Source organism: Lepisosteus platostomus, chromosome 17, assembly GCF_059453375.1.
Source record: "Lepisosteus platostomus isolate fLepPlt1 chromosome 17, fLepPlt1.hap1, whole genome shotgun sequence".
Lineage (NCBI taxonomy): Eukaryota > Metazoa > Chordata > Actinopteri > Semionotiformes > Lepisosteidae > Lepisosteus > Lepisosteus platostomus.
In genome coordinates, this window is record NC_142627.1 from 13,856,176 (window position 1) to 13,979,737 (window position 123,562).

A 123,562-nucleotide genomic window follows, 5' to 3' on the forward strand; every position below is an offset into this window, starting at 1 on the left:
TAGTGAGGTATGACAGAAAATTAGATCTACTCAGCTGTGGATATTAATACCTGCTTGCAGTGTGTACTCATCCTATCAACTTAATTACAGAGATACTCCTGTGGGCACAAAACCAGAACTCTAAAACATTGTCGATTTATAGCTTCACTTGAGATTTACAGCATTGAATAAGAAAAACATAGTTGTAGCTCTTAGATTTACCCCTTTTGAAGTCTAGCATTCAGTGTACAAAGATGGCAGTGCGCTCTGCATACAAAGTCAGGTTTCTAGCGTTCATTTTTTTCCCTGGTGGCCCTGTAACCGATAATCTATCATCGGCTTGCTGGTTGGAACAATGATGGCTTATGCAAATGCATCAGAACACATTTAAAATGGCATTCTTTCAATAACTGTTTATAGCACAGGGCCTTGTAAATCAATAGGACATTGCGTCACCAATACAGTACAACCATTTTAAAAGCTATTACTGGCAAATGATAAAAGTCTTAAGCTTTAGTAAAATCATACATGCAAAGTAATATGTTTTACATAGAAGATTTATTATTAATGTTGACCTCAGAAAATACATTACACACTCAGGAGAGTAGCTAAGTCTTCACCAAACCTAGACTCCATTTTGTATTATTAAAAGTGATAGTGGAATATAATAAGTTGTTTTTACTGTAAATCCTTATACATACTGTATGTTAAAGTCATCTTTTTCTGACTGAATTTCAGCCTGGCTTTAATTTATTTAACTACTGTACTGTTCCTTTATTTCTTAACACATATTTTTTAAGAACTATAGTGTAGGTTAGGAAACCTAATCCATACCAAAGTGTCCCATGTCTCTACAGTGCCTCTCAGAGGACTAATAATAATATAAGCACAATATTAGAGGAATATTTGCAAGATAGCACAATTATCAAGGTTGCATATCAACATTGGGGATGAAAAACAATTTATACAAAAATGATAGTTCCAATCATTATCCAGCATTCTGCTGTTTTCAATGTAGGTTGGAACTTGGAGTTCATAAAAATGACAGGTACTGTACTTCAAGGCTCTTATGGATTAACTGCGTGTACCATGGGGATTACTGTGGGTTAATGAATAAAAGCATGCTGGTTTGTAACGAGGTGGTCTGCATCCAACTTTCAGACTGTAAGAGCAGTGTGGGAGATTGGGGAAGCAATTTCTCTTAAATACCACCCCTAAAAATATGAAAGCTTTGTAAAAACCAAAGTATTGCATGCCTAAATGAGTCCTAGTTAATTGATTCACAGCTCACACTCTTCAAATGTTCTTTAACAATTCAAGGAGGTCGCAATAAAGAAAGCTTGTTAAAAATCTCTGCTGTTCACATATGTTGCGGTTTTATAACAGCTCCACAGTTCTGGAAGCTTGGATGTGGCTAATTCTTGCTTGCTTCAGGAAAACAAACAAAATATACAGTACGAGGGAGTCAACCTTGACTATTGATGTGAAATCACAGAGGTACTCTCAATACAGTTAAAGCTGTTAGTTTAGTCTTATGTTGACGGCTATTTGTGCTAATGTTGTTTATGCCACACCAAGCCAATAGACTCTTCAAAGTCAGAGCAGTTGGATCATTTTCATTAGCATCAGGTTTTGCTTAGGAGACACTGTACTTCTGTGACCCTGTAAGTGGAAACACATCTTGAGCATCAAGTGTTAATGTGTTCCAGACATGCAGATGAAGTGTTGTACAGTAATCAGACACAACTTAATAACTCTATAAAGATAAGGACTGTCTCCCTAAACATCAGGTCCAGAACTAGAGCATTGTTGCTTAATTAGGCAGAACAAACACCCAAAGCCCTTCCCGTCTATTTTGTCAATGCCTGTTCGTAGTTGTGGCCTGTTTTATGTAGATTGATATATATGCCTTCGAGCCCTCAGCTGAAGGTTTATGACAATGTCAGATTTTCTTTTTATAGAATTACTATTTGGGACAAACAGAATATCCAGATGAAAGATGAGGTGAGATTAACAAGTCCGAATCTTGTATTGTTTGGAGGCTTGGAGTGCTTCTCAGTGATCTTTATTCAAAAGACAGGACAATTATCAGCTTTTTAAAGAGTTTTAGGAGAATCAGATGAAACAATTTTGAGGTTAATATTCTGTGAGTTCTTCTGACAGTTTGTTATGTCCACAGTAAATTTTGTTTTCTTTTTTGAAAAACAAGACACAAATCTGCTGCACCAGCTTGTGAACACAAAGTATGTGGGCTTTAATGAGGAGGTAAAATTCTTACTGTGAAAAGCTCATTCATCAAAGCTCCCAGCCCACGGTTCAGATTCCTAGGGGAGTCAGGGAGCAGCGTCAAAATGAAATCAAATATTGTTAGTTCAAATCCCTGAGATTTACAATCGGCTTCACGGAAATCCCATTCTTTATGCATTCTGGTGTCCTTGTACAAGTGAAATCCTGTCATTCTGAGATGTGACCGATAAAAAAAAGCCATTTCACTTACAATCATTGACAGTGAGATGACTGTACAACAGACACTTACTGTTCACAGCCATATCCCCCATCAAGAAAGCAAATAGAAGTAATTTATGGGAGAGCAGAATAAAAACAGGGTGAATACAGTACATGAATAACAGCCGACCTGTCAGTACTGTATATGTGCAGTGTGGAGGCTGGGACGAACTAAGCTGGGGAGTAGAACTGTTACCTTATCCCAGAACAGGAAGGATGAATGATAATAATAATAATAATAATAATAATAATAATAATAATAATAATAATAATAATAATAATAATCTGAGATCACAAGCTCACAGCAGGAACAGTGATTCTAAATACTTGGAATAATCCTTTTTAGTGCTACTCCAGTTACATTCTATTGTGTCCTTAATGGATTAATACCAGTTAACGTTCAGCCAAATTGCCATTTTTATATAGTACTTTTCACTAACTGATGAAAAACTGCATTGGGAGATGTGCTTTGTCAAGGGCAAAATTAAGGAGTGGCAAGATTAAGTGCTGATGTTAGGGCTGAGGCTTTTGTTCTGAGGGTGTAGTGATGTCACTCTCTGTGCTAGACTTCCCCCTCGGCCTGCCACTGCAGGTGAGTGATGTAACCGCAGTGAATTAGAGGCAGAAGCTATTCTACACCAAGAGGCAGCTAGCAGGTAAGAGAAACAAATACAGTTGGAGCCACTGAGGGTGGTTCTAGTCCACTTCAGAAGATTTGCAAACGAAGATGCCAGGAGATGCACACATCTCATTGATTAAAGATTAATTCTCCTTTGCACAAAACTGGTTTCTAAAAGGAAACAGTATTAAGTTGTGTAATGCAGCTCACTTTTGTAAAGTTTATCAAAATACTAAATGTTTTTCAGATGGAATTCTCAATTGCAAAACATGACCTAGCTATTGTACAGTGAAAAATATTGAATGTTTAAATATAAGCACTGGAATCGCATTTGTTATAATCAAATACGTTCCAGTGCAAAGAAACAAAAGAGCAAAGAGCATTCTGTTCCTATCTCATGGAAAGAATGAAGCCTTACGTGGAGGAAGCTGTTCTGTCATGGAAACACATTATGCTCTCTGCGTTCGTAGATGAGGCTCAGTGTGAGGCACTCTCGCGACCTCCTGCCAGAGTGAGCACCGCAGAGTGTCAGAGGAAAACTCTAACACTGGAGCTAAACGTCCTAAACGCCTGGCGTTTAGAAGATGTGCGCAGCTTAAATGAAGCCATGCTCTGACAAGGTTTTTATCTTCCTTCATGTGCAGCTTTATTTTAAATCACTCACGCTGCCAAACCTCCATGGCACAGGGCTTGTGAGAGGGTTGACAGTAATATTACAGCACAGGACAGACAGTGCTACAAGGGGCCATGGTGGTTAGGACTGATGCTTCACAGCTCATGGATCCTGGGTTCTATCCTGAACTGAGGTACCGTCTGTGTGGAGTTTGCATGGTCTCTCCAGATTTCATCCTGCTGCTCTGTTTCCCTTCCACCTTTCAGAGACGGCTGGTACAGTGCACGTGCCCTGTGATAGCCCGGCATCTCATCATGGATGGAGTCTTGCCTGGTGCTCTGTGACTAGACTCTGGGTGGCCATGACCTCCGGAAGCAATAGAGAGATTCTGTGAATGGATGGATGGTTAATGACACAAACCATGACAGGTGTTTGTGTTAAACCTTCGAAAAACACATGCGTCTAGTGTCAGGACCCAGAGTGTCTGAATAGGGACATGACTAGCTGATGATAAATCCATCTGATGTACTGGATTCCAAACTGTTCTTTTCCTTACATCAGTATTATTTCAGCTGTTTTGATAACATGTAAGCTGTTGGTCCTGAGTGACAAAACCAGACTTACATTATTGTTTTAGACAACTGGATTCATCTACTTCTACCAAAAGTGGACTGTGGGTTTTTAAAGGGCTTTTCTGCATATTGAGTAAATGTCTACTGTCAAAAACTAATCAAAAAGACTAGAATGAAAGAATGAGAACATTCTGATGTATAAAATGTATGTGTTTCAATAAATATAAATTTTATTTAAGACTGCAAGATAATTTCGCATATATGTATATGCTATGGCAATTTTATATTGCCATAAAACCTGAAGAGAGGCTCTCTCTCCTCTGGGGAGCTGTGGGCTAGCAGAAAGGATTTTTCTGTTCACAAGCATATCTGCTAGGAATATTAAGACATATTTATGGAAATCATTGTAAACTGCTGACCAAAGAGAACCACTCTACAGATTTTCAATGTCCATTGTTCAGTTCAGAAAACAAAGAATGTCTTGGGGAAAAAAAGGCCAAAGTGGTACTGAATTGATTGTGAATCTTTTTTTTTTTGCCTTGCAGGGAAGCGTAGGTCTTTTCAAAGTATTTATTTTGGCGTTGCCTCTGTATTGACTTAAAAACATAAGGACAAGGGGCTGGGAGATCCATACTGTAAGTGAAAAAGGGTTGTGTTGTCTGTAATGTCTATCTCTATGTTTCAAGTCCGGTTAAGTTACCCTCTCATTACTTACAGGTGTAATAACAACACATCAGCAAACCGTAGTCCCTTCAGTACAGCACTTCCACATGTGAACCTGACTTTATCCCAGTATGATTTATTCAAGACACTCTGCCCAACATTCCTACAGGCTATAGAACTCTCAAGCTGCTCTTGCTTTATATTTCAAGAGCACTTTTTCTTATTAGTTTGAATTATTGGTGCTCTAGTCTCACAAGAACAAGGCAGCGAGATCCTCATTTTATATTCATCCAGGCTGACTGTCCTCAAGGCAATTTACAAAAACAGTCGTGCTCTTTCAGACTCTTTTTTTCTCATTGATTACAAATCCATAGCCTAGAAAACTGGTCAAACACATCCATTTTTTCTCCTACAGATCTCTGCAACTCCAAATGTTTTAACTGTAGTGAGTTGCAACCTGTATGGATCAGTGTGCAGTTACAGTATGCGCTCCCTCTATAGTCCTTCTACAGTCTGATAAACGACTAACTGGTATTATCTAGATCTTTAAAGATTGTAATTTCTGTTTCATTACCAGTATTAGCACAAGAGTCAATTGTTTTGCTCTGATCAAGATTTGATCACCCATCTGAAGCATAGTATTTAACAATGTCCTGGGTGGCTTAGTGGTTAGCACTTCTGCCTTCCCTGGCTGTGCAGTCTGTATGGCCTTGCTTTTCCCTTGCTGCTCCTGTCTAGTCCCACCTTCCAAAACCAGGAACCATGCAGGTTAAGTCTGATTGGCTCCTCTATATGGTCCTTTGTTGGGGTGTGGGGGTTGTGTCCAGTACAGACAATACTGGCTTTGGGACTACACAAGGGAAATAAACCACATAGGGAAACCTTTCTGATGAAGCTCTGCTCTCCATGTCTTCCAGTGTCCAGGTAGGTAGAAAGGGATCACTGAAGCTGTCATTGCTGTCTTTTAGCTGGGATGCAATAAAAAACTGGGCTGCAGTGTCTCAAGTGTAAACAAGTTCAATTTTGTTCTTTGACATTGAAGAGTTGATTATGGTCACTTTCCCTCTGGAACTCACTGAATACTGATGTTTGCAGTGGGAGAGGGACAACTTAATGTAGAAGGATCATTTAGTATGACAACTGTAAACCCCAAGTGTCCCTGTTACCGATTGTCCTCTTCCTAACCTGACAAGGGAAGCGAGCACTACATTATGTCTCTTCACTAAGAATAACAGTGCAATTTACAATATAATATTCAGTTTTTAACATGTTTTCAACCAGTCTACTGGTCTTTCATGCACTTCTGCATGGAATGTGTACTGTATATTTGTATGCCCCATGTATTTGTGTTTTCTGCACTTAATAAGAACAATTTCAGTTTTAAAAACATTTGCATGCTTTGGAATAATTTCCGTCTCGATTTTTCTGATTTGTTTTTATTTTGTAGTGTTTTAATGAACAAGGAGCTCACTGTCCTCCTTTTTTACAAAGTTCCTGATTTTACCTTCAACACAACAGCATCCTGCTTCTCCTACTGCCACTTGAATTGATCAGTCACAAAAGGAAGTTAAAGAATTACAAATGAGTAAAATTCAAATATATACAGTAAATGAATAGTGTGCACATTACATTACATGTTTTGTTAGAATCAACTTTTTGGAGAAACAAAACATATATAACCTGATTTTTCTTATAGAGTTTCACATTTGGCAGATTTAAATTCAATTGTCTTTTAATTCTAAGAAATGCTAAGATTTTTTCAAACAAAGTGGCAGTTGCTCGTTTCTTTGCCAATGGATGTATGTGTTATCTTTCAGCTCCTAACAAGCCAGTCACGGCAGCTCACACATCATAAATCACAGAACCTGCCCAGCGTCTTCTGACAGCATTCGAGTCTGAGAGATTACTTGAACACTGCCAGAACATCTCATCCCTGGCATGATGCCATATTCTCAGTCTGCGATTCACTCACAAACCTCTGGCTTTAATCATCCTTGCTGAAATGAAGTTTCTCTTTTGAAGAAGTAAAGAAACAAAGAGATTTCTCAGTAACCTAACTTTCTTCATTACTACCCACCCAAGCATATTATGATTTTCAGTGGCAAGAGAAAAAGGCTCATAAAGTGCATTTCACATGTATAACATCTTGCTTTAAGTGGTTTGGAAGCACAAGGTAAAAAAGAGCACCATGTTTTATTTCTTTGTCACATGCAAACATCAATCTAGTTCTCATACCTTGCATGAAAAAACAAAGCTTCTAAATGGCTGGTATTTGAATAGTAATCAGTGCAGATCTCCTGAGGAGGCTCTCCTGCAGGCATAATTTACCTCTATGTCATCTTCTAAAATTTTATTCTGTAAAACGTTTGGCAGGGGTTCCACTCCTACGCTATAATAACCTTGTAATGGCAGACGTTGGTAATCCATCTCTAATTATCTGGCATGATGCCACACTCTGGATTACTTCTTCTAATCTTCTCACTCATCAGGCATCTTGTACATACCACACTGATTTGCAACAATAACTCCTGAGAGAAGAAGAATCATTGATTTACCTCTCCAAGACTGCTTTCAAAGAGATTTTAGTCAATTAGTATTTTGTTGACGAAAATGCTCCACTTTAAATTAAGCACCTTTCAATCAACCTCAAATTAGGCATTAATATGAAATTGACTTTAATGGATGCACTATTGGCACAATAGATTATTTTTTCTACACTTTACTAAGTCATCGAGGCCTGAGTTGGGGTCACATGTTCACACCAGATCTGAAGTACAGCCAGACTCAGACAAGACTAAGTCAGACCCCCACTGCAGTATCCTCAGATACAACATTCCTCACCACTGTGTGAATAGCAAGTTCAGAAAGATGGAAATTATTGACTAATTTCCATAAGACAATATCGCTATTATAAACCTTCACTAGGAATGACAAGACCCGAAAATTACTGTACATATACTGAAAGGATTATGCAGTGTTTAGTCAAAATTTGGCTTAACGCGCTTGGCTTGAGGGCTCACCTCCAGGCCATAGGACAGAGTGATTGAGGAGTGACCAAGGGGCAGCTGCAAAGGCGGATAAGGGGTGGAGGTGGGATGCAAAAAGACGAATGCGAGGGAGAGAAGGGGATCACATACAGTATTTATAGTGTTTCAGAGAGGAAATGACGCCAGGAGTACTTGCTAATTACTGACAGCCGAGTCTCAATGAACTTGGTTGTTGTCATTCCTCCTGAACTTTCATTCATTTATACTGACGTTTTCAGAGTGAGAGAAGAGGAAATTCTACCTACTTTTCTAAGTTTAAAATACATCGAGTCACAACTTACACAGGGGTTAGGGATTTTGAATAGAGTGAAGTCTATTTAAGTCAAATTGATGTATAGCCATATAAAAACCCACTACTAACCTCTTACAGTAATTCATTAGATACTAAATATAAGTATGAAAACGGTAAACAAAGTAAATAATACAACTGTACCTAGCTCTCATAGGCGTTTCTGTCAGAGAATAAAGCAATTTTTCCAATCTTTTTTTTTTCCAGTGCTGACCGCGTAAGTGAAGAGCACGCAAAATGCCAGAGAGTGAGAACACAGAAATAAAACAATTTACACCCTTCAGAAAATAGTAAAGTCTTCTAGTCTCATTCTTGGCACTGCTGAAAGCTTTAAAACAGAAACTTAAAACATCATGTTGGTGGCCCTTTCAGATAAACTTGACCTGATCTGCACATCAACAAGCTTTTCTGACGCGCCTTAGACTTTTTTTCCTAAACAAATGTAGAATCCATACAGAGGTGAGATACAGTAGGTCTCAGTGGTTAATCTAATTCTTCTGCTTTGCCAATGGTACCCTACCAGTGCTGTGGAATTTCTGTGGAAAGTAGCACTGACAGTTATGATAACCAGTGCTCTTGGCTGCTGTACATATTTGGAGAAAACAGAAAAAAGAAAAGAGTTCTGTGAAGACCAACTTTAATGTCAAATATGTCTTCATTTTGTTTTGTTTGGTTTAATAAGTGCTCCTCAGTTTGACACCAACACCTGATGTCTGATTAGAAACTCCCCCACAATAAGGGCTTGATCTGACATCCTTTGGAGAAGATCAGCTGTTACTATTCCTTATACAGTGTGTCTGCTAGGAGGAACGCGTGCTCTTCCTATAAACCTAATCAGTGAATGTGCGCAAAACCAGACATTGTGGAAGAAAACAAGCAAAACAGTGGTGTCTTGTGTAAGAGGTGTCATATCACATGCAACACTTATGGTGATGTAACCTTCTCCAAGGACTTCCAGCATCACTGAATTCTCACGGGACTGAAATCAGCCTTCCTCACGGAATGCAACTCTCCTCTGGAAGACAAAGGCCAGCCTTGCTTAGGGTCTGACAACATAAGGATAACAAGGTGATAAAGCTGCAAAAACCTACTCCACAGTGTCCCTTTGTAGCTGAATGTTCACAGGTCCTCAGTCAGCCTCTCCTGGGACTACAGTACGTTTTCAAAGCACCTTTTGCAGGGATCCACATATGGTATTCAGCGTGGTTCATCTCCAGTATCAGGGCCTTAGCAATGGTGTGGTGCTACTCTTTTTCCATTGCAGTATAAATCAGAGAAAACCTGAAGCAACAATGCTGTTTTAAGAAGATTTGTAAGAAGTTCAATACTATCACAAGATAAGCAAGACAGTACATTCTTAGCATCAAATAATCACCTAGGTTAGGACATTCCACATTTTGTATTTGCCCAGATAAATAAAAAAGACTTGTAAATAGAGCTTTACTGTATTATAACACCTTCCCATGTAGTTGCAGTGCTTTGAAGGGTGATTCCTCTATATCCTGTCTGAAGCTACAGTGCATTACAATGTCACAGCTACAATGGCTAACAGAAATCATATCTCTTGAAATATGTCTGCCTATTTAGGTTGAAGCCAGAGAAGAGAGCACAGAGATGCTGGTGGTGTGGCCATGCTTGCTCTGCTCTATAGTAGATCCCGAACCACAGACAAGAACAAGTTGCTTCATCGCTATGACTAGGGTGGCATTCCAAGTGATGTAGCTTGTGATATACAGTAGCTTGATGTAACTAAAGGCAGATCTTCAATATCACCACAACCTGGGAGTCTCAGCAGTAAAGTGCGGCCGAGATTTAAACAGTTCTAAAGCTTATTGTTCATTTGTAGAAAGGTTATTTTAAGCTCCTTAGAGAATGAAGATCAGAATAGACAAGAGGGTTGACCGTTTTCCCAGGTTTCTTCTGTGCCTATAATGTTTCACAGGAAATACCAACAGATCTGATGTGTTTTACTGCCCCCTCAGAGCTCCACACATTCCTGAGACTTAAAAACTCTATTTTTCAACTGGATGGGATCACTAAGTCCTGTCTTAAAGGTTTCCGTGTAGCCAGTTGAAAGACACCACTAGTTTTGCTTTAGTGAAATTAAACTTTGATACAGGAACCAGAGGGCAAGTTCCAACATAGGCTGAGACAACAGAACCATCTGTTTTCAAGGTTAGCCTTTTGCGGTGAGTGAAAGCTAGTATTAACTTTCGGCAGCTCAAGATTTCATTTTTTTCACGTGAAATAAGGAGGAAGCTACAAGGGGGTTATACTTTTAAAACTGTTTCATCTTCTTTCCTTTATCAATTAGTCCTGATGTAGCCAGGCGGCAACTGATGACGCTGGCATGAATCACGTTGTTGTAATAAGCTTTGGGTACTGCATTTGAGATGCTCTGGTTTTAATAGTGTTAATTAAAACATAAGAAAACAAATCATTTGCATTGTGATATGTTTTTTTTTTGCTGTATTCTGAACCTGGTATTCAGACAGTCCTCAATGAGGAAAACAATTCAGACACTACCAAACAAAACCCAAGAGTAACATTTTTTATCTTGCATAAAATGAGCGATGGATCCTGGGAGTTTAGTGAATATATCATGTGTTATCTCTGTCATCTGGGAATGGAAATAAGCTTGGTTTTAATAAAAGGACATCTGTTGATTTAGAAGTGTGCTGCAGTTAGCACCATATCAGCAGAAACAAAGGATGTAAGAAAATTGCTAACTTCCCTCCCTGCCAGCAAGTTAATATCCTTACATTTTTATTGTCTGAAAAAACTATTCTATAATCTCCCTGCCAAAGATGTGCTTCACTGGAATTATACATGTAGGGAATAGTCAGAGTGAACTAACACAAAGAGTAGCCTGACTGTGTTGTCCCGTTTCCTTTTTAAGCCTGGTAATCCAGATGTGATGTGAGGGCCAGCAGCCCCATTTTCCCAGTGCTGGAATAAAACAATTCACTTTCACCTGTTTTACAGAACCAACTGGGAAGAGTCACGTTTTAAAGGGGAACAGCAATGTTATTTTTATATTTTGGGGATAGAAGGAATCCGCATTAAAGAGTGCATTTCAAACCACAATAAAACTCAAATGTACACAGTAACTTGTAAAAACTTCCAATTTACATCACAAAATAGACAAAAGTCCCAAGTATGCGCAGCGCCATATTCTGCGATTCAGAATGAGGCAACACAATGTCTGGTGAGGTAAAGCAGCTCCTTTAATCCAATAGAAATATTGTTCTTGACTTCAAGAAATGGGACTTACTTGTTACTTACTCTGCATGCAGATCACATTGGAAACTTTCTGTGGTGAAATGTTTGCTGAACAACCTGGCCGTATTCACTTGTACATCACATTACATTAGTCATTACAGTGACTAGTGAGCAGGAAAGGCTGCATCATGTCACAGTTAATGGGAACTCTTGCTCCAGGAGTTTGCAACTTAAAGTACTTTCACGGAGTTCACAATTTTGTGCTTAATTAGGAATTTATCATTTTTTTCTGTACTGTCAATGAATTAATTTTGTTACTGAGATTTAATAACTGGTCTGAGAAATTGGGACTGCAGTTTCCCTTTAAAGCAACGATTCACAGCTCTGTGTCTTCAAATCTAAACCCCCAACTGTATCTAGAGTCTTGTGTTGCACAACATTAAAAATGTAACCACTGCCATATCATATTGCTTTTAACTGTGGTGGAGGTGAAATCTTGCCAGATTTGGGATGGTATACAAAGAGAACTTGAAAAGACTTATTTGCTTCTGTCAGAAATTTATTTTTTGCAGGGAAACTTGCAGAAGTGCTATCACTACCTACTGGCATCAAAACTCGAGTCTCTTACAGTACATTAGAAGTGAATTTTTATAAGCTGAAACATTACCGTGGTCACTTATTATCTTGGCCTAATTCAAGTGTCAAATTTGAAGCATTACAGTGGTGATGCATTGTCTAAAATTCTGTGGCTCCCACAAGGTCTTTTAGCTCATTGCTGTAGTTGTTTCAGTGATGTCAGTGAAAGAAGAGTGTTTTTATAGCTTCCATAAAAGTACTGGAAAACTAGTGTGCAGGATGAAAGGGGGGCTTTCATTAACAATGTGTGAAGCAAATAAGATATTCAAAGTAACATAAAAGGACACCAGATTTTTTGGTTGTGCAAACACATGCTGCAGAAAAAAGGCATAAGGTCACATTGACCTTGAAATGATGTCACATTCCCCCTGTTAATCTAACAATGTATCTTCCTTTGCATACAGTATGTGTCACTTTCACACAGCACTTTGCCCCAGTTCTACTTTCAGACATTCCTAGCACTATAAAAATGTCTTGAAGTCTAGGTCAAATATCCCAAATGTCTTACTTAAATTTCACTTTTGTATTAGAACGATTCATTTCCCTGAAGTGTCTGTGCCAACAGTTAAACTTCCCTTTCCATCATCTTCTACATTTCTCATAACACCTTGCTGCCAGCCTACTGTATGTGCACCCCATGAAAATGAAGCATAAGGCTTTTTACAGGCCATGAGGTGGAAGACTTTACTGTCAATATGTGCACTTTTCCCCTTTTTTTCTTTGTCTCACTGTTCATAATGCACTGTCCATCACCCAAACTAAAATCCGTCTCTGTAACCTGGCAAGTCCAGAGCCTATGAGTGCAGCACAAAGGAATTTCTTTCCCATCAGGCAGTAAAATAGTCTGCCTTACAAAAGGAAGACTGAGATTTAAGCAAAACAGACTAGAACTGAGAAAGACCATCTCCAGAATCAAAAACAAGACTCGTGTCATTTATTCAAAGTTGGGCAAGATCAGCTGAGAAGCAGCAGGCACCATTTCACAGCCCCTATTTTTGCTATTAAAAATACTGCATTCTCTTATCTTTAGGCTTCTATTTCCCAAGCAAACTAAGTCACCATGGCTCTGCAGTCCCACTGTTTACTTGTCCATTAGAACCCTTCATCTCTACACAGTGGCTGAAACCACTGTATTTCCTTCCAGCTTATCTGCAATTCTGAAGTGGTTCTAAGACCAAGTTATTCAGACAAGTTTTCAGCATTTTTGATATCTCAACAAATAAAACTGCAACGTGAATTTAAGCTTACTTCATATACTGCACTTTTTATTTGTACTGCCTTTTAATTATAAAGATCCGAATATTTTGTTTTAGTGCGCCTTGTTGTAGCTGTACATGATGAAACAAAAGAAAAGAACTGGCTCATTTTGCAAACAACTGTCAGAATGTTGGGTCTCAAAAGATTTCCTGTTACAGACAATGTCAGAAAAAAGTGGTCTTTAAAGTGGTCCAAGAGACCTGATATTATGGCATATTCACAAAAAGCCACTTCCTTATTTAGGTTTAATGAGGAGCAATTTAGTGCCCTAACCACTCTTTTCCAGCTCTCACACACTCTCTGCCAATCCTGCCTTGACCTATCAAAACTGCTGCTGTTGTTTTTCCACATTTTCACATCACCAACACTTAAAAATGTCTCTTCTCTGTGGCCTGTACAGAGAATGTTGGGGAAAAACAGTTTTGGAATGCCTATGGTTGCATACGAATGCATTACCAAATATTTCAAACGAGCTCAGACTAAGTATCTATAAGTGCCTCATCACTATCTGTAGTTCACACTAAGCAAAGAATAAATAAAACAGACTAGCCTCCATCTTGTGGTTGATCAAACTGATTTTGAAAACTTACAGTAGGAATGTCAAGTATGTTTTCAGAAGAAAACTATTCTATCTTGTCTGATATTAATTAATACGACAGCTAAACTACTACTGTGGAAAAAAAACAGGCAGTTGTGTCCTTGGCAGTCCTGGCTTAAGGAATTTGAGAACTCCTAGTTTCAGTAAAAAAACACATACTCTAATTATTTTTTTTGTCTTTACAAATCCCGAATTTCTAAGCCATAAAAGGAGGAATGTAAAAGAGCCCAAGGCCTTGACTGCTTGATGTAATTGAACCTCGGTTTTGTTGGTTCATAGCCTTCTTCATTCTAACAGTAAAAATACCTTTTGGAGTTTTTTTATCCTTTATTTAACCAGATAAGTCAAGTGAAAACAAATATGAAATTGTTATGTGATGGAGAGCACCTGTTTATACAGCAGTTCATTTTATTGGAGGAGCTCTGAATGAAGTTCCTTGTTTAGTTACAACACTAGCATCACATTCAGGAACCGAGACCAGTACTCACCTGTCTGAAGTCCAGAGTCCAAACCACTACTCCACTCTGCTGCCCTGTATTCATATGTTGCTCTAGGCTGGTTCTCTGTTTCACAAAGAGCTGGTTATGATGATGTCTCCTTATGACGGCTAGTGTCCAAGCTGTGATTTCTAGGAACTGTACAGTATACAGTGAAAACATATGTATTGGGACAGTGAAGTGTCCATTTACATTCAAATGGGTGATGATGGCTATTTATACTGTATTACTGTATACTGGGCTTTGCACTAGATATGACCTAAAATGAAGCATATTAAAAGGTTTAAATCACAACCTAATCCTGTACTTGTACTTTACAGATCTCTTAATTTAGCCATTTGAAACACAAAAGTAATCATAACTGAAGTCAAACTTGAATAGTTATTCTAACTCTAGTTCAGCATTAGACATTATCACTCATTACTGCAAATAGAATTCCATTCGGCTGAGCCATGCATCACTTTCTGTAGGATTATGAAATTTATAACACTTTGTTGTTTAAAGAGGTTGTTTAATATCTCCGCTTTGAAATCTGGTCTTTGTAATGAGTTTGCGGGTCAATATTTATTTTTTTAAATGCAAGCAACCTAACAAAGTGTTGAGTCATGAATTTGCATATTTGTTATTCAACAACAAATAATGTTAAATGAATTTGTTATTCAACAACTCTACATTACATTTACTCTTTCTGTTCAGGATGTTTTATCGAATGCGAAGACTGAATGCATTCAGTACAAAAGGCTCAAGGTCAACTATGGCATCAAATTTGTTTCCAGCTGCTGAATTTTTCAGTTAGGTTCCAGCCCCTCCGCGACCCAGAAAGGCACCTAGAAAAACTGGTTAGAGAAAGGACGGACGGATGAGTTTATTTACAGTGTAAGCATGGTACAAACCGAAATGAACATGCGCAGTCAACAAAATACTGTACCTCTACCTGGCCACAAAACTCACAGCTGCCCTGCTTTCCACATTTATCTCACAATTTATTTTGAAGAGGTGGAAATACTGTAATTCAGTTTCTCATTGATCAGAGTAGAGAGGCTAGTTTCAAGTTGCAACTATTGTAGCTGTATGGACAGTATTTTGACCAGAGTGTGGCTATAACTAAACACAGTTCTCACTAAATGTGTCAAGATTTAATCCAATTTATAAAAAGAACAAAGACATCATCCCTCCCTTTATTTCTTCTGGCACAGCTTAAAGGTATCCCATTTAACCAGGTTTAATAACGCCTGATAGCAGACAGAAACGCCCACCATTGTTAAATACTGTAGCTTTAAACATATTTGATCAGACTGATATTGTATTATTCAGATACAGTATGTGGTGCACAGCTGAAGGTTTTATTTCTCCTTGATTGCTGAATTGCATTTGCATGAACTACAAAAATTCCCCTCTTAGGTTTTACTACTGGAATGGGATGCTCAGTGACAAACGTGTTCTAAATCAAGTTCTCTGGTATAAAAGTTCATCTTTTAAACTATGGTTGTTCTAATGACTAAATATATAATTTGCATTTTTATGTTAAAACTCAGAGAAGTCCTGGCATCCTTGTCTGCTGCCACTTATGCACTAAAATATCCAAATGCAATGATAATTTAACATTTATTACGGAGAGTGAACTACTGCACTATCACCTTGAAGAGAAAATCAAAACCGACAATCAATAACTATACATTATTTTTAATCGACTGAAAGTATCAGGCACGGCCCCGCCCAGATAATAAATAAAAATACTAGATAAGACTACATGAAGGAACAAAAACTATAGTCTCTTTCCAGATGATGAACCACACCAACATACAGCAGATAGCTTATACCAGAGCTTGGATCTCAGCTTGCCTGGTGTAAACATTAATCTTGAGCAATGTAGACAGAATCAGACCTGTTAATTTGCAGAGTCAAGGTAATAGGAAGATTAGATTTCTTAATCTGTTGAGCTGTCATCTTGGCTATTTCCCAAAACGGTGAGGTCTCATTAATGACCCGACCCAACACAACTAGTGATGTACAGTTTTGGCAAAACACCACACTAGTGCACAACACTGGCTGTTTCTTGGGCAAGAGTCCAATAATGAAAAAGCTGAACAAGACAAGGACTTGAAGAAAGGTAGAGAAAAAATACAGAAACTCTTCATCCTTGTATTTGTGATCCACCACTTCTTTCTTAAGTCATTTTCTCACCAGAAGAAGGAACAATATTATCTGAATGGCAGCTTTTGTGTTTTTGCAGAAAACAAACATGATGTAAAGTGAATTTGGACAGAGTATCAATGCATAATAATAATAATAATAATAGTGAATAATTAATTTAAGGAATTATTAGTAGTAGTATTACCTACATTTATATAACACTTTCCTGGACACTACACTCAATGTGCTGTACAGGTAATGGGGACTCCTGTCTACCACCAATGAGTTGTCCCCACCTGGATGATGCAATGGCAGCCAACACGCACCAGAATCCACACCCCACATCAGCTCTCAGTGGGGAGAACCGAGCACTGAAGCCAATTCAGAGATGAGGATTATTAGGAGGCCATGACTGGTAACGGCCAGGGGGAAATTTGCCCAGAACACCGGGGGTAACACCTCTGCTCTTTTTGAGAAATGTCCTGGAATTTTTAATGACCATGGAGAGTCAGGACCTCAGTAAAGGAACAATGGCCATTTTTACAGTATAATAAAGCGCATCCCCATCACTATACTGGGCCATTAGGACCCACACAGACTGCAGGATGACCACTCTCTATTGGTCCCACTAACACCTCTTCCGGCAGCAACCTTAGCTTTCCCAGGAGGTCTCCCATCCAGGTACTGGCCAGCCTGACATCGCTTCTGACTATATAGCTCCTGTCCTAATGCAGTAAGACAGGGATCAAATAAAATAGGACATACAAGATCCTTTTCAGCAACGAACACAATCAGGCACAGCTAGTATGGCATTTAAATGCCTTGCTCTTCCCCAACAACACTAACTGCAAGAGAAAAGCCCTCCGTTATTATGCCAGTGTTGCTGTCAATACCTGCCATAACGGACACTCCTTCGTGTCTGTATCCCAGGTTCACAGAGCACTCACAATGATCACACAAGATGGTCTAGCTTTTAAGATATTAACAATTATGGTGCCTGGGCTCTTTCCAAGCATATTCTTAAGTAGCTTGGCCCAAGTTTGTGGTCAAATGAAAATCACGCTGGCAGCAAGTTGCAGATAGCACTTCAGTCCGGTGATGGTAGCATTCCAGGGGAGCAGCAAACAGGTCATTAAAAAAAAAACTGCTTTACTTAACATAATAGAATTTTTCTTTTAACAGAAGTACAGAGTCCTTGCTGAGCCACTGAAAAAATTCAAGAGAGGGAGTCTGTACTCTCTTATTCCCTGCTATTCAGGAAGTGTTTCTTGGGATGAGTTGAACTGGAACTGGAGAGGTTTGCATTTAAGTATTAATATTCATTTATGAATATAATACTAAAGACCTTTCCTTTTAGGACCCCAAAAGATTTAATGTAATCAAAGCTTTGGGATGAATATTAATTTTGGAGGATTACTTTAAATAATCTATGAATGTAAACACATATTTCACAGGTGAAACACTCCCTCAACCTATAAGGAGCAAAGCACACTGCAGAAAGTGACCTGGACACATGAGCCTGTTTAGCAGTTTATAAACAGAGAAAGAAAAAACACTCTTACAGTCCTTCTGGTCATGTGAGCAGAGCAGTACTCTGATTGGGTCACTTTCTTCTTTGAGAGAATCTACATGTTATTAAATGCCAATATAAATTGTACTCGTACAAGTACCTGGGAGTGCACATTGACAATAGACTGGAATGGTCTAAGAACATCGAGGCCATCTATAAGAAGGGACAGAGCTGACTTTACTTCTTGAGGAGGCTCAGGTCCTTCAATGTATGTACCGTAGTAAGATGCTACATATGTTCTATCAGTCGGTGGTTGCAAGCGTCATTTTCTACACAGTGGTATGCCGGGGCCCTGGGATTAGAGCAGTGGATTCTAAAAGGCTGAACAAGCTCATCAGGAGAGCAAGCTCTGTCATTGTGTCTGACCTGGACCCCTTGGAGGTAGTGGCTGAGAGGAGAATGGTGTCCAAACTAGAGCCCATCATGGACAACATCTCCCATCCCCTCTATGACAGGCTTGTAGAAATGAAGAGCATGTTCAGCAGTAGACTGATTCATCCACGGTGCGACAGGGAGCGCTACAGGAGGTCATTCTTGCCTTCTGCCATAAGACTGTACAACGCATCCACCTTGCGTCTGGGCAGAGGCAACATTGACAGTGACCTGTTTCTGGACTGAACGCATCTACTGCTACATCTGTTCTCTTTCTTTTCTTTTCCCATTTACAACCGTTTTTTGTGCAATATATGCCAGGGACCCGTGCAATACATTTATATCTATATCTATATTTATATTCATATGTGTGATAGGATTTTTCTGCGTACTGTTCTGTTCTAGTTTGTTCTTTGTGTGTCCGGACTGTGAGTAACTCTTTTAGTGCACCACTCACTGTACTGATTGTATTGTATGTATTGTACTATTATTATTATTGTATCATTCATTACACTGTGGCTGTGTTGTCTGTGTAAAGCTGCTGTTGCACTGCAATTTCCCTCATGGGATCAATAAAGTATCTATCTATCAGATGCTCAAAGTGGAATTTTATATAAAAGTCACAAAACCTACACAAGGTATGAGCAAATCCTTTGAAATATTTACAATACTATTTCAGATCAGGGTAAATTTCTCCTCAACAACACCATTTATTAGTCAGTCACACTGAGATGAATCACTCCACAAGCATCAGGGAACAGTAAAAAAAACTCTCATAATTGGAGAAAGAAGAAATTATTTTACAAGCAAACAAAATACCCAAGTGAACTGTGATAACAGCAGATTACACAGGGGAGAATCCAATTCTTATTTCAAAATGCTTTTTTTCCTAGTAACTAGCATACAGTACATGTTTTACACCTTTAAACTGATGTTCAGAACACAAGTATAACCAAGGATCTGACCTCTTTCTTTGGGAAGAATCGGGTCTTCAAAATTATGCATTACAAATAATAAAATGTGCACAATAGCAAATAATTAAATTTGGCTTAATCCGAACTATCTTTAATAAAAAAGTATAAAGAAATAGGAAAAGAAGATGCCCTGTTCCCACATGCTGCTCACAGTTTTGCACATTCAAGTACCACGAACCTTTCGCCCTCCTCTCTCATCATACGGGTGCCAAAGCTTAATTTCTCGGGGACCACTAAGGGGTTAAATTTTAAGAGAGGCACATCTTCAGACAGACAGGTGCCTTCTCTTTGTTTCGAGTGACTTTCAGGTGTCTGTAAGCTCTGCTGGGACGCTGCAGGCGAGCTCCTCTGACACTGAACAACAAACGCCCCCTTGTGGTGTCTTCTATACAGCACTGCCACGATGCCCAGCAGCAACAAGAGTAACACAGTGAAGAGCAATCCCATCCCGTAGATGGTTTTCAAAAGGGTGGGTGAAAAGTTAGAGTGGGCATCTGTAACATAGGAAGGTAAAAAAAAAAAATACAGACGAGATTTTGGCTATTGACAACGGCACAAGTTAAAACATTAACAGATTTCTGAGAACAGAATTACAGATTGGACTAAAAAAAGATGATTGTGGGGACAATGCATGAAGAGGTTCCTTACTTGCTGGATCAATGCAGAGCGTTCCACCAGAACCAATTCGAGAAAAATCCTCAAAGCCCCTCTTACAGCGGCAGGCGTACGTGCCAAAGACATTGAAGCAGTCGGCATGGATATCACACAGGACCAGCTCCGTCCTGCACTCATTGACATCTGAAAACAGCAATAAGAGAACAGAAGGGAGTTGGTACAAGTCACCTGATAGGAGACCTAACAGTTCCCCCAATCCCCCTGGCCTCCTCAGAAAACAAGAGCCATCGATACATTCAGCCACTTACTATAAATTCAAAATGCCACCTGCAGTAACTTCCAAGAAGACTACTGAAAATTATGCATTTTCACTAAATGTAGAGATATTACACGGTACAGGTTTTTCCACTTTCTCTTAAAACTATTAGCATTTTCCTGCAAAAAATCAATTCGTATAAAACATTTTCACATAAAAAACATATTTGTCTTGTAGTCAGGTTTGAAATCTCCATCTTCAAAGAGCTATCTAATTATAATAATAACAACATTACTTTATTAACCCTTTACAATTTCTTGCATTAGGAATTTGTCTTTTCTCATACCCCAGCTTGCTCTCCATGAAACACACAGACAGGGAGAGAAGCCTGGGGTCAGAGCGCAGGGTCAGCCATTTATACGGCGTCCCTGGAGCAGTTGGGGTTAAGGGCCTTGCTCAGGGGCCCAACGGAGTAGGATTCCTCTGCCGGCTGCGGGATTTGAACCAACAACCTTCCAGCCACAGGCGCAGATCCTTAGCCACAGAGCCACCGCTCCGCCCTAATTAAGAACCTAATTAACCTTTTGGAATATAATAATTTGAAGTACGATAACTGAAGTATGGCACCTTGTACAGCTCAATATCCTGTTACTACACTGGAACACTGATTTGAAAACTGTGGTGCACAGGCAGTTTGAATCCTACGAGTGGGCAATAAACAATTCGTCACCTTCTGCCGACACTGAAATCACACGAGCACTGCCGGGCCCCAGGCCTGCCACGGGTCTATCCACGAGTCTTTCCAGGAAAGACTTAAGCAACATGGAGATGTTTTCCTCTCCAAAACCGAACTGCAGCCACAATATAAAGAGCAAGCCTGCATTCAAGCTGTGGAGGAAATGCAAAGAGACTTTATACCCTCAAAACACTAAGTATAAAGAGATGATAGTCTGCAGATCCTTCATTTCACCCAGATCAGCACAGAACACTGAACTCTGGTTAAGGCACATGGTTTTTAACAATGTCACATTTCCAGCATCAATACTATTTCTAAATTCTTCATGTGTGTGGTGATGATAACTTGCATTTGTACAGATTTTGTGTACACAACCCCACCTTTTAACTCGTTTAGAAGAAACGGATTTAAGGTGCGGTCGAAATGGTCGAAATTCTTCTTTGATCTGAAACATAAGAAAATTGATCCTGTGATACTCTCTCACAGCATGTGGTCTGAAAAGGTTTAGCAAGAAGTAAAGCTGTTGATGTCTTTCCTTAAGACAAAAGGAAAGATCATTCCAACATACCATTCTCTGAAGTGACGACAGAAGAGTCTTAACCAGCTGTTCCTGGTTTTCACTACCCCTGCGGCTTAGCTGGACTTCAACAGACACTTCATACAAGTACTCTGCAGAGGAGATCCTGGAGCTGTTTAAAAGTGGTTTTACATGGGGGCTCCTGGAAAACAGATCTGAGCAAACCTCACACCTTGAGGACTAGCTGTTTGATCTCCTAGATGAAGGCACCTCTGAACCCAGGCCCTTCTGATTCTGGAGATCATGGTGTTAGGAAGGAGTGCCCTGTGAGGGCCTGTGGTGCTGCTGAATTAATCACTGATGGCTCAGTGGGTATCTGTGGGTACCCCGTCTCACTGCAAGACAAGAGACTGATTGCTTGGGACTTACCTTGCTAAGTGAAATTAACCTCAGGACGCCCATGGGGACTACTTGTAATCCACCTGCCCTGAAATTTCACAGTCCCCCCCCCCCCCACCATTTTGCACACACTGAGTTGGGAATTCAGAATTTTTTTTGTGCCTTGCCTCACAGCAATAACTCCTATACTGCATAGAGAGCATGAGGCAAGACAGAAAAGTGCCTGGTCCCTGCTTACTCATCACTCCACGGCATCTTTTCACAGACTACAAATTCCCGAGTGCCCAAAAGCAGGGTTAATGCCAACTAGAGAAGCAGCACAGTCCCCTGTGAGTTGTTCTCTCCTACACTTCAACATTGTCCAACATATGCTTTGCAAAAGCATCTTTTTCTCTTACCTCCAGGAAAATGAGAAATCCGAGTGACATTTCTGTGGTGCCTAGAAACACTTGTGTTTTCTGCATGGAAGGAAGAGGTAGGAATTACTTACAATCCAATTCTTTTTTTATGAACAAGTTGAAAAAAAATAAACATGGATCATACCATTGAATTTGTGATCTAATTTTGTGGCTGCTGTTTGTGCATGTTCACTTATTGGGTGGTTGATACTGGAACCGTCTCTTTTCTCTTCAAAAATGCTGCTGCTTTTACTCAGCTGTGGACTTGTGGCTCTATTGTATACGGAGGACACTACCTTGGTTGGCGTGTGGCCGGAAATTTCTTCAGTTTGAGATTTTAAATCAAATGTTTGGCCATATAAAGATGTTTCGTGGTCATATTCCAGAGGGGGAGTAAATTCTGGGACATTGAGGCGTTCTTGATCTTTGCTATCTGGAGATGCGTCATTCAAAGAGACAGGAGTAGTATACCAAGGGTTGCTCGAAGGGATGCTTTCAGTTTCTTGTAAAACAAATCTGTGCTCAACAAAAGGGACCTGTTTGCTGACAGACAATGTAGGAGTAATCAGCTTTGTTTTAGTGCTACTGAACGAATCCAGTTCTTCCGCAGAGAGATGGACCTCTCTCCCAGAAACGGTGGTTTGTTCTCTCATCACTGACCCCGACAAAGGAGTTGCTGTGATGCATATTATAAAGGTTCTGTCAACATCTAGGCTTTCTTCAGAGCCGGCCCACTTTAACTGGGTCAGCTGACTCTTCTGCAGAGATTCTGTAAAGCTCTTGTTTTTCAGGGAGTTCCAGGCCCAGTCACTGGTTGAATCCAACATGTCTGTTAAAGAGAGAGTTTCCACAGGAGTTTTCTGTGTCTCAGATAATATTGTATAAGACTCTGACAGAGAGGGTTGAAGATACCCATCCAAGGAGACAGTTGTTGTAGTTTCCGCCCATCGCCCCAGAGACGCTTGAACAACTCTGTCCTCATCCGACACTGGAGATATTGTGAAAATCTCTGAACCTGCCACAGTGCGCACCAGTTCTATTGTTCCCCTTGGCTCTTCTCCATCTGTGGCCGAAACAAATTTTTCTTCCACGGGCGACTCGCGAGGAGAGGGAGGAACTGACGGCAGCACTGCATCTTCTGTTGTCAGGGCCTCCTCCAGCACGTGGTAATGCCCATAAAAGCCCCTGTACGGCCATTGCCGGTTTCCTCGGATAAGCAAAACCACGTGGAGAATGTTGGCTTGGGAGATATGGCGGGCTTCCTGCCAACAGGTGTCCAGTACGCGGTGCCTCCCTCTGGCAGGGGACTCCTCCAGGTGGATCTCGTCCGTTTTAAACTCACAGGAGTAAGCAGGCGTTAAGTCCAGCAAGTGCAGCACAACTCGCTTCCCAGCGTCCAGCCAAATAGTCCAGTTGCACCAGAGAGGCGGGTTTGAGCACAGGTGGTCCGGTGAGAAAAACTCTCCGCGGTCTTCACGGAATATGCTGTGGCAGCTCCTCAGGGCGAAAAAGGCATAATCCCTCTGGGACTTCCTTTCTAAAAAGCGAAATCGGTGGTTATACAATAAAGAGGAGTAGAGAGGATGCAGTGTTTGTAACAGATGACATTTTAACTAAACTGAATTCCATTAAGGTTTAAAATGCATTTCTCTCTTTGCACTCTTTGCCTTCCAAGGAATGCGAATTCAGAAAGCAGATGTCTGAGTGTGTTTGGAAGCATTTCAAATGCTCTTGCCCTGGCAATAGTGCACTGTCATGACACTTCATTTTCTGGGCATTTGTGCTGTACAGAAAAGGTAGAGATCACAGGAACTCCGACAAAGGGGAAACTTTTCCTTGTACATCACAGAAAACCAGGTCAGTATACAATCAATTAAGTATTTTTGGAAATCTTTATAGCATTTGCCAGCTAATGAAGTTGCATAATCTGTGCATTTGTTTATCATGTTTAAAATATTCGATTTAAATCATTAGAGTCAGGTATAATTGTTCTCAGTACATCTGAATGGGTTGAACTAGACCTGAGGTTATTACTGTATTTCTTGATAACAAATCAACACATATAAACACATAAGAAATAATCAAAATAACTTGTACCTCCAGGAAGGTTCTGAATGACTTCTGGTGCCACATTTACCTGTTAAAGAGAAAAGCTCAAAGTTTGATTTGCCAGGGTGATAGTTCAACTATCATTACAGTTTATTGACTTAATTTTCCATTTTGATTAAGATTTTCTCTCATATAGCAAAGATAATAATAATCCTTACACTTACAGTATATAGTGCTTTTCTGGACACCCCACTCAAAATGCTTTACAAATTGCTTTAATGGGGACTCCCCTCCACCACCAGCAATGTGGAGCCTCCACCTGGATGATGCAATGGCAGCCAAAGTGCACACAGCACACTCACCGCGTACCAGCTATCAGGGGGGAGGAGAATAGAGTGATGAAGCCAATTCATACATGGGGATTAATAGGAGGCCATGACTGGTAAACACTGGGAGAACTTTGGCCAGGATGCCAGTGGTAACACCCCTATTCTTTTCAAGAAACACCCTGGGATTATGAATGACCATTCCAGAGTCAGGGCCTAAGTTTTATATCTCATCCGAAGGACAGCAGCTTTTCTACAGTAGAGTGTGCCCATCACTTTACTGGGGTATTAGGATCCACACCGAAGGCAGAGTGAGTGACCCCTTCCCATTAACACCTCTTCCAGCAGCAACCTTAGCTTTTCCCAGGAGGTCTCCCATCCAGGTACTGGCCAGGCTCACACCTGCTGAGCTTCAGCGGGTTGCCAGTTGTGAGATATCTTTAATTTAACAAACTGAAGCTTAGTGTCCAACACAATGCACAACTTGTACACCACAGCTTCTATCATAAAGATCCACTCTAGCTATATACCAGATGAAGAATAAAGCAAAGCAAACCTGAATGAAGGTTTATGAGCACCTTCAAAATGTATTCCACTAATTCAATTAGAAACTGGATAAGAATGGAAATAAAAATAAGAAAGCAACCTCCAAGATAAAACGTCCAATTAAGTTTCATCCTGGATTTAACATTTAGAAACAATGAAGTTAAACAAAAATTAGGCTATAAGACTGAACATTCAATTGAATTTAATAACCTACAATGTACTGTACATTAAAGGGTGATACAATTATATAGGGAAGAGTGAGGCCAAGTAATCCACAATCATTTTATTAAAGACCAGCTTTGAAAGGTAGGGACAGATTGTCAATTACTTCAAAGAGCTGGAGAATAAGGGATTTCTTTTTATCTTTAAAAATAACCTGTTCTTTTATTTTATCTTTAAAAAATTCTTTGTAACAATTCCCATTAACTGTCAGGCACAGAAACAAATTGCACTGCATCAGATCTTGACTTCCTTTCCGTACAAAGTGTTACCAAGACAGTGATAACGCAATGATTTACAAGTTTAGCTTGCCTGCCTCCTGTTAAACACCTCAGAGAGAAGAGGGCCGATCTCTTCACAGCAGGCATGGCCTGTAGTCATGACACTCCTCATTGAAGGTCTCTGGAGGTCTTTTCATCAGTCTTACTCCAGTTGTATCATACTAATAGAACAGGGGCCACTTCCACCTTGTCAATGCTAGTCCAGGAGGTTACTGCTGCACAATACACTAGATTTTAAAAAGTCACCTTAGCTATCTCCATATAAGCCCCCTTTACACACACCTCTTTCTGCCTAACAACCATAAAGTGTGGAATACCTATAAACCCTAAAACAACTGGCACTGGCATTAAAGTGCATTCTCTAAAACCCTACCAGCAGACAGAGCCTAGTTGGACTTCCTGCCAAAATTACACTAGTCCTTTACCTTAATTTTGCACAGTTGCTAGATGGCAGCTCCTAAGCTTTCTCAGACAGCACTTGACTGCCTGCTTGTCACAGGACCTATCATTTGCCCGAAAACATCAAAATGAGCCCAGATGCATCAACCACAATTAAGTTTCTCAGCCCAACATGTGTCATTTTACAACAGCCAAAAGGAACTGCTATAAGGTCTCTTCAAGAAATAAACATCCTCAACCCAAAGAGAGACACCAAACAGGAGTTTCACACTCTGAAGGAAAGGGGTTGACTTCCCAAAAGCTACTGCTTTTCCATTCTGCTGTTCTTCCAGAGCCATTCACAGCTTTCGACAGAAAATCTTGTCCCTTCTCATCCTGTCAGCAAGGGAGGGGACATTGATAAGGGACTCCCAAAGTCTGCAAGCAACTCATCAATATTTAAGTACCAGAAAAAGTCCCAAGTTCATCAGTTGTCACAATCAAAAACCTGCATTTGTGCACTACGTCTTGTTTATAACAGTCATCACAGTTTCATACACAGCACAGCTCGCGTATTCACAAATGTATGTGGTGTCCTTGCACCCTAAGGGTGCTCTCCCATCCATCTCTTTCTCATCAGAGTGGTCTTCAGAACAGGGCACAGCTGATGGAATTCCTGAAGTAAACATTTATATTAATTAAAATAATCACATCATAGTGGCTTAAGAAGGGATTTACACTCAATTCAATTAAACGTCCCTGTTTCCCTGGTAAATACAGATAGAAAATGAATGATGCATGCAACAATTTTAATCAGGGATTACAAACAACCTCTGATAGTCAGAACAAAGAGAATTAAAGCAGACTGAGGTGAAAGGACTGCATGTTTATTCCAGGAATACACAAAGAACACATTCAGATGTTGAAATTTCAAAGTAGGAGGTTATGTGGCAGACTTTATAAAAATTGATAGACTTTGGTATGAATGTAAGGGTGAACAATTATATAGAGTTTTCCCTATAAAACTCTGGCCTGGCAAGTCCTCTGCTAGACATCTCAGTAACTCACTGCTTAGCTTATCACTTATGCTGTTTTGCCAGTAATTGCCAGTGCCAACATCAAAATACAAGAGAACAAAATGACAAAAAATACAAAGTGGATAGAAATGCAGAGCTATAAGCATTTGTCTTTTCATTAAGTGCGACCCAAACCTCTATCAGGACTTGTTCTCCAATGCATAACTCTGACGCTAGTCATCAGGAATCCAACAATTTGCGATTGGAAAATAAACTGTTGGCACATTGCACGAGAGATGGCCAAGAAATCTGAGCAGATTACTGATGCAGCAGTTACTGCATGACAATCTATCATGGCTTCTGAATGAGACAGAATATTAGGTATCAGCAGGTCCTTGATGACATCTCCATCAAAGAACATTAATGTTACAAAAGAAAGACGGCCAATATGGCCATCTAGCTCAGTTGCTTGCTCATAACTAACTGAGTAGCCAGGGTACCCATCCGCTTCAAAAACATGGCAAGGAAGCATGTTTCACACTCTCAATTCTGTACAGTATGTAAAAACGTGCCTCCTGTTCTCAGTTCTAAAAGCACTTCCCTGTGATGCCCACTTCTGTCTTCTTGTTCATGTTCCACTGTTGATTCTAAAGAGGTCCATTAGGATGACCTTGTCAATGCTTTTTGGGATTTCAACTGTTTGACTCAGATGCACTCTTAGCCCAATCTGTTCACATTTTTTTTCTGCCTGTCAGAGTACAACTGTAAAAAAATCATTTTAGGCCCTTAAAAGCACATCAGGTTTCTCTTCTGTGGACCAATTCCTTTTTTTGAGGCATCGATAACAAAATAGCAGTGGTTAACATTGCTGCCTCTGGAGCTCTGGGGTCCTGGATTCAATTCGAGACCTTGGGTGCTATCTGTGAGGAGTTTGTATGTTCTCCCAGTGTCACATGGGGAGATGGAGCCCAAAGTCCAAAGATATACAGGTAGGTTATTCAGCTTCTGGGAAAACTGGCCCAAGGTATGAGTGACTTTGTGCACGCCTGTGACTGCCCTGAGATGGACAGGCGTCCCGTCCAGGGCGTACCCTGCCTTGCGCCTGTTGCTTGCTGGGATAGGCTCCAGCATCCCCACAATTCTGAGATGGAAGAAGGGGTTAAATGGATGGATAACATAATATTATGAAGGGAAGGCTTCAAAAGAAAGACAGTGATTTAGATCTGGCTGACTTGACAACCAGTGACAAACCCTGGAACTCTACCAGTTCCAGCACAGCTTCGACAGCCAGACCTGCAAACGTTCAGCAAACGCACAAGGAAATTCTTCGCACACCCATGCACTTCAACAAGAAAGCTGTCTAACAGAGACTCTTCTTCCTGAGCAGCACAACCTTAGGATGCTGGTTACAAAATCACTGAAGCACAGAGACCAGTTCTAACTAACACAGAACAATATTTAGTTCATTTTAGATATTGCACCTAAACAGAACCCAAAATATTAACACCTGGAACAGAATGACTCGGGGAAAACCACTCACAATAAAATAATGCTAACATTTGAATATTGCGTGAGTGAGGAAGATGTGCTCGACAGAGACAAATGGAGAAGAGCAACCAAAGCAGCTGACCCCAGGACAGTCTGGGACTAAGGCTGTGAAAAAGAAGAAGAAGAAGAAGAAGATTTGAATATTGCGTAAAAATCAAAGTCAGAAAGAAAGCTTCTGTGTAACGACTTGGTCAACATCCTTATAAGTCTTCAAATAACAGTACCAGCCCCGACATCACTTCTCCCTCTAGAAGATGAGCTTACTGTCGCACTGCTTGTTGTTATAAGCATTCCGATTTCGTATATGTGAGATACTGCCGTTCTGGGATTATTTCTGGTAGAATTATCATCATTTCGAAGACAGGTAAGAGATGGGCCTTTAAAATTTAAAATACTCCCTTATATAGTAGGTCTATTCTTTCCAGTGCTCCGTTTAAAACATGCATGAGATTGAATAAAGGTGGAAACCTACAGAGAGGGGCAATAATGCAGCAGAAACACTAATAAATCTTAGACATCAACCAACATGGTGACAAAAAAGGAGGTATCCTTTCATTTCTTTTGTCCGTTTACCGAAATAGGACATCCAAGTTGACACCTTTATTTGATAATATAAGATAACATTGCAGAAGCTCCCACCGACGGTAATTAAGAATTGCAAAGCAGTGAAATGTTACCTGCGCCTCGATCACAAAGTATAATAATATAAACCGAATGCACATTAATACTGACATTGCATTGTATGCAACGCACACCCTCTTACGGTTATCTGCTTTGCATGCAATGCGACATAGGTTTAAGCAAAAATAATTTAAAGAAAATTCTGAACAATGAAAGAGATTGCCATTATTTTCCAGCTACAGTTCTTTCGAAGCACTGATCTTTAAATGCAATGAAGAACGGCAAGTGATATTTTCGAATGTAGGCGTTTAAAATATTCGCAGTACGTACAGATTTCTGCGTTTTCCATATTACCTTTGGGTTTTACTTTTAAGTGTATATTGCGCAATGTTCAACGGCCTTACTTTTACGTTATTTTGTTTGTATAGAGATTGCAACTGGTTTAACACCTTACTAAATCAGAAGAGGTGAACAACTCCATGACCTTTGAAGTGTCATTTCAGAAGTAGCATTCCCAAAATACGCAGTAACATTTTGTATATATATTTCTGACGTTTCGCGATGAAGTGTTATGAACTCAGAATACATCTTTAAATGAAAAGTTCTTTACCTACCGATGTAACACGGCCATCCTTTGTGAAGATACCATAAAGAAGCAGTAAAGTAGATAAACGTGTTGACATTTGGGATCTATGAAGTACCATTTTTATTGTAGTCGTTATAAATTTAAAGTACTAGATTTTAAACACGAAAACTAAGAACATACTTGGTGTAAACTCCCAATTTATCAATTCTCCACAAATACAAACTTCACCAGGTTTTTTCTCCCCTAGGAAGGAAGAGGGATCAGCTGTATTCTTTGTAAATTGGCACTAATTATTCAATTTGCTTTCAAGTGAGCGCAGAAACACTGAAACGAAATAACTAAAGAATTTTAAAATGATAGAAAGTAAGGTTCAGTTAGCCACGAAAAGCTAACTGAAAAATGAATTATAGATGGATAAATCTTAGTGTGTAACATCTACCACCATACTTGTACTAATAGTAGTAAAGTATTACTTGTTAACAGTAAATGATGGATCGACATTTTATTTTCACAGTATTGAATTATTTCAAGATCACTGTAATCAAGATGCATTCACAAATAAACTTAACATAAGATCCAAATGTAACACGTTAATTATATCCTGAAGGTGGCGCCAAGTGACAATAGAAACTAGTAAAACAAGAAAAACCTCTGGGTAGCAGTTTGATGTACTGTAGACGGACTCCTTATTGTGCCCAAGAACTAACAGTTTTGATTTATGCATGGACGGAGTTTATAATCAAGAATTAAAAGAATCAGAAGTCCGGAATACGCCTTTACATGAGGCAGAAATAGCGTCGCAGAGCATAGACAAGAACAGCGAGAACAGTGCCAGGCTTGTACGTGTTTTGGAGAAAGGCATGCAAAAATAAGCGGTCCTCTGGGAAGGGCTTTGAGCTCCTTCGCAGAGCTCTAAGTAATACACACACAGTTACGGGTCTGTCTTAAACTTTCATTGAAGAGTCGTTGGCCCCTTTAACTGGAGGGCAACGCCTTAAGGCAGAACGCTTCGGAGCTCAAGCCAAATTGTGTGACGCTACAATTCAGGTGCAAGCTGTGTGCTAATTTAACCCAGTCACGTGGATGTGCAGAGGCTCTGTGTGATGTACAACTTGGTTTAATTAGAGACGCCAACAAACAGCCCCCGAGGAATAAATGAACGTTTTTAGTTTGGAGTCAGAATGACTCAATGGAATTGTTTCCCATAGGAAGAAAGTCAACATTTAAAGAAAGAAGCAAAAACCTTGCTGTCGCGAGGTCAGACCTCAGTTCTGTCCACGGGCGGTGCGAGAAAATCTGTCGAAAGTTTGCGAAGACGGCTGTGCGCAATACGTGAACAGTAAGGAGCAAAGTTCAATATTCGCTGCGCACTTAAACGTGGTATAAACAAACCACCCGTTTAAGAGCTTAAACTGTGTGCATTATTTATAGCAATTACGAAATAAAATATTGCACAACTAGAATTTACTGGCACTGATGCCCACTCTCATGATGGCCCTAGGTGTACACTTACTGGAAGCTATTGGATCACTGCGTGTATGCTGCTCACACCCCCCTTAAAAGTCACAAAAATAGTTTCCACTTAGAAGTTGGTTTAAGTTATCTGGAATTCTGTGGTTCCAGTCAGCCAGCCAGAATTTAAACCTGATATACATTCTTGTAACGGCCACAGTGTATTGAAATCGCGCAGCTATACTGTGAGGAACGTTAAGCCTAGAAGTCAACTACAGACACCTGTGGAAGCATGGAAATAAAGATTTTGTTATAAAATTTAGTAAGTGCAGTATGTAAAGTTGAGGCGACCTATCCTACTGCAAAAAAAGTATCACAGCATGTGTAAGGAGTTGTTTATATCGCGCTGCCAGGAAAGAATGTTTGAACTGACATGCCTTTATAGCGATCAATCAATATTGTTTGTATTAATGAAGAATGTAGTTAATCCTGTTGGGTTTTGTTCAGTTAATTTCATTTAGCTTTTTAATCAGCAGAAATCTTTCTCGGCACTTGTTATGCAGCAGACGGGAAAATAAAATTGGAAGCTTTAAGACTGAAGCAATTACTGTGGAATAAAACTGGGTTATATTAATGAAGCCAGGAAATATCTGACTCACAATGGGATTACAGCAATGCCAAAACAATATGGTTCACTTCTGTATTTAATTCTGTTCATGTCCGTTTTACTATTTATGTACTTTAAGCAGCAACTCAATCAGATGAAATGCACATCTCTTCTTATATCGCATGCTTTCAGATGGATTTCACTAATCTATGTACTTTAATAATTCCTAGAAAGTGTACTACCAACACCCAAGCTGTTCTGTAAATGAACACGCGGGTGAGAGAGTATGTAAGTAGAATAACAAATGAGTGGCTTAAAGTTGCCAACACCAGTGCTCCAGTCTTAGAAACAGCTATAGCAAACAAGAACCAAGTTCCCAAAAAATGAGCTTTTTAAGGTGCAATTCTCTATATCTGCACTTTGTCCAGTCTGTAAAATGGTTGATGAGATTCAGTTGTTTCAGTAAAACTACATTGAAAGGATGTAGTTCAGTATAAATGTAAAAAAAAGTGGAATAATTTCCTACAAGCCCGAAAACATAAATGGCTGCAATATTATCACTAATTCAAAGATAGTTAAAATCCAAAAGTTGAGGCTGCAAGGTTTTATAATTACAGTTTAAAGAGATCCCAGTGACCGCCTGCATAAATAAAAAACTATTCAAATGTCCAATGGTTTTCTCTTTAATCCAGAAGACAGCACATGTAACACATACAAATCACATTAAGGTGAAATTTTGCAAATAATCCCAATGCATGGTATTTTGAAAATAGTGCAGAGAACATTTAAATAAACTTTATTAATTTCACACATTCACATTTACAAAATCAGAAATATTACTATGTGCTTCAGCAATTTTTTCACAAACACAGTACACTCAGATTTGACAAAAGGAGTACAAATGAAATATATACAGTTTCAGATGAAGCAAAAATAAAGACACGGAAGGCACTAGGACTTTTAGCAATAAATAACAGCAGGCACTTCTTAAACAAAAACCAGAACGCTGACAAAGTCAACTATTTTGGAAAGTGGAAATAGACTTCTAAAAAAATGTAAGGCAGTGCAGTCAAGTGTCTTAAATGGAGAATTACGGTACTATAATCACCACAAAATGTCACCTTTGGTTCACATCTATATACCCGTGTTAGTTTGTGCAATTGGACCCTGCTACGCTCAGCAGGTGACATGGGTTGTAAAGAAATGCACGGAAGCTACTACACACGTAAGGAGTGCAAAGAGAATCAAGTCCAACACATCCACATAGTTCAACAGGGAGACATGAAGAGAACGAAAGACAACTTTTCATTTGATAATTCTTCATCTCCCCCGTATAAAGGCACAAAAAGCGAATGGTGAAGGGAAAATTAAATCTAGAAAATTTTCCATTTACACAGAGACAAAAACAGCAGCTGGAAATGCTTAAATGACATTGTCCAAAGTTGTTGCTGTTCTCCTTCAAACTTATGTCAACATTCTTCAAGCATGTTTACTCAAAATATAGTTTAAGTTCCCCAACTTCATTAATGATGTATTTTTTAAAACGTAACAGGAAAACTGTTATATAAAAAATACCATTCAAGGCATATTGGTTCCAAATTGAAAGCTTTTTTTAGTTAAAAAGGTGTGTGATGCAGGAAGTGAAACACTGACAATGTCCTGGAATGATATGGGATGCCTATGAAGTTTCAGTGCATCTATGTTAATAAAAATACTGCTAGTTGATAAAATCAAAAACTGATAAAGTTCCGATAAGATAAAGCAAAAAGATCTACTGTCTAATAAGAGGTGTAGAAATTCTGACAGTTTAAAATATTGCAATAATTTAATGGTGTAATCATAGAATACATTTCTTTTCACTTTTCACAGAAGATTTTTCAGTTTTATTCTGAACAAAAAAGGGTGTTCATGATAAAGAAGTTATCATACTATTAACAGTTACATAATAGAGTCAAATAATCTGCATTTAACTATTCTTACAGCACTGAAGCCAGTGTAAAATATCTGAATAAATACCAAGAGAGCAGCACATTTTACAAAATAACGAAAATGCTAAAGAAGCTGTCCTGGTCCACTATAATATACAATACTGCAACGGAGGTATGCAGCCACAGATGGACTGTTTTTATTTCATAGCTGAATCCTTGACGGCATAGAATATACTGTGTATTGTGTAGTGTGCTCTGCTTTTCCCTCCAAACATGTCAACGGATCAGAGCGTATCCGATGGAATGGCATTTTAAGCAGCCATCTTCCTTCACTAGGCAGCTGCCGGCACATGAACGACTCCACCCTTTTGAAACACAGAGAGAGTTCAATTGCACCTCACCCCTCCTTCACTGTATTGTAACCTGTTAGGATGCTGGATGATTGGAAATCAAACCCAAGGTGCACTTCATTCAGGCTGTCGCTGTAGTCGGTACAGCCTCGCTTCATTTACAATTTAAGAGCATCACACTTATGTGTGATCTCTAAAAAAAGAGAAAGAGGAGCACCATCTTGTGCAATGAGAAACTAAACCATATGAGTCACTGACCCCCAGCCCCAGTTTTTCTAAATTTGACCCTCGCTCAACCTTCGGAACAAATAATTTGTGGGGAGAAGGGCGATTTCCGTCATAATAATGTAATGTAATGTTAATGTAATGTAATGTTTCTTTATTAGCCCTATACAATTTCTTGCATTAGGAATTCGTCTTTTCGCATACCCCAGCTTTTCTCCATGGAGACACAGACACATTGACAGGGAGAGAAGCTTGGGGTCAGAGCGCAGTGTCTGCCATTGTACGGCGCCCCTGGAGCAGTTAGGGTTAAGGGCCTTGCTCAGGGGCCCAACGGAGTAGGATTCCTCTGCCGTAGGATTTAGTAGGATTTGAACCGGCAACCTTCCAGTCACAGGCGCAGATCCTTAGCCACAGAGCCACCGCTCCGCCCCTAATACCTATTCTATAAAAAGAATAAGTCGGAAAACATTCTGAAAACAGGCATCTCAACTGCACTTTGTTTTCGAAAAGTCATCCATCACTTTGCACTGAATTTGAGCAGGTATAAATGCCAAGATCTCAAATCCTTTCTGTTTTTGGATTCCAATAAGACCCAGGTAATGTTGCACCCTGTAAGATTATGCAACACCTATTTTGATTTCCAGTGCTTTAAGGTTCATGTTTGAGTCCCTAGGAAAATGAGATGGGTGCTTAGAGGAAGAACAGTCTGTAACAGCTTGAATGTGGCAAGTGCACAGTGTTCTAATAGTGTTTATGTGGCTCAAAAAGGCAAAAAACTGTCAATTCTGTTTACAAAAAAACTTCATGACTTGTTCATGAGGGTCTTATACTTTAAAGCTGCAAAAATGATACTTGACAAGTGATGCCACTTTCTTTCCAAACATATCCAACCCTTTCTCATTAGAACTTCAGCACTGAAAAAAACAAAATCCTTTATTAATCAGAGGTGCAGAAGTTTCAAGCACTCAGGGTTACATGACAAATCTGGATTGAATCAATAAAACAGACCACTGGTGATAAATTAGTTATTTAAAAAATGTACAAAACAAAGACTGCTCATGTATAACAAACGACAGAACTACTTCAGACATTCTTTTCATTATTAAGATTCCTCTGGTTCTACAAAGTAATACAAATGGCATAAATGCTCATTACCTCTACTCTGAGCAGCTCCAGAATGATTTGGTCCTCCAAGTGGTACAAGTGGGAAAACTGGCCCATGGGGAATAAAGCCAAAATGCATTCCCAGCAGTTCTCTTGCACAGACATTAACCCATATACTGCGAGAACCCTAGCCAACAACTACTTCAGTACCCTGTGACAGGGTGATTTTATTTAGATACCCCACTTAAATTCTCTGCTGATACTTCTCCCCACAAGAAAAATCCTACAACTTTATTAGGAAAAAAATGCATGCATTCTTTTCAACTAGTTCATAAATAGCTCTATGGTTAACCAAATAAGGGAACAAATTAGATTAGCCACAAGAGACTGATTCCTGGCAGAGACTGGTGATTGTGAAGCTATAACCAGATTTCCAAATTTGTACCAAAAGAAAGCATCTTTGTCCTCATTTCCTTCCTGGACATACACACAGTAGTTTGGGGCCACATTTCCTATGCGCCTTTGGATGTCAAGAAGAAAATTAGTTGCAGACTAAACTGCAAAATTCAGCTGCCAACCCTGCCCCCCAACCCAAATACATTACATCTCAGTGACAGTTCAGTTCTGGGTCCTTCAGCCATGTCCAGATTTTGATCATTTCTTGAGGAGTTCTGCTGTGCACGAGCATTAGACTTTTATAAGCACAGGGGTTGTTTCTGTACTTGTCTTCAATATCAAAAGTCTTAAAACCTTTGTGCTTCTCTGGAACAAGGCCAAGCTTCTTAAGGCACATGCCTGTGTAGACATCATCTATGGGATACAGCGATACTTGTTGGGATATATTGTACAGTCTCAACGCCAGGCTTCCAGAGTAGAGAAAGCCACCTCCACCTGCGTAAGGAGGGTAGGGCCCAACGAACATGCTCTCTGGAATAAAATACTTTAACTTCTTGTCTCGATGAGGCCCGGCATTCATGATGACATCCCCTATAAATAAATCTTTGGCTTTCTGTTCCTGCATGTTCTTTAAGTACTCCAGAATGCGATAGGTGTTGACAAAAACATCGTCATCGCCTTTAAACACAAACTTCACCTCAGAGCAGAACTGACTGACCCATTCGAGGAACAGAACCTCCTTAATAGTCAAGTTAAAAAACGAATCCCTGTAATCCCAAATCAGGAGATCTCCATGCATCCTACTCTCATACTGCAGCATTTCAGATAAATCAGGGAAGTGATCCTCCGCGGAAGCATTGCCCAGCAAAAACACAGTGGCCACCGTGAAGTTTTCCAGCTTACCAGTCTTTCCCCAAGACTCTCGGATGGCTTGCCTCCTGTCAAAGTGAGGTGCCAGGGATTTAACAGCTAGCAAAAGGAAAGGCTTGTCTTTGCACTTGTGTGGCTGGTTCACCACCATGGGATAGGTCCTGCACTTCATAAACAGGAGGAAGTCTTTGAAACGCTCCGGCAGAGAGTTGTAATCCTTCACATGGGTCATGACCCCGATGTCCGGGTCGCAGGAGTTCAGATGGCTAGAGTTGTACATACCGTCCTTCAAACTACTGTTGCTGCCATTTAGAACAGCAAGGATGGGGTTGTGTAAAAGGTCCAGTCTCTGCTGCTCCCTGTTCCAATAGGCATCAAGGGCAACTATTTTTTTCCAAAACACTTTATCGGGAATACGAACTCTGTGGTTTAGATCTTTCTCATGGCTTCCACTCCTGGACACTTCCACCACGATGTAAATGAAGAAATTCACCGTCATCATAATCCCCAGCACTTTCACCTTCCTCCAAGAACCGGTCATTTCTGTTACCTGAGGAAGAGCAACAGCAAGAGCAGTTAGCTTTGACACATTTTAACAAAAGGAATGAGACCAGATGAGCTCCAGCTCTGCATGCTTCTCTTAAGGCTGAACCTGTGGTGTAACTGGCTGCTTTCAGCCTACAGTTTGGGGTCTTTGGAATGAGCATGCACTTTTTCTGTCAGACATTGTCAGAGCTTTAATAGACATCATGTGCTGTCTGTTCCAGACACTCATGACACCAATTATGGGGCGCAATATGAAGCTGTTTATTGGGCTGCCAACAGAAAGCAAGTTGCTGGGATGCACTAAAGCCAACAAATGGAAAGGTGGGAAGGGATTCCGTGTTGATAAAATCCCCTGTGCGAGTTGTAAAGAAGCAGGGAGTGTCCAAGTTGTCAAATTGGGAAATATTACTTTCCTACACCTGTGCAAAGCCTCTTCATGCCCAACACACACTACAATATTACAAAGCAGTACTTGTCCAAATGTGATCAACTATCTTTATAAAAACACTGAGGCAGTGCACTTATATTTCACTCTAGTATGTAGATTAAGAAGGCTTACTTGACTTTTGTTTTATCAGTCTTTAAAACTAAACTGTGAATGAAACAAACATCATCCATCAGGCACTGCATAGAAAAGACCAACAAATATATTAAAGACTACAGGATGGGCACCATAAAGTCATTTGAACAAGATAACCACTGACCAGCAAATCTGCTGTGAGTAAGTTCTCTACAAAAAAAGTAAGCTACAAATGTTGAATTACAAGAGCTAGTTTAAGGAGCAGCGCTGTTTCCATATTAAAAAGAAGCCTATTTAGTTTTTATTTTTCTAGAGATTTAATAAAAAGCAAAGCCAGGAATTGTGCGACATACGCAAGCATAATGAGGACAAAGGTCTTATTCAGGTAAGATTTCTCTTAGATGAGTTCAGTGCCCCTAACCCCTAATCTCTTACCTATCCCATGCATTTACTCTCTGTTCCACCTGTAAAAGCCTGGGTGACTCAGTGATTGTCTGGACTTAACACTGACTTGCAGACAACTCACATGCATCAATAAAACTGACTAATTGCAAATTCCCATTGCCTCTGCCAGTATTCTAAGGTTTTTCAGATTTGTTATTGGATGAGAAACAACCACAAAGTACAGTACATGATGCAGTAAACAGATGACAAGTGAAATCTTGTCATAAAAAATGAAACTGTGCAAAATGATTCTCTTTATTTACTTGGCACAGAACAGTAGGAACAAGACCTTTATCATGTTACAGAGAAACTTTTTGTTAGTTGAATGGGTTATAGATGCAAAATTAAAGCACAGACTGGCAAAACATTTTTTATCTGGAAAAAAAAAATACCTTTACCTTTGTAGAACCTGGTCACAAAACGGATGGGTTTCTGAAGTGTGTCATTCCCGTCCAAAAGTCTGCCTGTGGCTCTGACTGGATTGGCTTTACATTAACCCATTCTGTGGGGCCACACTGGTGAAATGCGAGAACATTCAGGTCCTTACAACCTGGAAAGAGATACGCAAAAGGAATTCAGGTCAGTAACATGGGGAAAAAAAAAGGTTGGCTTGTGTTAAACAGTGCTTTTAAAAAAAAAAAAGACTTGTTAAAGTCTCAGTTTAACAGCCAGAAGAGAAGGGTCTTGAGAAACTGGATAAGACTACAGAATGCAATCTCTAGATCACCTACTGTACTAAACCTAACATTTAAGAGAAAGTGTGGATGTAACTCTCAAGGCCTGTCTGTGTCCTTTTTAGGCTTCTACTAACCTCTTAAGCACACACAGAACAACCTTTGTTCAGAATGGCTTGGCAGCTTTATCATTAATTCAGTAGACCATTTTTTCCTTTCGCTACAAAACATTAAACCTTTTTGACTCCGGTACCAAATACTTATTCCCACTCCTGATGAACATTTAACAAAATCCCTTGCTTATAATCACTAGAACGCGGTTCTAGTTTCTCACTTTTGCAAACAACTCTGGTGTCCTCTGCATGATTCATGATGGGTTAATTAAAAGTTCACATAATGTCATGAACACTGATAAAGGTTAGAAAATAACTATTCATTTCAGTTCTGCCAGTTTTAACAGAAATTCAGAGACACCGTCAACGAGTTAATTCTGTAATCAGAAAAAACAAGAGACTCCATAGTAACATTCTTCAAAGTTAATGATTAACACTACATTCATAACTGGTGCCAACAGCACAGAAGCTAAAACATTTTCCTTTTAAGAATTTTAAATGCTTTAGAGCTCACAACAGACAACAGTCTAAACATAACATTAAGGCTTTTAAATCAAAGTATGGCTTCTTCACGTAAACATAAGAGACTGTAAATACGCATAAATCTAGGGAGTAAGAAATGTAGACGGCAAGACAGTCACACACTTTCAACCCTGTATTTGAAATAAACAACACTGGCAAAAAAAGACCATTTCCAGGAGATCCTAAGAGAAACGGAGGTGGTCTGACCAGAAAAAAGAGTGAAACACTTCCAGAAGATCACAACCTTTCAATTTAAGTTTAGGCCTTACTGGTGCAGTGCCTTTGGTTTGTCAGATCTGAATGTAAACCGAGTTCGGGTCTTCCCTTCCTACAAAACTAGGAGTCTCGAGAATGTTACTTATATCGCCTTTCATATGGTACAATCTCACTTGTTGCCAATATGCTGCCTCTGCATATACCTGCATAATGTCTAGTAAGGCAACATGAAATGCTTAACAAAATGCCAAGGAACCGCTAGATAGTTGATCCCTTTGAAAAATGTAATCCACAAGACATGTCCTTAAAAGAAAAAAAACCAGGCCACTCAGCCTGATTTTTATATAAAGAGCAGAGCTAGCAATGACAGCCTTCCTGCAGTAAATGAACAGCAGTCAGGACTTGTCCTTGGTTCAGCGAGTCAAGGAGATCGCGCTCCAGCTCTGTGTGCTGCATTAACCTAACTGTACCTCTCTGAATGCCACATCGATTTCAAATCATTCTTTCCTCTGCAGTATTCAGACATTTACAGTTGTTTTAAAGTATAAAATCTCTGAGTTGTAACATAATTATTGACATTACAAAGACCATATATATACAAATATCCTGCAGGTCTGCATGTATAATAGTAGCTTGACAATCAGTTCTTCTTTTCAACTTCGTAGAAACCAGGTTATATTTTTCTTTGATACTGTAGCTCAGCCAGAAAGTCTGGCATCCACACAGAGCCCCCCATACACACCCTTCACTGCTGATAATGGGTGAGGCTGCAACCCACTGTGTCACTATCAAATTATGGACTATTACTAAAACAGGCTCTGGAACTGACAGAGAATTTCTGTCGAGAAGCTGCCACCCTGAAAATGTGTTAGAATGATTAGAGTATCTGCCTTTAGTCACAAACTAAAAGGCAGGAACAGGGCATAAAAAATGAACTTATTAAATAAAGTGATGCAAGTAAAGGTAGTCAAACCTACAGTGCTACAGTACGGCTGCCAAGTTGTTGTTGTTGTTTTTTTCCCCAGCAACGTTTATGAAGAAGACTGCTGACAAGACAAGCTTAAGCACTGTTTAAGGACAAATGGGCTCTTTGCCCTTTAATGATGGATTCAGTTTCATGGATGATGTCTGCTTTAAACACAGACCACCTAGGCAGGGATGCCATGATACGCTGATGTGTTTGTACCTGTAATGAGAATCACAGGGTTAAAAACATCAATTTAACAAATGAGAGAAGCCAATTTGGTAGGTAGTAGTTAAGTGAGGGTTTCAGCTTCGACATGGCTGGGTATCCGTACTCCATACTGGGTATTCTGCACTGCCATGACCCTTTGTAAAGAAGTGAGCCCTGTTCTAATATTTAAATGCACTTCCGTGTAGCTTCCATATACAATCTCTCATTCACGTTTCACCAGGTACTAAATGTCCACAGGGACGACTCTGAAGACAAGGTGCCCTTGTAGTTTTCTCTGTATGAGGCTAAAAAAAAGTTTAGTTTTAGCTGGTCAATACATGACATTTTTTCCAAGACCCAGAATATATCTGGTTGCTCTTCTCTGGACTGATTCTAGAACTGCAACAGAGTTTTGTAAAGTGACAAAAATGTACATGGTATTTAAATAAGGGCTTACTAATGTACAATTGCACAATTTTAATATAAACATCCCTTGATTTGGGGGTTAGGGTCTTCTATACCATCTTGAAAACTACACCTACTAAATGCATTTGCAGGTTTTACTTGATAAGTTGTTGCAATACGCTTTCCTCAAATGATATTAAACGGGACTTGCAGGCAGGGTTCTTTAAAAATGTTTTGCAATGCCTCAGTAATGAAAACAACTTTCCTTTGGGGCCTATTAAAATGCAAAAGAAGATGCTTTCCTCTAAATTATGCTGTCATGCATTGCACAGCTGCTAATGATCCTGTCTTTAAAATATTGCATGAGCACTACCACAACACAAAACATACAACACATTTTAGGCCTGCATGAAAATTAGTCATGTTTATTTGATAAATAAATAATAAGAGAAAATAGTTGACCTCAAATGATCACAAAATTAAATTTTAATCATATGAGCTTAAAATGCTGATTATAATAAAGTTTTTAAACAAATCTGAATTTCTTTTGAACTTTCAAAAACATTCTTGAACAATTTGGATAGTAAGATTTTACTCAGAACATGAAACTGCAAGCTAAGATTCTGAAAGGTAGGAAGGATGCCTCATACTTATTTTTGGAAAAAAACAGGCGTTGCAAATTGGAAACTGTGAAGTTATCAGATCATGTTAATGCTTCATGTTCAACTGTAAGCTAACAAGTAGCTTCATGCCCAAACCAAAGGGGGACTTCCATTTCGTTCCATAACGTTCTGCAAGCGTCTCAGGAAGCATTTATAGTCTACTGGAGAATGTTCTCAGAAGCCCCTTTCAGTATTAATTTAGAATTTTGTCCCAGTGAAGCACTGCTCCTGTCTGGTATGGAACTTTGAGCTTTTCACAAATAGATCAACAGTACCGAAGCATCCAAGACTATATTAATTTTAAAGGCCTTTCAATTAAAATGCACTAGATGGTTAAGAGGTCGTCTAAAAGTTGTTTAAATTTATGGTAACTACAACAGTAGATTACATGAATTCTAAAGTTTTGTCTCTCGGTCAACAGAACCAAGGTTATTAGGGGTCACTTTCCACAGGGTTTTGGAAAAAGTTACTGGTTACATTACAGGCATTAGGTTCTGGCATCACATCAAGCACTGCTCTACTTTACAACCTTAAGTGTTAAGTGTTGAGTGTTTGAAAAATCACAGTACACAGTTTTCATATCTAATAAACCATATAAAGAAGTCTTACAAAATCTTTAAAATGAACTTTGAGTTATTTTCACAAACCTGAATAAGAAGTCCGATACCACCTTGCAAAGACATTTTTATTAATCCATCAATTATGATTTCAGATTTTTCAGGATAGCACTACGTAGGTCAGATCAGACAACTGCCAACTACTAACAATGCCAATAATGACCTGCAATGACCAGAAAAAGAGTAGGCATGTTAAACAAGCACAATGGGTCAAGTGGCCTCCTCTCATATGCAGCCCCACTTCTGTGTACTGTATATGTTCAAGTCCAGGTTGCAAATAAAAATATCTTCAAAAGAGCCTTGTTGGGGCCAATCCTAAAACAAATGGCAGGCCAAACTTTGATTCTAACGACCTGAATGCTATACCGTGTTATATCGGAGACATTTGAATCTGCTGACTTCATGCAGCATTTATTTTGTACACTGATGCAAGTTGGAAGTAAATTAGTAACAGGCTTGGTGAGTGAATGTAGAAGTTGTGGTTCCTGTTACCTATATCTGATAGTACAGATGCAGAGGAGGATCTATATTAAAGAGACCTAATCCTGGAACCCACAATCCAGAATAGTCTAAAAAAAAAACTGTCTGGCACTCAATAAAATGCACAGTGTCAAAAAGCAATAAAGTCATGACTCTCTGCAAGCAGGAGTCACAGCAAATCACTAATCAAACAAAATGGATATAACTTGCAATTTGAGCTATCTACAACTGAAACTGAGTAACCATGGAACAGCATTCTTACATAAATAAAATATCTAGTCGTCACCATTGGTTTTTTTTTTACCTAGCTGAACAACTGAATAACTAGGCCTCTAAACAAAACCTCTAAAGTTTTTCTAAACAAAACTTGCTATTTGTAACCTAGGATATGAAAGCTTGTACCACACAACTCACCTAAACAAAAAACCAACAGTATTTACACATTACTTTTCTAAACAATTTGCTGAAAATAAGGATTGCACAAAATTGGACATTAATTCTCTCCAGCAAAAAAACCAACAAAACAGCTACTTGTTTTTTTTTTTGGAAGACTGAAGTTTACTTGAAGAGACTTTAATGACTGTTCCTGACAATCTCTTTTCTAAACAGAAACTCTATCACAACAACCATTTCAGATCTTTCAGTCACTGGACAAAGGACAAAGAGTCACCATAAAGGAACTGTAATTATAAAGAGGAACTACTCTACCAAAGAGTTCTCTTCAAGATGGACCTAAAGCCCAAGAAGGGACAATGTATGGAACACTACACAGCAACAACAGCGCACAGGAAATCATGCACTACCTTGCAAGAAATTCTATAGCCTGGTTCATTCTAAACATGTTACTGCAAAAAAAAGATGCGTTTACTAGTGTATATAAAAGAACCTATAATTTTTGCTGCACTTCTAGCATATTATTTTAAGACTGAAAACGAAACCTGTCTCAGCAGCAGAAGCTAAGTATTGTCACTTGCCCTTCTAAATCGTGCCTTTATCAAGATATCCAGCAATAGCTACAGTATAATGTAACCAACCACCACGCTCCAGCAGGTCTAAATGCATTGTTACTGCTAAACAGACAATGGTAACCAAGTTTAACATTGTACAATTTGCTAATTTACTTTAGATTTGAGTGCATATTTAAAGCAAACATCTCCCAGTAAAGCACCAATTTAAAAAAGAAAACATAATAAATAAAATCTGTGTGGGCAACCCATTTCCCCTCATACCTTCTGTGGTATAAAATATGACTGCCAACAGCACAGCCCCACATGTGGATCGAGAATGAAGGCGTGTTCTAGGTTCTAGGAAAAGGCCACTAATTTGTTTCTGAAGGAATGATCTTTTAATAGTCTAAGCAGGAATTCAGCTTAATTTTCCACAATAAAATGTCACTGTGAATAAACCCAAATTGATACTGCATGGGGGAAAAAAGCATTATGGCCTAATGCTATCTTTTCAGACTGGTGCATGAATCAGAACGCAACTGGTATTGCCAAAAAATTGTTGCAGATCGATTTAGACTCTTTTCAGCTTGGTGAGGTAACATTTCATTTATAATTTGACAATAATGAACCAATTTAAACCACAAACATGCCCCATTGCTGAAGACATTGAAAAAGCATCCGTTGCTAGAATCTGCACATTTAGGATAAACAGCATCTACACTGTGAAGTAGTGTCATTTAAGTTTACGATTATATTTCAAGAACAGGAGGAAAAAAAATGAACTGGCTGTTTCCTTGAACTTTGTGCCACATCTGAAGTCCTTCCATGATAAAGCACTGACCAGTACAACTTCAAAAACCTACAGCCACAGTCCATATTCTCCTCGTGATACTTAAGGATAAGAGGAAAATTTATTAACCACAGAGGAAGCTAAGCTGTTCTTATTTTCGTTCAAGTGACTTCACTTGCATATGACAAACATTAAAACACAGAGGTCTTGTGCCAAAAACAACAATGCAATCCTTTCAAAAGTCGACCTATTTCAAAATACCAAGCTAAAATTAGAAAAATAATGATTAAAGATCTATAAACACCTGTGGGATAGCAGCTGCAATTTCATTTTAGGTAGCACGTGGGAAAAATGCTCCACCAACAAAAGACAATGTGGAAAAACTATCAAGGATAATCCCAAAACCTTTATTTTGGAAACATTTAACTGTCACTTTTAAACGCAGCTTGAAGTCATAAAAACATTTTATATGTTCACTGTCGTTTGCTTTATTTAGTCATGTAAGCAGGAATTACCGTACTGATGTGTGAAAGCCCAAGGCCTGAAAAGCCTAATTTATCTCACTAAATTAAACACGTTACACAGCGCCGGTGTTTCATCCTTTAAAGAAAACGCTGAACAAAGCGGCATACGAGACAACTCAAGAGCAGCACATACAGTAGGAAACACGTCGCTTAGTGGTGGTCTAAGACTAAGATCTAAGACATTCACGAGTGCATTTTTGCGTATCAGAGTAGAAACGTAACTGAATGACTAACACACATCTGTAATATTTAAATTGTTAACCTGCGGCTGTCCACGACTTGTGCAAAACTGTCTAATAATAAACCTGTCATCTATATCATATGCATATCCATGCACCTTATAAGGAACACCATTCAGAGTAATGGGTTCTCAGCACGCAGCGGTAATTATGGGGATGTGAATATTAATACTGTAATAAGTTAAAATGTATTTGTGAACTGGAACTAGAAGAACACTAAGCTGTTGTTGTTGTTTTTCATTCTAGCGTTGTAAAGAATCCAAAGCCAATATTGATTTACATTTCTTCAAAAATGTTTACATCTGTATAGAAAGTACAGCTGTTCTTACCGGACAACTACTGATAACATGGATTTTAGTTGAGCTCCTGACAAGCGTCTTTAAGTTATTTGATACATGTATATGATTCGCAGTAGTTACTTAATCAAAAGGCTGATAGTTATATGTACATAATACAATTATTCGGCTAGACGGAAAAAAAAGTATTTTCCATTTTTGTTCCCCGCAGAAAACTTCTAATCTACTGAAACGAGTAGTTACAGATCGTGTTTGTCAATTTATTTTAAAAAGCCTTCTACCCGCCTGTCGAATTATATCTTTGAGAAATCATCCTTGAATTATCTTGATTTCAATAAATATTGATTTCTATATGAGCCTACGCCTAAATAACTCATCCTGATGGTGCCCAAGCAAGAAAATAAAGCACTGATAATTACAGCGTCAGTTCAGATTAGCTGCCGTACAAACGAGAACATTCACAGCTACGTGTTAGCGGTGTGTGTGTGTGCTTAAACCGCTATTTCCGAGGTCACGGAAAGAAGAACGCAAAAGAAAAAGAATTAAAAGCCACAGTGCAGCGCTCACTGAACCTACAGTTAGAGGAAAAGGTAACATTTAAAACGTTTTCGAAACGTGTTTCTCGAGACACTTTTACGCCGTGAAAAAAAAAGTATTCATTCGTTACATATGCTTAAAAAAAAGAAAACGCGTTTCTTTAAAAAAAAACATTGCTGCCCAAGACTTCACATTACATACGATGTTTCGTACTCATCCGACGCCCATTCCAAAACACAAAACGTCCTCTGACGCAAGGAACCCCGAAATTCTGTCTGATCTGTGCAAGTCTGCACCCCGCAGGTGTCAAGCCACGCTATGAAGCCTCACGCACTACATTTTTCTCGGTCCATGAAAACCTGTAGTTTAAAAAATAATAATAAATTGTATTACAATTCAAAACAACACCCTTCAAACAATTCGTATTCCGAAAGGTAAAAACGCGACTTTAGTACTCTTTATCGGCCTTAAAACCATCGCAGTAAGAAATCGAGCTTTACAGACTTCAGCTAAACCCGTTTTTATCGGAATGCAGAGACAAAATGTACCTAAATGAAACAGGACTTAAATCCCTAAAGAGCCCCCAGCGGCTTCTCAATCTGTTTTGGTGATATTAATCCAGTCCATAAACCAACAGAGAAGAAAATAAGAGTCCCCCCCATCCCCACCTAACAAACCTGTGGCATATGTTATTACCGGAGGAGCGCTTAGAGGTGGTGACTGAGGTTATAGTTGCTGGTTACGATCGCCTTCGCTGCATTAAAAAAAAAGGTATTTCTCGTGACTCAGTATAAGAAAATCCATGTATTTTTTTCCTCACTCCCATTCCCAGGGCAGCAAACGTAGATTAAAAAAGCCAACGTGTCTTCTCTCCCTTTAGAAACAGGGCGGCGCAAACAGCGAGTTTATCTTGTCTGTATCTCCTGCGTTTGCGAAATGAGACGAGCTACATATTCCACTTTTTCCCCCCACCAGACACCGGCTCAGAAATACACTTAAGACTGTTCTTTCAAGTGTAAAGAACCCCTCTCTTTCAGATAAGCAAGACTTGTTCCTCCATGTCCTTTTTTAAAAGGTTATCCAACTACCTCCCGAATTAAGAAAGGGGGAGGGAGGGGAATTCCACTCCCACTACACTCAAAGTAATGAGAGTCACTTCCCCACACACCCACGGCGTAAGACAAACAACCTCCTCCAAGCTGTGACGTATTTTCTTTTTTATTAAAGGGAGGGGCGTGGAAACAGTGTGGAAACGGGACACGTGAGCCGAAATCCTAAATTAGCGCCTTTTTTTGAATTCTTAGATACGAGAAACACATAAGATTCGACTGCGAGAAGTCTTGAAAAACAAAATTCAAAGTACGCAGACGTGCTCCTCTTACTCCTGAAGCTGGGTTTGCGTGGGCTTGATGTAGTATAAACTCCAGTCTCTCAACCACGAGCTATCCATTAGTTATGGGTCCTATTTAATTTCGGAGTAAAATAGTTCTCTGTAATTTCTCTTATTTGTTTCTTTACCAATTTTATTCAAAAATAACTCAAAATAGGGCACAAACTCTAAAGTCTGTTAACAAAGGAATGATATTATTGTCAATGGAATTAATTCTATTGGTGTGTGCGTATTTAAAGGCACCGTTGCACAGGAGATTGACTAAAGGGCTGGGACTGATCATGCACTTACCTCAGTCAGTGCAGTACAAACGGCACTGATAAAAAAAAAATGCACAGGTATGTTCATTGTCCAACCCATGACTTTGGTATTCTGACATTGCCATCGGTTTCAAAGACAAACGGGAATTCCTGTCCGCTGCATTTTGCCAGTTCCATGCGCTGTAACTGCACTGAACCTGTTTCAGCCTTGCTGCGCACTCTTACATAAAGTTAATATTAATCGCCAGTTCTCACTACAGTATTCGGGCTTGTAGGAATGCCAGAGTCCTGCAGTTCACCCCTTAGTTTTTATCAAGGCTGACACATAGGTGGCGCTCTACCGAAGGAGCGTTCTTGTAACCATGAGCAAGACAACCAGAAAAGTTGCTTTATATTGTTGATGAGGCATTGAGTCAGCAACAGAATCCGGATATATAACATCAACCTGATGAATCACTCACTTTTGTAAACCTCTTGTTCTTGTAACATTCTTAGGTAATGTGTGCATTCTTTCAGACTGAGTAATGTTGTCAAGATTTCGTAATTAGGTGATGCAAACACTGACGAGACAAAATAATGCTCTGTGCTCATCAGCGTTATGTGCTCATACCTGATTTGTGAGACAGGTGTGCAGCTGGGGGGCGATTAGGAAAATGGATGATGTATAAGATAAACAGGACATGGCTATCAACAGTTAATACACATGAGTGAAGGGAGACAAAAACCGTCTGAAGGAAGTTGGTTTTTCATTAAGGCATTCACAATATTGCCTTATAAACTGAAAGGAACCTAAAGTTAAAATACTTAATTGTAGATCAGTGATGTGAGACAGTGGCCTGTTTTGTTGCATAGAATATTCATACCATTGAGTCAAGGCCTTAATGAAGGGTGGGGTCCTGGCTTACAAAGTAGCATTCACCCCTGTCTTTTGCTTTGGAAATGCCAGTGCTGTATCTTCTTGAAGAGGTTCTTTGCTTGTTACAATGCTAAAGCAAAAGAGTAGGGTGGAGTACAACATATCACTCTTTTTCATCCAAAGTCCAAAAACATGACAAAGCACAACAGACTTTTCCTGCTTAGTGAGAATAGGCAACTGAAGGCTGTCTGTTTCTTTCAAACCTCGCAGGAGACTGTATTGACCTAAAAGATGAGTATCTCTTGGGTGTGACATTGCTGCTTGACTAAGAAACCGGGACACCTCCCCAGGTAACCGATTTAAAAGACAAAAGGAAGATCAACAAATGTTATTAAAAAAAATCATAAAATAAAATGTCATTGTTATTTGGATAGAATGAGAAACTTCAATTTAGAATAAATAATTTGATGGCTTGGAATGTTTTAGAAGGTGGATTTCTGGAACATGTGGTAGAAACTAAACTAAACTTAAAAAAACTAAAACTAAACTAACCGCTCCTTAGTTTGAAATGCTTAAATTAGGGCATAGAAAACATTTTAGAATTAGTAGAAGCATCCAAATAGTCATAGTATTTAGCCCCCTTCAGACAAATACTTTCTTTAAAAGTACATTTTTCTTTTGAGTCGTGCTCAGTTTAGAGTATAGGAAGTCAGTTATGCTGTAGAGACATCTCAGTGTAACAGAATCTGGGGCAGGACCGCTGAAGAGAAGTGCTTTGACCCACATATCGTGCACACGTTCTACACCCTCTAGGACAAAGCTCAAATGATAAGGACAGGGAAAAGTGAAAACAGAAAAAAACTGCACTCCCTGGAATGTCCTTAGGCCTTTTTGTTTTCTAGGACAGCTAAAGAGAACTCTTGAGTTTTTCCTTTGATGCTATTTATAAAGCATTGTAAGTGAGGTCCAAATGTTTGGGCAGCCCCTGTGTCGAGAGGAGAGAGAAAGGAAGGAGAAAATCTCTGACTTTGCTGTGGGGAGAACAAACGAAATTGTGAAGTTTAAGAAGAAAACAAATGCTCGCTGGTAATTAGACCTTGCCTTTCAATGTACAGTAAGTGGATAAGTGGTTAGTTACAGTATTTCTCCAAAGAGGAGTTAAGCATTTGTTCAGGTGAGTTGTATATTGACAATCAGCACAAAAATCATTTAAAAAATGTATTAGGCGAAAGCCTGTTTTAAAGCAGTTCCTCATTTTGACTGTTTTATACCTGTGACTTAGTAGATTCCGCATGAGGTTAGGAAAACTGTAAGTAAAGACAACAGTCCTTGCCATTTTGTTGCAGGTGGAACCCAGAATCTACATGAAACCAGAGAGAAATGGGTGGCGGACGGTTTCACGGGTGACTTTCCAGTGCTAAAAGACCTTCTATTCACCCTAAAAGAAAATAATCTATTGCTATTTATAGGGGCTTATGGAGGTATGTGAAGTGAGTGAGGAAGATGTGCTCGACAGAGATAAATGGAGAAGAGCAACCAAAGCAGCTGACCCCAGGACAGTCTGGGACTAAGGCTGTGAAAAAGAAGAAGAAGAAGAAGAAGAAGAAGAAGCTATTTATAGGGGCTATTAAAAATCAAAAGGAAGGTTCTGTCATAACCTGAAGAACATTGTTTAAATTTGTGGCGGCTGATTGTACAGTAAGTCTAAGACTATCCTTTTTTACGAAGTCTCACATTTTTCTTATCTACTCGAGGTTTCGTTAGGTGACGAACACACTCCGGTCCGCTAGTCGCAGCTGCGGCTCTTAGTTTTAATTTGTTTTAAAAAAGAGAAGCATTAATCAGTTTGGAGAAGTCCTGTTGCAGTGCGTAATCCAGTGAGTTAGGACACATGACAGAGCACTGGGCCTGCTGGGGGTCGTTACGGACCAAACAGAAGTGCACCAATCCATACGCATCTCTTTAAACAGCATCGCAAGGAACAGGACCGGTTGGCAGATGAGTTTTGAAAAGCCCCCTTTCAGACGTGTCCTACAGAGGAACTCCCAAGAGATGTCTGGGACTGTGAACTGACTGACTGCAGCTGGCAGTCGTTCAGGCAATATGCCTCCAGAACAGGTGATGAAAGATCCCCAGGAGGATAATGGCTGCTCTGTGGCAGTGAGTAGCAGAGGGGGTGCTGCCAGAATAACAAAGGAACTGCAAGATGGATCCATGTCCACCCTGCACCTGATTTAGAAAAGGAACAGCTCCGAACGCCTGGGGAAACAGCCTGTCTGTTGTTAAATCATCTGCCTTCTGATAAATTTGTATTGCAGGCCACTCTAGCTTGATGAGGGAGCGGCTTCAGCACACCACGCTGTTACAGTGTGGTTTAGACTGAGCTGGGTATGAGGAATCCCCATGTTCGGATGGAAAGAAAGTACATGCACATAACTGAATTTCTCATTTCCCGAGTACAATTGCAATTTAGAATTTTCGCTGGTAAATTCCCCTTTTTTACAACAGGTTTGATCTCTTATTTGCTCATTTTATTACCGCAAACTGGGCTTCTAAAGGTTTTATCTCTGTATGTAGTGGATTGGCGGTGGCTGTTTTTGCAGCAGGACTCAAAATTCTCACTTCTCAGGGTAATGTGGCCATAGTTGTGCAATAAAATGGTTTACTACAAAATCTGACTTTTACTACAGCAACCTTAATTTTCGTATGTATATGTTACCTCTTTGCTGAAACAGTACTTAAATATTTGTCTTTGTTAACATTTACTGTGAAAACGTTTGGATATCTTCAGCCAATTCTCCTGACACAAACTTTATTATTAGTTGTTTATAATTAGTGGTTACTTTATCCATGGACAGGAGAACATTAATCATGTTCATTATGGGGAACAATCAGAATCAAAACACAAAAGGCCAGGGCTTAACACTATCTGTCTTGAAAACAGGACAAAAGATTTAAAGTTATTTACAGAAAATGTGACTGAACTCTGCTTTATTACATTAAGCTTTTGAAAAGATAGTGCTAGGTATTTTATTAATTGAAATCTCTGTATACCAGGACAGGCAGTTCCAATTCTCACAGGTGAACCTCTTCAGGCTGCTGAGGTCCCTTCAAACTATTGACACCTCATAAACATTATTTAAGCTAGTCACCAAGGTTTTAGTATTCCAAATGAATAATTTGATTTTTTTTTCAGAGTGAATAATAAAAGCACAGACACTGTGACTGCTATTGCAGTTTTCAATAAACCTGATTACCTTGGTGTCAAATTTAGCTCCCAGCAACAAGAAAAACAGTACTGTAGGTTCTCTCATGGATATTAACTTCAAAATCAAAGTCTGCCACCTAGACAATGTGAAAAGGTTTGTGTACGGAGCTGTGTGAGGGGTGTCCACAAGGGAACAAGTAAAGGTTGATTTCAAGCTAAAAAAATAGAATAAAGAAAGGTTTTAGCTATCAAGCCTTCTTGAGGTGTGTTGTGAAATGGTGTCTAACATTGTTTTTCAGAGCCTGTGGATTTCCTTCTCCTTTTCACTGAAATGTAATAGATGGTGAAATAAATGTGTCAGACAAGGAACTTGCAAGCTACACTTGCTCCACATGAGAGCACTGGCCGTCTCCCCCAGCAGAGTGTGACCAGGTGGAATGTGATGATTACTTGCTTGCTTGATTTTGATGCATTACCAAGAGGAACCGCGTTTCAGCATGGGAGACCGAACTCTTAAATAAATTAGAGACTGGCAATGGATCACTGCAGACTTACAGTACGCTGCACTGTCACCAGTACCATAACAACCCATATACTGGACTTCTGATACTCTTATTAACATTGTGTTTGTTTCACGAGCCTTCTTCCTTGTTATACATTAACTCATATTGTGGACAAAAACAAATAGAGAAGTTATTCTCTATTATTATTATTATTATTATTATTATTATTATTTGTAGGCACCTATACTGGCAAAATGCAAATATGCATTCACTGCTCACAATATAGAAAGTATGGACAGTTGCTGCCTAAAAACAGGGCTGGTACATAAAATTGAAACCAGCACAATACTTCTCATAAGAACAGCCGTGTTCATTTACTCAATTCATGTTACAAGGGCATGTACAGTACTGTTATGGCCGCACTATTCATAAAACACTTATTACCATTAAAGTTTTATTCTTATTAAGAATATTAAGAGATGTAGGAGCTCCTGAGTGGGTCTATTAGTAAAAAGGACTCATCCTAGAACGACCTCTCTAATATTGACATGTTTCAAACTCGAAGCACTTTGGAAGCATTTCCAAAAATGAGAAAAATGTAAAGCTCTAAAAAATAAACTGAATAATATTCACAAGTAGAGCATTTTTATAACAAAACCTCAGAAACAGTGATTGGTTAATCGGGGAGATATGGAGCGGGTTAAGAAAGGATACGTTACAGATGTTAAGCTCATAACTAGTAATTAAATATGGATGGATGCAGAAATTCATTAAAATGTAGAATTTATTTTCTCAAAAGTAACTTAATAAATAACACTCATGTTTTTACAGCATGCATCACAATTCCAACTCCCTATCAGAAAATGCTGAATAGTGAAAATATTCAACTTATACAATACAATTTATTGAGGACTGCTTTTCAAGAGCCTCAAAGCGCAGAACAGGAGCTCACGCAAGAGTACACATAACAGAAGTAAAAAGAGACAAAAGAAAGGCCAGCACGTTGATCCTGTAAAACCAGGAGTAAAACTAAATTATACGGTAAAAAGCTTTAATGAAAATCTAGGTCTTTGAGTCAGACTTTGACAGTCACAGAATCTATAATGGATGAGGGCAGAGAGTTCCACAGACAAGGGGCAGAACCAGGAGAAGATACTACTGCCTGTTGTGTGGAGCCTGTTTGTGTACAGTAAGATTAAGCACTGGACTAGTCATGCAGCAGGTCCTTAAGACAATTTGGAACTAGATCATTCAGCGACTTAACCTTGAAGTCCACCCGAAACATCTCAGGGAGCATGTGTAATTTGCTGAGGATGGGATTTCATTTAGAACGCGGGAAACAGATCTCCACTCTGCCGCTTCACGCTGCTGCATCTCTGAGTCATGTGATTCTGCCTAGATTACGGAATCAAAGAAAAGTGGTTGGCCAAGGACAAACAACCCAGAGGAATTCCCTGTCTCGCTGGCACTGCCATTAACAATCTGTAAAATAAGGCTGTCACGCAGCATTCTGTCTGCAGCTGAAGCTTGAGCAATATCTGCCTTTGAAGTGCTTTTAGCATGTTATCTATGTGCAAAGAGCACATGTGTGACTTGAAGGATGGATGGTTTCACCTTGAGGTCAGGGATCAGTCCCAAACCTTTGACTGGGGCTTCTGTAGAGATCTGCCACAATGATCCCCCCACTGACCAGGACAGATGGATAGAGGACTGGCCCATCCCTGTGCACCTGGGATCAGCCTTCATATGTATAGGGAGCATCTGGGCAGACAATGGAAAAAGGAGCGCTGTCCCTGATCATCAGGGTGCCTTGTCACATTGTGGAGAGCTCTTAGATGAGGTGCAGACTGTGTGGAGACAAAGATAGGCCAAAAATAAATCTCTCTGAAATTTTAAGAATTTAATTTATTGTTTAAGGACAAAAAATATATTATATGCAATGAAATGAACTCTACACAACAATTAAAATTAAAAGAAAATGGCTGGAGAAAAGAATATCAAAGGATCAAAAAAAGATATGAGAAAAACAGTGAGAATGAGGTCCAATCCCATCTACTACTAGAGTCATATTTTTCATAAACCAGATTTCACTTTTAGTTGGATACCCATGATCACGTCTGTCCAATCTGCAATCAATATCTTCTTTCAATTACAAAAAACAAAACATTGGCCCACGAGGAACCAGAAGATGTACTGTTTGCACGTGGACCAATGACATACTGTAGTTCAGGAATGGTCTGGTTCTAAGAAGGGCATGACTTAATAAAGTAATATGTAACAGACTTTCATTAAAAAATGATTTGCTAAGGGCATTGTCAACCTCAATCATTTTCACAGGAAATCTACAATCCTCAAATGTAAAGAACAAGAAGCAGAGGGAGATGTAGTCATAAACACAGTCATACTCTTTGTGGCTTTTGACTTTAGCAGCACCACCGGATGAAATATTCCATCTCTAAATGTTTAACTTACCTCAATGCTTTCCTAGGTGTTGCACTTCTGAAGTTTTCAAAGCAGCGTGGTGGTCTAACTATACTTCAACTGCCCCTTCCAGTTACAGGAAACCTTCATTTTCCAGCCACACTGTTAGCACCACGAGATGTGGTGACAATCTGTCTCCCCCCCCACACAGTTCACAGCAGGTGGTGTCCACATCTGCATTACTGGGTCCAGCTCTTTGTTTGTCTGGTTTACGGTGTCAAAACATTTCTCTCAAAGTATTTTGACACATTTTGCTCAGTTGATCGGCCACAAGTGAAGTCTGTGCATTAAACACTGAGATGAGCAGGTATCTCTTAAGCAGCTGAAATATATTTTAAATCATTGGAGCTAGCAGATATGTAAATTTGTTGCATAAATATATATACTGTGAATTATTTTAAACTTATTGTGAACTCATTTTGGCTTTCCTCTTTGCAGACAGACTTTGTAATACAAAATAATGAATAAAAAGGCTAACAATAAAATAATAATTAAACAAATGAGAGAAAAAATGGTTTAAACTTTAAATAAGGTTAAAGCGTAAGCTTTAGGGTTAGTTCCTTGCATCTGTACATGTTTTATTGTCATTCGAACTTCAACTGAGTGAAAATTGGCAATAAAAGTACAGAATCAGCTGATTCTAACGACAGGCAGTTGTGTTATTATATACCAATCACTGGAAATTAGTTCTCACTACACTGCAGTAGAGTTTGAATGAATGACATCAATCGCGGTTGTTTTTTTATTCAAAAGAATTTATTAATCAGAAATTTTAAGCTGATGACTTATTATTTAATAAGGCTTTGTAAAAGGAAGAGTTTACTTTGCTTTAACACACGAGTAAGGTAACAGATAAATTCTTCACAAAACCAATACACTTTTTATGAGGGATGAAAGAATGTGAGAATGTCCTATTGTCAAGTGAAAGACAATACAGTAAAAAAAAGAGCCAAAAAAAGAGAGTGCCACTCAAAATTGTTTACAAATTTAAAAGTGTCCATATTTCAAGCACAAAGATTAACTTTATCTGAGAGTTCCTCACAACAGACCTAGATGTAATGAGTTTGCATTAACACTGAATATAAAAGTGTCTCTCTTTGATTTCACTTGATATTTTTATGATAATTCCACACAAGGATAGTGAAATCTGGCACCTTATTCCTATCTATTCACAGAAGACTGCAAGTATTGTGATCACTTTGCTCAAATGCCAAGGGAAAGGGTCAGTAAGGCAGTGACTGCATGGAGACAGAAAATAGCCTACGTACTTATAAAAAAACTAATTTAGAACATTTGTCTCCAAACGGGATATCGCAGTTAAGAATATTACTGAAACACTGAGCTCTGAGTCTGCTCCAGAGTTGTTTCCAGTATTCATGAATCTGCATGCTTCAATTAGTGAACTGCACTCCAGAAAGTTGTGAAAATTGCACTGTTAGCATTTGTCTTTAAACAGTATGAGAATATTTTTTGACATTGTGTGTTGCTTTAGGTCACACAAAGAATGTATTTTGTGCAAACCAAGCATTGTTTTTTTGTATTTCTCCTCCTGTGGTTTTATTTTACAAATGATGTGCACATTTATTATTTAATTTGATAAGAGTTATTGCTGTAAAAGCAAAGGCCATCCGAAAGCTCTAACGGAAGAAAACAGAAATTAACAGTGGTGGATCAATTACAAGATGCTACGCAGATATATTTCCGGATAATGTCTGGATTAGTCATGGTTTAAGAAAAAAAGTCGCAGGACCAGTCATTTGCAATATCCATTGGTAAACAATACAGATTGTTGTTAACATTAACAGCCAACAAAGTGCCAAAAAAACATTACAGGGCAGAATTTTCCATGCTACCTTTAATGCTCCATAAAACTATGTAACTTATTGCAGGGGCAGATTTCCAAAACCTCTTAAGTGTTTTTATTTTATAAAAAATACACCCAACCAGAACTATCCACTGCCAATATAGCCATTTTGGATCTTTTTAATATTGAGGCTTAGTGAAATATTTATGTGGCAGCACTTTCGGTTCTAGAAGTTAGGACGAGCATACTCTGAATCCATGTAAACAGTTCTTTTTTCATTTTAGAATTATTGTCTAAACCTCAAATTGAATAAACATGGCTTGTGAGCAGTTCCCAGCAACTAAATCCATGCTGAATTGGCCTTCCCGCCTTCCAAGAAAATCATTTCAGATCCACACACTATCACAACAGGAAAGAGTGCCCAGTCCTAACTTCGACCACCTGTTTTGAACTGTTCAACTTTATTTCATTTTCTAGGAGCCCTGAAGGCAATAAAACACAAGGCAGCCAAATACATATTTGGGTTTGGGGTCAGCGTGATGTCAATTTTGAGCTACAAATCCATCTTTCCCTGGCCATTACAGTATAATGAAAATAGCTTTACACTAACTGGTCCCAGTGCATCCAGTTGAAATATTAGCTGCTGTGGGTAATTGCGTTGATGCTCTCCTCAATCTCCGCCATCTTCTTCAGAACGTGGTTCACTTTGGCCTCGTCAAATTCCAAGCACACAAACTCGGATTCCTGGGGGGGAAAGAGAAGAAAGGGAGAGAGGAAAAGATCATTGCGTTAAAATTAAATCACTGCGCTCAACCCTTTGGAGGGTTAAAATGTACACACAGTGGAAGAAAAGTTGTTTGGCTTTTTATGGTTTTGAAAAAATACACCTTATTTATTTTACACTGCTTTCAACAGTGACAGAGCGAAGGGCTAAGGCAGGGAAGGAATGGGGAAATCAGCATATTTAGCTGTGCTTCTTTGGTCTGACAGAAAAAAAGCAAAACCTCTACAGTCCTGGACCATTATACAGTCTTACAAGGGAACATAGACCAACCTGAAGGACCAACGTGCAAATAATCCTCTTCCATGTTCTTAAAAAAAAAAAGGTTTTTGATACTAGGTCATTGATAGAGCAAAGGTTTCAGACAGGAGCAGACAAGGTGGTGTACTGTATGTATTAAAGTCAATGCTATTGTTATTTTTATTTCTATAAATATATCCCTCGTTTTTCAATACATATTAAAATATTCTATGTTATGGGAATGTTGTGACCAATTTGTGGTTATGTTCTGGGACCTGGATTCTTCGTTTTTTTTCTTCATTAAAAAAATCTAAAGATCTAAAGAGAGTACTTCTACTAGTTGATCACCTGGATCTTGGCCTCTCGCAGCGGGACAGAAGGGGTTTGTCTGGCTGTTCTCACCACAGCTAAAACTAAGGCTGGGGCTGCTTGGGAGCTTCCTGGGAGCCTCTACGTTCCTTCCCCTGTTATAACCGGCTCCTTTGCTGTCTTTATACCATGTACACGGGGGTTTCGACCGCCTGATGGAACAGACAAAATGGGCAGCCAGTGATTTCTATCTATAGGTATGGGGTCATTGTTAGCTTTGAGCCACAGATCCATCATTCCCTGGGCATTACAGTATGATGAGAATGAATGGAGGCTTGCAGTGCTGCAGATGGAGCGGTCCAACCCTTACTGTGTAGCGGTTCCCTGGGTGAACGTATGGAGGGCGAAGGTTGGTGTTGCGTTGTACTGTTCTTTTGTTATTTTGGCCTTGTGAAAATCTTTTTTACTTGCAGAAATTCATTTACATCAGTCTGAAAAAACATAAAAGGGGCACACATATAATTGTAGAATTGAGATATTATCCATTTATAAAAAACAACAATCAACAGCTGAATGAAAACAGAAACCACAACCAGTATCCTCACATACAATATTGTTTCTAGTGGCGTGATGCTCTTTTCCTGTTTTTCCAGTTTAATAATACTACTATTTTCTTTCTTACGGTGAGGGATAGCAATAAAACAATTACAGGTTTTTAATGGGTGGAATAAAAGAAGAGAAATCTCTAATTAAGCATAGGTTTGTGGAGAGTTTGCAGCGATAGTGTTCCCAAAATTTTGAACTAAATTTGCTGAAGCGATGGGCAGGAAATAAACTTGACTTTGAAACGTCTCTTAACTGAAAGTACCGATAGTAACAATTGCTTTGGGATCAAATGCATCTCCCTTGTTTTTCAAATTGCAGTAGTCTTCCTCCACCAAAGATGTGTCCTAACTCGGAAACAGCCTTGTTCTGCTCTTCTGAGGAATTTAAAGCTGACAAAATCAAATGGCCCACTCAAAAAGACAACAGATAGTTTTACCCTGACTGCAGCTTTCTAAAGGAGTCAGGTTTTTAAGGTCAGCGTGTAAAGTCTTCAACACCCACACAAAAACAATTTAAACATAGGTATATGGTCCTCAGTGTACAGAGTGCATTACAATCGTGCATGGTACAGGCCTTGTAAGCTTGACCTTTCACCTTGTCAGGGAGGGGAAGAGGATGTGAAGGAGCTCTGATACAAGAGAATGACAGGAAGGCCACTCCTGCAGGCCTCACAGAATTTGTGCGGTGATAAACTCAAAAACATAAGGCTCCACTCAGGGATTGCTGTTTCTTGCTGCCCCCATACACACTTTGCCATTTTCAGATTTTTCCATTGAATCTTGATTGGAAGGTTTTCACAATCAGGTGAAAGGAGTTGAGTGAAATCATGCATTCTGTATGGCCTAAGAGAACAGATACTGAGTGTATAAAAATGCACTGGCAAAACAATTTAACCCTTCACATGCAAAAGTACATCTTCTTGTACACAAAGTGTCAATAAAGCTCTAAAACAAGCTCTGTCTTAACTGAAATCAAAGACTACTAATTGGATAATAAATCACAACCACACTGTACATCTAAATCTTGATTTCTTATTACCTGCCTTGATGGGATTGTGAAGAAATGCAATGCTACCGACTTGGAAATAAATCTCAAGTATCACCTTCATTTCCTTATTATATAATAGTGACTGAGGTATACTTAGATGCAGTACAATCATCCACAAATTCCTTCAAAAATATATTTGTCTGTTTTTAAGTAATATCCCTACTACATTTACTTTTAGGACACAATCTGAAGTCTCAATCTCTGGAGCTCTTTAAAAATAGACCATATTTGTACTGGTTTGACCTGCCCCTTTCCCAATTACAGAAGGTACTGTACTGCCTCCTATCTCAAGAGGGCTGTGTTTAAGTCTGTCAATGCAGAAAACACAGGCATAAAAAGAGTGTGCAGAGGTTAAGGGAAGCAAAAGTCTACAAACAACTGGAACAAACCCTGCTCCAAAGTGCAGTGAACTAATGGTGTTTTAAAGCATTTTGATTCCTCTTATACCACTGCTGTTGAACACAGAGCCTGTGGATTGAGATTCATATAACCTTTGGTGCTAGTGGGTCAGCAAAAATGTCCATAGCCTCAAAATCAGCACATTCATCTCAAGGTAAAAACAGGAGCAGTACACTTGTATACGCTCGGAGTTTATGCTTAAGATTGTTTTGTGTATTATGTATCACAATGATAAAAATGTAACCCTATCTTACCCTCCAACAAATCAAAATCTTATTCAAAGCTGATTATAAAGAAACACCTTTGATGAGGAGGATTTTTTTTCTTTCCATACTACAGCTCATTTCAGAGCTGTGCAGACCAGTCTAACTCACTGCTGCTAAAACAGGAAAAAGACTTCCTACCCACAATGGGATCAATGTACAGTAGCTGTATACTTGAGGTGGGAACAGAGGAACAGCTCAGTAGTGTAGTGTAGTTATTATTCAGAGAAGAACTAATCACACATCTCCTCCTCACTTCCAGGAGACACTACACAAAAGCCTGTGATGTCTAAAGGTGGTGTTCATTTCCCTTAGTCAGGCATATGCAGAATACAGCGTGGTGCCACAACAGAGGGTCTCCACAAAGCAGGAGACATAAAATGCCAAGGAACAAAAACCCTTTCAGAAGGCAATCAGGTGAATGCAATCTGTTGCTTGACAGGAAAACACTTGTTCCATTCCCTGCTAAACTTTCTCACATTAACTGCACACGGGCAAGAAGAATTCTTTATCCTCTGGAAGTGGAACACTTGGATTAAGACATGCTAGAGCTGTGGTATTTGATAGTCACACAGGCGCAAAGGCTGGGAATTTAATCCGACCCCATTAGAAACTTGTTTTATTCAACAAAGCAATAGTGATTAGAAAACAAAGGAAGATGGCAGAACAAAAAGATGTAAGGTGTAACTGGTTATGGTAAAACTCCATGTCTGTTTTGTCTGTGAAAGGTTTATAAGATTTTGGGTTTGTTCTACCTTTAGCACGGATATTATGGTACCTTGAGAAATAGGGGACATTCCTGTGACTCAATTCTGAAGAGAGAACAGAAGTAAACATAACTTTTAAAACCAATAATCAAAAATAAAAGAAGGTTATGCATATCAGCACTGACACCCAGGTGAACCTTGGAAAAAAATAAAATTCACATTGAGTGAATTTTTTACAAAGTGAAAAAACAAACCTTCACTAAAGCAAAAGCATCAAAGCATTAAGAGTTGATAAACATAAAAGTAAAAAATAAATGTAAAGAGAAAAGAGTGCATATAACAAGTGGACCAGTAAATATAACAAGAAATGAAGTGTATTCTGAAAGCAAAAAATATATATAAAACGTTTCCGTGTAACAGATGTGACCGCACTCCACAAACACAATAGAAAGTGTCAACTGACAACTTCACATCAATTAGTAGAGCCTCCATGCAGGTCTTGACTCCAGGAGCACCTGTTTGTCTGGAAGGCAGATCTTCCTTTTGAGAACTTCACTCAGTCTCTGTATCAGCTGCAATCTCATCTTGCTTCATCTCTTCCTTGTGCACCTGAACACTTCAAGCCCCTGAACTCCACAGCTTTAACGGTTTCCCTTGTGAAACTGAGGCACGACTTTCAAGTAAGTTGCAGAGAAGACTTCTAAACTTCAAAGAATTAAAATACTGAATTCAGTGAAACTCTTAGTGAATAACTGCATTTGTTTGGGAAGAACTGTGGTACAGTACTTACACTATTCAATAATGTTAGAGTAAGAACGTAAAAGTCTGTAAATGAGAACAGGCTATCTGACCCATCTAGCCCGATGCTGTGGTTAGTAGTTAAAGAATCCAAGAATTTCATTCAGTCATTTGTTTAAAAAGGCCAAGTTATTGGCTTCTACAATATGGCTGGGTAGCTTGTTCCAGACTCCCACAACCCTTTGAGTAAAGAAGGGCCTCTCATTGTTGGTTTTCAATTTGGACTCTTCCCAGCAGTGCCCATCTATGTCCTCTTATCCATGTTTAACTGTTCATTCTGGAGGAACAGGCTGGGTTAACTTTTTCAATACCTCTGAGGTTTTTCTGGAAAAAAAATGGTATCAGGTCACCTTGTATTCTCTGTTCAAGACTAAGAAATGTCTCAAGCCTGTGTGTTGAAGGCATTCCCTTAAGCTCCAGGATGTACTGTATCCACAGCAGCTAGATATTTTCTATAATGTGACCAAACAAAATTCTACACAATATTCTAAAATGGGCTTTACTAGTGCATTTACAATTTTAACATAACATCCCTTCATTTCAATTCTGTGCTTTAAACTGTATATCCTAGCATTTTGTTTGGCTTCTTAATTGCTTCCCCACACTGTCTAGAAGATATAAATTATATATAAACATAAACACTTAAGTCTTTTTGCTAAGAAACTTCTAGCTCACCTTTTCCCATTTTTATAAATGTATAAATTCTATCTTTACTACCTGCATACAAAACCTTGCACAAATGTACATTAACACCATCTGCCAAATGTCTGCCCTTCTAATTAGCAAAGGAACAGGTAAAAGTTAATTCCAAGCTGAAAGGTAAAGAAAATAAATAATGTTTTGGCTTCTTCAGATGGGAAGATCAGATCCCCATATTACTCCATTAATTACATCTCCCCAATTTTGAGTATTCACCCCTTATCAGTATTAAATGACCAATTTTCCCTGTGCACTTCAAACACACTTAAACATGAAGAATAAACTGGAAATACCTTTTTTTAAATGTGTTACTACTTTTTTATATGTGGTTAAACTGTCCTACTTGTTGCTAATTTTTGGTTTAGTTTGACTCAAACCATTAAAAATCATGCTGAAAAGAGAAGAAAAGAAACAAAACGTTTCGGCTGTGGAACCTTCTTCGGGTTGTGTTTCTTTTCTTCTCTTTTCAGCATGGAATAAAACGTTATTTGTTCCTTTGCAGCCTATGCATGCTGACACAGCTACCTACTTGAACTACATTAAAAAACATTTTGTAAATTTAACGCAGTGATATGTGATTTTCATTCATTGTCTGCTTTCCAACGTTTTGACCACTTTGTTAACATTAGTGTGCTTTTGATACCAGCAGGAAAAGACATTACCAATGCTCATCAAATTAGATGATTTTCATTACTTACACATTTACACTTGTTTAGACAGATAAATATCCGCAATAAACATTTCTAATTGCAGAGAATACAAACCTTCACTATTGTTAGCAGTTACTCATGGAGGTCGTTTTTTTTCCCCTAAAGTATAAAGTCATATGCATACAAATCACTCTGATATAAATGCACCTTTTCACAAGATTGCATGGTGCTAAGAGCAAATGAAGCCTATGGGTTACCACAATGTATATGACAGCGCCGTCTTTGCAACACTGTTATCATTGCTACTCACTGTTTCATTTTCTTTAGGGGCTGGTATATGGTTTTTTTTTTGTTTTTTACAACACTTAGAAAGCAATCCATCCTGTATCTCCTGAAGAGTGAGAGTTCAGTTTATCTAGCTGACATTGACAGAGGCCAATCCAGTCTAATTAAACCAATGCAATTGCCTTAAACCTATTTTTATTTGTTCACAAACATTTTATTGAATTGTTTTACAGCTATTTCATGATTTCTGTACTTAGGGGTGGGGGTGGGGGGGCCTTGATATCTTTTCACTTCTTGTTTCCAAGACCGCGCCGTCAAAAAACCTTAAACTGAGTGCTACGGTATGACACACGATGAGAAGGGGAAGTGACTGTTTTACTCACATGACTTTTACTGTGATTCCCTTCCTGCACAACCTATTGTCTGCTAAGTGTTTTTTTGCCATTTTTTTTTGCAAAGACAATAGGAAACATTAGAACAAAATCACCCTGAATACAGAGGAGCCTTTGGAGAACTTGATGTCCTTCACCTTCTAAATCCCAAATGTACTTCCACATGTCGCTTTGTCATCTGTATTTATGGAATCTCCTCGGCAGTTAAATTAACCTTTTTCCCAGCTATGCGAACAGCTCAGTTTCCTCTTTTGTGCCGTCTGTAATGGCAATGATGGCTTTATTGGGATGGTTGTTCATTTTTCAATGACATTACTTAGTTAACAGACTTTACAGTCAAATTTACAGTGCCCTGTAACAAATACTGGGGCTTCTTTCATTAAGCTTGACTATGGTCTGAAACTGTACTGGCTGTACTAAATATCACCATTTCTCCTCAGCTCTAGATGACAGAACTGCCTCTACGGAGGAAACAATTACAAAGAGACGACAAAATCACACTAGCAGGTGACTTTCTGGGTGGGGATGGCCCTGTGAAGCTGTTCATTTCACCATTCAAACTGCTCTGTGAGCGAGTGTTTATGGTGCGTTTCTCGTTTTGAACAAGATGGAAAGTACTGAGCTGTCCCTGAAAAACTGTGGGTTTATCTACCTTTTCACCGAAAGTGTTAGCCTTCGTTTCTCAGCAATGTTATTAGTACAAAAAATGTACAACAAAGAGCCAAGTTGTTTGCTAATTTTTTTTTTACAAAAACTAGTTTCACAGTTCATAGTGTAAGTATTATTTTGGAAGAGATTTGCTTGAGTTATTAGCAAGGCAAAAAAAACCCGACTCTGTTCTTCTTGAGGATCAACAGTGAATCATGGTTTTCCTGGAATCTATGAAGGAATACATTGTTAAAGCTGAACATAATGACAGAAACACACACAATTAAAGTAAATTAAAAATGTCTTCTGAGGGGTTCGTTACACATGGAAATATCAGTGACGTAAATATGACCCAGAAGTTATTTTCCCTGTCAGTCGCAATCGCTTTATTGTCTTACACCGGTAATCAGATGAACAGCATTGAGTAGACAGGACAGTATCCCTCAATTCTGCAGCAGCTTGTCTGCAAATCTGAAGAGAAGAACATATGGTTTACACTAGAGCAGTACCTCACCACCACCACCAACACATGCTTTTTTTAGGAACTAAGTTTTTCATTCTCACTAAAACCTTCCTGGAACGGCGCTGTGTAAAGTCCTGTGTGCCACAGCAGACCCTGATCAACTTGCACGTCCTGGCTCAGGACTGAGGTCGTTCCCCCTTCTCTTGGGAATAACGGCTGGTGAACATGCAACAGGTTCTGCTACAGTAACAGCATTTACCACATCCTGAAGGCGTGGTGTGGAGGTTGCAGCGCTCCTGTGCAGAAACCTGGTGCTGTACGCTTGAGCGGCTGCAGGAAGATATCACCTGACTGTGCGAGCTGTGAGAGAGCAGCAGAGGGTACTGGGTTATTTATAAGGGTCCTGAACAACATGAGATGTTATCTGCAGGTCAGACCTTAAAAACACATTTCATTGGCGCGTGGGGCAGGGGCTGTCCTGGACATCCCCTTTCTCAGTAGGACGTTTTCATGCTGAAATTTAGTTCACAATTATTGATATAATATTAAAGGCACAAGCAAAATTACATTAGCAAAAACAAAAAAGAGCTGGATGAATGAAATCAATTTCAAATGGAATGGATTTAATTTTGACATATCCATATCAAAACATTTTTTTTGCCCTCATTTTCTCAGATTGGGGAATCTCACACTTTTGTGAATTAGCTCTCTGGGGAAGGACTTTAACACTGCACTGCTTAACAAGATAACACAGCAAAGTATGATCAGTCACAGAATCTGTTAGTTAATTTAAATCAGAAAAAACATTTTTTGTCTGGACAATTATGAAAAATTCAATTTTTCCCCAAAGTGGTCTGAAATTTTATACACAACGCTTCTGTGTACAGTCCCCCATCTTTGATTGTAAAATGGATATTAAACATATCCAAGGGTGAGAAAACATCTGATCTGCTCCTCGGATTTCACTGCTTACACAGCCTATGCTGTACCAAAAAGTCACACCATGGGAATGTGAGCATACTGCATGAATGGGGCATGAAAAGCAAGCGTTACACATGAAGTGCACGTACATCAAGGCAGATGATTGGGCCAAGAGTCTCGGTAGTGAAGCCATTCTGGCTGTCTGCTGCAATGAGATGGACAAGCAGACTGAAGGCCCTGGTCTGGCCTCTCAGCAGAGACAACTAGGGCTGACCTGGTGCTCACAAGGCTAGGAGCTGAGTTTGTATACCAATTGGCAGCACTTGAGCTCTGCACAGTTTTTTCCTTCTTTTTTGCCACAAAACCGGTGACTGGCCTAATATCACCAGGGAGAAAGTGGGTTCTGTGCCTAAGATTTAGACTGCCTCCTGAATACAGGTTATAAGATTTCTGACACAGCAGGATATTCAATACGCAGTCCTTCCCTCTACCTGAATTCACACCATATAATTTGCAGTGTTCGTTTAACAGCTGCCTTGGAAAGGCAGTGTCAGGTTTCCTTGCATCACTGAAATAAGACCTTGGTTATGGATAAAGCAGGTATTCTCAGGTGATGATGCGGCAAGGAAGGATGTTACCCATACCTATTGTACTCACACTTATCGTTTTGCTCTGAATTATGCAAAGCTGAGCAGTGATACATTTTGTGTTTGATCACCTCTCGGGGGAGGCACACCATGAACTTAATTTGGTCCCAAAGATGATGTAAGATCACGTGATTGTTTCAATGGCATAGCACAGACAGAGCCGCAGAATAACTTTTAAAATACTACTGAACAATGTGTGTCCTTCCCGACAGATAACTAGAAAATGGTGTTGTATATGTTTTAGCACAGAGTTTTCCCTCGTAGATGTTCTATACATCATGGGACAGATGTGAAATCATTACACTTTGTAAGAAAGAAAACATGAAAATGTAAAAAAATAAAGCTTTTGATCAAGAGTAGTTTGATCATGAATGAGCAATCATGTCAAGATAAGCTTTAAATCCTCAACTAAACTGTCACTGAGCATGATCCAGAAGTAATTAAAGACTCCTAGATACAGTATTTCATGGAGTTATGATGTGGATAGAATTTATTAAATTGTCCAAATCTCAAAATGATACCTCTTAATATACTATACTCATCCTTTCACGATTAAGACGATAAGCTCATTTAAAAGGATTTTCTGAAAGTATGGCAAATTGTTTGATTTCTCTACTGGAGTCCTGAATTAACCTCTGTGGGCCTGTCTGAGCAAAAAAAATATTAAATGTACAAGAACTACTCACTTGCGCAAACAGACAGAAAAACACTGCCCTTATGATATTTATAACTAAGCACTTCCAAAACGTTGATGTGTAAGTGAAGACTATGCTGCTGTGCTAAATACACAAGGCATATATTAATGCCAGTATCTTCTCTGGGCTTTGAGAAACTCCTAGTATGAGTAAAGAATTAAGGATGAGAGAAGTCTTCATTTTTAACACATGGAGTAAAATAAAACAGCATAGAAACTGTTTTGGAAGAAAGCTGTCTGCCTTTAGTTTTCCACTCGGAAAAAAGTATTGAAATCCAGAGCAATACATGTGTTTAAATACTAGTACTGCAATAACAATGATTCTTCCTTGTACACTAAGAATTGGTGCTCAGTTATTCGGGTGTGACTACAAGAACTGCACATTTTCTTTAAAAGGTATACTGTATGTTACTTATGTTTCCCTAAATCCAAGGCCTAGTTGAAAATCTAAGTGAGCAACTCTTGTAACCTAACTCTTAGGGCAGAACATCACACTGTTTGGTTTCCACAGCTCCTCTCTTATCAGACACAGTTATACAATATCATAAAAAAAGTACAAGGTATTATTAAGGGCCTGAGTAAAAATAGTAGATTGTTGTATGCCTCCTGCAAATTCCAGTCAGGAATACCTAGGCCCCAGAGACAATGGAATTCCTCAGATTCTTAAGAGCGAAACCTGCTTTAATACAATAAACACATTAAGAGGAACCTCTGGCCACACAGTTATAAATCAAAGTCATTTCTTCTTGTAAAGTGGCCAGGTCAAGTTGTTTGGAAACAAAACCTTTGACCAAGACCAGACAGCTCGTTTGTGTTTGCGTCTAATCACACACTTTACTTTTGTAGTGTTAGATTCTTATTAAAAGGAACTGAATAGACTGTGTAAACGAACACGACTGCCATGAATTTGTTATATCCAGTGTATTGGATTTTTCTCTCTTCAGCCATGTTTAACCCTGAACAAATACAAAATCAGGGGAGCATTACCAAGACCATAAATTAAAAGAATAATTTGCAATTATTCTTAGCAACTGCATGATTTGATAATTAAATTACTGAATGTAATGATCTCTTCCCCACACAAAGAGACAAAGGGTAAGCAGCACAACGTAAACGTCTATGATCTAGTCTCAAAGAGATCTGCTGAGTGGACAATGATCTACTGTGTGGGGCACTGATATCTATACCTGGTTTTCATTACACCCTGTACTCTTAATGACTTCATTTAAATCAGCTAGTCATTGACCAGGTTTATATTACCACTGTTTCCTGGTTGATACTCATTGAAGAGGATTATAGGTTACCAATAAAAGCTGGTGAGCTGCTGCCCTCCAGGATCAGGAGTGAATATCGCTGTTATATGTGGAGACACTAATGCTCTGATGAAAAACATCACAAGAATAGCGCCATGCGAAAGAAAATAGGAAGAGGGAGAATCAAGAGGGAGAGTGTAAAGTCCATTTGTTATGAATGTGTTTTCATGCGATTAGTGGAATAATTAAGAAGCAGACGTTCTACACACTGGGACAGGCCACTGAAACTGCAGCCCTTCCAGTTCATTGCACTGCACAGTTTTGCCCTAACCACTCTGAGAAAATTAAATCTCAGTAGCACTCAAGAATCAGCCTGCTTTATTCATTAAGGAGAACATCTGCACAAGACTCTGGTTTTATCTTCAAATCAACTTCAATGACCATAATATTAGATACGCTGCCCTTTGCCAGTGGAACTGCTTTAGATTTGCAACATCCTGTAATGCTGTTACTGTTCTGACATCCTGCACAGTGTTCTCCATTAATTCATAGAGGGCAAAGAAGCTGGTTGCAAATTTTCAAACACAAGACCTGGGCAACAAAAATGCAATTAAAGAGATGTCTTTCAGTTTTAATCAGGAAGCTGAGAGAGATCAAAGACACCTTAAAGAACAGTAGTAATGAAACAACCTTTAAGCGTCACAGTCATTCTGGCCCTTCAATCACAAGATCTGGAATGACTTTTTGTTTCAGCATGCACCTGTCTCACGACACACCACACACATCTACACACCATCTGCCATGTGCTCGGCAAGCACAAGAAATGTCCCACTCTGAATACCCCATTACACAGAACTGAGATACTGCTGGTCTGGCGTTGGGAAAACCATGACATACAGTAGTCTAATCTTCATCACTTGACACAAATATCAAAAAGAAGACTGTTATAGGTTTTTGAAATCAGTGTGAAGATTCTCCATAGATAATGAATCAATGCAAGCCTTTTTGTTCCTGTGGGACAGAGCAAACTATGCAGCACATCTTAGAAGACTGCCCACTCCACAGACTCAGTGGAGAACTGCACACCCTCAGCATAGCCAGACAAGAGCTATCGCTTGGCTCAGGGACTTTGCATTCGCTGAATAGATCATGCAAAAATATGACGCTCAGAATTGCATGTAATTAAAATCTAAAAAGGACTCTCATTCTAATTTAAGCCATCTGAGATCCTGTTTGTTTATCCATCACTGGCTTTTTATTACATTTCTGCCAACAGTGTGCAGGAGGGGAAAAGTTAGCTGCAGTTATTAGATCTGTTTCACCTTATGTTTGTAGTAAAACTGATAATCCTAAACTTTTGTGAATTCTGGACACAATGCAAGCAATATATGTTCGGGTACAGTATAAATAACAACCCGGCATGATAAATTATGGTTTATCCAAGCAGCAAGCAGCCAGTCCAATGCAACAAGTCATATTTCTTCAAAAGGTAAGAGAAAGGATTTCTTTAGAAGAAAATTTTAAGCACTACAAAAAGGTGCTTCAAAAACTCTAAGCCAGTCTTTCATCCTCTTTGAATTTGAATAAACAGATGCCTGGGCGTCCTTACATAACACATCAGACTAAGCTCATTTGGTCCCTAATTTGAGTGTTGGTGACAGGTGTTAGACGAGAAACATTTACTACTCATGCAGTCACTCATACATGCAGTCTTTCACAGACACTGCACACACAGACACAAGTACCACTGAGCCAATATTCCTTGGAGAAATCTGTTTATAGTTGGGGAGTGGGAAATCTTTTGTTATCTTATACAAGAGTACAATCCTGTACATCACTATGCATTCATCATCATTTTCTCTTCTCACTTAAAGTCAAAACTAGTAAGGAAGCAAATAGAAAACTAATATGAATATTTATTGTTTATGTGAGAAGTACAAAACAATTTGTTTTCAGGATGGCACGTGTACTGCCTGCCTCAGATACTGTGAGAATTTTTTGTTTTTAAATGGATAACTGAAATATAACAAGATATACTATACAGTTGTTTTACAAAGGCTCAGACAGCAAAGTAATAAAGACAGAAATTCCTGGATACCTTCTAGGATCATTACGAGTCTAGATTTGCATCTGATGAGGAACTGTCCATTTCAACAAAGTACAGCACTATACTAGTCTAGAAACCAGCAATATCAGAGAAGCCCAAGAAGACCTTCTGAAAAGCTACTGATTGATTTTGACGACATCAGTACCATTTATGTGCCATATGAAAAGCTAAAGATGAATTAAAAAAAGATAACTTCTACCATCTTCTTGGACAGACCTGTTCTCCTGCAGGCTTAATTTGAAGCTTGAAAACACCCTATTCTTTGTTTTATTGGTCTGTCTTGTCTTTTGTCTTCACAAATGTTTTTGAGGGAAAAAAATGCCCCTGGCATCGTGTGAGTGCCATTAATATTAAAACAGAAGTGTTATGATCCCCAAATCATGACAGAAATCACCCATCTTACCAACGACTCAGAGCAAGGGGAATTTAAGGGATGAAAACTTCAAAAAGGGCAAGAAGTGTATTTTTAAAGACATGTATCATACAAAATACTTTTTCATGTTAAATTGACTACCTAACATCTTCCATGTTAAACAGCTAAAAAGATCATATTCATAGTTGGATGGGAATTTTAATGTGTGCATTGTCCTTAAAAACAAAAAGAGTTTTATCTGAAGCTGCATTAAGGCAACAAATCATAGCAGCTTCTAATGCTACATGACAAACTGTCAGTGCAGTAAATTTTACTATTATGACACTCCAGTGAAGTCTGTTAGCAATTTTGAAACAGGATAATAAGCAACGCATTAGCAAGCAGCATTAAATATCATGTCTCCAAATATGTTCCCACGCACATTAGTAGGTTCTGTGCCCTTGACCCTTTAACTACATTCCGTTCAGTCAATGGGCATCAGTTGAGGCCGCTGGGAGTTTATATATTACAAAAACAAAAAGCTGTGCTTCTTAGCTCAGCTTGCTAAAGAAAGCACACATTATAGGAAAAAGAGCTTCAAATACTCTCACTAAACAAAAAAAAATAGATTGATGACAATCTGAACGATATACCCCGTTTATTTTTAGCAAATGCTCCACAGTATCACAGTTATTTTATACGATTGGGGAGGTAAGTAGAAATATCTGGTTATCTCTATTACCTTATTAAGGACTCGAAACATGTTTCAAAACTTCAGATTTTTATTTTGGGTCTGTATCTTACTTTTAATTTTCGTCCATTAATTTCTGACTCTTCTTACCTGTCAAGTACAGTTCCAGATTAAGACGTCTCTGTGCCCTGCAGTGGACTGATGTCTTCTCCAAGGTGAATCCCACCCACCCTGTGTCCCATTCCTGCCAGGCCAGTTTCCGGCTCACTGCTAGCCTCTAAGATTAAAATGGTTTCTGAAATGGATGGATGGACAGATGACACCCATCCCACTGTCCTGTTTTGGTCACTGTGACTGCAGACAAGGACAACAGAATCTATCTGTCTCCTTTTTCAAATTTAAAATATAATTCAACATTATTTTCAGGACAACTTTTAGAACAGCTGCATGGCAGCTGCAAATACTCACCAAGAGGTGAATAAAGAAATGAAAGATTTGTATAGACTTTCTCTGAAGGCTTACAGTTTCTTGTAACCAATGCTGAAATGTACTAAGGCTGTAGTACAGTGTTGATTATATCTGAAGCAGTAACATTTACAAGTATGTCAATAGGCCTACTGTCTTTAAAAGTAACCTTACACATGATACAAGACCAATAATGTATCCTAACTTGGAGTGGAATTTAAGCAAAGAGAATTCTAATAAACATGATACAGGTGACCACAATAATGGATTTTTTCTCTTAGAAAAGTTTCTCTAAATTGCCAACTCTTCCATTTACTTCCTGGCATGTTTGACAAAGAATGTTATATACATAAGGAATAGTTCAGGAATAGATTTACCTCTGTACTTTCCACAAAACAAGTGCCAATAAATCTCTTTGCTCTCTGTGCATGAAATTTGAGAACATCGGGTTTGTAATGTAGTCGCAGCCTTTTTAACTATGATATTTATGCTTCAAAACGAGAACAACAGGAAGCACAGTGATCTTGTGAATATTAGAAACCCTTAGGCGATACGCAAGGTTACAAATTAGAAGACTAATTTCCCATTTGGGCCTTCTCGCTCACTTTGGTTGTTTCTTATAAATTTTGTATATTTTTGCCAATTTACGATGGCCGATACGGATGCATTCCAAACCAGTGTCACACCAGCTACTTGAAATGTCAGGAGAGTTCAGATTTTGTCAAAAGCCCATGCAGATCTGTAACTGAGTGAAAATGGCATTATTGGGTCAAGCAGTCTGGCCACCATTTTGACGTATGCAGGATTTTTGGAAGATTTGTACAACTCTTCAGCCCATGTGAGTGGTGGAACAGTGTGGTCCCCCTATCCAGGTCCCATAGCTCAAACACCCCATTTTTGATATGGGGAAGCATGGAACTTGTCACGCCCTCTGCCTACCACATTCTCACACTGAAACACACCCGCGCTAATAACACTCCAGCTCTGAGCACTTCTGCCAAACGACACCACTCCTGCAAATCAGCCAACCACGACACTCCATCAATCAACGCACCTTCTTCCTCGCACAATACTTAAACCCTTCAGAAGCCCCTGTTCTTCACCTGGTATTGGTCGTTCTTCGGAGCTCCTATCTCACCTTTGTTTCTGTATTCTACTCTCCCCTTGTAGCGAACCTCAGAACTTTCCTTCGACCTACACCTTTTGAATCACGGAACTGCCCTTTGACTGCGCCTCCTGCCTTACCCTCTTCTGGATTGGAAACCTACTCGCCGACCTTTTGTTACTTACCTCGGACCTCGCCTCTCGCCTAGCCCTCATTCCCTCTGGGAACTTCACCCTCATCTCTAGATCCCCTAAGGTCCCGGATGGGGCTCAGCGGGTCATTCGTGACAGAACCGAGGCTGAGGCCGGACCAAGTCTGATATCAACGTTCCCAACGGTAACTTTGTCCGTTACTGCTTCACCTCACTGGATTCCCTTGTAAAGCTTATTTTAAATGATGGGAGAGCTGTACTGTGGTTCTCCCTTTCTCCCTAACCTGCAATCGAACCCACTTTTACCTTTTAACCTACTACAGAGCCAAAACGCTTCTCCCTGCATCCCTATGGGAAATTGTAACCTTTTCCGTGATCTAACTGAAACCTTAAAACTAGTCTGCCTTCATGACTAGCTGATCAGACTTTTAGACCTGTGTTTTTAACCTTTTTTATAAAGAGAAAACAACTGAACACGACTACAGCAGATCTTGTCTTGCAGTCTTTTGCGAACGCCTGCATTTTTCTCTCAGGCTGGTCTCTAAGCCACGTGTCTGCAGCACAAACCAACACAGACGACTCAGGGAAACAGTTGCACCTTTACCGACAGCTAAGAAATGTTGTGGTGTTGCCCTTATACTTACAGCTCTTTCTAGCTAAGGAACCTTACTCGACAAGCTCTGCATTGGCATATTGGTGGTAGAACACTTGACAGCTTCTCAGGACCCTTTCGGTTGATTTTAGTTTGTTAACCTTGTTAACAGTCAATATGACTGTGCGAAAAAAAAGCTAATGAAATACAAGCTATTTACACATAGTTTTTTAGGGGGTGCCTTTCATAACTGCAGGATGGATTTATCAGACATTTTGAAATTGTAATCACTGTTAGGAGGGAATCGGATGTTAAAAATATTAATTTAATCCAGTTTACCTTCCTTTTTAAATCGCCTGAAGTCAAATTTGGTTTTTGATTCCCAAACAAGCAGCTGTGTTAGTTGGAAATGGCCTATAGCAGATGGTATGAGAATGCTAGCACACGGTGACATTGGCATACTTTAACCTTCACGCGCGTGTTGGTTACATTTTACGGCTGCTTATCACCTAGAGCTCACAGTAAGGCTTGGAAGACGTAAAGTTTCTTTCAGTTTCTATTTCCTGTTGTTCCGTTACTCTGTCAGACAGAAATGAAAGTGCCTCTGGGGAGCCGAGACACAGCTCACGCATACAGCCCTGAGAGTGAGACAGAAACTCAAGTCAAGAGTCCCTCAGCCAGCCAGAGAAACAAAATGAGTGTACAAGCAACACGGGCCAGACAGGCAGGCTGGAGGGGTTTTCACAGAAAGCCACCCCCTCTCCACAGTTTCGTTCATCCCACTGACATGAAGAGCTCATCTCCACGAGCAGCATGAGTGAGGGCTGCACCACAGGAGGCAAGACCCCTGAGGTCACTGGGTAAAGACTCTTCTTGCCTGAAGGATGCCCAGTGTACTGTACTGCCAGCAGCAGCTGATCTAATAATAATAATTAAGGGTTGGCGCCTTTTTAGAGTATAGAGTCCTTGTCACTACACTGAGGCATTAGGACCCACACAGACTGCAAGTTGAGTGCCCCCTGCTGGCCCCAATAAACACCACTTCCAGCTGCAACCTTAGTTTTTCCCAGGAGGTCTCCCATCTAAGTACCGACCAGGCTCACACCTGCTTAGCTTCAGTGGGTTGCCAGTTATGACTTGCAAGGTGATACGGCTACTGTCAAAGACAATGCAGCCCAGGACACCATGTTCTTAGAAGCCATGGTGGGGATAGGGGAGTGTTACTGTCCAAGGCAAAATTATATTTCAAAACCACCAAATATCAGATATGGCCCGCAGCAAAATTTGAACAAACAACTTGCAAAAGACAGAACCCATAATTACGAAAGATATCCATCTATTTCATTTTAAAACTCAAGGCTTTCCAAATGGAAATACGGCGCTTTTCCAAGTCGCATGAAGCAGCTCAACTTCTGATTTTATGTTTACATGTAAACGTCCAAATTGTAATTAGATCTAGAAAGAAAGAAATGACAATATATTAGATGCTTTTTGATGGAGAAAATAAACACATAAGAAATGTTAGTAAATGAGAGGAGGCCATTTAGATGTTGTAGATGTGTGGTTAGCAGTAGCAAGTTCACCAGTGACCTCATTCAGCTGTGTTTTAAACGAGTCAGAGCGAGGGTTTCCATAACATGGCTGGGTAGCCTGTTCCATACTCCCAGAAACCTCTGTGTCACGATCTGTCTCCTGTCCTCTGTTTTGAAAGCACTTCCAAAGTTTCAGATCGTTTCCTCTGGTTCACATTTTCCATTCCATTTGGTGCCTTTACAGTGTTTGCTGCTCCTCTTAATTTAGTATTCTCTGCGGATGTAAATCAGGGAGACCAGTATTCCTGGAACTAATCCCTAAGGCACTCCATTGATAAGGCTTTCCATGATGAAAAGGAACTCTTAAAAAGGTGTGAAGTTCCATACACAAACTGTAACATGACTGCTTCAGTTCCAGTTCACTTCAATAGTCTGAACTTCTGCCATCCTTTAGTTAGCGACATTTAACAAGACCCTAGCAGTCCTTTTCCCTGTCACATACAATAAGAGTGAAGAAGAGAGGATTTACAAAGTGCCACTTACTTCTTAACCAGTTGCTGCATGCAGCTTGAAAAATGCCTAAATCAAGAAAAGGCATTTTTTCTATTAAGAAAAATGACTGTTCTGTTAAATTAAAAAAAAAAACTATCATTTATGCTTCTTTTGCTTGTAATTCTGTTTATAGTCTGACGTTCAATTAGGCAGGATTTTATCTGTAAGGTTGCGGTTTCAAATCCAGGTGGGGCACTACTGTTTAAGCTTGATCAGGCTATTTCGCTTTGACTTTTCCACTTAAACTGTTCTGGTGTAAAAATCCGGTGCTCTCCAGGTCACTACTGTAAATTGAAAGTATTTAATAGAATTATCTGGTTAGTTTAAAAAAGTTGTATAGTCATTAAGTGCATCCAAATACCTGAACACTGCTCTAAAGAAATAATAAATTAACTGATCACTGGTATAAAACAGTACTGTCCTTGAAAGAAGTTGATAAACAAATTAGTTCCACACATTAGTTCTTTTAAGTCTAACTGCAGTTATTGCAAAACTTGCTGTTAATCTCCATTATCAGCACTGAAAGCACTTTATGTGGCAAGTATACACAATGTGTACATTACCAAGCTTAGTTTAAAAAAGGTCATTTCTTTGAAACCCAGAAATAGGCACAACACATTGAAGAGAAGAGCTTGGAGGGTCTTTTCATCTCTATTTCATCTCATTTAAACATACAAAAGGATGTCTCTTTTTAATGTTTTATAGTATTGCTCTATGAACACTAAACCTCATAAGAAAGTAAATATTTTCAAAAAAGGAAAATACAGAAGCTACCTAATCCACATTTGCTTTCAAGACAGATAAACTAATTTCTAAAATCTGCTTCAGCAAATACAAAAAGGAAGATTGTAGTTACTGAGACTCCGTGAGAAACTAAGAAACTGAGAAACCGCTTTTTCCGAAACCGTACAGGCTTTAGGACTGCAAAAATGAAAGGCCTTTCCCGTTTCAAAAGAAACAGAAAACTCCACTAAGAATAAGGAATTAAAAAAGGAGTTTCTTTAGATTATGATATAAGACAACATGAAAATAAATGTTAAAGATCAAGACAGGGAAGGATAGGGTCATTTAAACTCAGACACACCTGTTTAAAGAGCGAGTCCTTTTGCTTTCTAAGATCTGAATCAACCTGAACATCGTTTTGGACATTGAATCAGATGTATTTGTAGTATGACCTATCAACATTTTCCATCCTGCTCTAAATTTAGACTGGTGCAGCACGTTATTAAACTGCTGTATTGGTGTCATAAGCTTCCTGCTTGTGCCGAGGTAATGTTCCATACAATCAGAAAAAAACAATGTGTAAATGCTAGTTTTAACATTTATTCTGAACAGCTTAATGGATAGTAGCTATAAGAAATTCTGGGAATTAAATTACTAGAAAAAGTAGATCATTTGGAGTCCCGCTGAACAATGTGTGGACCTATCTAAGGAATATAAGGAAAAATAAATGCTCATTCACTTTAAAAAAGAAAGCAACCAATAAAAGCAATCAACAAAAGACAGACATTCAAAGGGTGTTCTTCACACTAGCTTGTGAAAGTCTAGCTAACTGAACTGCAGCTAAGCAGTGGCCATTAAATGTGAATTTAGACTGCCCCAGCATTCCACCAACTTCACAGACTGACGTGACCCAGAAAAGAGTTTCATGTACTGGATTTGCATATAAAGCCTGTTATGAGCGGCTTAGATTTCTCTTATTGAGAGTACCATTTCAACACCATCTAAACACGTAATCCATGTTATTTTAATCGCAAACGCAAACCAATATAAAATCATACAATACCAGAAAGTCTTAAAGTACAGAAAATACTGCAGTATTTTACGAAATAAGAAATATTTTAACAATTTTGGCCTAGAACTCTTTATTTTTAAATAAAAAAAAACTTTAATGCTTTTGATGGCTTAGAATTCCTCACAAAGATGTCATACACAGACTTTAACATGTAAATTAGTAACTAATTATCAGTTTCTTCCACGTCTATGCGTTTCAAGATAAGTGCTCTTGCCCATCTATATTTAAGCATGACTCCAATTATTCTGTAAAAGGAAAAACATCTGGAAAACAGGAAGCCCATCAAGAACAAAGTCTGAAGTACTTTTGTTATAAAATTACAAATACAGCACTTATTTGGAATGTTCAAGCTGTGTGTAGTTGGATATATCTTTAAATGTGAACTAATAAATATTTTTCAGCAAATGTCCTATTTTCTGATACTGAGATTTCTGATAAACCAATGATAAAAAGAAACAACACACAGTCCTAATGGACTTCACTGATGATCTTTATTACTCAGGTAGGTTGCATCTGTCACTGTGCTTGCATTAAATATTGAATGTCTGTTTATACAGATTCTTAATCAACCGATTACTGCAATCTTAACTCAACAGAAAAAATCACATGACTTAATATGAGTATTTTATCTTCTCAACATTTCTTGAGATAGCAAAATAGTGAGCTCAAGTCTTATTTAAGATGTAATAAAAACTTCAGTGAGTTTGAGTCAGGATTTAAAATAATTAATAAGTAGATGCGTTAATTGATTAAATAGTGATACCTTACAAATAAGTGCTCTTATTTAAAAATCCAAATAAGATTATGAATGTTCCCGATAACCCACAGACGTAAAACACAAACTGCTATGTTTTCACTGTGCAGTGCAATACATAAATAAAGTATTTATGTTGGAGAAAACTTGGCTGCAATTTGTGTCATATACAGTAGGTATACTTTTCCTTTCAAGTTTCATTTGATCCTCTCTAGTTTCCTTAGTTCTCATGGTACAATATGAAAAAAACAACAATATTGTGCTTACTCTATAAGCTCTAAAACCCATTGAGAGGTAAGTAACATCTTAGAGAATATTCAATGCATAAATACACATGATACAATTTGTCATGCATTTTCACAGCACAGTGGGAAAACATCGTCCGGTGTCACTTAACGTCTCACATATTTGGAGGTCTCGGTAAGGTAAATCTGATAAACTGCGTCAAACAGCCTTTTCAAATCCAAACTAACTCGTTCACCTGCTGTTATGTTTACTTTGGTTTCCTCAGCTCCTTTAAAACTATTTGAAGTTTTTCGTCTCCTTGCTCCCTCCGCCATTTCCTCAAATAGGCTCAAGAGCCCGAGGCTGACACTGACCCAGTATCGCTAAAAATGGCAGGCCAGGCAGCAGAGGCCACACGGAGCTTTAACTCATGAAGGCTCGCTCTTCTTCTTTGTAAAAAATATCAGCGGGACGTAGGGAACAACCCTCTTCATTATCTCTCAGTACCACCAGACTGGTAGCAAAGAAACAGGCCAGAGCACATGGAGAGCTGCAGAACAAGGGACACTTTGCAGAGCTGGGGAAGAGGAATCGCCTGTACTCTCGTGCACCGATGCACGTAAGGGGGCCATTAACGTCTTGAATTCCTCGTCTTGCTTGGGTCGTCGCCAAAGAGGGACTTCAGGCAACGGCCTCTGACGCCACCGGTCCAAGAAGACCTGGACTTGATCTGCACTCTCCAAAGTTCAGCAGCTTTGCAACAAACCACTGCTTCAATTCCGTAATCACGTTCAAGATCTGGTGCAAATATTGGGAAACGCAAGAAGAAAAGTTGCCAAACCAGAGTTCGTTCTGCTCCAGATGCAATCTGACTATTAAGGATACCTAAAGCGAAATACTCAACTTCCAGAACATTTATAGCCAAGTCTTCTTCTGTGCAGGAAATTGTGTAGTTAAAAGCCACTTCCCGTCTTGAAAACAGTCATGAATGTTACACTGAACATAAAACATACAAGCTTCTTCATTTGTGGAGGTTCTTTTCAGCCTACCTCTCTTTAAAGCTGTCTTGAACTGGTTTTAAACCACAAAGACCCCCTGCTTAACTTACTGATGTCTACAAGCAGCAAAAGGAGATGAGAGTAGTGTAGTCATGTGGCTTATACTTAAAATAGTGTGTATTCTTTGTGCCAAATCTGTCTGATAAAACACAGATGTCAGGGTGGTATACTTTGCTGTGATACAAGGACATATTTTCAAAAGGCTGCACAGTTATTTTTAAGATAATCGTACCGTTTATGCTCAAAACTGTTATTAAAGATCTTTTAATTCAGATATAACCACAACTGTAATTACAATTTTACAGGATGGGATGAAAACTGTTACAGCAGTGTCCATGCAGAAATTTGTAGAAATTGCTCTTTTTCATTCCCAGACTATAGCAAGACAAGACCTTTACACCCTCATCTGAGCACTGTAGCTACAAAGATTACTCGCAGACAAAAATACAATTTGACCACTTTAAGGAGTTCATATCATGAGCTATTACTGGATTGAAACTGTAGCAGTCTAACCTCTTGTCCTAATAGTAACAGAAATACCTCCAAGTCCAAATAGGTATAAAATCATCTTCCAATGTTATATCTTTCAATACAGCACGTTCCACAAAATACAGATGCATTAAAGGGTCTGTATACAGATCAAAGCAATATTAAATACTTGTCAGTATCCCCAAACGATTCAACGTGACTTGATCACACTTTCCAAAAAATGTGTCTTCTGGAGGACAACTGCAATGATTTCTACAAGTAAACATGGCTCTGAGTCTGAAGGGGAAACACTCTTCCTGAAAGAACCTTGCAAAGGTGGAGAGGCCCCACGGGAGCCATTGTTTGTCATGAGCAATGCAAGCAGGGAGAGCTGAACACAAACACACACAGCAAGCGACGGCACTGTTGAGAAGGATAACATTTTATGTGACACAGATAAAACTACCATCGTTGTTTTTGATTGGAAATCTCCCTTGTTGATTAAGTCTTCTACCGAAAGAATAAACAGTATATCGTAAAACTACAGTGCCACCTTTGACAAAGCATTTGAGGAGACTCATTTCACTTGAGATTAAACTAAAGTCCATGGCAGGTTTTTAGAGAATAATTCTAATCTTTACCAATAGTGTGTGATGCCAGGTGCTGACCACTGACCAACATCATGCAAAGTTTCAGCAAGTTTCAGATGTCAGAGAAAAACTACTTTTTCAGATGAGGTTTTATGTTTGTTTCTTTACAGACAGCAAAATCAGAAAGGGGACTGAGATGAGGAATCATATGATCAATAATTGCATAGCAGGAAATATAAACATCTTTCCGACATCTAAAATAATCGATGCACAGTTTCTCAGCTCCATACTGATCACAAGAACTCCTAGGGTGGCCCCAGAACAAATTAATTACAGTGTCTAGTTTTAAGTTAAAGTCAGTTATTCTTCTGTCTACAACAACCTCTTTTACAGAACCTATAGTAGTTCCATCTTTTTGCCTCATGTGCAATTTATGCATACAACCATTTCAAGTAGAAAAAAACTGCAAGATAATTCAGGAATGACTAACACACAGGACCAAGACTAATCCATATCACTAGTTATTTGGTTCTTGCTGTTATTTAATATTTTGAAACATCTCAAAAATGTATTACCTCACAAGGTGTTCTAAGATTATGAAACCTAACCCCTGTTATTTGCATTCTTGTCTTGAGAAACCCTTCCTGCTTCAAAGCCCACAAGGGGGACAGCATATTCCACTTTACCCAACATTTTTGTTAATCTTAGATAATAAGTACCTTCAGAGCACTGCTTGTGAAACACCTCACTTTACTCAAACCTCCCCAAAAACTAGACATGTTGAGCCAGAACAGAAAGTTTAAGCTACTCAAAGAGTAAACCATTCACAGATTTCATATCATGTTCTCATTATAAATATTGATATTACACAATTCAGAAACTTAACCGCATCTTCAAATTCTTTACTTTCAGATGCCATTATTTAAAAGTTTATTATTTGTTGAATAGCCCAGTTCACCCTTATCCTCCACATCAGGTATTATCTGAACTACTGTTTATTATCTGTACTCTGATCAGGAGCACCAGAAAAAAACGGATTGAGGAATTTGATATTATTAAGAAATACAATAAATGTAAGATGTAAAAAAATTAAAGTATTTAAAGTGATACTGATTAAGTTTACTTGTTTTATGTTTATTGACTTTATGATCAGGTGTGTTGAGATAATCTATCTATTTATCACACCTGTAGTAAATATCGCTCTGCTCTGTTTCTTCTGGCTATCTGATTGGAGTGGTATATCAAGTTGTAAAATGATTCAAGAGCCACTTTCGGCAATCTTGTTGATACTGTGATAAGGAGATAGTTGTTGTATCAGTGGCTTAACATCAACACCAGAACTTTAACAATTAACTATAAAAGGGCCGTTCCAAATGAAAGCAAAAAAAAAATTGGCATTTTTGACCTCTCCCCTTTATAATTTCAAAAAGGTTTCCATAAACGTGTGCCCATGAAAGAAACAGGAAAAATATGATTTCCGGATCTGGATGACCAGGAGACATTAAGTGCTCAGAGTTGACCAAATTTGATGCCTCTTTCCTACTATAGGGTATCCATACATATCCTTGTCACTTGGTAAACACATGAGGGTCAACAAAGTTGTCAAACTAGGTTGAGGTTATGAGGTTATGTTTTAAACATTTGAACTCAATTACTAAAAAAAGTTAACTTTCTTCTTTTCTTCCTTTTTACATACATTGCGGTCTAGACTCTTATTTACATCTCCTGCAGTTTTTGTGTTGTGCTAACCAGTAGCTAATACAATTGAATAGGGGGCGTCAGGGCAAGTGTATTTTCAGGTCAAACCATGGGCCTCTGAGGCTCAGTTTTTACAGTGAACAAACTTTTATTGAGATTTGTATTATAAACAAAACTGGTACGGTCAACAAGCAATTGATCTCATATGAAATGACCCAAAATAAAATGCCACCCAGCACTATTTCCTCTGAAGACAACAGAGAAGCTCGATATCGGAAGCCTCCTCTGTGGTCAGATTACTTTAGCATTCAAAGAAAAGGCAATGGCCTCACAATGGCCAAAAGCTACAAAGGAAGTTCTTGTCTAGGTGGTGGTGCAAACTTAATCTCTTATTCAAAGTGTGTGCCATAAATTCCATACTCAAAGCTAACACAACACAACAGCAAATAATCTGGTCTCCTAGCAGCTTCTGACACATAGCCAATCAAAAACCTGTTGCCATGCTAGCCTCAGGCCCCCTGAGGATCGAGTTAGGAAAATAGTGCAATGGCATTATGAATCAAGACTGTCCTACCAAATTATCTGCTCAGTGTTTTGAGGGGAAAAACTCCCTGGAGCTTCTATCAGAAGTTCACAGCTACTCAAAGCCAAGTATTGCTCTCTTTGACAAGGAGAACAAAAGAGCAAACTATGACTAAGTCACTGAACGCCCCACAGTTATCAGATGGTTTTCCTGGAGAAACAGAAAAGCTTTTTTGGTCTCTGAAGAGGGAGAGAGCTTTTGCTGTGATTTCCATGACTGGAAAGTCGATTATATTATAAGTTGTCTTATAATATAATCAGCTGCTGTAACCACCCAGAAAAAGGCACTTCAGAAACAATTCTACAGAAATATTATTTGAGAAAATATCTTTTGTATTTCATGTATTGCTTCATCTTGCACATGACAATGGTGGAGGCCTCTTCGCTATCCTGAAAAGCTGTCACTAATCATCGCGTGGTTAATGACAATTGTGTCTGTTGTTGCCTCTTCAGCAAGAAAGAGAGCAACTAAGATCAAAGGGCGTCTTTCCCGTAAACGTGCTGCATCACTTTGAAAGCACTTGTGTTCTTCACAGGACAGGAAGTGAGCGGAACCACAGTGGGTCATTTTTACACGTCAAGCAATATGTAGTGGTCTGAAGGCTTTTGCGCGAACTTAAAAGCCACTGCTCAGTCTGCCCTAAAATCAAGAGTTCTCTTTGGGGTCCAAATCGCAGAGCAACTGATGCCATTGCAATCAGACACAGCTCTTAATTCTATGTATGCTGAACGTAGCCATTACATGGTTAACTAGCCAAATGCATTTGAAAACACATCACAAACCATCATTCAATAATCAGAAAGTCAGGCTTGCATGTGAGGGTCACAGTAACTTGGAGCCCACGCCTGAAGCAGAAGTAATTGCTCTGGCCTAGGTCCACCACAGCTAAACCTCGCCACCATGTCTTCAGTGGGCAAGAGGATACTGGAGCCCCTGGAGAAGATCCCAAACCGGAATCAAACCAAACAGCAGTGCAGCCGCAGGGCCAACTACCACACCACCTTAGTAAGTCGGAACAGAAGCCAGAAAAGACAAAGAAAGGAAAGAAACGGCAACCGTGACCAGAAAGCCCTCTACCTGCCCGGTCCGGCCCAGCTCCAGCTCCACCAGGGCCACGGGCGAGCCGATCCGCTCGGCGTGACGGGACTGCGTCTGCAGGTCCGCCCTCCAGCTCAGGCCGCGCAGGCTGCTCTCCCAGCGGCTCTGCTGGACCAGGCCGTCCCGGATCTTCGGCTTGTGGTTCTTCCAGAACCTGGAGAGGGCGGCCGCCTGCTCCCCGCTCACGCCCCCTGGCTTCCTGGTGTGGGCTGTCAGGAAGGCCTCCAGCTGGGTGAAGTCCATGTCGGCCGAGGCGATGGTCTGAAACGAGGCGACGCGGAGACGGTCAGGGGCCCAGGTCACACCTTCTTGTTTGGGCACCGGCTGTGGCCATCAACAGTTTATTGCTGCCCATCTTGCAAACACACATGCATTTATATCCCTCTTCCACCATAAATCACTTGAGTGTGAAGAGGGTTGATATAAACAAGACAGAGGCTCTGACATTTGGGCTGAGGCTTTCCGAATCCAAAAACCAATGCTTATAGAAACAAAACTAACACAAGCAGAACAGAACATTTTTAAATTGCTTTTTTAAAATGAATGTCGGGCATGAACACCACCTTGCATTTTGCTTATAACAGGTTTTCAGAGAAGAACAATGGCTTCCAATCCATATTCTCCCTATTTATTCTCATTGGAAACTTACTAAGATCCTCTTTTTGTAAGGTAAGGTAAAAAACTAAGACTCCTAATTTTAAACAAATACTATTAATATGCTAATAATATTTTGTATATAAGAGCACTCTTGCTCCACTTCTGGAATATCCTCTGATGTTCTAAGGATGACGCAGAAAACATTGAAAACTAAAGTGAAGAAACCGGAGCTGTTCGTCACTGTGAGTGCTGTGTTGTTTTACAGTGTTAACATCACGTTCACATAAACCAAAAATTGATCCAGATAAGACTCAGCAGAGAACAACGTTTGCATTTTAATGAAGCAGGACTGTGTAGTTTGGTGGTTGGAATAATTTCGGCCTGGATTCATTCACTACTGAGCCCCTCCAGGACGTATTCGAAGCGCCGCTGCTTTACAATTGACTTCTGGCCCAGATTTGACACAGTGCCCTGAAAACTTTCCACTCCAGCTCTCAGGTTGTCCTGTACCCTGTAGCAGAGACATTCTTTAGGCGGTGCACACCAAGACTGCCAGCCAAATACTGTTTGTCCAGAAGTACTGTTTGTCCTGAACTCTTTGATGGGGATGGTTGCATTTGTTGTATTGTTGTGCTGCAAAACAAATTTTCCCTAGGCGATAATGAAGCTTATTGTCACCTGCAATCCTGAACTAAAAGTCCAAAAAGGAAAGTCCAAACAGTTCCCTTTTGTGCAAAAGCATATCTGCTGGAAGAAATAAAAAAACTCTATGACAGTAGATCATAGAGTAAAACTGTACCAGTTGTAATAGTTATTAATCACCGTATTATTTTTGCACTGTTCCCCAAATTACTTTTGCAATATTTTGTCCTGTTGTAAACTTTTCTCTGTTTGCACATTTGCACAGTTTTTGATTACACTGTTCTTGTTATTACACTGTTCTTGTTATTGTGTTACTGTCTATTGTCTTGTCTTCTGTTCTATTTATATACTGCACCTGAGAGACTAATGAGAAACACTTTTCACTATACTATGCACCCGTGTAAGTATAATGACAAATAAAGTTGAATTTAATTGAATAGAATAGATTAAACAAAAACTGCAAATATAATAAGCCTACATTGTTTCTTTGTATCCTATTTTGGATTTATGTCTGTTAAGTGGTTTAAAACAAACTACACTGTACAAATAAGTCTTTTTAGAACTTTCTCAACAATTTGGATCCTTGCTTGCCATTTTATTTTACAAAAGCAGTATATAGATATAGGTGTTGAGAAATGTACTATTGTGTTAGACAACACTGCCCCATGCAGGGAAATCTGAGCAGTGCAGCCTACAGGACAATATTGAAGGACTGAATGTGACCTTCTGCTGCAATCGTAGTCTCACCTCCCTGGTGATTCCAATGAAGCTTTTTGCTGTTATACAGTTGAAAATGAAGTTATTATTTTTTGTTATAATAAACAATAATGGAAATATTAAGTATTACTTAAATAATAATATTATTATTTGCTACTGTTGTTATTATGTGCTACTTTAATAAAAAAAAATAGCTCAAGGCTTTAATTGTGCTGTTAAATTTAATAGAATAGAATAGAATAGAATCAGATTAAAGATGTTTCAACTTTATGATCTAGGGAGTGGCCTGATGGTTAGGGCTACCCTGGACTGTCCAGGGGAGCCTTCTGTGTGAAGTCTGTATTCCCTTCCCATGTCTGGATGGGTTTTAACCAGGTTTCATTTAATCTTTCAAGACATATTGTGATGGTAAAGGGTGTCTTTAAATTGTCCCCTTGCTGGTGTGTGTGGGCCCTTATCAGTTGATGAATGGATGATGAAACAGTCACTTCAGGAAATCCCACAAATATCTTAAGGAATATAAATATCTTACTCAACTTGAGGCCCCACCATTCCAATTAACTGCAGTACTTCAATGCAGCCAGCTCCTAGTAATGAATAATTACTATATTCATTCTTCTGTCAATTTCGGAGGACCTGGTTGTAGCACAATTCTGCAATAAAGCAGGTGATTGGAGGGAACTGAAGCTAATAAGCCCTGCTTTTAGGGTCTCTTCTAATTGAGTTTGTTAATAAAATTGTTGCTACCAATCACCTCCTATTCTTTCAATGGCTTTATAATTGATTTTCCTCTTAAAAATTCATCAGGTGCATGCACTGAATTTACAGAGCCACACTGTGCAAAGAGGAAATGACCAGCTTCCAGTAATGGTCCTCCAATATCTGTTTTAGGGCAGTAATAGATGCTTTTCACTCAGGAGAATTAAAACCTTGATTGCAGTAACTCACTTCATTGTCTTCAGCTAATGCAATATTTCTCAGCCCTACTCCTGTCTCTTCTGATTTCAAACTGGGCTCTTTGTCCATTAGGCTAACTGATCCATAGCTGAGAAACTGAATGCAGTTTAATTGAGCTCCTCACAAGCAAGATGGGGTTATAATTACTATCAACCTGGAACCCGTTCAAGCCTACCCTCATTCAGGTATGTAAGAAATTGCACGCCTGCAGAACACAGAGTGATTTCCACCTGTGCCACCACCGTTAAATGGTCACCTATTAAAAGACAATTAAGGCAACATTGCTGAAGACGCGCTGAGAGACAACTGGACGGAGATTTCTCACAACAGCACATGTGCAACTGAGTATGTTTGAACCCAAAGACCGGGTACAGTCCTTCTCGAGCAAGAAGATTGATTAAAAAGATATCAGTAATTAAGAGTGTAGGTGGAACGGATACTTGAAGATGGGTTTATTCTCCATAAACAGGCCGTTGACGCTAAACTCCAATTCTGAGCATAAAGAGCATTCGTGGCATTTGACAGATCTGAACCTGTATTATTTTATGAGCATCCTCATTGTAAACGTTAAAGTTTTAAGCAGCGATCGAGCAATTTACCCTTTACAATTAAGTTTTAATTACAATTACAAGTGCACTCAATAATAAATCGGGTGACTCAGTACAGCCAGCACCATGCGTTGTTAAATGTCGTTCTTTAAATGACTACTTATTTTAAACACCTTCATGTGTCACTTTCACAAAAAAGATTAATGCGTTTCCAACACTTTATTGCCAAGCCCAGCTGACTCTAGGAATGCCAGAACCTTTCAAAATACTTTTTTTTAAGTACAGGTAGTTAAATGACTTGAATAGTAGGGCTCACAGCGCAAGTCAAGATAGATACCTTCAATAAGCCCTTCATTTTCTCGTGTAGAGCATGGAATTCCTCCTGCGACAAGTCTGGATACAGTTCATTTTTGAGTAGTTCCTCCGTTATTTCAGAATTGTTATAGTAAACGTACTGTGCGATCCCATTCAACAGACCATTCAGAGATTTCGAGCTATCCCCTTCTGCCATGTTTGCAGCCGGTCATGTTACCGCGGTCACGTGATGTGACGGGCAGGAGGCGGTGTTCCTGCCGGCTTCATGAAGCCGTGCGGTATTTCTAATACATGAGGGCTTAGTACCGCACTGCGCGTCTCGCTCAATTCACTGTTTTGCACTGCACATTTTACGAGACATTGTTAGATGGAAGGATTTCTAAAAGTTACAATCCATTTTCGTTCGGGACCGGCTGAAAATGTTTACTGCTATTTATAACCGTACAGTAATTCACAACAGTATGTAACTTTAGTTGCCTTACAAAAAGCCTGAAAAAGCTCCTGGTCTTTCCCCATTAGCTTGAAATGAGGGTGTTTGACTGGTCACTGCCTGCTGAGACATCAGTTCCTTGTCCACAACAACAATATGTGCACCGCCTTGCAATATGTAGTGGTTTTATTTGCAAAAAGAAACATAATGGAAATTATCTTCCAGAACATAAAAAATGCATTGATATAGTGTGCTTATGTGTGTCTCCTATTCTCTGCAACCTTATAGAATAAAGTCTTTTCACCACTGTTTTAATGATAAAGTTTCCATCTCAGTAACATGACAAAGCGTCCACACATTTTATCTGTATAGTTGTATTGGCCTCCAGTGCTCCTGAAAATAATCCAGTATAGGCAGGGTCTAATACTAAAGAGAACAAGCAATAGGCATTAATTACACCTATAACAACAACACAGCATATGATAGAGACTTGCAAGCAGTCGTGGGAGTTTCAGATTCTAGAATTACTCAGAATTACATAGTGCTAACCTAAAAGTCATCATCAAGACTACCCTATAGCCCTTTTCAGAAGGTATAAATAATGGAAATAGATTTGGGGTTAGAAATGTATAATTTACTGGTATACCAACATATACTGTTTTTGCTCAAGTATATGATTATTTTATAACATTTCCAAGTGAACCAAACATTTATCATGAATTGTAAAACGTAGCCTTGGACAGCACGTTTCCCTTTTACAATACCATTACCCTTTTACGTACTATTAGAGCCTTTCCTTTAGCTCGAATGAGATCCCAACGTCTCATATGATTAGGTAGATATACAAGACTGTAATTGTTCTATTTTATTGGTATATTTTTATTTGTAGGCATTTTCTGGTAAAACAACGAGTTAAACTGATCAGTTCAAATGACACTCTTACGTTAATTCATAATATACATATTTCCCTATCTACATTAAACTCGTACATTGACAATAACGTACATGATTGTGTCCTTATAAGTGCGATTTACGACCATTCACAATTGTATTCCATAAAAGGAATTAAATTTGCGATTGCACAGACGTCACACACTATCATAAGGTAGGCGTTTCACACCTCCTGGCTAGGTGGCGCTAGCAGGTGCAATGAGGATTATGCACTTCTTTGTCTAAAGTTCGCTCTAGGTTCTTGTTATGAATTCATGGTTGCTGCGGTGCAGTACCTCTAGACAAGCAGAGCGGCTATGCAGATTTATTTTTGTCTCAAATTTAATTGGAATCAGATAATATAAGTAAAGGAGAAACAGTATGCAAAACAATAACTGAACAAAAAAGACCCAGAACAGAATGTTGTATTTAGTAATGATCATTTACAGTGGGTTAAGAGTTTTACATATACCAATTGTGTTTTTGGAGAATTGGATTTCCATTACAATGGATCATTGTGCTCGACTATTTTGTTTTGTGGATGTCGTATCTACCTATTATTAATTACAGATGAATTATAAATACACGTTCTTTTCCATGTTACTTTTGCCAAATATAAAATAGCATGTAACTTCTTAATTCTAACTTTCACATTGAAATACTTAATTTAAAGTTAAGAATCTACCCTCTTTGTTTAACAATTGCCCCATTAACCAAATATTATTATCATGTCTGCAAGAATATCTTTTATTTTTGTACTTAATGTCTTTTTAATTCCATATATAGTACGTATGTGGAGAGAAATTATTTTTATTATCTTGAAATTTAATATATAAGATCTGCCTGTGAAAGCTGGATAACTTTATTAGGATTTTACTTATATAAAAATTACAATTTAAGAGAAAGTTGTGATCACCTATAATAATCAAGTTCTATGTTTGTTTTTAAAATTTCTAATCAAGTTGATGTTATATTTGAGGTGTAGAAATCTAAAAGGTTCACTCAACCTTGGTTTTTGGACTTAACGTTACATAACGTTGTTTATTCTTCCAGATAAAATTATAAAGTAATTTGTCAAAATCATCACTAATATGTTCAGGAACATCCAGTAAAAGTGAAGCATAAACAAAAAGAGAAATGCCCACTAAGGACTAGATAGCAATAAAGGATTGAAACCTTTTTTTCCCCGTTTTGTTTACAATGGGCGAAAAATTCAATTTACAATTTTTCTTCTTTAAATACCCAGGTATATCAAACCACTTTCTTTACAGGAGTTTTATAAATTGTTCCTAATTCAGACTTTTAAGGTGAAATAATTCACATTTGTCAATATTTAAAAATCAGGCTGAATCATATGAAAACTGCATTAGCCAGCTATCCGCTGGCCGTGCAGACTCTTCAGCTTGTCGATACATGAGATGTGATGGTTTTTTTCCTCCGTAACACTGCGTGCAGAGAAAGCTACCCTTAACTCAAGCGCCACACCCTCTTTGAAATGAAAATATTCCGCTCACAATGGCACCTTTTATGGCTAATAATATATAGTACAAACTAAATCAAAGAAGAGAATGGGAATACAACATTTTCATAAACCTATTCATAGAAATAGCAGGGTATACTTACCTTAACATCTTAGTTAAAGGAATAAACGTTTATAAATATAATCGGCAATTACATAAGCAGCACTTTGACGCAACATTCATGCGACGAGAAAACGGGGGAGGGTCCTTCTCTTCAGTTGTCGCACTCGGCTTGTCTGGAAGGTTCTGTTACTGGCAAACTGACGTTTTACATTCATTCAGAGACGAGTTCGTATCTGAATCCATCCGAGTTCAGGAATCATTATTTCGGTTCGAAACTGATCCATTTCCCTCTGGAAGACTTTAACAGCATTTAGGACAAAATATGCCCGAAGCCGCTGTACTAAAAGACTCCAGTGGTAAAAGCAAAGGAGGCGCCTTTGTGGATCGTGACAAGCCAGCGCAGATTCGTTTCAGTAACATCTCTGCAGGGAAAGGTAAAATATTTCTTTTTAACAGTTTCTTTATCGGAGGTTTTATTGGAATCGCTTGGCTTGGAGACCGAAGGAGGCCGTCAAGACGTGCGAAGATGGCTGTGGTGCTAAATGGAGCTTCTTCCTATATACACTTTGATTTGAAATGAATGAAATGCTCATTTGAATATAATCGGGTCAGTTGTAATGTAGAATAGCAATGTAGCTCGTCGATGTTGAGGAGGTATTGCGTGCAGAAGAGCTTTTTTAGATGAAGTCTGTATTGAAAGCAGGGCCACGCTATGACTGAGTGACGATGACGGTGCTTGTATTGTAGTCCATAAATGGTGTCTTCATGTGCAGCATGAGAGAGCAGTTTTTTCCTGTAAGACTAAGATCCTGAAAAAAGTGCTAAATACCAGAAGTGCAAGAGAGAATCAGTGATTATATCTCAATGACCCTGTTCAGATTTGCCATCGCACCTAAACGACTAAGGATTTTGTGGCTTTCTGTTTTTAGACATCAGTGTGCATCTCTTAGCGAAAGGAATAAGACGTGCAATCATGCAAGCATGATGAGTTATGGTTGGATTTATACCTACTGTCCTTATCGCCAGTGCCTTTAGTTTTACAAATTGTAACCGCACACTTAAGATGTATATTGCCACAATGAGAATACATTATATCACAGCTCATTGGGGGAAATGGGATGCGATAGGATTAGCCCTTTAACACTGCAAAGCTTGCGTGTATAGTATTCGAGTATAGTGTGTACTGTATATACATTAATAGTGCAGTGTCACAACAATGGTGTTCTTGTTCTGTTTGACAGCTGTTGCAGATGCCATCAGAACCAGCCTTGGGCCCAAGGGCATGGATAAAATGGTGAGTGTTTTTCTCAAATTTAATCATACCTTAAATTTGGTTTATTTTCCCACTGATGCTGATCTGTGTTTTCAAATGATCCTATAGATTCAAGATGGAAAGGGTGATGTAACCATTACCAATGATGGAGCCACCATCCTCAAACAAATGCAGGTTCTTCACCCAGCTGCTAAAATGGTAAGTACAGTATTGGCAAAAGATGACTTGATGTACTTTAATTGGTTGTTAAGAAGTACATGTACATTAATGATGAATTCATTCTGTTAAAAATGTGGATTTAAGTATTTAGCTCAAAGCAACACCATTTTACAGAAATTTTAAGCATCTTGAATACAACAATTGTATTTTTAACAGTAGTGTAAGTTTTCATGTAACATTTTAAAACGCTCAAGAAATTTGGCAGTTAAATATTAATGCATAAAAAAAACACTGATAATATGACCAAAACAGCCTTGATAGAGTTCCTTTTTCCGCTGTGTGAAATTGTTTATATCAAACTTCAATTGAACTTAGAGAGGCATTTGCTTTAGGGTGATCTAAATCAGTTTTGGTAATATCACTTGCTTTATCAAATTGCTTCTGTTGCCTTCTAAGTTCATGGCCAGCAGTTAACCTAAACTCCTTTGCTTACTCCAGCTGGTGGAGCTCTCCAAAGCTCAGGACATTGAAGCTGGTGATGGGACAACTTCTGTTGTGGTGATTGCAGGTGCTCTTTTGGATGCTTGTGCTAAACTGCTTCAGAAAGGTAAAGAATTTCCATCTTGTTTTTTGGAGTCAGTTATATTTTTTTAGTTTTCTAACCAGAATAAGTCAACTAGAATAAGTCCACAACCAGGAGAATACCCATTTGTACATTAAGGCATTTACTGGAGTAAATAATGTGATTAGGCTTGCATCAGAGTACAATAACATCCCACCTGGAATTTGTTTCCACATCTCTCTGATCCACAGTTCAGAGCTCTAATCACTAGTCTGCATTGCCACAAGTGTATGGTAAGTGTTGTCTATTTTTATTAATGGAATTTTCTGTGATTTTGTTGCAGGAATCCATCCTACCATTATTTCGGAATCTTTCCAGAAAGCTGTGGAGAAGGGTGTTGAGGTTCTGACAGCCATGAGCCAGCCTGTGGAACTGAGTGACAGAGAGTCTTTGTTGAACAGTGCCACTACGTCACTGTGCTCCAAGGTAAATCATTTCAAAATCTTCTACGATAAAGGAATTATAAAATGTTCAGTCATCACATAATAGTTTCTACTAGGAATGCCCTTTTGAAGTGCAAGATGAAATGTAACTATTTTTATAGTCTAAATGACTGGACATTTCAGTTGAATATCTTTTTTTGTTTTATCCCTGTCCAGGTTGTGTCCCAGTACTCCAGTCTGCTGGCACCAATGAGTGTTGATGCTGTGATGAAGGTGATTGATCCATCTACGGCCACGGGGGTTGATCTCCACGACATTAAAATTGTGAAGAAATTGGGGTGAGTTGACAAACTGCAGTAGCTGTGCTTTTGATGGGGAAATACATCTATGGGTGTAACAAGAAATTGTCAGAATGGAAATTAACAAAGTTTTTATTTACAGGGGAACCATTGATGACTGTGAGTTGGTTGATGGACTTGTGCTTACGCAGAAAGTAGCAAACTCTGGTGTCTCTCGCGTCGAAAAGGCAAAGATTGGTCTTATTCAGTTCTGCTTATCTCCTCCAAAGACGGATGTAAGTTTAAATTTTTCAATACTACAGTAATTGGCGTTGTGGAAGGACTATGTAGTTGTGAAGTCAGATGGTGTACTGACATTGACCTGTTTTTGTCTGCTAGATGGATAATCAGATTGTTGTGTCTGACTATGCCCAAATGGACAGAGTGCTACGTGAGGAGAGAGCTTATATCCTCAACTTGGTGAAGCAAATCAAAAAGGCTGGATGCAATGTGTTGCTCATTCAGAAATCTATTTTAAGGTAAAGTTCATATCCATTTGCAATATAAATCCATTTTGTATTATTCTTGTTCTACTGCAGCTTTGTTCTGTTTTTTTTCTTGTAGGTATTGTGAATTAATAGTTTATTAATGATAATTTAAAATATAATTCCAGGGATGCACTGAGTGACTTGGCTCTTCATTTCCTAAACAAGATGAAGATAATGGTTGTTAAAGATATCGAAAGAGAAGATATTGAATTCATCTGCAAGGTAAAGAGATAAATTATATTTTATTCCATGCTGAAAAAAAGAAGAAAGAGAACACAACGTTTCGGCCGTGGAGCCTTCTTCAGGTGTGGACACCTGACACCTGAAGAAGGCTCCACGGCCGAAACGTTGTGTTCTCTTTCTTCTTTTTTTCAGCATGGAATAAACCTATTACTTGTTCCTTTGCAGCCTACGCATGCTGACGCAGCTACCCACCTGAATTATATTTTATGTCAACATCTTGTTAGCATTTCTGAACTGAAAATGGTTAATTATGATCTAACTTTTGTCTGCTACAGTTATACTGTTTTCTTTGAAGGAATTCTTTACCACCATAGATATATTTTGTATTTGTGATTGCAGACTATTGGAAATAAACCTGTGGCCCACATAGACCAATTCACAGCAGATATGCTGGGCTCTGCAGAGCTGGCTGAAGAAGTGAGCTTGGATGGGTCTGGCAAGCTTGTCAAAGTAAGTCATTTGAATGTCAGCATACTTTTTGAAGAAATGTGCTTTTTAGATGAAGCAAAGAGACTTAACATGATTTGTTATACAGATTACTGGCTGCGCAAGCCCCGGAAAAACTGTCACCATAGTGGTGCGTGGATCCAACAAGCTTGTGATTGAGGAAGCGGAGCGCTCCATCCACGATGCCCTCTGTGTGATCCGCTGCCTAGTGAAGAAAAGGTATTGCTACAATTTCAGTGTGGGTGCTTTCTACACCAAAGTAAGGTTGGAGTGCCCTAATTGAAAAATGGTTTGTGTCAGACGCCTTATTGACTGGCGAAGTTGTGAAGAACTTCATTTAAAATAAGTGACTTTTTTAAAAAAATACCCAGTGCCAGTGTTGTTTAATAATTCTGCATGCTGTAAAGATAGGTCATATCATACATAAAAAAAATAGGAAAGGGGGAAAAAATGTATCGACTAACAGCTAAATTACTGGTATGTGGCTTTGTATGGAATAAACTGCTTCTAGATTTACTACATCATATAAGCAGTTTTTAAAATTATTAATTAATTGTTTTACCTTGAGCATGAGCTCCTGAATGTTGGACCCTAACCTTACCCTGCCATCCCTTCACAGGGCCTTGATTGCTGGGGGAGGCGCTCCAGAGATTGAGCTGGCTCTGCGCCTGGCTGAATATGCCCGCACGCTGAGTGGCATGGAGGCCTACTGTGTCCGTGCTTTTGGCGATGCTCTGGAGGTCATTCCCTCCACGCTGGCAGAGAATGCCGGGCTCAACCCTATCTCCACTGTCACAGAGCTGAGGAATCGGCATGCGCAGGGAGAGAGGACAACCGGCATCAATGTCCGAAAGGTAAGCTTCCTTCTTCAAGTGTAAGGGGACCGGGAAGAATAAGGGTTTTGCTGCAACTTTTCATCAGGCAAAGGTGCCACAAAAATAACGCACAAGATTTTGGTTCTAAATGTTGTTTACAATGTACTGAAGGAGTTTATTTTTGCAACTCAAAAGTTTTAGCAGGTCTGATTGAGGGAGTCCTCTGTTTTTTCCACAGGGTGGCATTTCCAACATCTTGGAGGAGCTGGTGGTGCAGCCATTGCTGGTGTCAATCAGCGCCCTGACTCTGGCCACTGAAACTGTGCGGAGTATTCTCAAGATTGACGACGTGGTAAGGGTCCTTAGTACGAGAGCTCCTGCTCTGACCAGTGCTGAAAGCTTGTTGGGGGATAAATGTGGGATGAAGACTCTAAATAAGAAAAGAGAATTTGATGCACTTTTAATAATTAATTAATTTTAATAGGCAAGCTGATGCCACATCCTAACTTGCTGATTGATGCCTTTCTAACTCCTGAATCGCCATCAGTACAGCACTTCTGCAGTGATTCTTTATAATGTAACTAGAAGCTGTATATTAGCTTTCAGTAATGCTAAGACCTATAGTTAAAAAAAAATCAGATATTTACTAAAGAGATGGATGCATGTACTAAACACTTTTTCAGTGAGTTATAAACTTTTTGTTTTATAATTTAAACTGTGTTAAATATTTGTGTGTTTTGTTTATGGTGCACTGATCACAGGTTTCTGACAAATAGCCAGTTTCGTTTTGTGTCCATATTGAATATTTAAGCAGACGACTTCTGTAATGGAAATACTCTGTAATGTGATTGATATTTAATTTTACTGTGAAGTTGTTGAGATTTCTTAAAATAGTTACTTCAAGACATTGCTTGTAGTTAACTTGGATAAAGTGCAGTAAAATATTGTTGATGACTTTAACATTATAGTATAAACTTAAATCAGTTAAAGGTTTTTATAAGATCTGTATTAGATTGTGCAGAGTATTTAAGCACTATGTTATAAGTAAAATCTCAAACTGAAATATTCTTTTTCAGCTGAACACTCGGTGAAGTCCTCTTCTGTGGATTCGAGAAAGGTCAAAACGTCCTGGCCCTTCGTACAGACAAGGCCTTGATTTAATGTAGTGAGCCTGCAGACCAATGTCACATATGTAGTCTGTTAATCTGTACTTGTTAACTAATTTAATAAATCTTTTGAGATCAAAATGTTTGCCTTTTTTTAGCAAAAATATTATTTGGTTGCAGCTTTTGATTACCAGTGTGGTATCAGTTTGATTTTAAAATGGTGGACCTTTGTCTTACTTTGCGTTGTATTAAAACATGTTTGATCTTGCATTATTCTTCATTTAAGCTTTACATGAGCATAACACATTGGTTTAAATGTTTCATCCATGTCCACACATAAAAGAAACTTAGATTCATTGGTAAAAGTAAGCTTTTTACAGATTGCCATTTCTCAAATTGCCTCTTGGACTGTCAGGGGATCAAGAGCAATTAAAACAGCTCATCTGTTTGTTTGAAAAACACCTTGAGATGTTTTTTCCAAAAATGGAATTGTAAAAGACCACTGGGGAAAAAAGTTATTGGAATATCTGCAGTGGAGACAAATGCATGATTAGGTATAGTCTACAATATTAGCTGTTTTTGTAGAAAGGTCATTAACTTAAATTTCCAGAGCAGCACCTCCTCCAGGCTTATGGATTAACACTTGCGCTGTCACTTAGACTTTTTTTAATCTTTAAATCTTATTGAACAGCTTTGTCAAATAGAATGAATCTGAAGGACTTGCTCCAAACCATTTTAGCTGCAATGCGTGTAAGGGCATTACACTTTATATAGAGCGCTTAACTAACTGGTTACACCGCATTCTCTGTTCAGAACAGAAACATGATTTCGTGTAGTGGGTCCAAATAAAGAGTTTGCTTTATTATTTTAATTTGAGTTAATTCGAGGTTGCCAAATGTGAAAATGCTGAGCTGTACACGGGACTGGTGGAAACGCCGTACCTTAAGCGATTAGATGAGTTTTGGCCCAGCGGCTGCCCCGTAGAGTTAACTGTAACCAGGGTTGCAACGCGGTTAGCATCAAACAGTAGGATTAAGAGTTACAGGCGTGTAGGATGTCAAAGCACTGGGTAGTAGCCTGAATTTCTGAAAACCGAAAGCGAGTCAAGTGCAAGACAATGGAGAACTCGCACCGTGTCAACGTCCTGGTAACTTCGTGTCTCAAAACCCCCGTGAACCCTCTTACCAAAGCACCAGTTGCTCTGTTTGAGAGGGAGAGCGCTGCTACACGGGGCGAGAGGTCCTTACCGGCGGAGCAGACCCGTACCCGAGATTATGAGGAAGAGGTAAGAGTATCGAAATAAAAAATAGAATCGGCAAGAGAAATCCTGTTCCCGGGACCGTTTCACTGTAGCGCTGTAAAGTCTGAGCTGAAAATGTTTAATAAGTATCTGTAATTAGATTACTTTTATATTTATTTCTGGTTTGGGCATCGGCACTTTACCGTCGCCAGTCAACAAGCTAAGACTGGTAGTGAAAACGACTTCTCCGCGATAGGCTCCGGACAGTCTTGCAATTACCTTGAGCCTCAAATATTTTATTCCTCATTTCCACACCGTCGTTGTAACCATTACAGAGGAACTGTTTAAGAAAACGTTTCCTAAAGTATAGAAGACAAAGGGCCCGAAATAATAAAGAAACTTAAAACGAAGGTTTTTCTTTTCGCGCTGTTAGAATTCCACTAAAAGCTAGACTATTAATTATTTAAGAGGATTGGAGTTAAACGCCCTTTCTGGAAAGAAAGCTTCTGCGATTTGTAACTATTCTAGGATGCAGATGAGACACTAACGTTTAATGGATTACAGGGGAGAAAAGTGTGGCTCTTTAATCTATTGCACAGAGCCACTCGAACAGCGGACAGGTACAGTGGGATACTCATTTTTCACCCTTTGTCTGCACGCTCAATTGAGGCAAATATTTATACAGTATTTAAATGGACCAAATGTTTTAGTGGATGATTATATTTGTCATTAGAAATATTAATTTGTAACTGTGTTTATGGCGAGGTATTGTTAAAATTTCATAGCATTTGCCCTTAGGGGGATTTTAATTTGTGCAGATAAATCACTTGTGGTATATTGCATACTTGGGTAGTCCCTTGCAACCCTAAATTGGAAGAACGGGTTAGAAGATGAATGCTTGTGACTTAATCAGACATTCCTCTGAACACCCGAAGGAACCAATGTGTCTTGAGTTGTGAGCATCGGTGTAATGGAATAAAAAAAAATATTTTTGGCATACTGATACCTGTAACCTATTTAGTATCTTTCTTTACTTTCTGTCTTGGCTGTTCAGTATCTTGGTCATTATAGAAGATGAGCTTGTGTTAAGAATACACTTGTACCTTTTATCACTGTTGCTACTAACATCTTCGCGCTGCTGAGCGCCATATGGTCACTTCAGCTAATGAGCTTTGTGCTCTAATGCTGAGAGGATATGGTATTCGGAGAGTGGTTTGCTCTTTTATAATATTTCCTTAGGTTAAAGTATGTGTCTTCTAGTTCAAACCTGATGTTCACCATATTGTTTGTGAATGACGAATTAAATATGAAAGGAGACCTGCTGTTTAAAGGTTACATTGTAAAACAACAAAGTTAAACTTAAACCTGTGTTTGTAAGTTCATTATGTAAAATATAATGGTTTATCAGTGATGAAGATTTTGTATTTTCAGTGGAGCCTCCAGTATGATGGTTAAATAAATGCAAAATAAAGTGTATTCATACATATTTAAATCTTCATCACAGCGTTTAATATCCTGCCTCCAGTGTAGTTGAGCTGAAGCATAATTTCATCTGTTGCTTTAGGTCTTGCTCTTATTTGATTAATGTTAATAAAATTAAAACTGGTTCAAAAATTGTTCTTGGAAACCTCGACCTTGTCAGCATGCCATCATGCCATTTTAATTGAATTATTCTTGCTTTATTTTGTGTTGCAGAATGCATATGAGTCGGGCTTAGAGTGTGAGGGCAGGAAGGACAGTCCTGTGCTGATTAAGGACTACAGAATGGCTGGAGACTGTGTGGATCTCCAGGAATTTTACTTCTCCAATGAGGAATACTACAGAAAACTGGAGGAACTGAAGAAAGCCCATCTGCAGACCATGGCAGAACTGGAAAGGATGTATCGCAATAAGATGGAACTCAAAGGAGTGGCACCTCATGACAATGAGTGTGGAAACCCTGAGCCGTTCTGCAGGTTTGTCTTTCTTGGTGTCCCCAGTAACCTAAACACCCCCTAAAGTGAGACTAGAAGCCACATTGGATCTTAGATTTCTCATCAACTCACATCATCACTGCTGAGAACAAAGCGGATTTCGTAGCAGAGTTTGTGGCCAATATATTCTTTAGAAAGATGCATCTACATAATACGAAGTATTGTAGTTGTTCAGATTTTGTCTTGCCAGGCAGTAACTTATGGTAACAAATGTATTAACATTTTCATCACATTATTAAAGTTTAAATTTGCAGCTTAACCAGTGAGACCTATGTGTGTCTATATTCCAGACTACTAAATATGTCATATATTGAGTTGCAGTCTCTCAAACCCTTACTTTACCTCAGATTTAAAGCTCTGACTTGTACTTGTTCTTCTTCCTAGATTGCAGAACAATAGTCCAAAGCCAACAAAAGCATTTCGAAAAGCCTTTTCTGCGATTGACCTGAATCATACTGTTTGTTCAAGTTTGTCAGATACATCAGATGAAGACACAGCATACAATGAGGCAGGGGATGTTGAAAAGGGTCTGCTGTCATCTCCCAAGGAGCACATTAAAAACATGTGGGATGATTTTTCAGTGGATGATTATGTGTCCTGTAAGAGAATGCAGTCGAGTTCTTCTCTGAAAAACCAGCAGACTCAAAAGAAACCCAAAGAATGGTGTCATAGGATCACTGTCCCCAAGCCATTCAACATGACTGTCAGAGAAGCCGAGAAAAAAAAAGGCAAATTCAAGTCTCGGTCAGAGATAGAGATGGAGAATTGCCTGCTGAAGAAGCAGCTGGAAGAGCTCACGGAATGTCAGAAGAAGTTCCGAGCAAGTCCAGTGCCTGCACATGTCTACCTGCCTCTGTTTGAGGAGATCAACGAGCGCAATGAAGACAGGAGGCAGTTCATAAGGGACAGGAACAAAGAGCTTCTGCTGGCTTCACAGAAGCCTTTCAGTTTCATTGAGAGGGAAAGAAAAAAGAAGGAAATGAGTCAAGCCCAGCTCAAAGACCTCACGCCCAAAACGGAAAAAAAAACGTTCAAAGCAAAGCCGGTGCCAAGGTCTGTGTATGACACCACGGTGAGCGAGCGCGTCAAAGAAGAGCAACTTTACAGAGCTATCAAAATGCAGATGAGGGCAGAGGAGCTTCTACGCAGCTCCTCCATGCCTAAAAGCATGGTCGTCCAAAGACTGAAAGTGAAAAAAAGAGAAAAAGTGGCAGAAACAGAAAAGGATTTGGATTTCCACCCCAAGATTAACACAGATATACCAGACTTTGAGGCAAAGTACAGGAAATTCAAAAAGCAACTTATTAGCAAAAAGGACACCAAACCAATGACTGTTTGTGAACCCTTTCACCTTCTTACATCAGAGATCAGTTCTCATAGGGAGAAGATTCTAGCAGACATAGAAGCAGATGAAAACGGGTTAAGGGAAACACGTTGGCCATACATTTCACCCACAAACCATGCAAAGCCCAGCTCCAGTCTTTGCTCTTCTTTATCTGGAAGTCAGGAATTTCTACCCACCAAAATCACAGATGCAGTGAAAAAGCGTCAGGAAGCTGTGAGGTGATCACCGTTCTTCTTTAACAACAATCTTGTGTTACCTTAGTAATTTGATCAGTTTGACTGTACGTTTCCTAAAATAGCGTGTAACGTGCTAATGTGTTTGAATCTCCGCGAAGAAGCTTGTCTTCCTCTAAAAGTTCCCATTTCCTCCTAGCCCAGCCCAGCATCCCCCATCTCCCTGGATTTTCCCTAAAGATGTATGTCTTAGGAAGGCCCCTCTGCTGAGAATCTTATGTTTCCAACTAGGAAATCCCTAGAACAGAGGAAAAAGGCAGAGGAAGAGGAAGCAAAATGGAGAGAAATGCAGAGGCAAAGAGAGAGGAAACTCCAGAGAATGATTGCAAAGCGTGCTCAGGCCAACGACCCCCATCAGGCTCTGGCACAAACTTCCATGTCTAGACTGAAGCAGTTCAGGTACAAAGGAGAACTGCAGAGCTGCTGTCCTGCCAAGACTGAAGCCCTTTTGCAGTGGTACTAAAAATCTGGCAGTGGGCTGGGTCTGAACATCGCTGTAGTTAGCATTACTCATCCCTGCGCTGTGTGTGCAGCCAGAGGCCTGAATGTGAAAAATGCACATTCAGGAGTGGAGTTCTCCCCACTCTGATGGCAGCTGTGAAAGAAGGAGCATCTATAATCCCACAGATTGTATTTTAAGGATTTCAGCCTCTCTTAAATGTTGTTGTTGTTCGTGGTTTGATTGTACACAATATAAATGGAAGTTCTTTACTAAAGTTCGAGTGGGATAACGACAGAAAAACTAATAAAGTCATTACTGACTTCTGCTATACAGTATACATATATAATTCTTGCACACACCTGTTTTTTCATTCATTCCACCTCCACCCCATCTCCACACTTGGTTAACTCCTCTCTCTAAATGAAAGCCGGGAGGTTACCACTTAATCAAGCTGGTTAAGCCAAACTTCATTATACTTAAGTACTCAAACATTCGCAAGGAATCTGATTCTTGGATGGCGTTATTGCTCGCCGTTATCACAGGACTTTGAAAATACCGTTCTTGAGTGAAGAATTCAATGTGATAGTATCTCTGCTCTACCTGTACAGTATATATTATTCCTTGTGTAAAATGCTATTTTATTGTTTTAATAATTGAACTAAATGGGTTTTTTTTACATACAGGCATGAACACAAAAATACGAAGAGCTGATGTTAATAATAGCTTTCAATTCATTTAAATCCAAGGAATTTTTCAAGTAGATTTTTAATATTTACCATTCCACAGAAGGCCAGCCTCAGTGCAGTTCCATCTTTGAAATTAGCTGAATTCAAATAAAATATATACACCAATACACCAAATAGTGTATTGTCAGATTACCTTCACTTAAATATAGAATTTTCTTTCTACATAAAAAGGTAACTTGTCATCCATTTTAAGCAAATATATATTTTTTTAAATGGCACTGGCTTCCTTTTCATGAGTCGTGCCCTAACCAGGACTAATAACAAAAGAGAACGACCTGGGAAAAGTTAACTCCATTCTGGAGAGTTAAATGGAAAATACAATGTTTGACTATAGAGTCTTGTGACAGTTGAAAGGATTTACAAAAAAAACTGAGTTTTATCTTTTCCATTTTCAGGATGGAGCTAACCTCTACTTCTTTTTTGAAAGCACTCCACTCCAGCCTATTCAAAAGAGAAAACAATTTAGGAATAAACTTGTTTTTTTTTACAGGAAACTCAATATTAGCTGCCTGCTTTTGACAGACAGATTGTAGTACATTCGTTCACACAGGCTTCTTACAGCTTAGGAAAGGTGACTGGAATCTGTGTTGGGACAGGAAGCAAGATCAGCAGAGAAGGAAGGAGTACCTGGAGGAGATGAGGGAAATCCAGGAGAGATTGAAGGAGAGGCCTCTGCTATTGGAACAAGTAACACAGGTGGACCCTGGGCTCTGTAGTCCCATTTTAAAGAACTTAATTTCATATACACTTATATTTGTATATACCTTAACTTATTCAATTGCATTCTGAATAGTTATTAATACCTAGCAGCTTTTCTTTTGAGTGACTTCCTCAAACGGTTATCGGCAAACCTTTCAATTTGTCTCATTTTAAAAGATAAAAAAATATATATGTAAGTTTTTTTCTGGTTTGCACAAAATCAAAAGGTGGCATGGTTTGCTTGCCTTTCCTTTTTACAGAAGAACGCCAGACAGGTCGCAGAAAAACGCTACTGTGACACGCTTAAAGAATACGGGCTCAGTGAAGACTTTGTCAGCAGTAAAGTCCCAGGGGCCCAGAAGCACGGTGATGAATCCATCAGCAGTGTATCCCTTTCAAGTGAAGATAAAGAGAGGTAACTGTCAGCACAGAGGGAGAGAGGAGATGTCTGAACCTTCCATTTCTATAAGAATTTTTCCTATTTCGCTCTATAGATTCGGACCTGAACATTAAAAAGGTTTCATTCAAGTTTGGCCATTGTTTATACTATTGATTAGTATATTAGATTATTTCTGGTTTGGAATTGATTCTGCTTTACAATCTTGTACAAAGTTCTAATATTTTGTTATTAAAAAGAGAAATGTTTTCAGCATGCTTAGATTAAAGTTTAATACACCTTTGATGGTTTATTTTGTAGAGTGAATACTGATTCAATCTGCTTTCTTTGGCAGTGTTAACAATCAGTATGCAGAGTCGTCTGCAGGCCAAGAGGAATATCGAGATGATTTTGAAGATGATGACAATTTAAACAAGCATGACAATGAAGTGGACAAGGATGAACGTTATAACAAAGAGGAAAGTGAAAATAAATCAAACCATGAATCCAATAATAATTCTGTCAATGGAGAAAATCATCATAGCACAGATAGCGGAAGTGATAATGAGGACTAGGAATATGAAAAAGACATGCAAAATAGCACCTTCCCAGATTTCTCTTGTAGCAATATAGGGATTCTTTTTTAGGTTAAATCACAACAACTATTTGAAAAATATGTTGAATCAATGATTTGACTAGTATTTCAATAGAAGAGCACCTCCCCTTAAAAATAGTATAGGGTACTTCATTGTTATTCTAATAATCATGCTGATACTCAAAAATGAAAACCCAAAAGATAGAAATCTATGACAAAATCTATAGTGCAGGTGCTATATGTTTTGTGATCAAATGCAGGATTCTCAGGTGGTATTTTGATCCAAAAATGTAGATTTATTTTTTTCGAGTTGATTTGTAGCTCTTTTCTTTTGCTGTGTAGTGTATTCTGTGAACAGTATTTTCCGTCACGCTTGTGCACACATCCATAACAAAAATGTGCTGTAGATGTAGATCTTCCTACTTGCATTAAATCTGTCAAAGTGGTGATTGATTTTATGAAGTTTTATTTAATATTTTTACATCTTAAAAAAAGGATATTCAATGTGTAATCACTAGATCAAAGCTGTTCTGTATGTCATGGGGAAATATAAAGTGTGCTTTTTGTTCATTCTAAAGGTTTTTTTCTTTATTCCACATTTTGTGAACCTTGAGGAAGCTGAATTGTTTATACTTTACTTGCCAACACACTTCAAACTTTAGTTCAGGATTACAGTGTACACAATTGTGGATTTTCAGGCTGTGCATGTCACTCTGGAAGAAACAAAAAATGTCTGCTACTCAACGTACACATGAACACAGGACATACACATTGCCTTACAAAAATATTGAAAGTACCAATGCTTATTTATATAGATGTACATCTAGATGTTTAGAAAATCTTTTAAAATAATGACAGAAAATACATTTCTAACCCCGTGCCAATGTAATTCCTGTGCCTCCACTTTTCTGTGGTACTCTATTTATTGCATCAGTATCAATTTAATCAAGCCTCATATAGCCTGCAGGGTCTCAATAATGTTGAAATAGGATTCCATGCACTGCCAGACACATGGCTGTCCAATTCAATCAGCCTCTTCCAATCTCATTCCACATTTTTTTAAAGCCCTCCTGACATGAGGCATAGCATCATCCACAAACCATCTCCGTGTGTACATTATCACCATCACATCCAGAAGAAGGTTACGTTCTCTTTTTCTGTGAAAGTAAAAAATGTAAGTGTTTTGACATCTTAATTATAATACAGGTATTCATCTTGGGAAAAAGAAACATCTGGAACCACAAAAAACAAGTTTATTTTGTTTTATAATATTATTGTACTTTAATTATATGAAAAGTGAAAGAAACAACATTCCAATAATTAAACTGTGAGTTACATGGCCAACATAGTCCTCTCAGAAACATTACATTATTGATTAATGGATGTGTTTGAATCTGTATGTCACATTTAGGTCTAACCAGCTTCAACTTATTAAAGTACTTTAAATAGAAATGGTCTCTTACAACTGTTTGTAGATGTCCTTTTTTAAGAGATCATCTTCATCCACTGAGAAGGCTGCTGAAGGCATGGTGGGATGTCTGAAGGTGCTACTCTGAAATCCGCTGCAACTGTTAAAACTGCACTTGCTCTCTACAAAATGAAAACCTTGGCAATTAATTTACACACAACAGAACCATATCGAGTCATACGGATATGAAATGTTTCCTTTCATTGACCCATTGATCTGAATTTATTATTACTACTTCCAATATCAGGCTTGTTAAAATAATATAAAAGGAGCAGGAGACCTTCCTTAGACATTCCAACAAACCTTCTAGGGTAGTCTTGGAAAATGAAGAAATCTGTGGCATGTTTTTACAAACACAAAAAATGGCAGGTGTTGTATCTTCAGGATCACAGTGAAAACTCGAAAAGAGCAACTTAGGTTTTTAAGAGGAAGTACGCATGCAGCAATGCTGATCTCACCTGATGTAATCCCAACAGCACCCTGCTGGGACATGTGATGGGACACCATCATCTCAGTGTTAGTGGTGACTGTGTGGACGTGAGGGGGAATGCAGTAACCAGGAAAGGCTCTGGAGCTGAGCTGCAGCTGAACAACTTCCAGCTTCTCCACGAGGGAAGCATTTTCTGCTTTTACCTTTAGGAAAAGCATATATTCCAGTAATATTACTATTTTTCATCTATTTGACACAGAGGAAATAGTAGGAAATGTCTCCTCATGTCTGCTTTGTCTTCTGATTACATGGAAGTTAAGGTTTAGATAGACTTAGAAATTGGTGTTAACTTCTATTTGTGTTGCTTTCATCTGATGTTTATTAAAGCCACAGGAATACAGTTATTTCTAACATCTAATTTCAATATTTTTCTCTTAACAATGTCTTTATAATAAAGTCTTATGACTTACCTTTTCATTGTAGTTTTTTGTTTCTTCTATTTCTATTAATAGTCCATCCTGTAAATCAAACCTCTCATTACTCAGGGATTTAAGTCAACATTCACTTTGAGCACTTTGAGAAGCCACCTTTAAAGGCACTAAATAAATAAAAAAGTGTATTATTATATTATTATTATATTCAGTCTGCGAAGATTTCTTTGGCAGGGGTATTCCTGCTCTGCAGATTAACCACAAGATCAGTCTACTTCTGTAATAACGGTACGTTTGAGTTGGATATTGTCACTAGGGTCAATAGTGTACTTTCACAAGCACAACAGGCCTTTCTGCTGGATAAAATAGTTCTACTGCTGGACTCTAGTCCTAGAAGCATGAAAGTCATTTCATTTTAAAACAAAATAAAGCTTTTGATTATTTAAATGTTTTTTTTTTTAAGGATTTAGGCTGCTGATAAACATTTTTCTGAAGCAATATAATTATTCTGCTATTTATGTTAAATATTGTGTTACCTTTTCTTTTTTCAGTTCAGCCAACGTTATGGTGACTCTCTCCCTGAAATTCTCGAGTTCTGCTCTAGTGTCTTGCAACTCCAAAAATATGCACTCCTTTAAAAAGATAAACTCATTACGATTAAATGTCTGCCACATTATTGCATGCACTGCATGCGTTGTGCATTGTCTTAGCTATGAAGGAAAACAGGCAGATATTTTTGTTACGTTAGATTGGTTTGGTTTTCTCTTCAAAGTGCATAACACTAACAGCACTCCTCCACAAAGCGAGGCCACTGTCCACTAGAGAAAAAAAAATCCCTTTGCCCTTCACAAGATGGGTATTATCATAAAATGAATGTAAAGTTTGTTTATCTTCACACGACGTGTCTGTAAGAAAGAGGTTACAGTTTTTGTCAGTGTCTTCTGTTGCTGTACCTTCTGGCTTTGCAGAGTCCTGACCTGCTGCTTCTCTCTCTCCCTGTGTCTCTCCAGCTGGGCACGGAGCTCGTCTGTTTCTTGTGCGGCCCTGCTCTGCTCTGTGTGGAGCCTGAGAGCCAGTGCTCTCTCATTCCCCCTCGTCTTCTCGAGCTGTGCCTTCAGCCCCCCCATCTCGGTCGACAAGAGGTCCTGGACGCCAGACAGAAGATGGATTTGGCTGGTTGGAAGTCCTTGTAACTTCACACAAATACGAGAAGAGCAGCGTTCAGCTTGCGCTACTTTGAAATCTGTGCTGCTCCCAGGCTTTTTTCACACTTTGAAACACATTTTTTAGCTTCCGCTCAAACAAAGCGCGAGTGATGGTGGCTCGCTCTCTGATGTGTGAGCTCCCTGTGTGAGTGCCTGGTGTCTGAGCAGAGGGGCTTGGAGAGCGCGGTGTCTCTCTGTGAGGAGTGCGCAGGCTGGGGAGACTCGCAAGCACCTGCTCCAGCTCCTGCAGCCGGGATAGAATGACATCGACCGTGAGCATCACTCCTTAAGTAATGTGAAGTACGTAATGCTGATTGTCCAACTTTCCATACAAATGTATTTTATTCAGAGCCAAGCTCTAAGAAGTCTTGGAAGCACAGCCTGGGATAACAGAAGAGACCACACACTCAGAGCGGATGGCTTACACTCACAATTTCCTGCTGCTTTTGCTTGATTTCGTTTTCCATGCGGAGCAGCTCTGTTCCGCTGCCCATCGTGTTCCCCTGCCTTTCCGCCTCTCCCTGCAGCCTGCGCGTTCCTCTCCTGCCCACTTCCTACTCCCCCGCATTTGATGCATTTCATCAGCATTGAAAAGCAAGCCGAGAAAGGCACAGGTGGGTATATTAAAGCTTTGATCATAAAACGTGGAACATATTAGGAGCAAACCGTTATGAACACAACCTGACAGCTGTAACTTCATAAAAGAGGACAGTCTTTAACCAGTAGAAGACAGAGCATGCTAATATTAACAAATATCTACTACAGTCTCCCATGTGGCCATTTTCGATTAACATAACTCTGTCTATGCCAAGAGACAAACACACACAGGATTGCTCTCCTCTCAGTGTGAGGAGACAGGCAATGTCTCTGTTCTTCACCGCACACCAGCCTCCATTACCTCTTCCCTGCGCAGGGCAGTGGTGGCCTCCTGCTCTTCTCTGCACCTGCGGAGCTCAGCATCCAGCTCAGAGATCCGCTGCAGCAGGGCGTCCTTGTCTCCCCTGACCTGCACAACGTACTTGTCATACTCCTCCCTGATCTTCCTCTCCTTCTTGCAATGGGGGCACTCGTGGGCCTTGAAGACATCAGCCGGTAGCCTGTCTGCGGAGATACGGGGGGAGTGCGGCTCACCTCGAGGAGGCTTGTCTCTGGGGGGCTCTGGGGCTGGGGGTCCGGCCGTGCTGCTGGAGCGAGACCACGGGCCCCTCCCCCCCCTCTCCTCCCCAGGCCTGCTCTTCAGCGGCCTCGCGGACTGGGGGCTCCCCTCGGCTGCCCCCTCCAGGTGAGGCAGGAAGGCTTTCTGCTCGGGGGCGTCCGCAGAGGCCTCCCGCCGGGACAGGCCTTCCTGCTTCCTGTGGCTCAGCCACGACAGAGGAGCTGGGCTGGAGAGGATGGGGGGCAGACACATCTGGGCCTGCAGGCCCTGCGGAGACACAACCCAGAGCCCATCCTGACAGGCGCCTTCCAGGTCCCGTTTTCAAATCTCACAAAATGATGTTTTGAAATGGCATTTTTATATTATTTATACATAATAGAGTTCTGATAGAAACTGCAGTTAAGCCTTTTATAAACATCAAAAGTGGCGGCACACTGAAAGATTTGCTTTAACGTGGTCTTCAGCAGTCAGGGGATACGGCTGCCACACTTCAGGGATCCAGCTGCTCCAGTGTCAGAAGCAGAAGGTAAATCAGACCTGATTGGCAATACATTTTGAAAATGGTGATTTATAACCAAAGAAAAAAATACACCCATGGTTCACGTATTGCATTCAGAACATTAACTTTTACAAGCACTTGGACACCATACAGTAAAAATTGATATTTTTAAGCGTGACATAGCCATCCAAAATCTATCCGTTCTATAAGGAGTATGTTCAATTTCAGACGCTCAGAGCTGCTGCTGAAATTACCTTCTTGTCACTGACACACGGCAGCTCAGCCCGCTGTCTGCTGTGGCTGCTTTGGGGTTTTTCAGTCACTTTGGTACTGGTGTTCTGTAAGCAGATCCAAACCAAATCTCCCTTAAAAGTTGGACACAAATGCTTATCAAAGACTACACAAACTGAACCTCTAAAGCTGATGGCCCTGAAACAGAATTCTCTTTCCAGCCTTAAGACATGCTTTTCTGATCTTCCATGATATTCATGTTTTCTCACAACTGACTAACATAAGAACCTGACATTGCAGTTTTAAATCTGAGGAAAATCCGAACTATTTAAAACATCGGGTAGAAACTGTTTCTAAATCTGTCTGGAGTACTTGTTAGTAAATTATCTGACTTTCAATTTCTATCTTAGAATCAACCTAGTGTTATTGTTCTGTGAAGACACAGCTGTTTAGAAAAGGGACTGGACTCGCAGACAGACACGTTGGTGCAGAAATTCATGAACAGCATTCAATTTTATGGAATCTGCCTTCAAGCTGAGAAGCTCAGATCTCTCGCTGCTGTGAAAGCCAATCCGCTGGGCAATGCGGAAGGGTGACAGAATTGCAAGAGATGTACTCAAACAGGATAGCATGGCACAACCGGGGGGAATGGAAAAATATGCATTTTTTAAATAAGCTACTTACAATGAGTCGAGCTGTCCGGTTGGTATTAGCATACCTGAAGCACCTGGGCCGCACCGCAGTGGAGCTGGGAGCCCCTGACAGCCCGAGTGGGCACTGCCATGGCCCGGCTGGCAAACTGCAGACTGCTCAGTGTCTCCGTGACGGACGACAGGTTAGGGGACACTGTCACGATCAGAGAGGTCAGGCAGTTCCCTCCCAGACTGGAGAAGGAAAAAGGGAATCCAGCAGCCATTGGATGACTCTTACATCGGTTTCAATACCAGGGGAAACGGAACACAGGCAGTATGGATTCTCACCAGTCCCGCAGAATCCTGGTTAGTTTGGACTCTCTGTAAGGTATATGTTGGCAACCTGCACTGCTCAGGGCAAAAATGACCTGAAAATGAAAAAAAGAAAAAAGATGACCAACATGGCAGGGATTTACAGTGACATTCCCATTTTTAATGGTGGCAGAGTAGACGATGTTGTGTTGAAGAGAAAAAACTGAGGTGGATAACAGGCAGACAAGCACAGGTCTGTAAAAATCAGCTTACATTTCCAAATATTGTTAGTGATCGCTTGAGCATCTTGACTTCTTGGGGGTTTGGATGTGCTGCCTGGAAAGATCTTTTTCCATCACTTATAACTCCACTTGTGGGCACCTGCACAGAAAAATCTTGCCATTACAGACACACTTCACCACAACCCTGAGTGACATGGGCTCCTTGCTTTTAAGAGTATCTCTGAGGCCTGCACAGAACAACAGGTTGATTCTAAAATAGATTTAAATTCCTAAAAAAGAAAATTACTTCAACTCAGATTACTAACTAACACTAGAACTGTTCAAGTACTCCAGGCAGATTCAGAAAGTCTTTTATTAGATGTAATAAGAAGGGGGCAATTTATAATTGTTTTAAAATAAGACCATAAACAATTGTTGTTGAATATTCTTATAATTGTCATTAATCCTGCCAGTTTGTTCATCAATCAGTGGCAATATTGTGTTGAAAACACTAGCACACTATTGATGTTGATTAATTTGATTTAAGGAAAGAAATTGATGAAAATACTTACTCTGCCTGAGCTAGCAAGATCAACCTGTTGAAGATATGAATACATATATAGCTTATTCTTTACATCCATATGGAAAGAAACAATGCTTCAATCATTCCAATAGCCCAAAAAAATGTTTTTATGCTGCAGAAGTTCATGAGGGCCTATGTGGTCATTATTAACACCATGCCCTATGGCCTCTTCATACAGTCACTCAAGAGGACAGAAGCTGTTAAAATTATCCTGGGCATCTAGAGAGGCAGACAATGGGATTCCTGAACAAACCTAGAAACATCTCATCTGGGGAAAATCAACACGTCAGATCAAAACCCACGCAGGAAAACCCCTAAAAGTAAGATACAAATACAATGCTCCAAAGCAGTATTTTCTGCGTTTTATGTTAGAAAAATAACACTGGTAATGCAAAATTGCACTTTATTTAAACTAAGAGGCTGTTTTAAAATCAGTGGATGTAAGATGGTAAATGGTTACCAGATCAACAACATAAACAAGTTCTTGAATACAGCAGAACAACTCAAAAACTCCAAAGTTAGATTCATATCTATTAATAATTCTAGGCACACAGGGGACAATGATACTGTTCCTAAAGAGAGATACCACCCTATTCTTACAGAATGTCTAGATTCCACCGAACCATAAATAGGTTTTATTATATATATGACCACAATATACTGAAACATTAAGAATAAACACTTACCAGTGTAAGCTTGCTGGCTGTCATTATTCCTTTATGGGCTAAAAAATGTAAAGCCCTGTTAAATGCTTTAAATCGAATAAGCTAAGATGGCATATATATTATATTTAACAACAAGTTTTCATCTTTTGCATCGTGCTTTAAGCTTTAAGCTTTAATCTGTACAGTGGGTGAAAACAGAATTACTACAACACTCATTCAGTGTTCAATGCTATTAATGGACAAAATATGAATATACTGGATACTGAAGTACGTCAACTACATGCTACATAATTCACATTATTTAGGTCTTTGAGGAAACAGAACAGAAAACAGAAGTATTGTGACTTGCTTCATCTTCTAAACTAACTGACATAGGGAGCTTTTTGTTGTAGCTATTTGGAGCTGGCTTAAAAATCGACTAATTCTAACAGGCAAATGAAAGAAGGCTTACTATCATTGACTGGTGTGTTGATGACGATGATATTGAATATTGTATGGCTCTTACTGGCAAACTCACCCTTCAACACTCCTGTAGATGAAAAAAAAAGGAATGACTCGTTTTCATGAAGTTAGAAAAGTACTAGAAATAAGCTTATTAAACTGGACGAATGACCCTTACATACATTGAAACATGATGCCCAGGGAAATACAGCTAAGGTGGTTAAGGCTAAAACAATTCTTTTCCTGCCCGTTGGAGCTCAAGCTGAATGCCCCAGCGTGTGCGGGCTGTCTTGACTTCATGCTGTGATGAGGCTCGAGTGGAGAGCGGTGTCAGAGAGCCAGGGCTGCAGAGGACCGTTCCACAAGGGTGGGACAGAGAAACGGCCCCAGAAATATGCAGGAAAGGGGAGAGGAAGGAGAACAGAAAAGGGGCACAGCAGGCGACAAAGAGTGTCCACGCGGCTGGAAATCTGGGGGAGGAATCTGTCTGAAAAATCTGTGGATGAACGGAGTGGGTGAAAAGGGAATTAGTCCCTGAGAGCTGGTGTGCTCTCTCCCCTCACACATAAGAAGGCTTCATGGGTGAAATGGGTGAAATGTTGAGTCTTTTTCTTTGTGCTTCATATCCTATACTATGATACCCAAACGTCAGACGCAGTGCAGCTGTCAGGAAGAAGCCCCCCATACGACAAGGTGGGTACCCGTGTGTCTGTTGGCAGTGCCCCGTCTGTAGAGCTGCAGCAGGCTCTGGGCGGACGTCACTTCCACCTCTGTCAGCCCTTCCAAGAACACCGTCTCCTCACTCTCGTGGATGCGGCACACCTCTGCCGGCTGGCTGTCCTGGAGCAGGAAGGCAAACACGGATTACGCTGCAGGACCAGTGCGCCTGCAGAGGACTGCAGATGAACCCCGCACCTGTCCCGCTTCTTAAAGAAGGACAAAGCCAAGTGGGTCGTGTACATGGAGAAAGAGAAATCCTTTCAGGTTGAACCTGTGTCTGAAAAGGCTTGAAAGCATCAGGTGTTTCTCAGGTACTGGTGAGCACCTGGCAAGTAGAGAAGGGTGAAAGACAGACCGTAGCATTTATACTCACACTGGTACGGCGTGCACACAGAAACAACTTACCAAAAGGTCGTAAATCTTCTCATTAGAAATATGAATGAATGAGGCTCTAATCTTGCAGTTTGATGTTTCTGGTGCTGTGTGAGAAATTAAGGTACGCTTTTCTGTGAAACGCACTGTGCCGCTATACATTCGGCATGATAATACTGGCAGCACAAATGAATGATAAGGTCATTCAAATAAGAGTTTTTCCCCATGGGAGATTTGTTAAAAAAATACATCAAATATCCCATAAACAGAAGCAACATGAATTAGCCAATAATTAGGCAGCAGATTTACTGTAAAAACAAGTTTTTTTAATACATATAAACAATATGCCTAAGGACCAAATAAAAGAGTTGCAGAGACTAGTATTAAACAATGGCTTTGCATAACTGTACTGAGATTTGCTTTGCAACACCTCCCTTCATGCAGGGAACTACTGCACAGTTCACAGGGAAAAGCAGCCTGTCATTCACTGGCGTGCGTGTAAAGGGATACAGTGGAATATGTCTTCAGCCACTCTGGTTATTATTCCACGCTGTTTCCCAGTGAGACTCCCTCCCTGTAACGTGTAGGTCTTCCCACTGCCTGCAGATCCATAGGTGATGACACAGCCATTGTATCCTTGTAGCACAAAGTCTACCAGAGGCTGAAAGGACAGATAAAAGGAGACAAGAGCAACAACAGAGCTTGATCAGTGCTGGACTGCAGCGAGTGAATCCTTCCAGTCTAAAAACTATCAGACAAGAGTTTTAAAACTAGGCTTTCCAAAGGGGCAGAATAACACAACTTTGTGGGATTACAGGTAAAAGTGTACTGTTACTTTTTTTTGTTGTGTTTGCGTGTCCCTTCTGTTTCCCGCAGGTTATCTGTTTTCCTTCCACTTCACAAAGAAGAGCCAGATAGGACTGGCTGATTGACACCCCAACTGATTATTGTGTCCTGTCAATTAACAATCCCCCTTATTCTGAATATTCAGGCTACAATATCCCACCATGATACCAAAAGTAAGAATGCTTTCTACTAACTCTGCAGTGTCTCTGCCCTACATGGCCTGCATGGCCTGCATACTGTATATATAGAGGTTTTTTCCTGCTGAGATAATGTATGCCTTTGGTAGATAAATTGACAAGACAATTTTCATCTTTGGCTCTCTCAAGACATTGTAACACCTTCTCCTAGATAAATGATGCTTATAATGGTGAGGAAGGCTTGAAAGAAATACACTGTCTTAAGGGAAGTAAGACCTCGAAAAAGCAAAGCTCAACAGAAAAAAGCCAAGAAAGGTGAAAAGAGGCTCATCAAGTTTTCATAATCAGAATGACCATCCTGACTGTGCCTTGCAATGCTGCCACACTGCACTGAGCAAGTCAAAATCAGAATCTTGTTATTTTGTGCTGCGCTGAGAAACAAGATACTTACCTTAGCGGTTGATTCATAGACATCTTTCTGAGAAGCACTCTCATCCCACACTGCATCGAACTCCAGCATGTGCGGCTGGTGTCCCTTTATAGAGGAACAAAGGATTTTGTATCATGAATATGAATTGCTAGTGTTAGATTTAAAATACAGAAAAATAAATTCAACATTACAACCAACACAACATTAATCACAAATATTACCTGAAATCTCATGAGATTACTTTTATCTCTTTTAAAGACACTTCTTTTCCTAATAACAGATAAGACTTTAGCTGTAAGGAGACCTCTCCTAGTCTTTTCATAGGCTCCTGCTTCCACCAGATACAAAAAAACAAGTAATTAAGCTGCAATAAAAAGGAGGCACTTTCCAGAATGATGTTATTTCTAAATGCTGCAGTATTTTGTCTCCTGACCAACACACTGCATAGCCAGGTCAAGTAATCACTAGTCAGACCGCTGTATTGTTAGGATCAGTTTTCACCACACTCACCCGGCCACTGTCAGCTATGATTTGATTTGGCTCTTTCACTTTAATACAGCTCCTCATATCTAAAAGGCAAAACAAGCTATAATCAGAACTGACTGAGGCCTGAATTTCCCACGGCACATGGGATGGGATTCCTTCAGATGTTCAGAGGAATGTTTAAGAAAGCCGCTCCCATCCATTCACGAACTGCTTCTTCCAATTCCGGGCTGCGGGGAGCCTGAGCCTATCCCTGCAAGCAACAGGTCCAAGGCAGGATACACCCTTGTAGAAATCTGACTCTGACCCGGGCTCATTACACCTGACCTGGCTTGAAACAAACACCTGTGACATGTCAGAAATAGCTGTTGCACATGACACTTCAGGGGTAACTGAAAGGCAGCGATGACATTATCAAGAAGAGCCATTGTGCCATAAGTGGAAGTGTTTTCTTGATTTGGATTGGTAGTGATCACTTAAACACACCTTTTCGTGGTAGTAACGTAGGGTGACCATGACAGAAATCTGGCTTATGAAACTTGCTGTAACACTGCTGTATTTTGGGAAGTTGTGGGGGATGCACCTTTCGTGTGTTTTCTCCCAGTGTTCTCCAGAAATGGCCGTTTTTATCACAAATTAAACTCATCTCAACCCTTCACTCAACTGCGCCATGACTCCTCGCATCCCTGCACCCTGAAACCATCCATCACTGGCCACCACCAAACCATCATAGGGCACACACTCACACCAGGACCAATTCCTCCAGATGCCAATTAACCTACCAGTGTGTTTCTGGGCTGTGGGAGGAAGGAGCTAGCAAAAAGCCACGTGAACACAGAAAGAACATACAAACTCCACACAGATAGCACCCCAGGTCCAGGACTGAACCCAGTGCTGCAAGGCAATGCCAACCACCATGCCACTGTGCCACCTGAGAAGGTCACATAGGAGAATCGAACCAAACTTCATCCTGTGTAGCTGATCTATCTTTCTCTTTCCTATCTGTGTATGAACAAAGAGAGTAAATGAAGATTGGAAATAGCACTGTCAGGAGGATTGTGAATCTTCTTTGCTGAAAATGGTGAGATTCTGACTGAAAATGCTGGGAAACCTGCATTTATAAATAACTACAAATATTTTTCCCTTAGTGCATTGCATGAACACTTTTTTCCAGAAAAAAAAATGTGTACAAACATTAGCATCAATTGTACAGTGTGATCAAGGCACAACATTGATGTAATGCTCATAAACTAGCCTGAAGCCTACATTTTCCAGTAGACAATAATGCAATGTAATGTAATGTAATATAATGTACAGTGTAATGTAATATTTTGAAATATATTTCATACTGAATAAAGCAAATTTCTTTAAAGGCTAAATGTCCATTACCATATAATGCATCTATATCCATATCTGAAAGAGCCCCTGGAAAATACTGGAAAATGTTTCAGAAACTGTGACAATCAGTATAATGGGATAGCTATATGTGCTATAATAAACAGGGACTTTTCCATGGATTTATGCTACATGCACCATGAGATAGCTGCCTATTTCTGGTAAGGGTTGCAGCAGGCCGGAGACTGTCCTGGACAGGACATTATCCCGGCCTTTGAAGGGAATCTGGCTCAGAGTCATTCAGGCATGATCCCACAGATGGGAGCTTTGTTCCACTGGCTCTAAACACCCCTCTCATACAGTATATACAGCCCAACCTTTGGTTTCGTGATGTACATTATGTGGGTTCTGAGTTTAAGAGGATTCATGTAATTGAAATAGGAAGGTATTTTCTTCTTGAAAACAATCTTTAACCCCCCACCACCCCCTCTTCCTACCCAGGAAAGAATAAGTACACAGGACACTGAACCTTCAGGTAGTGGACTCTTCTGCTCCTGGGGGCAAAGTCTTATCACAACTTGAAAGCTTTTGTTCAAACTCCTACTCTTGGTTTCCTTAATTTCCTTTATGCTGTATTAAACAAACAAAGAAACAAAGTGCCATTATTACAAGGATGGGTCATTGCTAGAAATGTCTGTTTTACAGCCCTGAACGAAAATGACATGATGCATAGATATCCCAATCTATTAAACTACAGGCTACACAAAGCAAGCGGCACTGCCTAGCAAAGAGTGAAAATCAACCAGCTAGCAAACTGAATTCTTAAATAGCCATATTATTAAGGAGATGGACCACATCAGCAAGCAGGAAACAGACTAGGCAGTAATAATAAAGAAAGCAGTATGATTGTCTTTGTTAATTCTAGCATTCCATGGAAAAACGCAGGAAAAGCATAAATGTAAACGCTAAAACCTGTGAAAACGATTAGATTGGACTTGGTAGTACAATCTGTGCCGGGATAGCTTTATATAATAGCTTTAGAAGTAATATTCACTAATTATTTATAAAAACAACAACTCTCCAAAAACTGAAATATGAGATTTATTGAGGAACATCGTCTCAACACAAATAACCACTTCTTTGGACTGCCATCCATCTAAAATGATCAAGTCCTGACCTGCGTTTAGGCATCAGTTTCTGCTCGCTACAATGAAATGACACGGCTTTGAAACCGTAGGAGTGTAATGGTACTTGTCAGTTTCTTTAACAAAAACTTGTCGGTTTCTAACGGGACTAATATGGAGGAGGTTCACTCAACTCGGGCTCTTCCATATCACCCTTGGGGGACCCTCTGTCCAGCTCAGGTTACTTTACGTTTTCCTTCTTCACACGTACAGTACATGAATCGCTGGGGTTTAGTGTGCTCAGATAACCTGAAAAAACGACAGCAAAAAAAAGCTTTTATATAAAAACGTATAAAATTTCAGCAAATCACTGCACCTGAAAATCATCTGCCTTGTTTTTCATGTTCTCATGACATTTTGCAAAATGTTTGTTTGGAATGCAAAAGGGACATTTCATTGAAAACAAACTGTAAGAGTATCACAATTTTGGTTTTCAGGAAGAAAAGTTGAAACAGTTTAAATGATCTACAATGACTATTTCCGAAAACATATTATTGCTGTTGATAATGGGAAACAACTCTCACTGCTAAAAAATGATACGTTGGCTCCCCAGAATAGGATATCACAACTAGCTTAAATATTTTAGCTACCAAAAAATAATCATCATCATTTCAATACAAACACGCACGCTGGTGTTCTTCATCATTAAACCCCTTACTGTGGTGCAGTCAGTAAAGTAGCCAAACATACAGTGAAAGCATACATTATGCATCCCTACCACTAAAAATGCAGTCCTTCACTTTGTCGGTCTTCATTGATTCCTCTCTGTGAACAAAACCTCCAGTGGAAGACTTCCTGACCGGTTCACATCCAAGTAACTGATGCTCCCGATTCACCGCAGCGCCTCTCTGGAGCAATCCACGAAGCTCTTACAAATCTCACCAACACTCATCGCAGCTCCGTCCCAACCATACATAAAAGTAGGAAACTATTAAGCAAATGACAAATTGCTTTCAGTGCAAAATAGATATTTATACAAGTTCTTGTGCGGTTACAAAAATCCACAGAGGATCACCAATTCATCTGATGCAGCGAAACAGCAAATACTTCGAAGGCGTCAGGAGTGGGTTCTCTCTTCGCGCGCCCCTGGGGGCATTCCTGCGTGACCCGTGTGTTGTTCCACGGTGGTCGCAGGATGCGTGCATCCACGGCCAAAAATCTGATCACGTTTTTTTTCTGGGCCAGCTTTTTAGCAATTAGAGTTACAGTACCGAATCAACCTGGTTAAAGTCTTAATATACCTTTAAAGTCAATAATAAAAAATAGGTCCATTTACCTAGAATTAAATATACACCATTAAATGTATGGTTTGGTTCAACCACAGGACAACTGCTGTTGCTATTTCGGTGATTCAAACGCTCGAAATCTTCTTCTTACTACTGGATATATTTAAGGTTCGGATAGGCGGAGTGCATGTAAAAATTGAACGTGTTGAGAAATCTACGTCAGGTCATTTTTGTTAATTAGACTTTTTTCGTAAAAGAAATTGGGAAGAGGAATAATTGAAAATGATTTAAATAACGCGCAAAAACGAATAACGTCATTATTTCTTTAATGGTCTATATGTAAACCCTGTATTTTTTACATTATGTAACGTTTGGGTTATTGTGAATGGTTTATTCACTGGAATAAATTCCATGTTCTGTAATACACCGTATTGTCTTAAGTTATTTCCGTTGATTGTGTAGGTACTTTTATGATAATTAACTGATACGATAATAAAAAAGTCGATTGAAGCAAATTAATCATGTCATTTAGGGACGCTTCAATTTAGAAAAAACAGCAAATTTCCACAACCGTATTTTCTGCTTTTCTTCAGATATCCATATAATCATTGTACTATATGTGAATTTAGTTATTTAAAGTGCTTCTTCAATTTAACTCGCATCTTACACTCCTACAGTATTACACTCATAACTTTTATTTTTTTTTGGGGGGGGTGTTCATTAACAACCCTTAACCTTTCAGTACACTAGTACAGCATTTCCAGTGCACAAGAAACTTTTACAGCCTACACTTTCCAAATCCCTGACAAGAGTCTAATACAAAATATTTAGGGGCAGTTTCCCCAGAGTCAGAAAGGAATGTCATGGAGTTACTGTAGCTAATAGCCTTTCGCTCGGTGGCGTCCATACCATTCTTTAGGGTTCGTTTTTATTGTTTGCTTTACGAGGCGCGACCAGGAAGAAATTCCTTACATCGGCTGTGCAATTTAACTGTCCGTTGTTTTAATATATGCCTCCCGAAACCAAGAAGGTAATGCAGCACAGGCCGCCATGTGAGGACAGCTTTTAAGTACAGGATTTCTTATGGACCTGCGTTCGTCTAAAAAAATGGTCTTCTTTTTCTTGGCCCAAAAGGCGAAGGAGTCTGTAGAATGGAGCAGGTTAATGGCTGTGGAGTTAAATTATGACCTGTATACACAGTAGGGATTCTTATGAAGAGGGTGACAAACAGCTCCATAGCTTTCACCTGCCAAAGCCAGCTGTGTAAAGGTCATTGCTACAATGATAAATTAGAGGCACTGTCTGGTCCTATGGGCTCCTCCATAATCTTTCTAGTTTCTGTTTTTTGTTCCTCCTGCTTTTGAAGCTGTAGGGAAGATTCAGCGCCCTGAATATCTTTTTCTGACCTTTTTTACATCCTTAGGAAAGAGCTTTGTAGTGTATCTCATGAAAGCAGCTGTGGTCAGGAGGCCATTATACGCACAGGCTGTACAGGGATAAGGGGCTCCCGTTCTTATGTTTTAAACAAGACTTCAAGGCTGTTGTTTTTTCCATGAGCCACTGACTTCAGCAGCGGAGAGCACAGCTGGAATAAAACACACTGAAGACAGAGGGTCCCACGGGCTGGCAAGGAAAAAAAACGTGGTTGGAGCTAGTTTATTCTCATTTTCCCGCTGGTGTCTTTGGGTTCTCTCGTGTCATCGTGCTGCACAGAACCATGTTTTGGGTCTTCCGCTCAGTTTTCAGGCAGGGCACACGCCACGTTATTTCAAGCGGTAATTGAATCGCAAAACATAATAAAGCAAAAATTAAAATTTGTATCTTTTAATTAATTGTTGTTTTTCATTTATTTCAATGAAAACGTTCAAGCATCTCAGCTTCTGAGCATTGCAGGCCTCATGGCCCCAGGGTCTTGTGACGTCTGAGCTTTACTATTGTCTTTTATCTATACAAAGTCCATAGCTAGCTAGAAAATGCCATATTTTCAGAAACGGGAATCAACTAACCAGCATACACTCTGATCATCAGGATGTATAGGATATACTGAAATCATCGTAAAGATAATGGATGTCTGTTCTTAAATAAGAGCCTTGCCTTGTGTAATTCTCAAACTCTATGATAAAATCCCTTATCTCCTTTAATTATATATATTTACTTGGATCACGACAGAAGCCTGAAATTAGATATTATTATTAGGCCAGGCCTTGGACTGGTGGTTCTCAATCTCAAGTGAGGGAAAACTGCGTCTTCTGGTTTTTACTCCAGACATGGGTTTCTATCTTCTTTTTTAGAGGTGTGTTTAATTTTTCTTTCAGCTCTTTAAAATGTAGTTGGTATCAACCTTGTGCCAATTCCTGAGTTTCCGAGCTCCTGCAAGCAGGTGTGTCAGCTGGAATGTAACCCGATGGACTAAAGCAAAAGGAGAAAAATCAGCCCTTGTGAGAGTGTCTGATACATTGTCATTCCCACCCGTATTTGTCAGATATGAGCTCTTCATTAGAAATAAGAGAGCACATTCCTAATTAGCAGTTTAAGGAGAGACTGCATGAGAGTCTATAAGCTGAAGTTGTTGTAAATAATATACTTCAGCCATCATTATTTTGAAAACAAGAACTGAGTGCAGAAAAAGAACAGTCTAAACAAGCAAACAGGTCACTTAGCAATGAGAACCAGTGATTAAAGGCCAAGTTGGAACAAAAACCTGCAGACAGTCATCACCCAGGACCAAGACTAAGAAGCTGTGATTTGGAATGATCTGTAAAGACCTGGCACAGCAGTGAATAGGGCTTTGAATTTTTTTCAGTGTTAGGAGAACTGGGAAGAAGTTAAATTAAAGGTGGACAATGAACACATTCTTCAGTATTATGATGTAATTCAGAGAACCACATGGGCGTATTGTTAATTGTCAGCACTGAAAAGAAAATAAATAGCTTTCACATTGCTGGGAATAGTTTCCCTCTATTTGTTTGCTAATTTATTTATCATGTGACTGTCCCTCCACAATTGAACACTATTCCTTAGAGCAGCGGACACATTTCAGCAAAACTAAAACTTAAACATCTGTCTGAGTTGAGAAGAGGACACAGGAGGCCCAGCACTGGGTAGCAAACGTTTTCAGCTGTATACAAATGAAAAAGATACAGATCATCATGGGTGCGTTTCAAAATTATTTGGCATCTGTGCAGTTTTTGTACACTGAGGCATTGAAATTAATCAATTATTTGCTTTGTACTCACACAAATCTAAATGTACTAGCTGTGGAAACTGTTTTCTTGTCCTATCTAAAGCCTCAGACGTCTGACTTCGAAACACATTTCCAGCGCTGGCTAGGTCAATTTGCAAAACAAAACATTTTTGCCTGTGGTCAGAAAGGCCGACCAATTGGAGACATGCATCAGGAGAACGTGTGAAAACTTCTGGAACTCCAATGGGGCTTTTCTGCTTGCTCTTTGGTTTCCAGATGACATGTTGCCAAGATACAGGCCTTTAAAGGAAGTCAGAAAGTCACACTGGCATCT

At 39.3% G+C, this 123,562-nt stretch overlaps 6 protein-coding genes and 1 long non-coding RNA gene across 13 annotated transcripts; 2 read left to right on the plus strand and 5 right to left on the minus strand.

Moving 5' to 3' along the window:
• Positions 1-15,157: 15,157 nt before the first annotated feature.
• Positions 15,158-30,524, minus strand: LOC148646194 (uncharacterized). Its single transcript, XM_088609632.1, has 10 exons — positions 30,066-30,524; positions 24,565-24,604; positions 22,613-24,004; positions 22,468-22,527; positions 21,722-21,822; positions 21,534-21,598; positions 21,148-21,305; positions 20,195-20,344; positions 19,725-20,040; positions 15,158-15,333 (listed from the first exon to the last, which is right to left on the minus strand). Exons 1-10 carry the CDS (start codon positions 30,153-30,155, stop codon positions 15,258-15,260), a joined length of 2,448 nt encoding a protein of 815 aa, XP_088465758.1. The 5' UTR covers positions 30,156-30,524; the 3' UTR covers positions 15,158-15,257.
• Positions 30,525-32,876: 2,352 nt separating this feature from the next.
• Positions 32,877-47,848, minus strand: LOC148646195 (N-acetyllactosaminide beta-1,3-N-acetylglucosaminyltransferase 2-like). Of its 4 annotated transcripts, none has more exons than XM_088609627.1 (3): positions 47,372-47,848; positions 38,878-39,029; positions 32,877-37,519 (listed from the first exon to the last, which is right to left on the minus strand). In XM_088609627.1, the coding sequence occupies exon 3, from the start codon at positions 37,508-37,510 to the stop codon at positions 36,311-36,313; it is 1,200 nt and encodes a 399-aa protein (XP_088465753.1). In that variant the 5' UTR covers positions 37,511-37,519; positions 38,878-39,029; positions 47,372-47,848; the 3' UTR covers positions 32,877-36,310. The 4 variants fall into 4 exon arrangements, with proteins under 4 accessions (XP_088465753.1, XP_088465754.1, XP_088465756.1 ...); XM_088609628.1 differs by having other exon boundaries at positions 47,353-47,848; XM_088609630.1 differs by lacking the exon at positions 47,372-47,848 and adding an exon at positions 46,877-47,299.
• An 8,259-nt stretch (positions 47,849-56,107) lies between these two features.
• commd1 (copper metabolism (Murr1) domain containing 1) lies at positions 56,108-88,803 on the minus strand. Its single transcript, XM_088609653.1, has 3 exons — positions 88,594-88,803; positions 84,775-85,056; positions 56,108-57,921 (listed from the first exon to the last, which is right to left on the minus strand). The coding sequence occupies exons 1-3, from the start codon at positions 88,765-88,767 to the stop codon at positions 57,814-57,816; spliced, it is 564 nt and encodes a 187-aa protein (XP_088465779.1). The 5' UTR covers positions 88,768-88,803; the 3' UTR covers positions 56,108-57,813.
• A 2,837-nt stretch (positions 88,804-91,640) lies between these two features.
• On the plus strand, positions 91,641-97,529 carry cct4 (chaperonin containing TCP1, subunit 4 (delta)). The gene is made up of 14 exons (XM_088609652.1): positions 91,641-91,948; positions 92,756-92,808; positions 92,896-92,985; positions 93,445-93,553; positions 93,852-93,994; positions 94,168-94,289; positions 94,393-94,525; positions 94,629-94,768; positions 94,903-94,999; positions 95,360-95,470; positions 95,556-95,686; positions 96,087-96,321; positions 96,521-96,634; positions 97,359-97,529. The coding sequence occupies exons 1-14, from the start codon at positions 91,837-91,839 to the stop codon at positions 97,371-97,373; spliced, it is 1,605 nt and encodes a 534-aa protein (XP_088465778.1). The 5' UTR covers positions 91,641-91,836; the 3' UTR covers positions 97,374-97,529.
• On the minus strand, positions 94,901-95,347 carry LOC148646198 (uncharacterized). The gene is made up of 2 exons (XR_015927880.1): positions 95,235-95,347; positions 94,901-95,029 (listed from the first exon to the last, which is right to left on the minus strand). It is a non-coding gene; the product is annotated as an uncharacterized LOC148646198 (long non-coding RNA).
• Positions 97,530-98,173: 644 nt separating the features above from the next.
• fam161a (FAM161 centrosomal protein A) lies at positions 98,174-105,614 on the plus strand. Of its 4 annotated transcripts, none has more exons than XM_088609825.1 (7): positions 98,174-98,673; positions 100,324-100,583; positions 100,986-102,164; positions 102,411-102,578; positions 103,964-104,063; positions 104,327-104,481; positions 104,764-104,888. In XM_088609825.1, exons 1-7 carry the CDS (start codon positions 98,506-98,508, stop codon positions 104,801-104,803), a joined length of 2,070 nt encoding a protein of 689 aa, XP_088465951.1. In that variant the 5' UTR covers positions 98,174-98,505; the 3' UTR covers positions 104,804-104,888. The 4 variants fall into 4 exon arrangements, 3 of the variants coding, with proteins under 3 accessions (XP_088465951.1, XP_088465949.1, XP_088465950.1); XM_088609823.1 differs by having other exon boundaries at positions 98,180-98,673; positions 104,798-105,614; XR_015927898.1 differs by lacking the exon at positions 104,764-104,888 and having other exon boundaries at positions 103,929-104,063; positions 104,327-104,460.
• Positions 105,487-120,157, minus strand: LOC148646200 (uncharacterized). The gene is made up of 23 exons (XM_088609826.1): positions 119,537-120,157; positions 118,953-119,067; positions 118,164-118,264; positions 116,327-116,385; positions 115,838-115,921; positions 114,914-115,064; positions 114,437-114,510; positions 114,013-114,151; positions 113,322-113,399; positions 112,892-112,929; positions 112,195-112,218; positions 111,675-111,782; positions 111,438-111,517; positions 111,176-111,341; positions 110,481-110,564; positions 109,470-109,994; positions 109,003-109,125; positions 108,320-108,559; positions 107,903-107,998; positions 107,406-107,453; positions 106,964-107,138; positions 106,501-106,627; positions 105,487-106,194 (listed from the first exon to the last, which is right to left on the minus strand). The coding sequence occupies exons 2-23, from the start codon at positions 118,964-118,966 to the stop codon at positions 106,062-106,064; spliced, it is 2,667 nt and encodes an 888-aa protein (XP_088465952.1). The 5' UTR covers positions 118,967-119,067; positions 119,537-120,157; the 3' UTR covers positions 105,487-106,061.
• Positions 120,158-123,562: the final 3,405 nt, after the last annotated feature.

Coding starts and splice junctions, on each gene's coding strand:
- commd1 (XM_088609653.1), bottom strand. CDS start 88,767: ATGGCAGAAGGGGATAGCTCGAAATCTCTGAATGGTCTGTTGAATGGG. Junction 85,057..88,593: donor AAATGAAGGGCTTATTGAAG/GTATCTATCTTG, acceptor GCCTCGTTTCAG/ACCATCGCCTCGGCCGACAT. Junction 57,922..84,774: donor AGCTGGGCCGGACCGGGCAG/GTAGAGGGCTTT, acceptor TTTCCCCCCCAG/GAATCCGAGTTTGTGTGCTT.
- LOC148646200 (XM_088609826.1), bottom strand. Junction 111,518..111,674: donor CACTAACAATATTTGGAAAT/GTAAGCTGATTT, acceptor TTTCATTTTCAG/GTCATTTTTGCCCTGAGCAG. Junction 106,628..106,963: donor TGCTGTTGGGATTACATCAG/GTGAGATCAGCA, acceptor TTCATTTTGTAG/AGAGCAAGTGCAGTTTTAAC.
- LOC148646194 (XM_088609632.1), bottom strand. CDS start 30,155: ATGGTACTTCATAGATCCCAAATGTCAACACGTTTATCTACTTTACTG. Junction 21,823..22,467: donor GATTTCTCATTTTCCTGGAG/GTAAGAGAAAAA, acceptor TCTCCTCTGCAG/AGTACTTGTATGAAGTGTCT. Junction 20,345..21,147: donor GATTTCAGTGTCGGCAGAAG/GTGACGAATTGT, acceptor TGCTGTTTTCAG/ATGTCAATGAGTGCAGGACG.
- LOC148646195 (XM_088609627.1), bottom strand. CDS start 37,510: ATGACCGGTTCTTGGAGGAAGGTGAAAGTGCTGGGGATTATGATGACG.
- cct4 (XM_088609652.1), top strand. CDS start 91,837: ATGCCCGAAGCCGCTGTACTAAAAGACTCCAGTGGTAAAAGCAAAGGA. Junction 94,290..94,392: donor AAAATTGTGAAGAAATTGGG/GTGAGTTGACAA, acceptor TTTTATTTACAG/GGGAACCATTGATGACTGTG. Junction 95,000..95,359: donor ATATTGAATTCATCTGCAAG/GTAAAGAGATAA, acceptor TTGTGATTGCAG/ACTATTGGAAATAAACCTGT.
- fam161a (XM_088609823.1), top strand. CDS start 98,506: ATGGAGAACTCGCACCGTGTCAACGTCCTGGTAACTTCGTGTCTCAAA. Junction 102,165..102,410: donor AAGCGTCAGGAAGCTGTGAG/GTGATCACCGTT, acceptor GTTTCCAACTAG/GAAATCCCTAGAACAGAGGA. Junction 102,579..103,963: donor TCTAGACTGAAGCAGTTCAG/GTACAAAGGAGA, acceptor GTGTTGGGACAG/GAAGCAAGATCAGCAGAGAA.